The sequence below is a fragment of the Bos grunniens genome, chromosome 15, assembly GCF_055505025.1.
Source record: "Bos grunniens cultivar Pamir isolate PY7600 chromosome 15, Bosgru_T2T1.0, whole genome shotgun sequence".
Taxonomy (NCBI): domain Eukaryota; kingdom Metazoa; phylum Chordata; class Mammalia; order Artiodactyla; family Bovidae; genus Bos; species Bos grunniens.
Genome location: NC_141179.1, coordinates 83,212,832 through 83,356,312, shown reverse-complemented (window position 1 = coordinate 83,356,312; position 143,481 = coordinate 83,212,832). Strand labels below are relative to the sequence as shown.

At 47.4% G+C, this 143,481-nt stretch overlaps 3 protein-coding genes, 1 long non-coding RNA gene and 2 pseudogenes across 6 annotated transcripts; 4 read left to right on the top strand and 2 right to left on the bottom strand.

The window, feature by feature from the left end:
* Nucleotides 1–17,186: 17,186 nt before the first annotated feature.
* LOC147358855 (olfactory receptor 5AN6-like) lies at nt 17,187–18,291 on the top strand (annotated as a pseudogene).
* A 17,842-nt stretch (nt 18,292–36,133) lies between these two features.
* LOC147358854 (olfactory receptor 5A1-like) lies at nt 36,134–37,314 on the top strand (annotated as a pseudogene).
* A 24,908-nt stretch (nt 37,315–62,222) lies between these two features.
* Nucleotides 62,223–66,381, top strand: LOC147358853 (macrophage-expressed gene 1 protein). The gene has a single exon (XM_086338799.1). The coding sequence runs from the start codon at nt 62,353–62,355 to the stop codon at nt 64,504–64,506; it is 2,154 nt and encodes a 717-aa protein (XP_086194925.1). The 5' UTR covers nt 62,223–62,352; the 3' UTR covers nt 64,507–66,381.
* Nucleotides 66,382–67,122: 741 nt separating this feature from the next.
* On the bottom strand, nt 67,123–110,464 carry DTX4 (deltex E3 ubiquitin ligase 4). Of its 3 annotated transcripts, none has more exons than XM_086338801.1 (9): nt 110,062–110,464; nt 100,997–101,708; nt 92,936–92,997; nt 92,156–92,317; nt 89,960–90,021; nt 88,612–88,764; nt 84,747–84,908; nt 76,025–76,114; nt 67,123–70,559 (listed from the first exon to the last, which is right to left on the bottom strand). In XM_086338801.1, exons 1-9 carry the CDS (start codon nt 110,270–110,272, stop codon nt 70,326–70,328), a joined length of 1,848 nt encoding a protein of 615 aa, XP_086194927.1. In that variant the 5' UTR covers nt 110,273–110,464; the 3' UTR covers nt 67,123–70,325. The 3 variants fall into 3 exon arrangements, with proteins under 3 accessions (XP_086194927.1, XP_086194926.1, XP_086194928.1); XM_086338800.1 differs by lacking the exon at nt 110,062–110,464 and adding an exon at nt 109,260–109,539; XM_086338802.1 differs by lacking the exon at nt 110,062–110,464 and adding an exon at nt 102,195–103,559.
* LOC147358851 (uncharacterized) lies at nt 109,629–111,483 on the top strand. Its single transcript, XR_015141718.1, has 2 exons — nt 109,629–109,765; nt 110,820–111,483. It is a non-coding gene; the product is annotated as an uncharacterized LOC147358851 (long non-coding RNA).
* A 14,553-nt stretch (nt 111,484–126,036) lies between these two features.
* On the bottom strand, nt 126,037–131,856 carry FAM111A (FAM111 trypsin like peptidase A). Its single transcript, XM_086338232.1, is given in 15 exon segments — nt 126,037–126,243; nt 126,246–126,281; nt 126,284–126,634; nt 126,637–126,722; nt 126,724–126,882; nt 126,884–126,974; nt 126,977–127,078; nt 127,117–127,305; nt 127,308–127,642; nt 127,644–127,844; nt 128,194–128,270; nt 128,905–129,027; nt 131,056–131,351; nt 131,354–131,372; nt 131,614–131,856. Coding segments are annotated over 15 exon segments (2,430 nt in total). The 3' UTR covers nt 126,037–126,121.
* Nucleotides 131,857–143,481: the final 11,625 nt, after the last annotated feature.

Sequence of the window (143,481 nt, the reverse complement as noted above, 5' to 3'; positions counted from 1 at the left end):
ATTTACATGATTTCTTATTTCTTCTGGTTGTTTAGAACATGAAAAAAAAAATATATCAGAGAAAGTGACAGTATTTAGGGAACATTTATTTCTACTCTAAGAAAAAAATCTTTGTTGTTATTGTTGTTCATTCGCCAAGTCATGTCTGACTCTTTGTGACCCCATGAACTGCAGCACGCCAAGTTTCCTTGTCTTTCACTATCTCCTGGAGTTTGCTCAAATTCATGTCCACTGAGTCGGTGATGCCACCTTTAAGAAAGGCTTTTTAAACAGTAATTTTAATTAAGATTAACAATAATAATAAGAACCCACAGTATCAACTTAAATGATAGTAACATATAACTTTTACCAAGACTCACTAAATCATGCTACAAAGCCTAGTTGAAAAATAAAATGGCTTTCTCAATTAAAAACTAGTCTACAATGATACCAAATATTTAATTTGATTGACTTCTTTTTCCGGAATAGACTGATACTCTACAGCTTTTAGAACAATGACTTCACAGCTACAAAATATTATCATCAACCCTATTCACTTCAGAAAATGCTGGTGAATTTTTATTGGAAGCATTTGAATCTCAGTGGATGCTGATAGAGAATGAGACTTCTAAACTCATCTAATTAGCAGTAGAATTGAGAATAGAAATGAAATATTTGTTGGTGGACACATAAGATTTTACCTTATTTTCAAAAAAGGTAATCCCTAAGTTATTTGAAATAGTTAAGTGCATTTTATGAGTTTATTTTTTTAAATTTTATTTTATTTAAATTTACAATATTGTATTGGTTTTGCCATATATCAAAATGAATCTGCCACAGGTATACATGTGTTCCCCATCCTGAACCCTCTTCCCTTCTCCCTCCCCATACCATCCCTCTGGGTCCTCCCAGTGCACCAGCCCCAAGCATCCAGCATCGTGCATTGAACCTGGACTGGTGACTTGTTTCATATATGATATTATACATATTTCAATGCCATTCTCCCAAATCATCCCACCCTCTCCCTCTCCCACAGAGTCCAAAAGACTGTTCTATACATCAGTGTCTCTTTTGCTGTCTCGTATACAGGGTTATTGTTACCATCTTTCTAAATTCCATATATATGCGTTAGTATACTGTATTGGTGTTTTTCTTTCTGGCTTACTTCAGTCTGTATAATAGGCTCCAGTTTCATCCACCTCATTAGAACTGATTCAAATGTATTATTTTTAATGGCTGAGTAATACTCCATTGTGTATATGTACCACAGCTTTCTTATCCATTCATCTGCTGATGGACATCTAGGTTGCTTCCATGTCCTGGCTATTATATGAGTTTTAAATACATATGATCATTATATCATAAAATAATAGAAAAATTCAACTACATCAATTTCTGCATGTTCAGTGTTGTCTAGGGACCAATATTCATGGTTAGGGAGCAAAAGTGCATGAAAATATCTGTGGTCTTCAGGAAATTAAAGTCTAGCTTGGGAAATCATTGTATGTTATCTATTTGTCATAAAAAAAGCAAGATAAAAATTTCCTGGAGTTTTAATATAAGTTGAATCATGGAGAAGAGGTAAATAAAGGAACATTTATTGAAAGACTATTCTGTCCAAGATAAATTAATAATAATACTGGTAACCAAAATAAAGCAATTTTCTACCCTGTTCCAGGAATTGTGTAGGGAACTACAGGTATATGAACTCATGCTATCTTTACTGTGACCCTACTACCAATCATGATATCCATGCAGGATACTGGAGCTGTGTTTTCAGGTACATTGTTGTGATATAATTATAGGAAACAACTTTTGCGAACTTACAATGGGTTAGAGAATCAAAAATAAAATGAGGAAAAAACCAAATACATATGTATAATATAGTATTTATTTCTAATTTGGATTTTTATGTATTCTGGCAGTCTCTAGAAATGCATATTTATATACTGATATAACATATTGACATATTGATTTCATAGCATGTAAATTTTTGAATGCACATTAGTTACTAGGAGTTTTTGATATACTGTAGACACATCTCCTCATTCCCCATTAACTGAAGGCACATCTTAGCTTTTTGTTTGGAGAATATAATTCCCATTTCAGAGAGTAAGCAATTTTTCTACACAGTTTCAGAAGGGATAGTTGAATAAATTACAGGTCCACAAATATTTGTTATGTACTCACATTGCTTGGTTCAGCCACTAAACTAAACCTCAGGGTGGTACATTGTTATGTTAATGGACACCAGTGAATCACAATTCCTTACTTCCATGTCCTTGTATAGTCCCCTTCCACAGTGAGTCATTCCTTGGCCATGTGACTGACTTTGATCAATGAAGCATCACCACATTTGATGCAAGAGGAGGCCTGATGAGTGCTTGTCCTTGGGACTGGCTCTCTTGGAATCCTGAGGTCACACTCAGAAGAGTCTAGGGTGAAAGGCATGTGGAGAGAGAATCTCAGCCATCTCAACCATTCAATCATCCCAGGTGAGCCCCAAAACAGGTGAGGTCATCTCAGACCATCCAAGCCATTGATGAATACAGCCACATTAGAGTTCCAAGTGAAACCCACAGATGCTCCAAGAAAAAAACGTGAGAGATGATGAATTGTTGGTGTTTTAGGTCAATGCAGTATTTGGATGCAATCTCAAAAATGACAGAATGATCTCTGTTCGTTTCCAAGGCAAACCATTCAATATCACAGTAATCCAAGTCTGCCCCAACCAGTAATGCTGAAGAAGCTGAAGTTGAACGGATCTATGAAGACCTACAAGACCTTTTAGAACTAACACCCAAAAAAAGATGTCCTTTTCATTATAGGGGACTGGAATGCAAAAGTAGGAAGTCAAGAAACACCTGGAGTAACAGGCAAATTTGGCCTTGGAATATGGAATGAAGCAGGGCAAAGACTAATAGAATTTTGCCAAGAAAATGCACTGATCATAACAAACACCCTCTTCCAACAACACAAGAGAAGACTCTACACATGGACATCACCAGATGGTCAACAACAAAATCAGATTTGATTATATTCTTTGCAGCCAAAGATGGAGAAGCTCTATACAGTCAGCAAAAACAAGACCAGGAGCTGACTGTGGCTCAGACCATGAACTCCTTATTGCCAAATTCAGACTTAAATTGAAGAAAGTAGGGAAAACCACTAGACCATTCAGGTATGACTGAAATCAAATCCCTTATGATTATACAGTGGAAGTGAGAAATAGATTTAAGGGCCTAGATCTGATAGATAGAGTGCCTGATGAACTATGGAATGAGGTTCATGACACTGTACAGGAGACAGGGATCAAGACCATCCCCATGGAAAAGAAATGCAAAAAAGCAAAATGGCTGTCTGGGGAGGCCTTACAAATAGCTGTGAAAAGAAGAGAAGCGAAAAGCAAAGGAGAAAAGGAAAGATATAAACATCTGAATGCAGAGTTCCAAAGAATAGCAAAAAGAGATAAGAAAGCCTTCTTCAGGAATCAATGCAAAGAAATAGAGGAAAACAACAGAATGGGAAAGACTAGGGATCTCTTCAAGAAAATCAGAGCTACCCAAGGAACATTTCATGCAAAGATGAGCTCGATAAAGGACAGAAATGGTATGGACCTAACAGAAGCAGAAGATATTAAGAAGAGATGGCAAGAATACACAGAAGAACTGTACAAAAAAGATCTTCACGACCCAGATAATCACGATGGTGTGATCACAGACCTAGAGCCAGACATCCTGGAATGTGAAGTCAAGTGGGCCTTAGAAAGCATCACTATGAACAAAGCTAGGGGAGGTGATGGAATTCCAGTTGAACTATTCCAAATCCTGAAAGATGATGCTGTGAAAGTGCTGCAATAAATATGCCAGAAAATTTGGAAAACTCAGCAGTGGCCACAGGACTGGAAAATGTCAGTTTTCATTCCAATCCCAAAGAAAGGCAATGCCAAAGAATGCTCAAACTACCTCACAATTGCACTCATCTCACACGCTAGTAAAGCAATGCTTAAAATTCTCCAAGCCAGGCTTCAGCAATATGTGAACTGTGAATTTCCTGATGTTCAAGCTGGTTTTAGAAAAGGCAGAGGAACCAGAGATCAAATTGGCAACATCTGCTGGATCATAGAAAAAGCAAGAGAGTTTCAGAAAAACATCTATTTCTGCTTTCTTGACTATGCCAAAGCCTTTGACTGTGTGGATCACAATAAACTGTGGAAAATTCTGAAAGAGATGGGAATACCAGACCACCTGATCTGCCTCTTGAGAAATCTGTATGCAGGTCAGGAAGCAACAGTTAGAACTGGACATGGAACAACAGACTGGTTCCAAATAGGAAAAGGAGTACATCAAGGCTGTATATTGTCACCCTGTTTATTTAACTTATATGCAGAGTACATCATGAGAAACGCTGGACTGGAAGAAACACAAGCTGGAATCAAGATTGCTGGGAGAAATATCAATAACCTCAGATATGCAGATGACACCACCCTTATTGCAGAAAGTGAAGAGGAACTAAAAAGCCTCTTGATGAAAGTGAAAGTGGAGAGTGAAAAAGTTGGCTTAAAGCTCAACATTCAGAAAATGAAGATCATGGCATCCGGTCCCATCACTTCATGGGAAATAGATGGGGAAACAGTGGAAACAGTGTCAGACTTTATTTTTCTGGGCTCCAAAATCACTGCAGATGGTGACTGCAGCCATGAAATTAAAAGACGCTTACTCCTTGGAAGGAAAGTTATGACCAACCTAGATAGCATATTCAAAAGCAGAGACATTACTTTGCCAACAAAGGTCTGTCTAGTCAAGGCTGTTTTTTTCCTGTGGTCATGTATGGATGTGAGAGTTGGACTGTGAAGAAGGCTGAGCACGGAAGAATTGATGCTTTTGAACTGTGGTGTTGGAGAAGACTCTTGAGAGTCCCTTGGACTGCAAGGAGATCCAACCAGTCCATTCTGAAGGAGATCAGCCCTGGGTGTTCTTTGGAAGGAATGATGCTAAAGCTGAAACTCCAGTACTTTGGCCACCTCATGAAGAGTTGTCTCATTGGAAAAGACTCTGATGCTGGGAGGGATTGGGGGCAGGAGGAGAAGGGGACCACAGAGGATGAGATGGCTGGATGGCATCACTGAATCAATGGACGTGAGTCTCAGTGAACTCTGGGAGTTGGTGATGGACAGGGAGGCCTGGCATGCTGCAATTCATGGGCTTGCAAAGAGTCGGACACAACTGAGCAACTGATCTGATCTAAGTCAGTAAGCTTGAAGTGGTTTGTTACACATCAGTACATAACTGATACATTAGATATTTTTTGTTGCTGTTTAGTAGGTAAGTCCTGTCTGATCCTTTGGCAACACTGTGGATAGTAGCCCCCCAGGCTCCTTTGTCTCTAGGACTTCCCAGGCAAGAATACTAGAGTGGATTGTCATTCCTTCTCCAGCAGATCTTCCTGATCCAGGGATTGAACCCATGTCTCCTGCATTGCAGGTGGATTCTTTTACCACTGAGCTACCAAGGAAGTCCATATTAGATGTTAAAGGAATATTAAAAATACATTTCATCTTGCCTAAAAGCACAGTTTAAGATGTAATGGAAAAACTTGTAATAATAAGAACAATGAGATTCTTATTGAACTAGGAAAATATAAAGGGGCTGAGGGAGTATAGAAGAAGGAGCTTCATAGTCATAAGAGGGACAGATTACCAGGTGAGGCAGGAAAAATATGCTTACCTTTTTACATTGTGTATTTCCCTCTTCATATTAAATCACCTACTTTCTTTGCCTTCCTCCTTGAAAATATGTGAAGAGCAATAGAGAACTGGCCCAGGAGCCATTTGAAATACTTATTTGATCTTCCTTCTACTGTTTCCCAAATGATAGCCTTACTTGGTGCCTGGAAGACATTAGATATTCAGTAACATCAGATTATTTGCTGAACAGAGAAACATTTTCTGTGACTTATAAACAGTTACTTAATTTGGGCTTTGTTATTAAAAGGAAACAAAAGTAAAACACCTACTTCATGGGATGTAAACTTTATTTTGGTACTATAACATTTTCTTGTATCAAATTAAGAGAGAAAGAAAGCAAGAATAAGAGAATGACTTTGTTTCTTGACTGAACGTTTAGCTACTCTTGGTAAGTGTATTAATACTAAGAAGATGAGTAATTTATTATTCTATTTGTTCTCCAAAATCTTAGAAATGGCATTTCCATGTTAAGTGACTGCTCATCCACTTTTATTTTCGAACTTCTAAGCTGTTTTCCCATAAATTTTATTTTTATGTGGGATTCTGAAAACATTGTATATGCAGTGAATTTCCGTAATAAAAGAATCCTGGAAGAATGGTAAGCTTGCCCTTCAAAAGGTTCACTCTGCTGATCTCAATGCCGACCTTTGACGTCACAGGTGGCAGGATTGCACTAGGGCTGCTTGGCCAGTCCACCCATTTCACAGGCTTTAAGGCAAGTGAGGAAGCAGTATTCATTCTATTCTGAAACTCTTTTTTTTTTAAATTTTATTTTATTTTTAAACTTTACAATATTGTATTAGTTTTGCCAAATATCGAAATGAATCCACCACAGGTAAACCCGCGTTCCCCATCCTGAACCCTCCTCCCTCCTCCCTCCCCATATCCTCCCTCTGGGTCGTCCCAGTGCACCAGCCCCAAGCATCCAGTACCGTGCATCGAACCTGGACTGGCGACTTGTTTCATACATGATATTATACATGTTTCAATGCTATTCTCCCAAATCTCCCCACCCTCTCCCTCTCCCTCTCCCACAGAGTCCATAAGACTGATCTATACATCAGTGTCTCTTTTGCTGTCTTGTACACAGGGTTATTGTTACCATGTTTCTAAATTCCATATATATGCATTAGTATACTGTATTGGTGTTTTTCTTTCTGGCTTACTTCACTCTGTATAATAGGCTCCAGTTTCATCCATCTCATTAGAACTGATTAATCACAACCAATGATTCTGATTGCTATATGTTTGGTCTTGAATTAACAATGGGGAGAGAATGCAGATAACAAATGTAAGTGACATAAAAATAATTGAATAAATATGAAGTTTTCTATTTATTTTTCTAGTTATGTAAGCTTTCTCTACTTCTGGGAGTTTTAATCATTATTACCATCAACTTTACTTCGTTTTCTCTTACCAATGAATTAGAAAATGTATATTACAATACTTTATCATTTTGGGCTCCCCTGGGACCCAATGCCATTTTGGGTTCAGATGGCAAGGAATCTGCCTGCAGTGTGGGAGACCTGGATTTCATTCCTGGGTTGGGAAGATCCCCTGGAGAAGGGAATGGCAACCCACTCTAGTGTTCTTGCCTGGAGAATTCCATGGATGGAGGAGCCTGGTGGGCTACATTTCATGGGGTTGCAAAGAGTTGGACGCAAGTGAGTGACTTTCACTTTATCATTTCTACCTTGTCATTAAAAAACTTTTTATTTAAAATGTGTCAATAATAGAGGGATGAAAAACTACACAGAGTGAAGTAAGTCAAAAAGAGAAAAGTAGATATCCTACATTAATGCATATACATGGAATCTAGAAAAATGGTAGAGATGATCTTATTTGCAAAGCAGAAACGGAGACACAGATGTACAGAACAAATGTATGGATACCAAGAAGGAAAGGAGGGATGGGATGAGTTGGGAGATTGGGCTTGACATATATACATTATTGATGCTATGTAAAAAACACATATAACTAATGGGAACCTCCTGCACAGCACAGAGAACTCCACTCATGGCTCTGGGGTGACCTCAGTGGGAAGGAAAAGAGGGGCTATATGTACATGGATAACTGATTCACTTTGCTGCACAGGAGAAACTAACACAACATTGTGAAGCAATTATGCTTCAATAGGAATTAATTAAAAATAAAATTAAAACAACACAAAAAAACCAATCAACTTCACTGAAAGTATTTTCTAAAATTTCAAACGTAATCTTATGGTCTCAAAATCTCCAGAGTACAAGTCCCTTCAGGACAAAGATGGCAAAATAGACCATAGAAATACTGCAGTAACTAGAGTTCCCAAAGAAATCTTTGTTTACCTGCTTGAGATATAAATATGTTATCAATGCAGCTGATGCACTCATTCGATCTCTACTGAAGGTGTTCTAAAGACATCAACTTATGATTCAGGTCTTACTGTAGGGAGAAGGTCTGGATCTTGTGATCTCACTGGGGACATTCATGGATGGTATTGAGTCAATACGATTTTCCCTTTCCTAGTATTCAAATGACCCTCTTTCAGGAATAAAAACAATGTCTTAGAATATTAAGTTACTTTTCTTTCCATGTGTTTTCCTACTGTGACTACTGCTCCCTTATTTGGAAAAAAAGGTCCCTATCATATAAGGAGAATAGCTAAAATTACCTCGTTTTATGATGAGGAAACTGATGACACAGAGAAGCTGTGACAATGTAGGGACAGAGCTTGGAATGACCCAAGTGCTTCACTCAAGTTTAATAATCTTCCTATTATAATATTTATTAAGATTGTCACTGTTTTTTTGGTAATTTATAGAAACAACTTGGCAAAGAAAAATCATTGGTTATTTTCTCCCAAGTTAATGTAATAAGGAAACACAGTAAAAATGTCAATTTTATTTTTTTAGTTCATCATAAAGGTCTTTTGAAGACATAACTATGAAGACCATCAAAACGATCTCAGAGTGAAAAAGTGAGGAATGTTTTTCTTACCACTTATCAAAATATTCTATTATTTTAAATAAAATATGGTCATAAGCAGTTATAAAATGTGCAGCACTGGACACATAGTACATGGACGATTAGCTTAACAACTGGGCAGAACAGCAACTCTATAAACAACTTCATGATGGAAGTGACTTAAGCAGTGGAGAAACCATTCAGTTAATTGTGTTGGGAGAGTTTGGAAAAACAAAACCAAAATTATCCCATAATTATACTTGACACTATGTACTAAAATACTCTGGAAATTTTAAATGTAAATATAAAATGCAAGTGAATTCAAAGAAAATATTAAAAAGACTTTTGGATTGTGTAGAGCAATGTTTGTGTGTGTGTGTGTGTGTGTGTGTGTAATACCAAAGCCAGGTACCATAAATATCACAGAAAATTGAGTGAAAAAAGTGAAAGTGTTAGTCGCTCAGTCGTGTTCGACTCTGGGATTTCATTAATTGTAGCCCACCAGGCTCCTCTGTCCATGGGATTTTCCTGGCAAGACTACTGGAGTGGGTTGCCATTTCCTCCTCCAGGGGGTCTTCCCAACCAAGAAGTTGAACCCAGACCCCCTGCATTGAAGGCTGATTCTTTACTGTCTGAGCCACAGTTGAGCACCTAAAAATAAAAGAAATCCATATAGCAGAATCCAACATAAAAAATATTGATATTAAATGATACACTTGGAAAAGATTTAGCAAAATATATGAGGGAGAAAGAATTATGATCCTTGATATGTTAAAAGCTCCTACAAATCAATAGTAACCTACTAAACAAATGGGTAAAACATATGTACAAGCAAGTCAATAAAGTAAATGCAAATGAAAACAATGAAAACGTTTTTTAATCTAACCTGCAAGATTGTCAAAGAGTAAAGCTAAATAATTATGGGCAGTGTTGAACGGCATGGTAAGATATTTTATCATAAAATGTTGAATTTGTGTAAACTAGTACCAGTTTTGGAGAAGGCAATGGCAACCCACTCCAGTATTCTTGCCTGGCAACTCCCATGGACGGAGGAGCCTGGTGGGCTGCAGTCCATGGGTGTTGGGGACCAGAGTGAGGCACTCCGCCCATGGCAAAGGTCATGAGGAAGGAGGCTCGACATACGCAAAGGCGGGATTGAGCCTCAGGAGTCCCTGGAACTCCTCGAGCATCAACCCCCATAACCAGAGCCTGCCTACTTTACTACTTTGTGCTCTCACCTACACCTCTGACTTTACGGGGGGCTGTCCCCCACCACGTCTTTCGGAGAAGCAGTTAACTTAGAGCTCCAGTTAATAAAAACTCCTGGGTGTAACAAGAGTGTTTTAACCTACAAACTCCTCTGAAGGTTCTCTGGCCTGCCTGACAGGCTTGTCCGGCCACATGTGATCGCTCACAGCCTCCCAACCGTGAGAGGCACGAGATGCTTTAAACCTTCTAAAAACAGGTTCCTTAGAAAAGTTAGAACACTATTAGTATAAGTATAGTGGGCTGATTAGAAATTGTATTGGTGAAGGGTTTTTCATTTGTTGAGCCAATGTTTACTGCTAAGTCTCCACATCCCCTGCCCTTACACACATTAATGAATATATAGAAGAAATAAGTATTAACCTTTGATATTAATCACGTTAGACCTTAGGCTAAGTAAATTCTTTCCTTAACTAAAACCCACTATACCCTCACCCTATAGGAATGTAACTTTATTGGGGTGGTGTCTGTTTTAAGAATAATCAGCCCTGGAGAAATAAGTGTCCTGGTTGACTGACCGCTGTCACAAGGAGAGGGTCATAAACTGTCAGCAGGCCCCCCTGGCCAGAAGATGATGTAACACCCCTAAGACCTCTGTATACATTTGTATGAAGCACCTGACTTTGATAAAAGTCAGGACTGCTGACCCCGCATGACTTTTGCATAACATCTCAGTGTATAAAAGTAGACCATGGAAAATAAAGAATTGGGATCAGTTTCTCGAAATACTGGTCTCCCCATGTCTCTCTCTCTCACTCTGGCTGAGTCTCCATCTGGAGCGCGGAACTCACCATGCTTACTAATTATGCCTGGGCTTCTAAGATCCGACCCGGGAGGCCTCAGTGTCTCCTCTCCTTCGGGAGAACGGAAGGACGCCTGCGGCCTACGTAAGTGGTGCAAGCTTCTTGTCTAAGTTTTATTGGTCTCCCGCGTAAACCAAGCTACTCAGCCTCTTTTCTCCACTGAATTTTCCTACTGAGCTATCCTCATCCTATTACTCTTTATATCTTTGATAAAATATTTAAATAAATAGGTCGCCGACGCCGTCCCCGCTTCGAATACCCTGGATCAGCCGGGGCTGGACCCTGGCAGGTGGCGCCCGAACAGGCTCAAAAAAAAGAAAAAGAAAAAAAAAGAGAGAAAAATAAAAAGAAAAAAGAAAAAAAGTGTAAAAGAAAAAAGGAAAGAAAATAGAGAAAGATCTAAAGATAGAAAAAGAACTAAAGAGTGAAAAGGAGAGAGGAACGGAGAAGGAAGGAATCAGGGAACACAGCAAGAAAGAGAAAGGAAAAAAGGAAGTTAGAAAAAGATATACAGAGAGAAAGAGAGGGAGGAGGAAAGAAAAAGTTATAGAGAAAGAGGGTAAAGGAAAAGAAACGAAAGAGAAGGTAGTAAGAAGGAAGAAGGGAGAATGAAAGAGGTAAACAAAAAGGAAATGATAGAAAGTGAAAGAGAAGAGAAGAGGAAGGAAAGAAGACAGAGTGAGGGAAAGAAAACTTGAGAAAGATTTAAAGAGAAGAAGGAAGAAAAAATCACCAGAGGAGAGAGGAGAGGACTTACAGGACACTGTGGCCAGACGCCCTGGCGAGCTACCTCCCCCTCTGCGCAAACTTAAAAAAAAAACAAAAAAAAAACTTATCCACCACTTTCTGATTTAAGGCGATCTCAGCCGCCTCCCTTTGCGCCTTCCAGGGCCCAAAAGTTCCCCACTTTGCCCCCAAAGCCTCTCAAAGTTTTGCCTAAGCCTGAAAAAGATAAAAAGTTTTTTAAACAGTGGAGCTTTTAAAACAGACTGCATGCACAATATGCAGAGCGTGCTCCTAGGAGAAAACCCCCTCAGGGGGGTCTCACCCAGGCTAAGAGAAAAACAAAATGGTAAGGGGATTTAGCAACAATTCTAACCCCTGACAAGCCGGTTACTCCAATTCCAACGGGAGTGGCTGGCCCCCTACCTGAGGGCATTGTAGGACTTGTGCTAGGGTGTAGCTCGCTTTCTTAAAAAAAAAAAAAAAAGAAAGAAAAGGAAAAGAAAATTTCTGGTGCATGGTGTAGTAGGTTCTGATTATGTTGAGAAATTAAAGTTTTGACCTCACCACCTACTAAAACTGTGCAAATTAATAAAGGTCAAAGAGTAACACAGCTTTTGCTTTTACCTTAGTATCAGACAGGAAAAAACTTGACTTCTCAGGCTAGGAGCCACAGAGTATTTGGCTTTAGTGACCTAGCCTTTTGGGTGCAGAAAATTACAGCTCCAAGGCCTTTAAAAGATCTTTTAATTCAAGAAAATAAAATGTCAGAGCTATTAGACACAGGAACAGACGTCTCTTAACATTTCTGGGAAAGACTGGCCCAGTTCCTGGCCAACACATACTACTGAAAATGAGTTGGTGGGATTAGAGAAAGTGGTATTCGGGGTGGGAATGCTGTAGAGAAAGAGGTGAGGGAAAGTTTAAAACCTTGAAGAGTAGTGAGTTCACTGTTGCTGGAAGTATTCAAGCAAAGATTATATGGTTGCTTGTCATCTAAAAAGCTATAGACCAGATTTAGGTTACAAAACAATAACTGGAGAAGCCTATAAAGATGTTGTGCAACACCTCTTTACTTGCTTCTCATATTTAGGTGCCAAAAGTTTTGAAAACTGACAATGCCCTGTTGAAGCTGTGGAGAGATTGTTTACTAACTTTAAATGGTTTCCAAAAATTATTAGGGGACATTAATTGGATATGCCCATATTTGAAACTGACTACTGCAGATTTAAAGCCTTTGTTTTAAAAGCAATCCTAATTCCAGTTCTAAGAGAAAGTTGACTAATGAGACAGAGTTGGTTCTTGTTAAAGTAGATGAGACTTTAAATGATCAGTTAGTTAGGATTAATATTACCAAAAGATGAGATTAAATTATTCTTGCCACAAAACATACACCTACAGGGTGCTTGCGACAAAAAGGCCCATTGGTTCCATCTACCAGTGACCCCAAGAAAAATAGTTTTGTCTTATCCCAGCTTGGTGGCACAATTAATTATAAAAGGAGGAAAAAAGAAATGTGGAACTTTTTAGAAAAGAAGTAGCAAATATAGTAATTCCATTCAATAAGGATCAACTGCAAGTCTTTTACAAAACAGTGATAATTGGCAAGTTGCTCTGATTGATTTCAGGGGTCAAATTTTGTTTCATTTGCCCTCAAGCCCCCACAGTAGTTAAAAGTTCAAAAATGTTAGATTGGCAGTTTGAGGATACCTGTGGAACTTTCCAACCCTATGTAGTTCCTACGCTCCCCTTTACCCTATGGGGGAGGGACGTGCTGTCTCAAATAGGAGATACTCAGAGAAGGGTTTTCTCAATTTCTTAGTTATCAACAGGCGGTACAATTAACAATACTTTATATATATGTAATATAAATAAATCTGCCTAATTATAGTTTGCCTAATTAGATATGGGTATAAATAAAATATAATAAAGGTATACCTAATTCTATTTATAGATCTATACTTAATTAATTTGTATATAAATTAATATGTATATTATATATGCATATTATATATATACTATATAATTAAATATATATTGCAGTAATATAATGTGTGTGGCTGATATTAATTGGTATGGATTGATGTGCTGTGATGATGCATGTTCTATATACTGTATAATTATATGTGTGTGACATGTACTATTGCAGTACATTGGTTTGTGTTGGTTGGTATTAGCTGTGTACGTGTTGTATTGCTGTAATATATATTAATTAACATATTAATTATAAAGATTAATTCAAGTATATTGATTATGTCAATAAGTTTATACTTGTTGCCATACATAAATACATATATAAATACATTTTGCATTTAGATATATCTGTATACCAAAATGAGATAAGGAGGTTATACATTTATTATTTAAATTTACAGAGACCTAAACTAAACATTAGACCTAAATTAACATATCCCTAAATTTATGTTGTTAAAATGTAAATTTTAAAAATTAAATTGACAACTGCTTGACAATTCCTTTGCCATAAAACCCCCATAGGTGTAATTGGGGTGGCCAGACAAAAAATTGGTTTTATGGCAAAACGGCCCCCTACAGTGGGTCCATCTTCCCGCTCAAACCAAAAAAGTAGCGGCTTCTTATCCAGGATTGATAACTACTTTGTTGGTAAAGAGCCATCAGAAATTGTAATTCCATATAATAAGGAATAACTTGATGCTCTTCTGTTTGATGAGGATTGGCAGATTGCTATAGGAAGCTATTTTGGTCAAATTTTTACATCATTTACCTTCACATGTTTTGCTAAATTTTATATCCAGACATCCAGTTATTTTTCCTGTGAGATGTAAACAATCTCCTGTTCCAAATACTCAAATAGTTTTTACTGACGGATCAACAAATGGTAAAGCCTCCATAGTTACTAAAAATCACCAAAAAGTTTTAAAAACACAAAAAACTTCAGCTCAAAGAGCTGAAATAACAGCAGTCATAGAGGCTTTTGCTATGTTTGCAGATGAGGAATTTAACCTTTATTCTGATTCTCAGTATATTGTCAGGTTGTTTCCACACATTGAAACTGTGGTTTTTGTCTGAAAATAAAACTACCATATTTCATTTGTTAACTAAATTACAGCAACAAATTTGGAAAAGAAATACAATATTTTTCATTGGACACATTCAGGCTCATTCCAGATTGCCCGGCCCTTTAAATGCCTTTAATGATTTGGCTGACTTGTTAACCAGAAATACAGTGGCTACTGTAATTGAGGAGGCCAGAGCCTCTCACTCACTTCATCATCAATATGCTACTGCCTTAAGATATCAATTCCAAATTCCCAGAGAGACTGCTCGAGAGATTGTGCGTTCTTGCTTACACTGCCCCACTGTTTATAATAGGTAGCTACGGGAGTTAATCCTCATGGTCTCAAACCTAAAGTACTCTGGCAGATGGATGTAACTCATGTCTCTTCTTTTGGAAAACTGTCTTTTGTTCATGTAACTGTAGATACCTTTTATCACGTTATTATTGCAACTGCTTGTACTGGAGACGCAGTTAAAGGTGTTATACAACATCTCTTTACTTGTTTTTCGTATTTGGGCCTACCAAAAGCTCTGACAATGCTCCTGCTTACACTTCTAAGTCTTTTCAGGAATTTTGTATAAAGTGTCAAATTAAACATAATACAGGCAACCCTTATAATCCACGGGGACAAGCCATTGTGGAAAGAGCACATAAAACATTAAAAATCCAAATTCAAAAATTAAAAGAAGGAGTGTTTAAGTATAGCTCTCCCCATCAAATCTTGCAACATGCTCTTTTTGTAATAAATATTTTATATGCTGATTTGGCAAGAACTACTGCAATGCTTCGCCATTGGTGCCCGGAGCAATTGAATGCAAAGCCATTAGTCAAATGGAAGGACCTCCTCTCCGGACAATGGAAAGGTTCCGACCCATTGTTAACCAGCGGTGGAGGATATGCTTGTGTTTTTCCACAGGACACAGATTCTCCAATTTGGGTTCCGGACAGATTGATTCGTCATGTCTCAACCCCTCGGATACTGGACTCCACGGCTGCCGCGACCCCGCAAGAGGAAGGGGCCCCCTCTGCCTCCGCTTCCCCCGCCAGCACGGGAGACACCGCCGACATCGAGACAATTGACTTCAGGGACCTCGGATGAGCAAGGAACGGATCCGCCAACCAAACAGATGTCTCAGCTTCACAAATGGGACACTACTCCCCCTGATTCCCTGCGCCGCAGAAACATCCCAGGCCGCCTAACTCAGGTGACCCGGAATGCCCCCATACCCACTTGGGGACAAATAAAAACACTCTGTCACCAGGCACGAGGAATGAGTTCCTCGCAGGGATCTCCAGCTTCTCCTGAGAAAATGTTTATTGCCATGCTTGCCTTGCTTTCCTGCCAGGTAAGTGCCTCTCCTATTCCAGCTAAGTATTGGGCATATCTCCCAGATCCTCCAACTTTCCAGGTTGTTTCCTGGAATAATGAGCCTATACGGGTCAACACAGACCAACCTCAGCTTTTGGGAGGATTCTATACTTCTTACACTAAAGATAAATATCCTATTAATTTTAATTATACCTTCAGGGGATTAATAGATGATCTTCCTGTTTGCTTTAACTTCCCCAGTAATCCAAAGAGTTTTATTACACCCACTAAAGAAGGGTGCATTGGGGCCTCTACAAAAATAATTATAACAGATTCCTCAAAAATAGATTCCCAGTCTTTACGTCATCGGGTAGTTTGGGTATTAGTGGCCCGCTTGCCCGGGATCCGTGACCCTTATGTGACCCTGCGCTTTACACCCCCTCCCGGTTATCCAAAGTGTTATAAGGTTGCTCCTTCAGATGAAGTGTGGAAGACCATAGACGGCCGTACTGGGTATCCGACTTGGACAACTTATACTTATAGTTCAAGGATCGATTATAGGATACCAGGTGGTGGGAATTATACTATTCAGGACTGGAGCAACCCGAATCCGGGTGAGGATCCATTGATCAAGATAACATTTAAAGGCAGATTTGAGAATTGGAATAGGATTCCTCTTCCTTGGCCTACACAAGCCAGTAGATGGCATATTAACCAATTTGTTCCTCCTTGTGCTCTCATACAGCTAAAAGCAAAACCTATGGGCAACCTGAGATTTGGAGAGCCCTTGCTGCTACTGCCCCTGTTTCTTTATCTCACCCAGATAACGATTCCACTTATTCTGTTTTAGCTTGTTTACCCTCGCCTTATGTTTTCCTTTTTACTAATGACTCCAACACATGGGGTCGCTAGGAGTTGGACACAACTGAGCGACTTCACTTTCACTTTTAACTTTCATACTTTGGATAAGGAAATGGCAACCCACTCCAGGGTTCTTGCCTGGCAAATCCCATGGACTGGGGAGCCTGGTGGGCTGCCGTCTCTGGGGTCGCACAGAGTCAGACATGACTGAAGTGACTTAACAGCAGCAGCAGCAGTACCAGTTTTCAGACAACAGTTTGGCAACATCTGTGTGTTTATGTGTGCACACATGTATGTGCAGAAAAACTGCAAAAATATATCACAAACTATCAAGTGTGCTGAGAAATGGGATCCTCAATGTATTTTTAACTAATTTTATAGTTTCTTATATTGACTATGAATAATTTTTGTCCAAAAATATGAAACTTTATCCAAAACAAGTAGGTTTCATGATATTAAAATAGACAATCTTTACAACCCAAGAATCTTTCTGCAGTTTGAAGAAACTTCAAGACAATGGCTGCAGGAAGGAATAATACAACAGTCACCAAATTTATCCTCTTCGGATTTTCGGATTCTTTCAAGTTCAGAATTGCTCTCTTTGCCGTGTTCATGGGGACTTACGTCTTGACAGCACCCTGGAACCTGAATCTCACCATCCTGATTCAGACGGACTCCCACCTACATACACCCATGTCTGTCTTTCTCAGCAACTTATCCTTCTTAGAGTTCTGCTATGTCACTTCCACAACCCCCAAAATGCACTCGGACTTCTTCAGGAAGCCTGCACTCACCTCCTTTACGGGTGTACAGTGCGGCACTTCTCGTTCTCTAGCCGGGGTCTGACTGAGTGTTGTCTGCTGGCGGCCATGGCTTACGATCGCTACGTCACCATTTGCAGTCCTCTGCTCTACACAGCCACCATGTGCCCCTCTCTCTGCGTGCAGACGGTGGCAGGATCTTTATAACTGGATTCCTTGGCTCGTTCATTCAGTTGTGTGCCTTACTTCAGCTCCACTTCTGTGGACCAAATGTTATCCATCACTCCTTCTGCGACCTGCCTCAATTAATAGTCCTCTCCTGCTCCGACACCTTCTTCCTACAAGTGATAAAATTCGTGACAGCAGTGATTTTTGGTGCGATCTCCATCTTAATCATCATGATATCCTATCGTCATTGCCACCATCCTGAAGATCAGCTCCATTGAAGGCAGGGCCAAGGCCTTCAACACCTGTGCTTCCCACCTGACAGCAGCGATCTTTTTCTTTGGATCAGGTCTCTTCATCTACATGCACCCAAGAGCTGGCAATTCTCTGGGCTATGACAAGATAGTGTCAGTCTTCTATACAGTGGTGATCCCCATGTTGAATCCTTTGATTTACAGTCTGAGGAACAAGGAAATCAAAGATGCTCTTAAGAGGTGTAAGAAGAAGGGAATGTTTTCCCATTGTCATGGTTAATTAAAGGTCTGGGAGCCTCATGACCTGTCGACTAGAAGTTTCTAGACTATGCAAGGGAAATGAATTTAACATTATTCAACAGGGTTTCAAGTGAGTCAGTCCATCTAAATCCACTTTGGCTCAGTGCCTTGCAAATCCTGCAGTTTCTTTAAGTCTTGATTGTTGACTCTCCTTTCTTACACCAGCAATGACTTCACAAAGCACTTGATATATTAATTTTTATGTCCATATAACCTTCAATTTCTCAGTATTTGACCCTTGCATACTCTTTCAGAATTTCAGACTGCAGGCTGGAGGGGACGGGACTAAGTACAAGGTCAGGAAAAAATGTTTCTCATACACAGCATTGCAAGTAGAACAATGACCACTTTGTCACAGACTGCAAACTCTCCAGGTGCCTAGGCGATTCCAGGGAGAAAGCACGGATGTGGAGAGGAGCATAACTACGCTTTGACATAACTCGCCTGCTGTGGAAAACACCATGCGCAGTGTAGTCTAGAATTCGTTTTCTGGGTTTCTGTTTTTAGCACCTAACGTCAACAGTTGAACGAACAAGGGGATTTCCATGCTACTATGCTGACGGAGAAGGCAATGCAAACCCACTCCAGTACTCTTGCCTGGGAAAATCCCATGGACGGATGAGCCTGGTATGCTGCAGTCTATGGGGTCGCTGAGAGTCGGACACGACTGAGTGACTTCACTTCACTTTATGCTGACCTGGGAGAGCTAAAATACAAAGAAAAGAAGTGATCATTTGAATTCTGAAGTAGCTTGAAAAGATTGAAAGTGAAAGTCACTCAGTCGTGTCCGACTCTTTGTCACCCCATGGACTATCATGGTATTCTCCAGGCCAGAATACTGGAGTGGATAACCTTACCCTTCTCCAGGGGATCCTCCCAACCCAGGGATTGAACCCAGGTCTCCCACATGCATGCTGATTCTTTACCAACTGAGCCACGAGGGAAGCCCAATTGAAAAGATTGCATTTCTGTTATTATGGCAGATTGGATGGTATAGATGTACCCACCACTGTAAAACAGCTAAAGACATTGGACAGAATGGTTTTAGAAAATATTTTTAAATACACTTATGAGCAGGCAAAGAAGGAAAAGGAAATCTCCAACTTTCAAATCTAAAGAACAATCAGGAATCCTGAGAGTAAAGGCAGCCCTGAATATGACTTTCACATTGGGGAATTTGCTGAACTCTAGTAATATTTGGCTTGTTTGCTTTTACTTTTTACTGGCGTATAGCCAGCCAGTTGAGAAGATGGTGATAGTTTCAGGTGAACAGCAAAGGGACTCAGCCATACATTCACATGTATCCATTCTCCCCCAAACTCTCCTCCCACCCAGGCTGCCAGATAACACTGAGCACAGTTTCCCGTGTTATACGGTAGGTGCTTGGTTATCCCTTTCAAATACGTACCCCAGCATGTACATGTCCATCCCAAACTCCCTAACTATCCCCCACCATCTGCCCTTTCCTTGGCAACCATGAATTCTTTCTCTAAGTCTGTGAGTCTCTTTCTGTTTTGTAAGCATGCTCATTTGTATCATTTCTTTTTAGATTATGCATGTAAGAAGTGTCATATGATATTTTTCCTTCTCTGTCTGACATACTTCTTCATTTAGTGTGACAATCCATGTCACTACAAATTGGCCTGTGTTTTGACAAGCGCACAAGAGAGACTTGGGGAGAGAGAGAGAGACCAAGCCCAAACTCTCAGGGTGAATTTAATTGGAGACCCAGACATCCATACGAGAGTCCAGCAGACTAGACTTTGGTAGGAGAGGAAATTAAGGGGAAAAAAAAAATCCTATCTCAGGAAAAAGAGATCTTAACTTTCTGAGGCTTTGTAATCACAGACTCTCAGGGAGGTTTGTGGTCTGAATTTACACAACCAGTGTAGATAAAGCAGCCTTACCTGAGAATTAATTTTAGAGCAACCTCAGCTTGTTAGTACCCCCAAGTACCAATCAAAAGCAAATGCAAATTCTCTCCAGATTCTTAGGAGAAAATCTGAAACCCAAGCTCAGATAATTCTCCTAAACAACTTTCTGAAGAAAAGCAGGTTGCACAAATCTTAAAGTACAGAAAGAAATAAGACCTAATGGTCGGTCATGTCAAAACTATGACAAAGTCAGGGACGGCAACTGTCTCAATACACAGATAAATTATACACGGCTGGTCAAGGATAGGAAGGGGAGCTGAAAATATCTTTAAAGATCAGGAGAATGAGGCTTACTGAGGATTTCTGTGTCTGGCAATGTGCTGAATTACCCTTGTAAGTGAAACAACTGAAACACTGAATTTGAAATAAAAATCATCTTTTAAATGAACTTCCAGTTAACTTAATGAAAAGGAGGAGTAAGCTAAGCCCTCAGATGAAGTGAAACCAGGAACCCAGGAAAGTAAACAAGCACTAAAAATAGCTTTCACCTTGGAGAGCCCGCTGAGAGCTGGGCCCTGACTTCTGCCGTGTGGACTGCGTGGCTGCTGAGGGTTCAGAAGACTCAGCTCATGTCCCGGGTGAACTGGAAGGCTACACCCTCAGGATAAACTGGCAAGGATCCCACAGGTTTAAGAACAAAGAGAGCAGTTCAGGGGAAAAATAAAGCACAAGCACAGACCTCTATATAGAGTCAAACCCCCAACACTGAGAACTGGCAGGGGGGAGAATAGTCCCTATAAACAGATCTGCAGCATCTTCAGATGCTGGCACTATGGGTAAAGAGGATAAGTCAGGTAGGACTAGCTATGGCGAAACACAGATTCAGTATCAGTCGGACTTCCCAGGTGGCGCAGTGGTAAAGAATCCGCCTGCCAATGCGGGAGGTGCAAGAAACGCAAGTTCGATCCCTGGGTCAGGAAGATCCCCTTGAGGAGCAAATGGCAACACGTTTAAGGACTCTTGCCTGGAAAATGTATGGACAGGGCAGCCTGGCAGACTACAGATACTGGCCTTATTGGTAAAGAAGATAAGGCAGTTAGGAGTAGCTACCGTGAGACACAGATTAAATCTACCCTCAAAAGAGATAGTCCCTCTTCAAAGAGAGAAATAACTGAGAACAGGTCAGAGACCCGGTGACTCTGAGCACTGAAAACTGGGGAATTAAAAGGCAGAGGATTGCCATTTGCCACAACACGGGAGGAGCATGAAGGCACGTGCTGAGCGAGTAAGTCAGAGAAAGACAAGCACATGTGGTCTCACTGTGGGGACTCAAAAACAAGTGACCTTGCAGAAACATACAGTAGATTGGTGTTGCTGAGCCAGGAGGTGGGGAGTAGGCAAACGGGTAAGGAGAATTGAAAAGTACGAAATTCCACTTATAAAATAAATAAATTATGGGAATGTAGAGCACAGCATCTGGAGGAGGGAATGGCAACCCTTTCCAGTCTCCTTGCCTGCAGAATCCCACTGACAGAGGAGCCTGGCGGGCTTCAGTCCATGGGGTGGCAGAGTCGGACACAACTGAGCGACTAGAGAGAGAAAGAGAGGGGAGAGAGCACAGCATGGTGACTATATTACTGCACTGTATGTTTGAAAGTATTGTTAACAGAATAAATGTTAAAAGTTTTCATCATAGATTTCCCCGATGGCCCAGTGGTAAAGAATCCACCTGCCAGTGCAGCAGACATGGGTTTGATCCCTGGTCCGGGAAGACTCCACATGCCATGGGGCAACTGAGCCCATGTGCCACAGCTACTGAAGTCCACGCACCCTATAGCCTGCTCTGCAATGAAAGAAGCCACTGCAGTGGGAAGCCGGCGGACCTCAACTGGAGAGTGGCATCCACTTGCTGCAGCTGGACAGAGCCCACACAGCAACAAACACCCCAAACAGTCAACGGGAAATAAATTAAAAACATTAAAAAAGTTTTCATCATAAGAAAATTAATCTGTAGCTATGTGGTCTTCGATGTTAACTAGATGCTGTGGTGAGCCCTTCACCATGTATACAAATGTTGAATCATTATGCTGTACCACTGAAACGAGTATATTATGTCAATGATGTTTCAAAAAAAGCGAAAGGGGGTTGATATATCCATGCAGTGGAATATTAATTGGCCACAAAAAGGAGTGAGGTACTGACAACGTGCTGCCATGTAGATGACCTTGGAAACACCTTGACAAGTTGAAAGAACCGTTACCATGGATTGCGTACTGTATGGTTCTGCTTCAGTGAAATTTTCAGAACGAGCAGATCTATAAGAAGGAAAACAGATTAGTGGTTGCCTAGGGATAAGGGGATGGAGACGAATGGGAGGTGAATCCTAGTGAATATACATGAACATATTTGATGAAAATATTCTAAAATGAGATTGTGGGGATGGTTGGAAATCTCAGTGGATATACTGAAAGTCACTGAACTGCATGCTTTAAAAGGCTGAATTTTATAATGTGGGAAATTATTCCCATAAACCTCAGTAAGGCTGTATTTTGTTTGCTTGTTTTTTGAAGAAAGAGGCTGGGAAGTACACATGACCAAAGGCGACATTCTTGGGAAGACACTCTGTGGTGGATATTCCTTAAAGATTTGGTAATGAAAGAGAAAAAGCGAGTGGGCAGAGAAGTTAAAGGTCCTAAGAAAAATTTTAAAATCAAGCAAAATACTAACCTACCTCTGTTTCTGAGTAAAGCGGCCATACAAAAGAAATTGCCCTTCTGAGGTTTGATTCCTCGGTCAGTAAGATCTGGAGAAGGAAATGGCTACCCACTCCAGAATTCTTGTCTGGAGAATCCCATGGACAGAGTAGCCTGGAGGGCTAGGCTTCCCCAAGGGATCTTCCCTACCCAGGGATCAAACCCTTATTTTCCGAATTGATTGGCAGGTGGATTCTTCACTACTTAAGCCACCAGCGGAGATGTCTTGTTAGGCTTTCATTAACCAGTAGAGGGCGATCCATCTCAAGACTCTGCTGTTACGGAGGTCTTAATGTAAGACCAGGAGAGCAGCAGACTGACCTGGGCAGAGAGTGAGGATGCTGACATCAGTGTAACTGCTTACAGTTTGTATCCACAGACGTTTGGTCTTCATGACAGCTTGGCTTTGAGGCCCTCATTTTACAGATGAAAAAGCAGGACCTCAGCACATGTTTGTAAAGATGACCCAGGAAACGGGCAACAGACAAGGGACAGGGCATGCGTGTGCAACTACATCATCCAAGGGAACAGAATTTTTCATTAATTCTTACTGGGGTATAGTTGCTTTGCAATGTCTTGTTAGCTTCTGCTGTACAGCTACGTGAATCCAATACGGCTTCCCTAGTAGCACAGCTGGTAAAGAATCTGCCAGCAATGCAGGAGACCCAGTTCGATTCCTGGGTTGGGAAGATCTCCTGGAGAAGGGATAAGCTACCCACTCCAGTATTCTTGGGCTTCCTAGCTGGTTCAGCTGTTAGAGAATCCGCCTGCAATGTGGGAAACCTGGGTTTGATCCCTGCTTTGGGAAGATCCCCTGGAGAAGGGAACAGCTACCCACTCCAGTATTCTGGCCTGGAGAATTCCACTGACTATATAATCCATGGGGTCGCAAAGAGTCGGACACCACTGAGCAACTTTCACTTTCTAAATAGGAACATCTAAGTAAGTATATATATATATGTATATGTATATACCCAAGGGGACAGAAAACTACCCCTTCTCCTGCAGTGGTTCAAATAGGATACTGTGTCTCCCAATAGTTGCCACTTTAGCTGGAATTATCTCTTCAAATATCTTGGCACACATGTCTGAGACAGGCTAAACACATCCACCTCTGCTTTGTGTCTAGGAGACATTTATCAGATCAGATCAGTCGCTCAGTCGTGTCTGACTCTTTGCGACCCCATGAACCGCAGCACACCAGGCCTCCCCGTCCATCACCAACTCCCGGAGTTCACTGAGACTGACATCCATCGAGTCAGTGATGCCATCCAGCCATCTCATCCTCTGTCATCCCCTTCTCCTCCTGCCCCCAATCCCTTCCAGCATCAGAGTCTTTTCCAATCAACTCTTCGCATGAGGTGGCCAAAGTACTGGAGTTTCAGCTTTAGCATCATTCCTTCCAAAGAAATCCCAGGGCTGATCTCCTTCAGAATGGACTGGTTGGATCTCCTTGCAGTCCAAGGGACTCTCAAGAGTCTTCTCCAACACCACAGTTCAAAAGCATCAATTCTTCGGCACTCAGCCTTCTTCACAGTCCAACTCTCACATCCATACATGACCACAGGAGAAACCATAGCCTTGACTAGACGAACCTTTGTTGGCAAAGTAATGTCTCTGCTTTTGAATATGCTATCTAGGTTGGTCATAACTTTTCCTTCCAAGGAGTAAGCGTCTTTTAATTTCATGGCTGCAGTCACCATCTGCAGTGATTTTGGAACGCAAGAAAATAAAGTCAGCCACTATTTCCACTGTTTCCCCATCCATTTCCCATGAAGTGATGGGACCGGATGCCATGATCTTCGTTTTCTGAATGTTGAGCTTTAAGCCAACTTTTTCACTCTCCACTTTCACTTTCATCAAGAGGCTTTTTTAGTTCCTCTTCACTTTCTGCAATAAGGGTGGTGTCATCTGCATATCTGAGGTTATTGATATTTCTCCCAGTATATGATATTTCTTTTCATAATGTCTCCTTTTCGAAAGTATGAAAAGGAGACATTTATACTTCTCTTGAATACTTCCTCTTCACCCCAAGGGTCCACAACCTCTCAGTCTCTTATACCTGTGAATGAAGGTAAGAAATTCTCACTATGAGAAAATTCCTCCTTGAACAAAGCAACAAGACCTTTCTAAGCAACTTCAACCTATTACCTCTCATCGGCAAAAGGGATGTTGAAGCATCTCCCACCCTCCTTCATAAGATGCAAGAAACGGGGACACTCTACTTGAAGAGGTGTGTGCCTGCTCAGTCGCTTAGTCATGTTCAACTCTTGGCGACCCCATAGACTCTAGCCCCCCAGACTCCTCTGTCCATGGGGATTCTCTAGACAAGAATACTGGAGTGGGTTGCCATTTGGTGGGTAGAGCTAAAAAAAAAAAAAAAAAACCCAATATCTTCTCCCACCCTGTTCAGGAGGAAGACAATAAGCAAAGAACCCAGGCACATTGTGCCCAGGTTCTGACCTACAGAACTGAGAGGTAATATACTAGGCCTATAATTTTAAGCTGCTAAATTTGTGTTAATTCATTTACACAACAATGAGAAACTAACATCCTCATTTACATTTTAGTTTGCTTCTCTGGAAAACTACCCACCTCTGAGCTTTGCAGCTGATACCCTGATGAAGCTTTAAAAGTTCCCGTGTAGAAAAATTGTCCCTTTCAATTCAGAAAACAGTCACTGAGCATCTGTTTGGCGCCGGGCACTGGGATGCAGAGGAGCTTAAACCCTGAGGGACCTCAAACAGAAGTAATACAAGTAGACGCATAACTGTTATCTGAGTCAGAAAGCGACGGTGCCATGCAGGATTAGTAAGTAGCAGCTCTGGAAGTTTAGAACAAGGAGAATCCACACCCAGTCAAAGGTAACAAGAAAGGCTGCCCTGGGCTGGCTGTGGGGAATAAGACAGCGGGTCAACAAAAGACTTGGGAAGGATTTTATGCAGCCGCGAACAGCTTTGTGGGGTTGTAGATCTCATTTATTTTTTATTTTTAGATTTGATTTATTTTTATTGGAGTCTAATTGCTTTATAGTGTTGTGTTCCTTTCTGCTGTACGATGAACTGAGTCAGCTGTATGTATTCCTATGAGTCCTGGCTTTCCTCCCCACCCGCCATCCCACCCTGTAGGTCATCACAAAGCACTGACCAGAGCCCCCTGAGCTTTTCAGAAGGTCCCCACCAGCTGTCTACTTTATACAAGGCAGTGTATGCACGTCAGTCCTAGTCTCCCAACTCGTCCCAAACCCCCCCCCCCCATTTCCAAATGTTCGTTCTCTACATCTGAGACTCTATTCCAGCCCTGCAAATAGGTTCATCTGTACTCATTAAAGAAAGCTGAGCACCGAATGCTTTTGAACTGTGGTGTTGGAGAAAACTCTTGAGAGTCCCTTGGACTGCAAGGAGATCCAACCAGTCCATCCTATCAGCCCTGAATATTCATTGGAAGGACTGATGATGAAGCTGAAACTCCAATACTTTGGCCACCTGATGTGAAGAGCTGACTCATTGGAAAAGACCCTGATGCTGGGAGAGACTGAGGGCCAGAGGAGAAGGGTATGACAAAGGATGAGATGGTTGGATGGCATCACTGACTCTGTAGACATGAGTTTGAGTAAACTCTGGGAGTTGGTGATGGACAGGGAGGCCTGGCATGCTGCAGTCCATGGGGTCACAAAGAGTCATACACAACTTAGTGACTGAACTGAACTGTACTCATTTAGGTAGCTGATCTCATCAGCAACCTATGACTGAGAATAGTACAGGGGAAAAAAAAGAAGGAAACCACAAGGAGTGGTCATAGGAACATCTTAGAGCCAGAGTGATGGACTGAAGAACCTGGCAGGGTTTAAGGAACAAGAAGTCACGACGAATAGGTTCGCTGAGAGTTGCCCAGTAGAAAACAGGAAGTTTTGGTCAAGGGGAATTTAGGCTTTGAGATTAGAAAACTTAGTGGTCTCCCATTATGGTGAGGTCTAGGTTGGGGCTGCCACATGGTGCTACTGGGGTGGCCTAGAGGTGGAAGTCAGTGGAGATCTAGAGGTCAAGACAGAGTGCAGCTAGGCAATGTCAAGGCATCAACCTGAAAACCATCTGACTTATCTTTCTGGTTGTCCTTGATCAGCTCAGTTCAGTCACTCAGTCCTGTCTGACTCTTTGCGACCCCATGGACTGCAGCATGCCAGGCTTCCCTGTCCATCACCAACTCCCAGAGCTTCCTCAAACTCATGTCCATCCAGTCGGTGATGCCATCCAACCATCTCATCCTTTGTCGTCCCCTTCTCCTCCTGCCTTCAATCTTCCCCAGCATCAGGGTCTTTTCCAATAAGTCAGCTCTTCGCATCAGGTGGCCAAAGTAATGGAGTTTCAGCTTCAGCATCAGCCCTTCCAACAAATATTCAGGACTGACCTCCTTTAGGATGGACTGGTTGGATCTCCTTGCAGTCCAAGGGACTCGCAAGAGTCTTCTCCAGCACCACGGTGTTGGCTTAAGGAGCGTGCAGAAGAATGGAAGAATCAGATGAGGTGAAGTCAATCCGGAAATACTCCAAGCACTACTGAGTTCAAAATTTGGTCCTGAGAAGAGGTAACAAATGAGTGAGTAATAGGTCCTTTCTTGCCATTCCTAGCCATGTGTGGTTGCCCTTAAACTGACTGCCCGAACACATCAGTGATCAGCTTGAGAAGAGTGATATCTTGAGACTTCAATCAAAAATATAATAGAGGCAGTGCACAGGGGCAGCCTGTTGGTATTTCTCTCTATCTTTCTCTCTGCCACATCCGATGGAGAGTTGCTGTAGTTCAGTGGCTAAGTCATGTCCGACTCTTTGCGACCCCATGGACTGCAGCACACCAAACTCCCTCGTCCTTCACTATTTTCCTGGAGCTTGCTCAAACTCATGTCCATCCAGTCAGTGATGCCATCCAACCATCTCATCCTTTGTCATCCCCTTCTCCTCCCACCTTCAATCTTTCCCAGCATCGGGGTCTTTTCCAATGAGTCAGCTCTTTGCATCAGATGGTCAAAGTGTTGGAGCTTTAGCTACAGCATCAGTCCTTCCAGTGAATATTCAGGTGTGATTTCCTTTAGGATGGACTGGTTGGATCTCCTTGCAGTCCAAGGGACTCTCAAGAGTCTTCTCTAACACCACAGTTTGAAGGCATCAGTTCTTTGGTGCTTAGCCTTTTTTTAGGGTCCACCTCTCACATCTGAACATGACTACTGGAAAAACCATAGCTTTGACTAGATGGATCTTTGTCAGCAAAGTGATGTCTTTGCTTTTTAATAGGCTTTCTATGTTCTGGTAGAGAGAATGAAGAACAATTTTAGATTTTCAAGATCAATGAATGATTCAGTAAAATAAATAGATACTTGATGTCCTACTGTCTCCTCTTTTCCTCTCCCCTCTCCAAACCATCAACATCCACGTAGCCTAAAATGTTCCTTATTCATCTGGCTTTTTTATGGCTTCATAGATGAGGCCTTTCCCACCATCTGCGCTCCAGCTGGAGAGCCCTCTCCAGAGAACATCTATCAACCTGACTGCCTGAATCCAATCCCAGCTGTCTTTGCTCCTTGAAATTCAGCCCACTGACAAACTGCTACTTTTAAACTCAAGCAAATTCAGAGAGGTTGTACGTTTGCCAAGCAACATCAGCTCTGGGTCATTTTAAGGTCTGTTTTTAAGGGACAACTCCACGTGGCAATACACAGTTAATTGGATGCATGATTTCTAGTGGCTCCATGCTTGTGTGAGTTCTGTGTCCCAGAAAAACTTCTTTAGGGAAGTCTGGGGGTGGGCTGTCTCAGCAGGGGATACCACAGCAATGTGGCTTCCCAGAAGAGCCTCCATCCTTGCCAGCGCTCCAAACAGGATCAGAGTCTCTAAAAGAATAGACAATAGATGCTGTGTGCGTCTGAAGGGCCACATCTGCCTGACACATGGAGTTAGGCAACTATTTTCTAGGTTTTACCATGCTGGTTTATAGGTCTATTCTAAGACTGCATAATGGATTTCAGAGAATACCTTCTCCCTTTACCCTGGATCCCCCCAAAATAAACTTCTATGTTATTTTTGGGGCTTCCTGGTGGCTCAGCTGTAAAGAGCCTGCCTGCCAATGAAGGAGATGCATGAGACTGCAGGCTCAATCCCTGGGTCCAGAAGAGCCCCTAGAGAAGGAAATGGGAACCTGCTCCAATGTTCTTACCTGGAGATTTCCAGGGACAGAGGAGCCTGGCAGGCAGTAGTTCATGGGGATGCAGAGTTGGACACAGCTGAGGAGGCACACACGCGTGCATGCATGTTATTTTTAATGAGCTAAAACAACTATGGGCAAAGGCAGACAAGGCCAGTTTTAAGCAAAAACATAAAGTCCTACATAGTCTCCTTTGTGCCACCTCTTCCCTGTTTAAGTCCCTCCCTTCCTGATTCTGGGTTCCCTGTTCCTCCCATCATGCTTGCCTCTGTGGTTCTCGTCCAGCCTTTCTGTGTTTCTCATGATTGGAGGCACAGGCTTAAATTTGGTTCTGCCCATGAACAGCTGTTCTGTGAGCAGCCATGACTGAGGACCACTGCTGTGGAGAATTCCTCTCGAAGGTCTTTCCTTCAGTCTGCAAATCTGTTCCAGTTTCCCCACCTTGAGAATTCTTTCCCTTGACATTGCCAGCTGTGGCTCCTGTTTCCCATTCCTTTCTCTTCTCTTGCTGCTAAAATGGGGTCTCATTCGTTTCCTCACATGGCTGTACTCATAGCCCCTCTGGAACCCCACTCTAGACACCCCATCTGGGATTGATAGGCTCCTGAGATTGTGCTGGAAGATCACCACTTTCTTCTTGCCCCATCCAAAGGCCTTTCATTCATACTTTTCTTTGACTTCCAGGACAGGTTCCCCAAGCATCGCTGGGTAGTAAGGGCTTTGAGGATCAGGCTAAGAAACTTGAATGTCATCAGGCTATTAATGAACAGCAGTACTGATGAATATTCTTGGACAAGGCATGACATGATTGGACCTGTGTTTATGGAGGCCCTTCTTCAGGTTAAGGAGGAAAGGGTGAACTAGAGACAGTCTGAAGGGAAAAAGAAGGCAGTTGGAAGACTTTGGTAGGCCATGAACAATCAGGTTCAAATGGCCTGACAAAAGGGGGCTGGTACGGAGATGCCTTAAAAGAAGGATTTGATTCTATTGATGATCTGCTTATTCTGCAAGTATCAGAAAAAGAGAGAGTCCTTTCTGAAATTTTGCCTTGAAAAGGAGGGAGGGAGATAGGCAGGGATTTTTTAAAAAATGCCAGTCTTCCAGTATTTCATCCTTATACCCTTCACTCTGCAATGAGGAGTAAGAGGCTAGAGGGGTTTGGGGATTTTATTCACATATTTTTTTTTAATCTAGAAAAGAGTAACTACATACAAACTACTGCATTGCCCCAGTATTAAGCCTTAGAGGGTCCCCAAGAATGTAGGTCGTAGGCCAAGAGCTGGGAATGTCGGGAAGGCATGTGATTTTTTTGTTTCACAGTGGGAGGTTTTAACCCTGAAGAAAGAGCAGTGGGTGGGGTCTGGGAGTGGAGACAGGAAAAGGGAGCAGATTTTTCTCATCTGGATGCAGCTTGAAGAGCTGCCAGCAAAAATGGTGCAGCTGCTATCTTGCACAAACCCTCGAACGAGGCCACAGGGCCCTGTGGGTTTGCACAGTACCCACTTCCGTTTTTTTTTTTTTTCGCGTGTTCTTTTTACCAAATACGCAAATAGACTTCAGGTCTTTCCAAGTGGGACATTCCATAAACCATAAACAAAACATGGACATGAAGGAAATCTGGTCTTAGTCAAACACCAAACTATCATTTTTGCATTAAACTCCCTGCACATAGATTTTTTTTTTTTTAATGAAGTCTATCAGGTGACTTTCCCCATTGCCATCCATTTTTTCAAGTCCTCATGTTGGCAGGGCAGGGATGGGGGCAGGGTGTGGTGCACAGCCATGGGGTATGGAGGACTGAACATGGACTTTGGATTCTGGAAGACTTTAGTACAAATTCCAGCTTTACCACAGCCTCTCTGCATGACCTTGTCAGGCACTTCTCCAAAATTCCATTTTCACACCTGAAAGTGCATTTAAGAATGTTTTTCACTAGGAGCTACTATGAGGATGTTACAAAATAAAGGATATGAAAGGTGCGATCCACACAGCCAAAAATGGTAGTACCTGTTGGTCTTCTTTCCTCTTCCTCCTTATTGTACAAAATCATAGAGTTTAGAATTTTAAAGAACCAATAAAGTCAACTACGGAGAAGGCAAGGGCACCCCACTCCAGTACTCTTGCCTGGAAACTCTCATGGACGGAGGCGCCTGGTAGGCTGCAGTCCATGGGGTCGCAAAGAGTTGGACACTTTCACTTTTCACTTTCACGCATTGGAGAAGGAAACAGCAACCCACTCCAGTGTTCTTGCCTGGAGAATCCCAGGGACGGAGGTGCCCAGTAGGCTGCTGTCTATGGGGTCACACAGAGTCGGACACGACTGAAGCGACTTAGCAACAGCAATAGCAACAACAAGGTCAACTAATTCAGATCCACTCTGTCCCTCTCACTGTTATTGTTCAGTCCCTAAGTCATGTCTAACTCTATGCAACCCATGGACTGCAGCATGCCAGGCTCCTCTGTTCTCCATTATCTCCTGGAGTTTGCTCAGATTCATGTCCCTTGAGTCAGTGATGCTGTCTAACCATCTCATCCTCTGTTGCCCCTTCTCCTTTTGCCTTCAGTCTTTCCCAGCATCAGGGTCTTTTCCAGTGAGTTGGCTCATCAGGTGGCCAAAGTATTGGAGCTTCAGCTTCAGCATCAGTCCTTCCAATGAATAATCTGGAATATACTCTCTCTCATAGCCTATTCATTTTATTTTTTTCCAGTTTTATTAAGATACAAATGACATATAACTTTGCATTAGTTTAAGGTGTACACCATAATGGGTCAGTATATGCATATATTGTGAATTGATTACCACGTAGGTTTATGTAGTTAAGATACACCACCTCACATAGTTAGACAATTTTTCTCGCGAGGAGAACTTTTAAGATGTACCGTCCTAGTAACTGTTAAATATATGATGCATTTTTTTAACTTTAGTCACCATGATGTACATCTCCAGAAATTATTTCTCTTATTGCTGGAAATCTGTATCCCTTGGTCACCTTCACCCATTGCCTCTGGCAGCCACCAATCTGATTTGTGTTTCTATGAGTTCGCTTGTTTTTAGATTCCATGTGTAAGTGAGATCATCACTGTCTTCTCCTCACTTACTTCTCACTCACTTCTAGTGATGGAGAATTTACTCCATTCCAAAGCATCCATTCTGCCTTTGGACTATCCTATTTGTTTCATTTTAATCTCTCTCTTTCTCTCCTTCAGTTTTACCCATTCAGTCCTAACTCCAACCCTTGGAGTCATCCAAAAGATATTTTTACATTGAAGAAGTTCTGTAAAACATTTGGTGCTACACAAAGGTGACTGTGGTTGATGATATAGTTACCTATTTTGAAGCCAAAAGCCACTCTTGGCTTCCCTATCTCTAGGAAAACCTTATTGGACCCGGATCAGGGACTAGAAATATAATGGAAGCAGGGCCAATGGAAATCAATTCCACCCAACCAAAGCTGGCATCCTTTTTCTCTCTGAGCCCAGATGGGCAGCCAAGTTGCTAATCGGTTCTCTCTGGGACCTGTCATACCCCTGAACTAGAGACCCAGTGGTACCTTGGAGAGTATGGGTCTTGCTTTAGAGTCCTGTTGAGTCCTTCCCTTGGCCAATTTAAAGTAGCTACATTCAAATTTCATTTATCTTTTTGACCAACACCACAATGCTCCAGGTGCCAGCAGAGATGAGTTTTATCCTTGCTACAAGCTTCTGGTCTTTGATATCTGACTGAAACTCAGAGTTTAAGGAGTTTTAGGTGAGTCTGCTCTTTGCCTTACTTGAGAAATAGTTCACAGTGAATCCTTGAATGTCAGAATAGGAGGGTTGGAAAGACCCTTGAAAATGGGCAAAGTGGAGAGGTGCTCTTCCCTACTGCTCTGGCTTTAACTAGAGGAGCTGGACTAGACCTATTTTATAAATCTGGAATTCTACAGAAGATCTCATTTTTAAAAAGTTTCTGCTACTTACTAATGGAAATTAAGATGGAAAGAAAGAAGGAAGGGAAGTGGAGTAGAAGACAATGATCTGAGTTAATTTCTTGTATAGGCAGGGGATAGGAAGATTAAGATCCAGAAAGGCAAATATCTTTCCCCAAGGTCACACAGCCAAAAGGTAGGAGCAACAGGACTCAAATGAGCAATTTTGTTTCTAGCCTATTCTAGACTCATGAATATGTGCATGTGTATGCCCACAATGTAAAAATACCATCAAGTTTCCTTGGATTCTCTCTAGGGATCACTGAAGCTCCAGGTTTTAGAATAAGGTAAAGCAGAAAGGGCTATTCCTGGAAAATGAGATTTAGGTTCTAATTTCACCTCTGATACCAAACAACTACATAGTCACTCTCAGATCACACAAACTAATGTGTGTGTGTATAAGTGTGTATATATATGCATATTAGTTAAATAATTATAAGGCAATTTAATGTATGTCAGGTACTCTATTTCTTTATCTTCACCTTCAGATAATTCAGGTCAAAGAAACCAAGTTATCGACATAGTAATCATATAAAATAATTGGCAGTCGACATGTATCCCACTCTAAAAATGTAATAGACTAGATATTTTAGAACCTTGAGGCTGAAGTAGCAAGAATCAGGATGAAACTTGCTAAAACATACCTTTGACAATGACTGTAAATGTGAGACTTGAAGCAGGGAGACTGGTTGTCGGGCTAGATGTGGTTCCTTACTGCAGAATGAATGATGTCATTACATCTCCAGGGTGGGTTTGTTTCTCCATCTACCTGTTTAATTCAAATGATCATCAGCTTTCTTGCTGCCTGGGAGGCAACTTTCTAGTCTTCCTTCTCAGCCTCTTTCACTTTCATTCACCTTCTCTACTGCTTCTGCTCTGCTCTCAGTTATATTGTTAATTAGTATTTGACATCTAGTTACCTGTTTACAGAAAAAAGTTAATTTAAAAAACAAGCAAAAATAAAATGTTCTTGCTTTCTCTTTTGGCCGTAGGGGAAAGGTCAAACTCCTTATCATGATATTTATTCAACAAATACATATTGAATACGTACTATGTGCCAAGCACTGGTCTAGGTGCTTGTGATACTTCAATGAACAAAAGAGACAAAAATGCCAAAAAATCGTAAACTTCATTGAGTTTACATTCTTGTGGAGGGAGAGAGACCATTGGTAGTCAATAAAGCAATGAGCTATATGCTATGTAGAAGGCAAGGTGTGTGTATGTGCTTAGTCGCTCAGTCGTGTCCGACTTCGAGACCCCATAGCCGGCCAGGCTCCTCTGTCTGTGGGGATTCTCCAGGCAAGAATACTGGAGTGGGTTGCCATGCCTTCCTCCAGGAGATCTTCCTGACCCAAGGATCAAACCTAGGTTTCCCTCATTGCAGGTGGATTCTTTACCATCTGAACTACCAGGGAAGCCCAGAAGAGGAGATAATTCTTATCAAAAGAACACAGCAGGGCAAAGGGGACAGAAGTCCAGAAGTGGAGAGAAGGTTGAAATTAAATATGAGCATGTAAATCCATATATACAATTATATATATATATATATATACACACACACACACACACAGTATGTGCCATTATATATGCAATAGGTACCATTATATAGCCAATAAATGCAATTATATATATGAAACATTTCAACGTATGTCCTCATCATCTTCACTTTTGAAGCCCTTTCACAGTTTGTTCAGCCCCTGCCATCTCTCAAAGGTAGACTTAATTATCTTCTCTAAATTCTGATTACTCTGTGCTCCAGCCATGCTAACACTTTAAGCGTTCCTCAAATGCTATGGTCTCTGTGCTTTTGCAAATGCTTTTTTCATTTTTAACACAAAGATCTTGAACGAACCACCTGTCAACCACTCACACACAAAATTTTCATTCTGGTGACCCTTTCCTCATTGTTGGAGTCCTCAAACACATTTCCTCTCAGATGCTGTGCCCCAGACCCAGGGCACTGGACAAACACTGCTCTCTGCGCACCTGAAGCACGGGGGTGTGATTCATTTATTTCCTGACTGTCTCATGCAATATGTTGAATATTTTGAACTTAATAGCAATGTTTTATTACTTTCTACATCATCTTCATTTCTCTGTCAAACACACGGTGTTGGTAATGTTGAGTGTAAACATTTCACAGCATGGAGCTTTTTTTCCTTACCCTTTCTTTAATTTCTAAAGGGGAAGCCAGTTTTTCACATCTCTAAGTGCTTCATTGCTCTGCTTTAAGGAAAAAGAACATTTTGACTCCATAAAGCCTGGTCAGAACAGACAATGATGATAAGAAACACAAAATTGCCTCTCTAGGAATTTATTTTCGAAAAAGAAAAAATCCAGTATAAATCTGAGTGGCTCAATAATCGAATCACAAAGCTTGTTGTTCAGTCGCTCAGTCGTGTCCAGCTCTTTCCGACCCCATAGACTGCAGCACACAAGGCTTCTCTGTCCCTCATCAACTCCTGGAGCTTGCTCAAACTCATGTCCATTGAGTCAGTGATGCCATCCAATCATCTCATCCTCTGTCTTCCCCTTCTCGTCCTGCCCTCAATCTTTCCCAGCATCAGGGTCTTTTCAAATAAGTCAGCTCTTCACATCAGATGGCCAAAGTATTGGAGTTTCAGCTTCAGCATCAGTCCTTCCAAAGAATACCCAGGGCTGATCTCCTTTAGAATGGACTGGGTGGATCTCCTTGCAGTCCAAGGGACTCTCAAGAGTCTCCTCCAACACCGCAGTTCAAAAGCATCAATTCTTTGCTGCTCAGCTTTCTTTATGGTCCAACTCTCACATCTGTACATGACTACTGGAAAAAGCATAGCTTTGAGTACTGACCTTTGTCCGTAAAGTAATGTCTCTACTTTTTAATGTGTTGTCTAAATTTGTCATAGCATTGCTCAGAACAACTGAAAAAAAAAAGGGGGGGGGGTGGTATTTAATTCCAGTGCTATGAATAACTGCCTTTGATAAAGCTGTGATGTGGACAGTGAAGGTGATGATCCAGATAATGCAAACATGGCAGTCTATTCTGAGGCCGGTCACTTTTGCATAAACAAATGAGATGAGGGTGATGATAATCTTTTGGAAAAAACCCAACAAATGCTGTAGAGGGGATTTCTGCATTGGGTGGAGGTAAGACATTTGCCTTTCACTGTCTCTTCGGGCTCTGAGGGTCTAGGATTCCATGACAGAACCAAATGGTTTCTTTACCTGGATTTTCATTGCCTCAGGAATCGCATGGGGCTCTGAAGGCAGCAGAGAGAAGAGAGTTGGCCCTGGGCCAGAACATCAACCTGATGACACATTTCATCCTTTTGAGATTTTCAGAGCATCCCGAGCTTCAGGTCATCCTTTTCAGTCTGTTCCTGGGGATCTTCTTCATGACTCTGGTGTGGAAGCTGGGCCTTATCGTCCTGATCGCGGTGGAGTCACACCTCCACTCCCCCATGTATTTCTTCCTCGGTAACTTGTCCTTCATCGACGTCTCGTATACCTCCTCCATAGCCCCCAAGACGCTCTGTGACTTCTTCAGGGAGCAGAAGACCATCTCCCTCATGGGCTGTGCCGCCCAGTTTTTCTTCTTCATCGGAATGGGGACCCGGAGTGCTGCCTCCTGGCAGCCATGGCGGACGATCGGTTCGCCGCCATGCGCAGCCCTGCAGCCCTCTGCTCTGCGCAGCCCTCCCTGCTCTGCGCAGCCCTCCCTGCTCTGCGCAGCGCCCCCTGCTCTGCGCAGCCCCCCCTGCTCTGCGCAGCCCCCCCTGCTCTGCGCAGCCCTCCCTGCTCTGCGCAGCCCTCGTGACGCCCCCGTCTGTGTGCGGATGGCCGTCACAGCATACACTGGAGGCCTCCTCACCTGACTGGTCCAGACCAGATCTGTATCCGGGCTCCAATTCTGCGGGCTACGGGTCATTCACCACTTTTTCTGTGACCTGCCACCCTTGCTGGTCTTGTCTTGTTTCAGCCCCTTCCTCAGCCAGGGAGTGACCTCGCTCGTTCAGGACATCAGCTCTTGTTGTCTTGGTTTCCTATGGCTACATCATCGCTGCTGTCACGAGGATCCGCTCAACCCCAGGGTGGACAAAAGCTTTCAATACCTGTGCCTCTCATTTGATCACAGTGACTCTCTTCTATGGCCCTGGTCTCTTTGCATATCTCCACTCCGGTGTTGGCTACTCGCTGGGCCTAGATATGGTGGTGTCCTTGTTCTGTGGAGTTGTGAGTCCCAAAGCTGAACCCCATCATATACAGTTTGAGAAACAAGGAGATAAAAGATGCCTTGAAAAAACTCAAGGAAAGAAGCCGATGTTCACTCTGTGTCTTATAGTTCCTTGAATTAAAAAACAATTTAAATTTTCCTATATGTACCTTGGCATAAAAAATAAGTGGCCCACTTATTATTAGTCATAATAGGAATTTGAGTAATAAGTTAAAGGAGCTATTTCAGATAGGACTCCCAACCTACATGTCTACTGCATAATTAGGCCCCACAAAGATTTGTTTATTCCTTTTATTCTTCTGGTCACAGACTGATGGGGTTTCCATTTTGATTATTTGTGATAGAAAATAATGTATTTTTTACTTTGGAAGTTTGTTTATATCATTTCTTTTTAGATTCCGCATATAAAGAATGTCATACAATATTTCTCCTTCTCTGTCTGACTTACTTCACTCAGTAGGACACTTTGTGGGTGCATCCATGTCAGTTCAGTTCAGTTCAGTCGCTCAGTCGTGTCTGACTCTTTGCGACCCCATGAATCGCAGCACGCCAGGCCTTCCTGTCCATCACCAACTCCTGGAGTTCACTCAGACTCACGTCCGTCAAGTTGGTGATGCCATCCAGCCATCTCATCCTCTGTCGTCCCCTTCTCCTCCTGCCCCCAGTCCCTCCCAGCATCAGAGTCTTTTCCAATGAGACAACTCTTCGCATGAGGTGGCCAAAGTACTGGAGTTTCAGCTTTAGCATCATTCTTTCCAAAGAACACTCAGGACTGATCTCCTTTAGAATGGACTGGTTGGATCTCCTTGTAGTTCATGGGACTCTCAAGAATCTTCTCCAACATCACAGTTCAAAAGCATCAATTCTTCGGTGCTCAGCTTTCTTCACAGTCCAACTCTCACATCCATACATGACTACTGGAAAAACCATAGCCTTGACTAAACAGACCTTTGTTGGCATAGTAATGTCTCTGCTTTTCAATATGCTATCTAGGTTGGTCATAACTTTCCTTCCAAGGAATAAGGGTCTTTTAATTTCATGGCTGCAATCACCATCTGCAGTGAATTTGGAGCCCCACAAAATAAAGTCTGACACTGTTTCCACTGTTTCCCCATCTATTTCCCATGAAGTGATGGGACCAGATGCCGTGATCTTCATTTTCTGAATGTTGAGCTTTAAGCCAACTTTTTCACTCTCCTCTTTCACTTTCATCAAGAGGCTTTTGAGTTCCTCTTCACTTTCTGCCATAAGGGTGGTGTCATCTGCATATCTGAGGTTACTGGTATTTCTCCCGGCAATCTTGATTCCAGCTTGTGCTTCTTCCAGCCCAGCCTTTCTCATGATGTACTCTGCATATAAGTTAAATAAGCAGGGTGACAGTATCCATGTGGCTGGATGCAAATGGCATGATTTCATTCTTTTTGATGGCTGAGTAATATTCCAGTGTATATGTGCACCACATCTTCTTTATCCATTTCTCTGTCAATGGACAATTAGGTTGTGTTCAGGTATTTTTGGTGACACCCCTTAGCTTTATGGCCTTAGGCGCTGTGTGGCTGATACCTTAGAGCCAGCTGGAGCATGGCCTTATGACCACGAACATTCGTTAGAGACCTCTTTACAAAGTACCACTCATATCAATCCATTCATGACTTGGAACAAACATTTTCTTCCCCTTTCTTTGGGTACTGATCTGTCCAAAGGTTGATCCTTACCAGGAAGGCTGACTCTAGACTAGGAACCTGAGAGCCCTCACTGAGTTGGGTTTAGAAATGGTTACTCAGAGCCAGCAAAGCAATAAGATACATGTAGACTGTGTGTCTAAAAAGAAAAGAGATTAAGGTCCCATCTGCAGGGTCATAGGGTTCCTTGGGGCTAGAAATAGGGACCTAAACCAGCAGATCCAAAGCTGTGAGCAAGTCACAGTGAGCAAAGAGCAAAGATAATGCAGAAGCTCTGAAGGAGATCAGAGTGCCATGTGGCTAATGCTCACGGCTGAAACCACCGAGTGACTGGGTGGGACCTGACTTAAGAGACAGAGTCAGAGGAGAGAGACTGCCTCCGGCAGCTCTGACTCCACGTCTGTTCCCTAAACCACTTCTCACTCTTGGCCCTGCGCGGATGTTTGGCTTACCCTCTGTTTTCACTTTGTGTCCAGTTGAATTTCCCTTCATGTACTAGAATTTGTATCTTTTCTATTGTTTCTCCAGAGTTTGACTGCAGCCCGGAACATGATTCAGATAACCCTCCCGTCGTTTTCACGAATTGCTTCGGAAGGGGCCCCACACTATGACATGGTCTGAGATAGGAAAGCCAACTCAGTAAGTCTGCAGCAGAACTGAATGTGGATTTTAATTTGTCTCTGATCCTATTTTACAAGATAGTTCTCGAGCAAAGAGCAAAACTTATGAAGTCTTGCTTCTTTAGTGCTTGTGGGTACAGATCATGGTGAACCATGACAGTCATCCTTAAGCTGCTTTAACTTTGGCTATAACTCTTCTGCCTCAGTCCTTTTAATTCATGCTGGGATTTGATCCATTCTCTGACCACTTGGGTTATTGGCAGTTTATACGTAGGAGGGGGCTCCTACGAGCCCCCTGGGTGCTCAGCAGTAGAGAATCTGGCTGTCAATACAATAGACAGGGATTTGATCCTTGGTTCAAGAAGACCCCCTGGAGAAGGAAGTGGCAACCCACTCCAGTATTCTTGCCTGGGAAATCCGAAGGACAGAGGAGCCTGGTGGGCTACAGTCCAAGGGGTCACAAGAGTCAGACACAACTTAATGACTAAATAGCAACAACATGTACAGAAGGGGCTATGACTTTGAAGTTCATCTGTGAAGCCTTCCTTGGTCTCTGACTCCTTCAGAGGAAGTTCCGCATTACTGTGGTATATTCCCGTAGCATCCTCTATTTCATCTATCAGCTCCTGTGAGACTGCAGGTTTTTCTTTTTTACTTATCTGTCTTCTACTCAAGTTGTAAACATCTCTCTACTGTGTCCCTGAAGCATAGGATATGACTGGGACAAACTCTGTGTTAATAAGTATTTGCTTAATTAATGAATAAATCTCAATTCATTTGGCAGATGATTTAAAAATTTTATGTCAAAGGAAGGAATTAACACTTATTAGAAGCTTATTATATGCCAGGCATTGTTCCCAAAGCTTTTAAAAATTGTATTCCAACTCTATAACATATGTGGAGATTCTCCATTTAAAAATATTGGAACACCATAGGGAAGGGCATATTTCTTTTATTTTTAAAGAAATATTTTTGATCTGGATCATTCTTTGGTAGAGTCTTTATTTAGTCTATTACAATATTGTTTCTGTTCTATGCTTTTTGGATTTTTGGCCAGGAGGTGTGTGGGATCCCAGCTCCCCAACCAGGGATCACACTGGTGCCACCTTCAATGGGAGGCAAAGTCTTAACCACTGGACCACCAGGAGAGTCCCAAATGCTTCTTTTAAACAGTAACCCTCCATTTCAACCCCTTCCTGCACTCCCCAAGAGGTAATTATGGTTTATACTGGCATGTAAATTTATACTTTTTCTGCTTAATAATATTCTTGTATGTACCAGTCAAAAATATATAGTGCTGTTTTGTGTGGCTCTATATGTGTTCACATAAGTGAAATTCATATTGATTGGTTTTTCTATATGCTGATTTTTAAAAACTTTAATCATTGCTTCCTGGACCTCTTTCCATGTTATACATATAATTCTGCCTCAGTCTTTTCCACTGTTGCAGAACTGACACGCCAGGATCTACGCACCTATTCCTCCCTGGACATCCAGGGAGTTTCCAGTTTTGGCTAATTTATGACAAAGAGTGTTGCAACATACACATTTGTATACACCCTTCCTGCTAATATGCACTTTTATGGTAAAACTGAGAAGTTGAATTGCTGCCTACAGGACATGCATATTTAAAAGTTTTTATAGAACTGCCAAGTTCTCTCTAGAGTGGCTACAAATGCAGCCTCCTGACAGCAATGTAATAGGACAGCTGTATCGTACCCTGGATGAAGTGTGACCACTATCAATATCAAACTGATTTTTCCCTCCCCAATGTTTCTTCAAATGTACTCTTTTAATCCTTGAAATGACCCTGTTAGACAGGATTGTTTATTGTCCTCATTTACATACTACAGAAAGTCTCTGATATACACAATTTTTTTTTTTTAATTCTCACAACCAAAGTATGAGACGGGTTTTAATCATCTTTATCTAAGAGATAAAGTATGTAAGCCTCAGGAAGGAGGTTACGTAACATATCCGAAGGCGCACAAGCTAAGATCTTAAGTGTATGTCTACATGATACCAAGTCCATTAATTGAATACATATTCTCACATGTATGCTTGGCATCATCCAGAGATGAAGAAAATATTAAAACAAATTCTGTTAAAAAAAAAAAGAAAAGACTAATTTCTCAAGTCAGACATGATTTCAGGGCATGATAGAAAGGAGGACTGACTGGCTTCTGTTAAATAGTTAGGACTAGTTTCAATAAGACCACCATGAAGTTCTGTATGAGGAGTTCTAGACCAGGAACTTTATTTTTAAAACAGCAATTCAAAAAGTATTATTCAAAAGTGGATTTGTTAATGCAACAATCTTATAAATGGCTTTATTCCCAAATAACTGTGAAACGAGGAGAAACCAAAATGTTAAAATTGAATTAATTAAATTAATATGAATGAACAACGCTCTTCAAAGGTAACAGTAGTAATGAAGCTTCAACCCAAGGTCCCTGGTGGTTCAGAAGGTAAAGAATCTGCCTGCAATGTAGGAAACTCCAGGTTCAATCCCTGGGTTGGGAAGATTCCCCTGGAGAAGGAAATGGCAACCCATTCCAATATCCTTGCCTGGAGGATTCCATGGAGAGAGGAGCCTGGCGGGCTGCAGTGCATGAGGTCACAAAGACTCAAACACGACTCAGTGATTAAGACTTTAACTTTCTGTACTCAGGTAAAGAAAGGACCAGTTGTGCTGCAGGCTCCGGAGGAGAACAGTCTAGACAGCAGTGTATCAGGATATCAGGGTTAGGGGCATAATATTACTGCAAGGCGGGTGGTGGTTGATGCTTTTAAGTCTCCCACTGGATTAAGCCAGACAAAAGAGAGTGATTAAAGAAGAGTTTAGCAGACAACATTGTATCAACATCCACAATGAATGGTTTATACTGGAGGACCCCAGAGGAATTTTACACTCTGACGGCTTTCCTATCAACAGTTTTACTGTAATAATTGCATTAACACTGTGAATTGTCCCACTGAACATGGAAACACAAATTCTTTCCACTTCGATCGCTGACAAGTTTGAGTAAAGTCTGTGACGTCTGTAGCCAGAGTTGAGGTCACTGTGACGAGCACCTCTATTCTTACTCCTGGCTCTGGTCTCTCCTGTTTCTTCCACCGTTCTTTTAATCCGTTATTTCGGGTTATTTTGTGCAAGCTGCTTGCTCAAGCGTTTTGGAGCCAAGTTGAGTAGAAAGATGACCAAAGAGTTTGCTTTGCCCACAGGTTGGGGCATTAGACAGTGAATTCGCTTGGTTCTCTGGGTCACACATATCTCTAACCTCAGCTGAAATCAAATTTCTCTCCCTAATCTGCAGTCATCTCAGATGCCCTTTGCATCATTGTCCTCATTCTGTCTCTCTGCTTCTCTTCTGTGTCTGTCTCTCTATCTCTTTCTACCTGCGTGTTTCACTGTGACTCTGTCTCTATCTCCCTCTGTCTTGGAAGACCACCCGGACCCTCTGGTCCAACTTGAGATGTTCCTCTCTGGTCACTTGTCAGCCAGTACTTTCTTTTTCACATAATGCATCATTGTTCGGTGTCTGTCTTCCTGTTAGGCTATAATCCCCATGCAGAGCAAGTGGTGCCTGAAACATAGCACTTGAACACACAATTTTTGTGAACACACTAATAACTTTCTCCATCTCAGAACATTCTTAGCCATCAGTAACCTCTGAGGACTAGCTTGTTCCACTCCCCTCTTTTCACAAAGAACTGAGGCTCTAAGCGGTGAAATAATTTGCAAATGAGTCACAGCTGGCTATTGAGAATGCTCCCTTTCAGCCCAGCAATCTTCCCATGTCTACACAGCAGCTGGCCGTTGCTGTCAACAATTCACCCAAAAGGAGGTGAAAGGTTCCTTAAGAAAGAATGCGGTGTGGTCTAAAAGCCCTGGCTTCACAGTTTGGTAGCTCTGACTTCCTGTTTTCAGGAAAATCATGCTGCTTCAGCTCTGCCTCGTGAACTTTTCCCCTTCTAATCAGAGTTATAAAACCTCAGCTGGGAGAAACTGTAGACATTGTACACAAACTGGCAGTTTTCAGACTATGTTCCAGGGACCCCATGAAGGAAATGAAGCCGCTGGGTGTGGAGGCTGGTCCTTGCTTGTCAGAGGTGGCGGCTCTCTTACACATTCTGTGGACTAGTTTCCATGAAGGCCTGCATTGGGAAGTAAGGGCTCCACTGCTAAAATCACGTTTACAATCTACAAACCTAATCCAGTCCTCTAACTTGGAGAATTAGAATTAGGAAATGGGAGTCCAGAGAGGAGCATCAGTTTGCAAGAAGACAAGGTGAGGATTCCACCTGAGCTCTTCTGACTCCCTGTGACTTGACCGTGAACTTCTCTCTACACATGCACACACACACTCACATACACACTCACAAACACACATACACACTAACACATATATGCATTCACAAACACGCACAGATACAAACATACGCATGCACTAACACATACACACTCACACATACTCACACATACATAGATACACAGTCACAAACACACACACACTAATACATATACATGTTCACATACATACTCACACACTAACATATACACACTCACACATACACATACACACATAGATACACAGTAACACACACACACACACTAATGCTTATACACATTCACATACATACACACTAACACATATGCACTCACACATACTCACACATACACACTAACACATACACACTAACACATACACACATAGATACACAGTAACAAACATACACAAACATATACACATTCACATACACACTCACACACACATATACACACTAACAAATACATACACACATAGATACACAGTCACAAACACATACACAGTTACACAAACACTCACATACGCACACACAACTCACACATGCGCATAGACAAGCTCGCATGCATACACAATCACAAACACACTCTCTCTCACACACACACCACACACCAGGTTTGTGTGTGAAGGGGAAGGGGGAAGGGGAATGTGAAGGAAATGAAGGGGAAGCTGGGACGGCAGCCTGGCGTGCTGCAGTCCTTGGGGTCACGAAGAGCTGGACGCAACTGAACGGCAGCAGCATCGCACTGCCTGTGAGCTGGCCTAACCCTTCTCCCCAGGACCTCAGCTTTCGCCCTCTCGCCCTCTCTCCACGTCAGCGGGGCGCCCGCCACCCCAGCCCCTGTCCCCAGCCCCTGCCCACTCTCAGGAGACAGTCTGTTCTGTCTACTTGATGAGCAAGCTGTTTTCCATCTTTCTCCGAGGACCACAGGGAGAGAGAAAGCAGGTCCCCCTGGGCCCCCATCTTGCCCTGCAAAGGAGAGCTAGCTCTGGAGAAGGGTCTCAGGCTCAGGGAAGGGGCTCTCTTCCTGGGGGAAGGGGTGTGAGAGCAGGAGAGTTTGCCTCCCAAGCCCTCCTGCCACAATGTACATGCCACCGCCCCCTGGATCTATGGAAAAGGCAGCTGGGCCGAACGGGCACAGCAAGAGGGGTCTGGGCTGGCCAAGCCCACCCGGGGGACTCCCCTTCCCCGAGGCACACGGGCACAGGCGCTGTTCTGCAAACACGAAGACTGAAGCTGAAAACCCAGAAAGGGCGAGCTGCGGGTGCTGGGAAGAGAACTCAAAATCCGAGCAGGAGGCGTGCGGAAGCCTCGTGGCTTGGGGGCTTTCTGAGCCAGATGCGGACCTCAGAGCAGGGGTTTGGGGTCATGACCTGCCATGGGAGGTCATGTCGGCCACTGGTCCTGAGTGCAGTGCTCATGGGGGTCAAGAAGGGTTGCCTGCACCTGTGGGTGAGGAAACCTCCACTCACATGCCCATGGAAAATGACTAGGCTGCCTGCCTCTTCCCCGAGGTCAGAGAACCTACGAACTGATCTGTGGCAACAGGCTAATGTTGACACAGGTGTGAGGTCTGAGGTCACAGAGACTCCAAACCAAGCAATTAACACAAACACTGGTTCACGGGTTGTAAGGCCTCAGCAGAGACAAAGTTAAGACCGTCTTGGAGGGGCAGCTGAACAAACCAAGGCAAACCAGCCTCCCACAGCAAGCCCCGGTGGAAAAGGAGCCCAGGAGTCACAAATGACAAGCCGCACAGGGAAACAAGTCACCAGGAGGAAGCGTCAGCAGGAGCAACATGTGGGTGAACGTACATGCCGCGACCAGACAGAACAGAATCTTCTTCAACTTTTCCAGTTGAAGATCACAGCCACAGCTTTCAAGTTGAGGCAGGCTGGGACTGGATTGCAGACTCATGCAGACTCTGGAAAGGAGTTCAACACACCCTCTTATTTTACAGGTTGGGAAACAGTGACTCAGAGAGGGGAACTGACTTGTCTGTGGTCACCAGCAGGTTAGATCGGAATGAGGAATAGAATCCAAGTCTCCAGATTTCTAACCCTGGGTTACTTTTACTGCCCCACATTGCCCTAATTTGCCAAGATAGAAATGGAAGGGACCTCCCTGGGGGTCTAGTGTTAGGAATCCACCTGCCAATGCAGGGGACACAAGTTTGAGCCCTGGTCTGGGAAGATTCCACATGCCGCTGTGCAACTAAGCCTGTGGGCCCCAACTACTGAGTCCACGCTCCCTAGAGTCCATGCTCTGCCTCTAAGAGATGCTGCCATGAGGAGAAGCCACAGCCACGACCAGCAGAAGTCCGTGCACAGCAACAGAGACCCAGAGTGGTCGAAAATTTAAAAATAAATAAATAACTAAAATCCTAGTTCTAAGAGAAGACCAGGAGGAAAGGAGGACAGAAAGGCCTACTTAAGACCAAGGAAGGGAATTCTCTGGTGGTCCAGTGGTCAGGATGGTGCCACACTTCTGCTACAGTGGGCACAGGTTCAATCCCTGGTTGGGGAACTAAGATCCCTCATGAAATACAGTGAGAAAAAATTAAAAAAGACCTAGGAAAACCCCAAATCAGGGCTCTGACCTATATTAGCAAAACTCAAGTTTGGTGTTTTCATAATGAGAATTTTTCAATAAGCCCCGCCTATCTCCACTTTGCATTATACTGACCTTTCTTCCCATCCCCCCCCCCCACCTATTCTCCCCCTATTTTCCTTAGTCCTTCTCTTGACTGTCAGCTGGTGGACCTGTTATCAGATGGGGCAAGTCAGCTCTGTGATCCTGGCTCCTTCTTCCTCAACCTCTGCCCCACCCTCTGGGCAAGCCCTCCTCGCACACTGTGTAGGAGGGTTAGGGAGTGGTTAAAGGAACAAGTGAGGACCAAGTACCTCCAGGCCACCTTCCATAGATGCACACACTTGGCAGGGATGGGGACCAAGGCGGGTGTGGAAATAGGTATGAGTTCAGTCCTGCAGGATCTGAGCTTTACATACCAGATCAGATATAAATAAGACAGAAGCTCATACAGGGACATCCCCTCTGGGCTCTTATAATTCATGTGTTACACAAGACACTAGGCTTACACTCTCCCCAACTCACTAAGATACAATTATAGACCAGAAAGCCAAAGTAAACTTTGCAGTAAGAAATATAAGCAGTACAAGCTAGGCTGAGTAAGTGCTCAAAGATACTGATGCAAATCGAAACAAAAATCCTATAATCATTTGGCTTCAGCTTGAAAATTCATTATCAACCACTCAGTAACCTTAAAATGCATTGCAATATACATTAGGTGCAGATAAGTACTGTTCGATTCCACTTCTACGACATACCTAGAATGGTCAAATTCATAGAATCAGAAAGTGTGTGTGTGTGTGTGTGTGTGCGTGCGTGCGTGTGTGTGTGTGTGTGTTGGTCGCTCAGTCATGTTTGACTCTTTGTCACACTATGGACTATAGCCTGCCAGACTCTTCTGTCCATGGAATTCTCCGGACAAGCATACTGGAGTGGGTTGTCATTCCCATCTCCAGGGCATCTTCCCAACCCAGGGATTGAACCTGGGTCTCCTGCACTGCAGACAGATTGCTTACTGTCTGAACCACCAGGGAGGCCCAGAGTGAGAAGTACATTGGTAGGTGTCAGGGTCCGGGGATGGGGTGGTGAGGGGAAATGGGGTGTTGGTGTTTAATGCTGACAGAGTTTCAGTTCAGGAGGGTGAAGATTCAGGAGATGGATGGTGAAGAGAGCTGCACAGCAAAGTAGGAAGTGAAGGGACTTAGTGCCACTGAATTGTACAGTTAAATATGGCTAACATGAAGGTTTTACGTGACTATTATCACAATAAAAATTTTTAAAAAGATCTGATTTACCAGGGAAATGTTCTCAAAATATTAGCAGCTTTGTTGGCTTTATTCACTTGTTTATCCTTCCAGTAGTAACATATATTAATTAGGCTTTTGCTATGTACCACATGTAGCATTTGCCTTGAGTAATACAGTGATGAACAGATAAAATCCAGGCTCTTCCCATAAGGAGCTTACAGTTTACTAGAAAGTGAAAGTGTTGGTTGCTCAGTCTTGTCCAGCTCTTTGCGACCCCATGGACTGTAGCTGGCAGTCTCCTCTGTCCATGGAATTCTCCAAGCAAGGATACTGGAATGGGCTGCCATCCCATTCTCCAGGGGATCTCCTTGACCCAGGGTCTGAACGTGGGTCTCCTATACTGCAAGCAGGTTCTTTACCATATGAGATACCACGGAAGTCCACAGTTTAACCTAGAGGAGAGAACAAGCATCCATTCAAATAGTGATAAATGCAAGGGATTCTGTGGAGCATATAGAGGAACAATATAATATTCATTAATCAGTCAGTTCAGCCTCTTAGTCATGTCCGATTCTTTGTGACCCCATGGATGCAGCATGCCAGGCCTCCCTGTTCATCACCAACTCCCAGAGTTTACTTAAACACATGTTCATCGAGTCGGTGATGACATCCAACCATCTCATCCTCTGTCATCCCCTTCTCCTCCTGTCTTCAATCTTTCCCAGTGTCAGGGTCTTTTCCAATGAGTCAGTTCTTCACATCAGGTGGCCAAAGTGTTGAAGTTTCAGCTTCAGCATCAGTCCTTCCAATGAATATTCAGGGCTGATTTCCTTTATGATGGACTGGTTGGATCTTCTTGCAGTCCAAGGGACTCTCAAGAGTCTTCTCCAACACCACAATTCAAAAGCATCAATTCTTCAGTGCTCAGCTTTCTTTATAGTCCAACTCTCACATCCATACATGACCACTGGAAAAACCGTAGCTTTGACTACGGACCTTTGTTGGCAAAGTAATGTCTCTGCTTTTTAATGTGCTCTCTAGGTTGGTCATAGCTTTTCTTCCAGGGAGCAAGTGTCTTTTCATTAATATTCATCAATTTTCTGCATTCACTAATGTTTCCCTGTGAGGTACAATCCCAGTGAAGCAAATGTCAAAAGAAAAAAGGAGATAAGGCAGCAGAAGAGACAGAGCAAATCAAGGGGTGAGTTTGATCTCAGCGAGGCAGCTGTGAGCAGTGGCATGAAGTGAGATCTTAAGTCCCTGCCCAGGAACTGAACCCAGGTAGCCTGTGCCTCCCTTGTAGCTCAGTTGGTAAAGAATCTGCCTGCAATGCAGGAGACCCAGGTTTGATCTCTGGGTCAGGAAGATCCCCTGGAGAAGGAAATGGCAACCCACTCCAGTATTCTTTGCCCCTGGGGAAAAATGCATTTATCACAGAGGCAGAAACTGTAAGCTGTTAGAAATATAGCATAACAACAAATGGGAGAGCGCACAGATAAATGGTTTGTTTAGCTGAGACAGAAGCAAGGCAGAGATATACATCCAGAGAGAAAGAGTCTGGGTGTCCCCCAGTGAGGAGTGCAGTAAAGAGGCAGCTATGTCATTTTCATAGGTCAGTCCTTCTGGGCCTTTGTTTACCGTTAGCCAATTATCTGGTTTCTCTTTCCACACTGACCTACCTGGGACCCTCCCCTGGGTGTGCACAACCACCGCCACCCCCCCACCCCACCCACAGCCAAGATGGGTCTTGGAGTGAAAGCTTCTGGGAGGAGCAAGGCTGATTATGGCCTGGTGTTATCCCTTGACGTCAGACCCACAGGGAGCCTTTCTGCACAAGTGCAGCATCTCCTTTTCCCAAAAAGGGGCAGGGATTGGAGATCCCTTAACCCTTTACTCAGACGGGGTTTGTGCCTCTTTGTCCTTGCCGTGGCTATTGCCGTGACTATTAACGTAAGGTGTTGACAAGAGACAAAGACTAGCTAATTACCGTGTGTCTGTTACTTCCCAGTCAGAGGGCAAACAGGAGGCTGATTGTCAATGCCTTAACGGGACCCCACCTAACTCTTGTCTCAGGAAATGCTAACGGTTGTAAGTATCCAGGCTGAAGTCCCCGTCTGCGCGCCCCATGAAATGTGGACAGGAGGCCAGCTGTAAATGTCTGATCGGGAGCCCATCTATCTCCTGACTCAGATTCCTGAGCTGATCACAGTCTGAGGAAAGACACAGACAGTTGCTGAGTCATGTACGTGTCTTCCGACAGAGCCTAGGAAACCACCAGTCTTCACTGTCGTCCGCTGGAGGGAGAAAGGAGGAACCGCTCACGTGCCCGGCTCCTCCTGTCTGTCAGTGTTCACTACTGCAGAAGTCCTCTGTATTTCTGGGTTGTGTTTGCCAGCATCCTCTGACCAACTACTGGAGGAGCCACACCCACATCTGGCGGCCTGGGGCTTCACTTGAGTTCAACAGTGAAGAAGCAGCCAAAGTCTCTTCGGATTCAGTACTGTTTATTTTTTTTTTAAATATGTATTTATCTGCTTCCGGCTGTCCTGGGTCTTTGAAGCTGCTCTCGGACTTTCTCTGGCTGCGGTAGGTGGGACCGACTCTCCAGTTGCGGAGCATGAGTTTCTCTCACTGTGCTCACCGGCTCTAGAGTTAACGGGCTCAGTAGCTGTGGCCACGGGCTTAGTTGTCCCACGGCCTGTGGCATCTTCCCGGACCAGTGACTGAACCCGTGTCCCCTGTATTGGCAGGTGGAGTCTTAAATGCTGGACCACCGGAGAAGTCCTCCATAGTGTTTAGAGTCTCCAGACACAATAGAGTACTCAGTCAAATTCAGATGTCATTTATTGTTTTTTTAAGTAATTTATTTATTTCGCCATGTGGCTTGTAGGATCTTTGTTCCCTGACCAGAAATCGAAGCCCAGGCTTATGGCAGTGAAAGCACCGGGTCTTAACTCCTGGACGGCCAGTGAACTCCCAAATTTGAATGTGAGATAAACAGTGAATATTTTTCTTGGTATAAATATGCCCCCAATGTTGCATGAGACATACTTCTACTAAAAAATTATTTTTGTTTACCTGAAATTTAAATGCAATTGGGCATCCCGTATTTTCATCTGCTAAGTCATGCAACCTTCCTCTTATGGGGTGGGTGGAGACCACAGCAGAGTCTGGACCCCCTCCTGGGAGAGGTTGAGTGCCCTTGGAGGACCACCCAGTGCTCTTCACAGAGGAAGCAGTGGAGGGCTGGGGCGGCTGACGCAGCTGGAGATATCTAGAGAGGCGATAAATTCACCTAGTACAACCTAAGCCTGTGGGTTCTGGGAGGCCTTTAGAAGGAAATTATGTTTAAACTGAAATATTAAGGACTGGCAAGAATTCCCCCGGAGAATTTGTGGAGTAGTTCCGTCTGAATAAACAGCATCCACTGTCCAACCAGTCCATCCTAAAGGAGATCAGTCCTGGGTGTTCACTGGAAGGACTGATGCTGAAGCTGAAACTGCAATACTTTGGCCACCTCATGCGAAGAACTGACTCATTGGAAAAGACTCTGATGCTGGGAGGGATTGGGGGCAGGAGGAGAAGGGGACGACAGAGGATGAGATGGTTGGATGGCATCACCGACTCAGTGGATGTGAGTTTGAGTAAACTCTGGGAGTTGGTGATGGACAGGGAGGCCTGGCGTGCTGCAGTCCACGGGGTTGCAAGGAGTCGGACCCAACTGAGCGACTGAACTGAACTGAACTGTCCAGCACCCAGACAGTGGACTTCAAGTTTGTGTAACTGCCTTTAGCTGTAGTTTGGCCTGCACCTCAAAAGGCAACTCTTCTATTTGAGTTTGTCTCTGCAACAGCCCAAATAAATAAGTGTGCATCATCAACATTTTCTTGCGGCCTCACATCCTCTTTCCTCTCTGCCCCAGTCCCTTTCTACTTTATGTCTTTATGAATTTACTGCTTCTGTGTACTGACGCTGAGCACTGGTGCCAAATTGCATCTCAGAGACAGAGTTTTGGGTGAAGCAGAAAAGAAAAACAACAGGGACTACAGGGTGTCAATGCCCCGTTGACTGAGCGACCAACCTGGGGATCTGGTGAGGAGTTTTACAGCAATGAAAACTGACCTTTCCCCTCCTGTGGCCATGGCTGAGGTTTCCAAATTTGCTGGCCTACTGAGTGCAGCACTTTCATAGCACCATCTTTCAGGATTTGAAATAGCTCAACTGGAATTCCATCACCTCCACTAGCTTTGTTTGTAGTGATGCTTCCTAAGGCCCACTTGACTTCACATTCCAGGATGTCTGGCTCTAGGTGAGTGATCACAGCATCGTGATTATCTGTGTCGTGAAGATCTTTTTTGTACAGTTCTTTTGTGTATTCTTGCCACCTCTTCTTAATATCTTCTGCTTCTGTTAGGTCCATATCATTTCTGTCCTTTATCGAGCCCATCTTTGCATGAAATGTTCCCTTGGTATCTCTAATTTTCTTGAAGAGGTCTCTAGTCTTTCCCATTCTGTTGTTTTCCTCTATTTCTTTGCATTGATCACTGAGGAAGGCTTTCTTATCTCTTTGGAACTCTGCATTCAAATGGGTATAACTTTCATTTTCTCGTTTGCTTTTCACTTCACTTCTTTTCACAGCTATTTGTAAGCCCTCCACAGACAGTCATTTTGCTTTTTTGCATTTCTTTTTCTTGGTGATGATTTAAGGGCAAGATTGCTGATAAGGATCACGGTGTGTGCAGGGCCTGCACTCCTGTAATCTGGCCTCAGATGGTCTCCTGATGAGCTTCTGTGGTTCTCAGTTCAGTTCAGTTCAGTCACTCAGTCTTGTCTGACTCTGCGACTCCATGAATTGCAGCACGCCAGGCCTCCCTGTCCATCACCATCTCCCAGATTTCACTCAAACTCACGTCCATCAAGTCAGTGATGCCATCCAGCAATCTCATCCTCTGTCTTCCCCTTCTCCTTCTGCCCCCAACCTTCCCAGCATCAGTCTTTTCCAATGAGTCAACTCTTTGCATGAGGTGGCCAAAGTACTGGAGTTTCAGCTTCAGCATCATTCCTGCCAAAGAGCACCCAGGGCTGGTCTCCTTCAGAATGGACTGGTTGGATCTCTTTGCAGTCCAAGGGACTCTCAAGAGTCTTCTCCAACACCACAGTTCAAAAGCATCAATTCTTCGGTGCTCAGCTTTCTTCACAGTCCAACTCTCACATCTATACATGACCACTGGAAAAACCATAGCCTTGACTACATGGACCTTTGTTGGCAAAGTAATGTCTCTGCTTTTGAATATGCTATCTAGGTTGGTCATAACTTTTCTTCCAAGGAGTAAGTGTCTTTTAATTTCATGGCTGTAGTCACCATCTGCAGTGATTTTGGAGCCTCAAAAGATAAAGTCTGACACTGTTTCCCCATCTATTTCCTATGAAGTGATGGGACCAGATGCCATGATCTTCGTTTTCTGAATGTTGAGCTTTAAGCCAACTTTTTCACTCTCCTCTTTCACTTTCATCAAGAGGCTTTTGAGTTCCTCTTCACTTTCTGCCATAAGGGTGGTGTCATCTGCATATCTGAGGTGATTGATATTTCTCCCAGAAATCTTGATTCCAGCTTGTGCTACTGTGGTTCTAGAGGTTATCAAACTGTGACCTTCTCTCTGGAATGAAGAACCCTTCATCAAATAGTCAACATCTTCTGCGTGTTGGGGGCTTTAGTTCTGCAGAGGAGCTCACAGACACCGCTGCGTGCAGCCCTTGAGTCAGAGCCAGGGCCCTGCCCCAGACTGCACTGCTGTTTCTTGGCTGCTCCTTCCCTGTCTCTCCATCCCCTCTCTTCCTTGATTAGCAACTGTTTGGACAGTTTGTTCCTTTGTAACTCAAGGTAGGTCTTGGAGGCCGAAGCCTATTTCCTACAATCAAGAAACGGGGGGACACAGAAGAGCTGGGGTTCCCAGAAGCCACCCCCCAGGGTCTTACTTGGTTTCAGCGCCTCATGTAAGTGGGACTCGTATAGTGTTTGCCCTTTCGCATCTGTCTAGCCCCAGTCTTGACAGGCCTCAGGCAGAAAATTACTTCTGGAATGTGGATTGTCAGCTTCAAATATAAACTAGGTGTCCTTCCTAAATGGAACGTCTTGTCCTTTTGTTCCTATTACCTTAGGCCTTGAAGCCACCATTGACTATTTTTGAATCTTGCTAACAGAGTCCCAAGATTGCAGAGTTTTTACATTTATCCATTTCTTCAGTTAATCTTTCCAACAAATATCTGTTGACTACCTAGTGTGTGCCAGATGCTTTTCTAGGGAAGGCTGGTATTTATGGGGACAAGTTGCAAGAATAATGAAATATTTTCTCCTTATAAGTTAAATGTGCTTTTCCAAGTTCACCAAACTGTGGTGCTTTTGAACTGTGGTGTTGGAGAAGACTCTTGAGAGTCCCTTGGACTGCAAGGGGATTCAACCAGTCCATCTTAAAGGAAATCAGTCCGGAATATTCATTGGAAAGACTGATGTTGAAGCTGAAACTCCAATACTTTGGCCACCTGATGTGAAGAACTGACTCATTGGAAAAGACCCTGTTGCTGGGAAAGATTGAAGGCAGGAGAAGGGGACGACAGAGGATGAGATGGTTGGATGGCATCACTGACTCAATGGACATGAGTTTGAGTAAACTCCAGGAGTTGGTGATGGACAGGGAAGCCTGGTGTGCTGCAGTCCATGGGGTTGCAAAGAGTCAGACACGACTGAGTGACTGAACTGAGCTGAACTGAAGCTCACCAAGTACCCTCTCCATCCTGATGCTTGCCCTGGAAATCCCGGAAATTCCCCACAATCCAACAATGAAGGAAGCTACTAGGACCCTTGCATTGAGCATGGTCTTTATCCATTCTCATTTTGTCATTTAAACAAGGTAGAAATAGTCACCCCCTCCAGGACCTCTAGGCTGGTGAGTATGTAAGTCAGCCACCTTCCCTCGCTTGCATCTGGAACACAGCATTGCCGCAAAGATGGCCACAGCACAGAAGTATGACCTCAGCCACAGAGATCACAGAAACAATTTGGCCTCAGCTGAAGCAACAGCTTTTTAAGAATCAGAGCTGTGCAGAGATAGTATGTAGGGAGCCACCCTGCCTTGGAAGCATCCAAGCAAAGGATGGATGACCAGTTTGCAAGACAGTACTGGAGGAGGCTCAAGCCTTGGGCTGAGAGCGCTTGTCCCTTCCGATCATGAGATTCCATAATTCTTGGATTCTAAATTAGACATCAGTAAGCTATGGAGCCCAGGAAAAACCCAGCCTCCGCCTGTTTCTGTAGAGATTTACTGGAGCACAGTTACACTCTACATTTGTGCATCATCCGCACGTAGTTCGCACTCTGATGGCAAAGTTGAGTAGTTGTCACAGACACCGTTTGGCTGCAAAGCCTAAGCCATTCACTAGCTGGTGGCCATTTATAGGAAAAGCTTGTGAACCTCATTCTAAGAGACTCCTGGGATGAAGTCTTTGATAAAGCCTCCAACTATCTCCGATTTACCTCTGCCGTTAATCTGTGTGGCAAGGCTACTTGATTGTTTTCCTTAAAGATATGCATGTCTTTGTTCAGGATATTAACAAAAAAGATTCAGGTGCTCCCTCTGAGTCAGTATAACTTCCCTATCAATGCTATCAAATGCATGAGAAGAAAAAAAGGCTCCTGAGGTGCTCTAATACGGTGGCTTTTCTTCCACTCCCCTTCTGCGAGAATTGAGCTGCAGAGTCAGCCTGAAGACTGCAGCAACAAGCTCAGCAAAGCTGAAAGCTGATACACATGGAGCTTCTAGCTGGGATGTACAGAGCTTTACATGGAGAGTTTCAGTCAGTCCTCTTAACAACTTCATCTACTGCATAGACGGACGTCACAGCTGAGGACATGGAAGCTTAGGGAGACTCCAGAGCTTGCCCTGAGTCACCTATGGAGCCAGGATGCTGCTTATATTTCAATTCTGAAACCTCTGTTTCACATAGACATACATCATACAGCTGTTGAGATATTTTGAGTGACTGTACAAAGCACAACAAAATCTAGAGACTGAATAGACTCCCAGCCCAGCCCATGCGCTTAATCTTGTATTTAGATCACAGAAAAGTAGTCACGACAATGGGAATATTTCATCAGAGGACCCCAAGCTCCTGATTCCATGTGATTCCATGATGCAGAACCACCTCCCCTAGCTCACTTGCTTTCATGGTTATTTCAAGCAGGAAGAAAAATGGTGGCGATTTTCACTTCATCTCTGCTCAACATCTGTCTGAAGATCCTGCAGCTAAAGAGGGAAAGACTGAATGTTAGATGGGGTTTGTATTATTCAAAAATAAAAAAAAATATAGAAATATGAATTCCTGCCAGCAGTTAACCCAGAGAGGCCAGATGCCACCCAGTCACTTCTTTCACTCAAATCTTCCTCCAAGAGGCAGTTACATGACAGGCAAGACTCTGGGACTAAGAAACAAGAGCATGAGAGGAATCCCAGGTGTTTCTGATTTGTGATGGACAAGGCTCTCTGTTTGTCTTCAGCTGAACGAGAATGCAAGAGGCGCTCTTCATATTACACTGGTGTCATTAGGAAACTTGAGGACTGATCGGAGGGGGAGTAAGGTTGGTCTTAACTGCTCAATCCAGTGGAGCTTAGCTTCAGTTCAGTTCAGTTCAGTTCAGTCGCTCAGTTGTGTCTGACTCTTTGCAACCCCATGGCTGCAGCAGGCCAGGCCTCCCTGTCCATCACCAATGCCCAGAGTTCACTCAAACTCATGTCCGTTGAGTCGGTGATGCCATCCAGCCATCTCATCCTCTGTCGTCCCCTTCTCCTCCTGCCCCCAATCCCTCCCAGCATCAGAGTCTTTTCAAATGAGTCAGTTCTTCACATGAGGTGGCCAAAGTATTGGAGTTTCAGCTTCATCATCAGTCCTTCCAATGAACACCCAGGACTGATCTCCTTTGGGATGGACTGGTTGGATCCTTAGCTTGGATCTTAGCTTGGAGGGTAGAAAGAAGGAAGCAGTGATTCCAAGGGCTCACCTGGTCAGCTAGACTCTTAAAAGAGCATTAAGTTTGATGAAAAAGAATCAAGAAACCACTGTGGTCAGGTCACAAACAGTCCTGATGGGAAGAACGGTCTCTGAGGAGAAGGAGCTGACAAAGCAAGGACCAAAACCCCAGGTTAGCCGTCAACTGCTCAGAAAAGAAAACACTGTCAGGTTGTGACTAATTCCTCCTGGATTTTCCAGAAACAGGTTTATTCCAGAGTCTTTAGAAGTCACAGCTCTTTGATCCATTTAGACTATTTGACTGTCAGATTTCAGACTCCTGATACATCCATAGATTTCTGCTAAAACTAAGAAAGGGGGTCGTCACTCCAAATGCAGCTAAATGTTTGTCTCTATTTCAGACTGCAGGTGAAATGCAGAAATAGGGGACACCTGGATCCGCTCCAAGCCCACACAGAACTGAACCTCAGACAGTGAGTCATGGTGTGGCTCTGTGTGAGCTGGTGTCAGAAAGCACGTGCTCACACTGAGAAAGAAAGCGGACCTGGGACTTCCCTCTTGCCTCTTTTTGTAGGAAGTGAAACCACTCTGCTGCAAAGCAGGTGCCCAACTTTTGTAGAAAAGTTGCCTTTTTCTTTTTAGAAACTAAAGTTTGGCTATTAGGCACAAGCCCTTGAGAGCAGCCTTCTGGAGAGTTTATGCCTTTCAGTACAAGCAAAGTGGAAGAAATCACTGGTGAGCAGAGGAAAGCAAGAAAGAAATCGGTGAAATGTTCTGGTCAGACTCTTGGAGGTCACCGCCTCCTGCCTGACCATTATGAGCAGCAATTCCTGCTGGTGGCATGCAAATTTCAGTTGAGCCGAAATTCCCAAATTTGTACTTCTTCTTTCATTGTTTCTCCATGAATTGAAAAGAGAACTTCCTTGAGCGTAGCAAACACAGTCATAGGCTTTGGATCATCTCAGGTGTATGGAAATTCCGGAACTACTTGGTTTCTTTTGGTTTTTAAATATATATTTGTTGCTTATTTTTCTGAATACGAAAGTAATGATTACTCATCCTTGTGTTTGGGACTTGGTAGATTCTCAATAAAGTTTTGTTAAATGAGTAAAAACATGCTCATTGTTGAAAACTCAAAATATGTAGAAGAGTGGAAAGAAGTAAATAATTCATAAAACCTACCTACTAGATATAACTACTGTCAATGGGTCAGTTGGTGTATATTCCTCATTATATTTGTACATAGTTGAGATCATATTGAATGCTTGTCATGGCTTTTCCTCTTAACATTATGGCATAAGAATTTCTTATGTTATTAAAACTGTTTGAAAATATAATTATGATGGCTGCAAAATATTTTGTCATATGAATGCGATGTAATTTCACTCTTTTGGGCTCTTTTAGCTATTTCATTTTTTCTTCTTGCTGTAATAAAAATGAAGAAGAAGGTGGTCCAAAAGTAAATGACAATGACTAGGTGTTTAGAGATATAGGAACACCTAAATGTAGAGTTATCTATATTCACCTTACTTGTATTCTCATTGAAGAAGAGTGAGATTCCATTAGGATCTACTACAGCCAAAAGAAAAAATAAGAAATCGTCAGCATGTCTTCAAAACAGGATAAGTGAGTTTTCTGATTCTGATGAACTAGCCCTGAGATAGTTTTAAGAAAAGTATATGAATATTTCTGCAAACTTATTGGAAGTACTCAAGGGCATTCAGTTCTAACTTTTCTAATTCTAAATCTGTGATCACTCTACTGAGCTATTAATTTATAACCTGGTCAGAGGCTTGCTTCTCTAGCCAAGTAGAAACCAGGTGTGTGTTTGCTCAGTCACTCTTTGTGACCCCATGGACTGTAGCCCACTAACCTTCCCTGTCCATGGAATTTTCCAGGCAAGAATACTGGAGTGGGTTGCCATTTCCTCCTCCAGGGGATCTTCGTGACCCAGGGATTGAACCCACATCTCCTGTGTCTCCTGCACTGGCAGGCAGATTCTTTACCACTGAGCCACCTGGGAAGCCCAGAAACTGACTCATAAACTAAACCCTTAAAAGATGCTTACTCCTTGGAAGGAAAGTTATGACCAACCTAGACAGCATATTAAAAAGTAGAGACATTACTTTGCCAACAAAGGTCCATCTAGTCAAGGCTATGGCTTTTCCAGTGGTCATGTATGGATGTGAGAGTTGGACTGTGAAGAAAGCTGAGAGCCAAAGAATTGATGCTTTTGAACTGTGGTGTTGGAGAAGACTCTTGAGAGTCCCTTGGACTGCAAGGAGATCCAACCAGTCCATCCTAAAGGTGATCAGTCCTGGGTGTTCATTGGAGGGACTGATGTTGAAGCTGAAACTCCAGTACTTTGGCCACCTCATGCAAAGAGTTGACTCAGTGGAAAAGACCCTGATGCTGGGAAAGATTGAAGGCTGGAGGAGAAGGGGATGACAGAGAATGAGATGGTTGCATGGCATCACTGACTCAATGGACATGGGTTTGGGTGGACTCTGGGAGTTGGTGATGGAAAGGGAGGCCTGATGTGCTGCGACTCATGGGGTCACAAAGAGTCAGACACGACTGAACTGAACTGAACTGAACTTGAGTGTAAGTGAATTCCCCAGAGCATGATAACTGAGGCATCAATAGAGCCAGAATGTGATATTTCTGGGTTTACAGAACACCACCAAGGTTTTTTAAATTTTATTTTATTAAAGTGTAGTTGATTTACAATGGTGTGTTAATCTCTACTATACAGCAAAATGACTCAGACACATATATATGTATTCTTTTTCACATCTTTTCCGTTATGATTTACCACAGTATACTGCTCTAGTTCCCTGTGCTGTACAGTAGGGCTTTGCTGTTTATCCTTCCTATACATAATAGTGCACATCTGCTAACTCCAGACTCCCAATCCATCACTCCCTCACCCACCTTCTCCCTTGCCAACCACAAGTCTGTTAAGTTTATTTGTATTTTCTTTAGATTACACAAATAAGTGAAATCATGTGATTTTTGTCTCTCTCTGTCTGACTTACTTCACTTCCTATAATCTCTAGATCCATCAGTGTTGTTGCAAAATGGCATTATTTCATTTTTTTATGACTAGGAAATATGGAGAAGGAAATGGCAACCCACTCCAGTGTTCTTGCCTGGAGAATTCCATGGACGGAGGAGCCTGGTGCTACAGTCCATGGGGTCGCAAAGAGTCAGACACAACTTAGCAACTAAAACACGATATTCCATTACATGTAAATCTATATGGGCTTCCCAGGTGGCTCAGTGGTAAAGAATCCACCTGCCAACGCAGGAGATGTGAGTTCGATCCCTGGATTGGGAAGATCTGCTGGAGGAGGAAATGGCCACCCGGTCGGTCCACTATTCTTGTCTGAAAAGTCCCACGGATAGGGGAGCCTGACAGGCCACAGGCCACACAGTTGCAAAGAGTCGGACGTGACTGAGTGACTGAGAACATGCACAAAATCCGTATACTTTATCCTTTCATCTGTCAGTGGGCGCTTATTGCTTCCATGTCTTGGATATTGTAAATAGTGCTGCTATGAATATTGGGGTGCATGTATTATTTGAATTAGAATTTTCTCCAGATATATGCCGAGGAGTAGGATTGCAGTATCACATGACCACACAAATCAGGCTTTTTTTTTTAAATTGTGGCAAAGTGTTAGTTGCTCGGTCATGTCTGACCCTTGGCCCCCACGTGGACTGTGTCCTCTGTCCATGGAATTCTCTAGGCAAGAGCACTGGAGTGGGTTAGCCGCTCCCTTCTCCAAGGGACCTTCCCAGCGCAAGGACTGAAGCCAGGTCCCCTGCAACAGAGGCAGATCCTTTGCCATCTGAGCCACCATGGAGAAAGTCACAGACTGGAAGCACACTACTTTACCGTAGCTCCCCATGCAGTCCAGGGGCACTGAGTGCGTTCGCGTTGCTGTGCAGTCTCACCATCATCCATTTCTGGGATGTTTCACCCTCCTAAACTGAAGCTCTGTCCCCAGTAAACACTGACTCCCACCCCGCTGGCGTCTACCAGTGTACTTTCTGACTGTGGATTTGACTATTCTAGGTACTTCGCATCAGTGAAATCAAGCAGTATTTGTCTTCATCTAATGTATATTGGAGCACATTTCTAAGGTTAGCTTGATATGTGTCCTACAAACAGACTGTATGTATCTTCTCTTTTCCCCTGGACTCTTCAGCTGGTTCTCATTAGCGATCTACTTAACTCACACACATGTGAGCCCCGTTCACCCCACCCCATTTTCCGTCTTTGGTGTCCATGCGTTTGTTCGCTACGTCTGTTCTCTAAGCAAACAGGTCCATCTGTATCATTTTTTCTAGATTGTGTCAAGGTTTTAATAGCAACTAGTGGTGCTCCGCCTGTAAAGCTAGGCAACCGGCCTCATTATTTCTGAAAACACCTGTCAGCTGCCTCAGTGACAATCCTGTGGTGATTCAATTCCTTGAAATTGTCTTTCCAGAATGCAGACAGGCGGCCTGTGAATTGAAACATGGCTTTTGCAGTCTCAGTCCTGCGTCTGGTTCATGGTGTAAGGGTGCAGCTGGGAGCCATCAGGGTGACATAAGGGTGCAATTGGGAATTTCCATTAACTCCTCTGGATTCCCTGGCTTCCACTCAATGTGCTAGTTGTCCCAAAGAACCAACAGAACTGGGCTCCAATCAAGCCTGATTTTAGGTCTATGGGCCTGAAAAGACTACTTTAAATAATGAGGCTTAATAGACTTAGCACTAGTTGCTGCTGCTGATGCTAAGTCGCTTCAGTCGTGTCCGACTCTGTGCGACCCCATAGATGGCAGCCCACCAGGCTCCCCCGTCCCTGGGATTCTCCAGGCAAGAACACTGGAGTGGGTTGCTGTTTCCTTCTCCAATGCAGGAAAGTGAAATGTGAAAGTGAAATCGCTCAGTCGTGTCCGACTCTTAGCGATCCCATGGACTGCAGCCCACCAGGCTCCTCCGTCCATGGGATTTTCCAGGCAGGAGTACTGGAGTGGGGTGCCACTCCCTTCTCTGTTAGCATTAGTACACAAATGCAAATTCATGAAGTTATCTTCTCCTTACGACACAACAAATGAATTGCTGCTTTAAAAACCTGAATGGTGAAGACCGCATTCATTTTTACACATCTGTCTAAGTTACATGCACTTAACCATGGAATGAAAAAATTAAAGTTATAAGAGCAGGTACCGAGTTATTGCCAACTATACACAGAGGAAAAGGAGAGTGATATTGAAGTCCCAACAGAGAGTCATTAGGGGAAAGCAGAACCATCAAGAGAGTGAATAAAAAATGAAACCAAAGCTTTCTTTCAAAGCTGGAACGCTCTCATGGGGGTAACGGTAAGGTGTGTGGTTGTGTTTTTTCTGAGTGCCCACTGCTGTGCAGAGTAACCAGCTGGGCGCTGGGGGGTCGGGGGCAGCTGACTGTTAAGGATACAGGGCTGGGTTTCCTATCTAGTGCCACACAATGTTTTCAGTCCTGATGGACCTTAGAGTTCGAATCGACTCTCATTTCCCCATTTCGAGATTAGACTAGCCCAAAGAGGAACTGGTGGCTTTAGGAGAACTGCTAAACTTTTTGTTTCAGCAACGGCTTTCTTTCCCATCAGTTCAGTCTGCCCCAAGCCCTCTGGCCACAGCTTAGGACCGGTGGGTCAGGCCGGGGCTGTCTGAGCCATGAACAGCTTCAGGGGTGCCTTTCTAATCTGGGCAGTGGCAACATGGGCTGAAACGGACACATCTTGGGGAGTGACCGATGAGCCTGGGTTTCAAAATTGCAAGAATGCCTTAAAATTGCCCGTTCTGCCTGTCTTACCCGGAGGCGGCTGGGATAACCTGCGGAACGTGGACACGGGAAGGGTGATGGAGTTGGCTTACAGCCACTGCAGGACCACGGAAGACGGGCAGTACATCGTCCCGGATGAGATCTTCACCATTCCCCAGAAGCAGAGCAACCTGGAGATGAACTCCAAAATCCTGGAGTCCTGGGTAAACTACCAGAGCAGCACCTCCAACTCCATCAACATGGAGCTCTCTCTTTTTTCCAAAGTCAACGGCAAGTTCTCCCTTGAGTTCCAGAGGATAAAGACGCTTCAGGTGAAGGACCAAGCTGTAACTACCCAGGTTCAGGTAAGAAACCTGGTCTACACCGTCAAAATCAACCCAGATGCAGAGCTAAGCTTGGGGTTTAAGAAGGCGCTCATGGACATCTCAGAGCAACTGGAGAACAACCAGACCCGGATGGCCACCTACTTGGCAGAACTCCTGGTCCTCAACTACGGTACCCATGTCATCACCAGCGTGGACGCAGGGGCCGCGCTCATTCAGGAGGACCACATCAGGTCGTCCTTCCTGCAGGACAGCCAGAGCAGCCGCAGTGCTGTGACCGCGTCCGCTGGAATCACCTTCCTGAACATCGTGAACTTCAAATTTGAGGAGAACTACACCTCTCAGAACGCCTTCACCAAGAGCTACCTCTCAAACCGAACTAACTCCAGAGTTCAGAGCTTTGGAGGACTTCCGTTTTACCCAGGCATCACCCTCCAGGCCTGGCAGCAGGGCGTCAGCAACCACCTGGTGGCCATGGACCGAGCTGGCCTGCCTCTGTATTTCTTCATCAACCCCGAACGACTGCCTGACCTGCCGGGACCCTTGGTGAGAAAGCTGTCGAAGACGGTGGAAGCTGCCGTGCACAGGTATTATGTGGTCAACACCTACCCCGGCTGCACAGATCTCAGCTCCCCCAACTTCAACTTCCAAGCCAACACTGACGATGGCTCTTGCGAAGGGAAGATGACCAATTTCTCCTTCGGGGGAGTTTACCAGGAATGCACCCAGTTCTCAGGGAATGAGGCTGTCCAACTCTGCCAGAACCTGGAGCAGAAGAATCCTCTGACTGGCAGCGTGTCCTGCCCCTCTGGCTACTCCCCAGTCCAGCTGCTCACTCAGACCCACGAGGAGGGTTACAACCACCTGGAATGTTCCCGCAAGTGTACCCTCTACATCTTCTGCAAGACAGTGTGTGAAGACGTGTTTCGAGTAGCCAGGGCTGAATTCAGGGCTTTTTGGTGCGCAGCCAGTGGCCAAGTATCTGAAAACTCTGGGCTCCTTTTTGGTGGGCTCTTCAGTGGGAAGAGCATAAATCCTCTGACCAATGCCCAGTCGTGCCCAGCTGGCTATTTTCAACTGAAACTTTTTGAAAACCTTAAGGTATGTGCCTCTCTGGACTATGAGTTGGGATATAGATTTTCCATTCCCTTTGGTGGGTTCTTTAGCTGTGCGGCGGGGAACCCCTTGGTGGATTCTGCCACATCCAAAGATCTGGGGGCACCTTCTCTAAGAAAGTGTCCCGGGGGCTTTAGCCAACACCTAGCCCTCATCAGTGATGGGTGCCAAGTGTCTTACTGTGTCAAAGCCGGGCTTTTTACTGGAGGGTCTCTGCCTCCTGTCAGGCTCCCTCCTTACACCCGACCACCCCTCATGAGTCAAGTGGCCACCAACACTGTCCTGGTGACTAACCGCGAGACAGCCAGCTCCTGGATTAAAGATCCCCAGACCCACCAGTGGAGGCTGGGGGAGCCCCTAGAGCTTCGCAGGGCCATGAGAGTCGTCCATGGAGACGGCAAGGGTCTGTCTGGAGGAGCAGCCGCGGGGCTCACCCTGGGGGTGACCATCGCCCTGGCAGGGGTCGTTGCCCTGGCCATCTATGGTGCCCGGAAGTCCAGGAAAAAGGGATACCAGGCCCTCCAGGATGAGAAGCAGAGTTTGGCTGCAGGCGCTGCTGTGAATGGAGATGCCCTTGACCAAGAGCAGGCACAGAACCCTGCCTAGGCTCTCCCAGGACACCGTTTCTCTCCTCCCCAGTCAGGCCTTCAAGCATGGCTTTCATTTCTTTTTCTCTCCACTTCTGCCCTCCTAAGTATTGCTGTGTCAAGTGCAACAGAAGTCCTTGTGGAACTGTGACTTTCTAGGTCTCTGGGCCAGGAAATAAATATGGACAAAGTTGGGAGAGGGACTGGAGGGCAATTGTGACTGTTTAAGCAAAAGTCATCCTGGAGCCTAAAACTTGAGGCGGTTGTCTCTTCTCGGTGTGTGCCATTATCTTCACCTGAAAGCTTGTGTGCAAGAAGGACAAGGGAGAATGTTCATATTTGGATTTGAGGATGCATTTAATCTGAGGTCAGCCATGGTTTCCAATTCATGAGCTCTAAGGATGTCTTTGAACATTACCGCCCCCCCCCACTATTTTGTGTTTTTTGAAAGCTGTCTGGATTTCACACTCCCAGAAGAGCCCCAGAAGACACAGCAGGTCCTGCTTGGCTATCACATTTCTTTCTGAGGTACTGATGACTGCGTCGTCTCCTCTGGACCACCTCAGCATCCTCTGGACCAGGAGATGGTGCCTAGACCAAGCCTACTCTTTTCAAGCTCCCCACAATTAAGAGTTACTGAGACCAGGCCACTCTTGGACTTCAGACTAGTGTCGTGAGGTCCTCAGAGAATATTTTAACATTTAAACTTCTCTGAGGAAGTCAAGGGGGAAGGGGTGGTTTGGAGACCAGCAGTGAGTGAAGAAAGGGTGAAAGCTAGAAAAGATTCTGGTACTATGGGGAAGTGGAATTCTTACCCAGAACCAGCTGCCTGGTTTCGTCCTCTCAGCTTGTCCTAAGTGGGGCAAAGAACTTGGCTAGATCAAGCGTGACCCTCTCGTTCTGTTACCCAGGTATGGTCCCTCCCTCTTCCATAGATGACCATCCCCCCTTCTACTCTCCCATCACGTGCACACACCCACCTCAACACACACGTACACACACCCCACATTCTGAAATTTTTCTGGGGGTGGAAGACAAGAAAGATGCAAGAAATCAAAGTATATCCACATCTAATTATCACTGCATCCCCCAAATCTGGACAAGATAGAAAAAACCCAATCATGTACCCTGTCCTTTTCTTTTCTCCAGCAGAAAGGAGGTTGATGTGATCAAATCAATGTTCTTAAATGAAAAGAAAAAAGACACTCAACATCATTTGTGGCACGTTTATTTCAGTCCCACACTGACTCCCCTGGGACACCTCATAGGATGCATGATTGTCACCTGGCATTTGATGCTTTGCCTAATTTTAATAATGGTTTCACTTAATTGTAATTATTAGGGTGACTCTGTTAATAGTCTGCACTGTATTTTTAAAGCTATGTATTTCTTCACCAAATCGAATGTCATGGGTGAGTTATCCTGGATGAAGGATAATTTGTCCTGTCCTCATTTAACACCTGCAGTCACAAATTTGGCTTCTACCAGGTCCTTCTTCTGGGAGCTTGAACTGTCCCAGACTGTGGGAAGACAAGAGGGAGGTCCTACAGTCACTCCCACTACAATACAGAGGAGTGACTCACAAAACTGGAGCTGTGCTCTCAACCAGACAGAGATTTCTACAACCTCTGTACTAAACCCCTGCTTCTTAAGCATTAAAATGCCTTCCCTCACCTCTGGGGGTTTTGTGGGTATGTTTCAGCCAAGCTAACCACTTTCCTGCTGATACTGACTTCCCTATGAGTTCTTGAAGATTACTGAATCGGATAAACAAAGTATACCTTTAAACTCTGAGACTTTTAATGTACTAACAGCCCACTGAAATGAAAAGTTCTTCACCAACTTAGGCTTCTAACAACGTTGCACGTAAATATGTATTAAAATGTGTACTTGAGGAATGTGTTCTCTATTCATCCACAGGAAATCAGAATGAGACAGCCTGAGGTTTACATTCATCAAGTCACTTTACAAAATCCAAACCCTGATGGGGGTTACATAGGTTCTATTCTCTGAGTCCTGCTTTCTTGACTGGCTAGCTCAGGTTGGAGTCTGGAAACACTGATCCAGACTTCCAAGAAAACCACACTCCGTGGACCATCAGAAACAAGGACACATTTGGGTGACAAAAGCCCCTTTGCAATTGCATTTTATCTTTGTGTTCTCATTCGAATCGGGATTTGAAAAACTGGAGGAGGAAATGGAAACCCACTCCAGTATTCTTGCCTGTGAAATCTCATGGACAGAGGCGCCTGGTGGGCGACAGTCCCTGGGGTCAAAGAGTTGGACCCCGCTTAGCAATTGAGTACATCTGAAAAACACAGCCTGTGAGCTATTGAAATGTACCGGACATTGTGGCCAAGTGAAGGGAACTTTGAGAAGCAAACGCTCGTGGTTTTTAAGATGGTCTTTCCCCTACTGCTTCACTTGTTTCCCCTGCCAGGTCGTCTGTTTCTTCGGAGGAACAAGAAGTCAAAGTAGGTCACTTGGTCAAATGTGTGGGTAAAGATGTAAAAAAGAGTAGAAAAAGGGACTCTCCCGTTCAGTGGAAGGACTTGCGGTTGCTCGCGGACTTGGCGAGGTTCCCCAAGTCCTCACCGGTAGGCGCACGGATGGACGGAAAGCAGGCTGAGGACACTTTGCGGTTGTTGTTTGCCGTTTATTGTTCCGCACGTAAACCTCATGAGCACCAGGTGGCGATGTCCACTCACAGAGCAACACCAAGGACTTCAAAACACACCAGTTACAGTGATTTACAACAGGACAGTCACCCGCTCTCCCCCAGAACCACCAACCCCCCGCCCCCCGCCCCACCATCAATGCCAGGGACCACAGACCAGGAAAAGAGGACAGGGCCCTTCCTTGTACCACACAGGACCTTCCCCCCAACCATCTCATGCCCACAACACCAGGACGAGCACTTTGGACCAGGCGTGAAACCACAAAGAAGTCCAGGCTTCCCCAAAGGGGTATGGAAACACAAAGGCAACTACACACACACACACACACACACACACACACACACACACACACACGATCCACCTTTCAAGGGATGAGCACTAACAGGGTTTGTCTCCAGTCCCACGTGTCCTCCCCGGAGACTCAGGAGGGGAGACACGAGGCTGCTGGTGCTAAGACAATGAGAGGACAGGCGTGGGATTCCCTGCACGGGGCAGGGAACACAGCAGGGCTTCCGGCGGGAGGACTTCCTGCGTCCGAGTGATGGATGCACAGGACCTCTGCCGGCGGGGGTTCTCGCCCAACCCAGGGCTGTACCTTTTCAGGTTGGCATGAGAGAGAGGGCAGAGGCATGCCCTTCCCATCCCCTTTGCCTGGCACAGTGTTAGAAAAGGACATGAACGGTTCCTTCTGCCCAGAAAGTCCCACTAGAAGAGCAGCAGATGAGGTAGCCCCTACAAGCATCTCGGGAAGAGACACAGGCCATCGGTACTATCAGCATCCTGAGGGGGAGGCTGGAAGGTGTGAAGACGACTCTCAAAGGGGCACCGCCTGCCTGCCTTTCCCCTGCAGCCTCTTCTCTCTGCCCTGGGCGCGTCTCCTTCTCCACCCGCACCTTCTTCTGGCCGACCCAGGGAAATCAGTCTCTCCACCCGGCCCTCTGCCAGTTACCAGCCTCCCTTCTTTCCCCACATCTAGCCACACCGCTCTGTCTACCCGCCGACTCTGGGTCTGTTTCCGCGTTCCTGTGGGTGAGGAGCCCAGAGGATCCCGGACAAGGATGCCGAAGGAGGGTGGGGGCGTAGTCGGGCTTACGATGAGGCCCTTCTCTGGCACAGGGTGGTCCGGCAACGGGCATGGGCTGACATGAAATGCTAAGGGAGGGCTCTCCCGTTGAGTTCGGATGTTTCCTTCCCGGCTGCGGCAGGAAACTGCCCCGTTGTGTGGTGGGCTGGGGGCCAGTCTCCTGGTCTGCTGGTGAGATAAATGACCGATGGGTGAGGCTGGAAGGCCTCCTGCCAGAGCGCCCTTCGCTGGAGCTAACTAATATCCCCAGGGCAGCTTGGCAACTAACACTTTCACGTCTTCTGCCACGTGGAAGAGGAGGACGAGCTCAGCACCAGTGCGCCCGAGCGAACCCACTGGCCGCCCCCGTCAGAATGCCTGCAGGCCTGAGAGCAGGGCACTCAGAGCCGACCCTTGGAAAAGTTTGGCTGTGGCTTCTAACTTCAGTACCGCGTCTGAAGGCTTTTCCATTTCCATTTTTCCAGCATTGAAAACCTTCTCTCTCTATATATATAGATATATATATAGAGATATATATATATATATATGTCAGAGCCCCAGACACGAGGTATATAAATTCGAATCAGGATCCAGAGCGACTTCCCCCAAACACGGAGTTCAGAGAATCCACTTTCAAAGGGGGCAGAATTGGGGTTGCCTTCTTCATCCCGTCTCTCCTCCCTGACCCCCAACTTCATGGGAGCCGAGGGGAATGTGGGGGAGGGGACAGCAGGGTGTTGGGTCACAACCCTGACACAGGTTGGACTGGACCCCAAGGTGGTCCCACCCCTGCTGGGAAAGGGCTGGAGGCTCCCTCACGCACTGGGCCAGCCTGTCATTGCAGAGGGAGATGAGGGTCCCCGCACCCCCTCCAGGCTCATTAGACAACGTGCATGGAGACCTGCTGAGGTCCTCGTGGACCAGCTCAGATCCCACCTTGAGAGAGATATACAAAGGGGCCCATCCACCCCACACCCTACACCTCCCCCCGCCCCAAGCGCAGCTCTGTCTCCGTCTGGGTTCATGTTGACTATGGGACAGATGTCAGACAGTGAGGCACATTGACGAACCGCTGCCTGGCTGTTTCAGTCCCATCAGACTGGGGTCCGAGAGCTTGCAGAACCAGAGTGTGAGATCACGATGGGACCCTCCACCAACCTGGCCCAGCGGCAGAGCCTGGCCCAGTGCTGTGCACACACGCATGCACACACACACACACACACATCCACAGATGGCACGGAGCCCAGCCTGGGCTCCACTCACAGTGACTGGATGAATCACAAGGAATCTTTGAGCTGGTCTGGGATGAGTTGGAAGAGTTGGGCTCCTCTCCCTGAGGACTAATTCAGATGCTAAGTGGGACGCAGGCTCTGGTCTGATCAGAGAGGGGCGGGAGACATAGCGCCCCAGAGAGGAATCCCAGAGTCCCTCCGTCTGCATAAGAGAATCGGATGCCTCTTTGGACAGGGGAGAGGGGTGAGCGGGAGGCGGGAGCAGCCAGGACCACGATGGGAGCTGAGATGCTCCTGGAAGCCCTCACTGCTCAGACCCTCTTGGTGAGAAGCACTTCCTCGATGTACATCGAGGCATCGGTTGCCGATGTCGCAGTGGTTTAGCGGTTCACCCCTCTGCCCCTCAGTCTTGCACAGTGAGAGCTCCTCACCTCCAGGGGATGAGAGAAAAGTAGAAACTCCACTCTCCAAGCAGAGTGGAAGCAGCGAGAAGCCAGCCAAGGCGGGCGCCTCTGGCTTCACAAGGCCAGGGTAAGAGGTGCCCGTACCCTAAGTGTGCTGACCGTGCCCCCTGCTGGGGGGTAGGGGGCGGTGAGGGGAGGAGTCCCTGCCTACCCAGCACCGAAACTCCACAGGAACAGATGGAGGGCGGCCCTCACCCTGTCCCACAGCCCCTGTGTGTTGGATGAGGTTTGTGAATGACACCCCCTTATTCACTCTGGCTCCCTGCTGTGGCCGGAAGGATGGGAGATGGAGACTGCACAAGGGGCTCAGGAGGGCACGGCACCAACTTCCACCCTGACTCTCCCTACTTCCTGCCCTGTGGCTCCCACACCCCTGCCCCCCCGAGGCCCCACCCCCCCGCTCAGTCCTTCTCCTGGGCAGCGCTGTCCTCGGAAATGCCCTGGGCGGCCAGCTCGGCCAGCACGTTGTCCAGGTAGTTGGCGTCTGGGTAGCCGTGGCCGGTGAGGTTAGAGCCGAACTCTGTCTTGTGATGGACTTCATTCCAGATGACGGTGTCTGACTCACCCGTGGTGCTGGATGTCCCGATGGCAAAGATGAGGCGGCGGTCCCAGGCCACGAGAAGCAGCTTCAGGACCTGAGAGAAAACGGGGGAGATCAGCGCCAGACAGGCTGTGCTGGTCAAAGATCATCTGCAGGGAGGACGCTTTCCCCGCCCAGGGGTCCCAGCCCTGCCCACATGACAGTGCTCCAAGAAGCACAGGGAATGGACAGGAGTTGGAAGTGGACTCAAGGACCTGGTTCAGTCTTGACTCTGTCACGGACCAACAGGCTGGCCTTGGACAAGTTACATGACCTCTCTGAGCTTTCAGTGGTACTGCTTACCTCCAAAGGTTGTGAGCGTCTTAGGGGGCCCTACATGCAGAGTGCTTTCACAGCAGTGCCTGGCATAACACTCAACTAATGTTAGGGCCCAGCATCACGCACGCTAAGTCACTTCAGTCACGTCCAGCTCTCTGTGATCCCATGGACCGTAGGCCACAAGACTCCTCTGTCCATGGGATTCTCCAGGCAAGAATACTGGAGTGGGTTGCCGTTTCCTGCCCTGGGGGATCTTCCCTATCCAGGGATGGAACTCACATCTCTTACATCTCCTGCACTAGCAGGTCGGTTCTTTACCGCAAGCACCACCTGGGAAACTGGCATCATAGCAGCATTTTAAAAGCTGGGATCTAGGAATTCGAGGCTCTTAGGAGCAGTCTGAGATCTTCTGAGCCGTGCCCACCGCCACCAGCACAAGAGTGTGGCATTAACTGACTCACAGCTAATGCTGTGCAGTGCTTCTCCAGGGACATGGTAGAAGTGTTCGACCTCTTCCAGGCCATTTCATAGTTATTTTTTCATCCGATCCTCACAACCACCCTTGGCTGTGAGGCTCAGATGGGAAATCTAGCACCAGGTCTGGCAGGTGCTGTCATTACCTCTGAGTCATGGGTGAGGCTCAGAGAGGTGTGAGGACATGCAGCATGTTTCAATTCAGCTACACTGAAAAACAATCTTGGTTGAGGGAGACAAACGCCTGACGCCCTTCCCAGTGTGAAGAAGGCACCTGATAAAAATGCACTGGGTTCAAAACCGAAAGCCTGTAAACATGGTGTGAACTGGAGGTGAGGAATCTTAGTGATCAGATCGGCAGGGGCTTCCCAGTGGCTCCGTGGGAAAGAATCTGCCTGCCGGTGCAGGTGATGTGGGTTTGATTCCGGAGCTGGGAAGACCTCACATGCCTCGGAGCTCATGAGCCATGACCGTTAGGAGCTGAAACTACTGAGACCTTGTGCCCGGACAACTGAAGCTCCTGCACCCCAGAGCCCATGCTTTGCAGTAAGAGAAGGCCCTGCAGCTAGAGAAAAGTCTGTGTGGTGAAGAGCCAGCATGAAGACCCAGAACAGTAAAAAAAAAAAAAAAAAATAAAAGCCTGGAAGATGCTGAAACTAAGAGCCACCATTTCCTGACTGCTTACTTACTAAGTGCCAGGCTCTGGTTCATCTCATGGTCCTAACAGTTGGCTATGACAGGATACTCATTATCCCTTCTCTGCGGAAGAGGAAACAGGTTCGGAGGATAACAGATGTGTCTGGGTCATGCAGCTCAAAAGTGCCAGAGCGGGCCCTGACTTCAGACCTGCCTGCCTTTACATTCTGGTCTCAGGCATGACTCTGCTGACCCACAAGTGGGCGTCAGGATAGATTTCATGGAGGGGATGCTTGTGAGCTGAGTCTCAGAGAGCGGGGAGGATTTGAGGTGTATTAATAGAGAAGAATGTACAGGTGCAGGGAAGACATATCATCCAAGGCATAGATCACTGCTGCCACCAAACTGGACATTTCACAAAATGCTTATTGTTATTGTTGCTTAGCTGTTAACTTGTATCCGACTCTTTGGTGACCCCATGGACTGCAGCCCACCTGGCTCCTCTGTCCATGGAATTTCCCAAGCAAGAACACTGGAGTAGATTGCCATTTCCTTTTCCAGGGAATCGTCCCAACCCAGGGATCAAACCCACATCTCCTGCCTTGGCCGGTGGATTCTTTACCACTGAGCCACCAAGGAAGCCTTTCATCAATGCTGTGTGTGCTAGTTGCTCAGCTGTATGTTACTCAGCAACTCCTTGGACTGTAGCCCAAGCTTCTCTGTCCATGGGATTCTCCAGGCAAGAATATTGGAGTGGGTTGCCGTTTCCTCCTCCAGGGGATCCTCCTGACCCAGGGATTGAACCTGGGTCTCCCGCATTGCAGGCAGACTCTTCACAAGAAAGAATTCTTCATTTAACTCTTACAACATCCTGTCCACAGAGCTGGAAATGATCACACGCTTTCAGGGATTAGGAGACCGAGACTTAAATCAACTTCATGTCCATTTCCCACATGTGGTAAACGGCAGGACTAGGATTTGAAGCCAGGCTGGTCTGGCTTCAAAGCTTACGCTCTATCACCTTGCTCTGCAAAGGAACCCAGGGTGAGGGTCTGAGAACAGCAAGCATGGGGGATAAAGGCGAGGACCGGGTGGGAAGGGACAATTCAGACCCAAACTGTGGGAGGTCTTGTCTACTGAACTGAGAAAACCATCCTAACAGTTTTGCGTTGTCTTCTCTCACTTTATTTCTGTTAAACAAAGGAGACTGATGTGGGAAACTGTGTTTTAGGATCAGTATTCTGGTGACAGATAACTAGTTTGGAGGATTAGGAAAAGATTCAAGTGGTTCGGAGGGCAGTGCAGGGAGGAGTGTGTGTCTCAGGGCCATGTTCATGCGCCCAGCATGGTTCCAGGGATACAGAGCATGGTAAGTCCCCGAGATATGAGTAATGATAGCACATCTGTTAAGTCCAGTGCATTCATAAGTCCAACCCAACTACACAGACAGCAATACAGTACTATACCATAATAGTAGCTTATAATATTTTCACACAAATATTACATAAAAAAACAAACAGAAAATAAGGAAAACATTTTTAATCTTACAGTACAGTACCTCGGATGTGAGAGTTGGACTATAAAGAAAGATGAATACCAAAGAATTGATGCTTTTGAACTGTGGTGTTGGAGAAGACTCTTGAGAGTCCCTTGGACTGCAAGGAGATCCAACCAGTCCATCCTAAAGGAAATCAGTCCTGAATGTTCATTGGAAGGACTGATGTTGAAGCTGAAACTCCAATACTCCAGCTACCTGATGCGAAGAGCTGACTCATTGGAAAAGACCCCGATGCTGCGAAAGACTGAGGGCAGAAGGAGAAGGGGATGACAGAGAGGACGAGATGGCTGGATGGCATCACTGAATCAATGGACATGAGTTTGAGTGAACTCTGGGCATTGGTGATGGACAGGGAGGCCTGGAGTGCTGCAGCCAAGGGGTGGCAAAGAGTCGGAGCAACTGAACTGAACTGAACTGAACAGCACCTTGAAATCATAGTACGACAGCTGGCACATGGGGGCCGGCATCGAGTGGACAGGCGAAAAGAGTCCCTGATTAGAGCAGGGAGAGGACGTGGGAGGTGGTGGAGCTGAGGGACCATCAGCAGCAGGAGACGGGGGGTGAGCTGCAATGTCACTCACGCCTGATGCTGGTGGAACGCACGCTCGCATCTTCGAAAGTTCACAACTTGAAGGTTCGCATGTAGGGGACTTAGTGTATGTCATTAACAAAAAGAAGGAGACCTGGCGGAGAAACAGCTCTTGGCAAGAGGATTCACGTTTTAACCACAGGACTTGATGGTGGGGTCATTTAGCCAGCAGTTGGGGCTGCAGGTCTCGGGTGTAGAGACTTGTTGGTTCTGAGCAAATGGGTTTCAGGACTGGCCCTGACGACTCATCTGGGGACACTGCACTGGGCACCCCTTCGGGATGACGTGGTGGACTCTCTTGTTGTCCCAGACTCTCTGCTTCTCCCGCTGTGAGAGACTGTAGGCACGCTCTTTGCTCAGGAGCCTCCTGGTCTGGCTTGCTTGTGACTTTCGGGAGCCTATGAAAGGCACGGGCTTCCCTGGTGGTGCAGATGGTAAAGAATCTGCTTCCCAATGCAGAAGATGTGGGTTCAGTCCCGGGGTTGGGAAGATCCCCTGGAGGAGGAAATGGCAACCCACTCCAGTGTTGTTGCATGGGAAATCCCATGGACAGAGGAGGCTGGCGGGCTATAGTCCATGGGGTCACAAAAGAGTCGGACACAGCTTAGCAACTGAACAGCATGAGCAGAAGTGACAAGCTTCAGGGGGAAGCTTTGATGGGATTGTAGAATCCACTTGCATTCTCTCTTGGTCCTCTGCCCCATTCCATGGGGAGGGAATGGACCAGCGAAGCAAATCTCTTTCTCCCTGAATTTTAGAACCGGATCCTTGAAAGCTGACCCACAGCAGCCACTGAGTCATAGTCAGTAAAACGCAAACTGTATGAGAAATAAACGCGGGCTGGAGGAAGCCACCGAGATTTAGAGGCTGTTGTTACGTGCCATGACCTAGAGAGAGCTAACCAAAACGCACCTCTTGGCCAATAAATCAACAGTACTTTTCGCTTTTGAGATCAGGAAAGGTTTTAAAAAACCCAGTGATTTTTCTGGGCTTATCCACAGAAAAAATGAACATGAAGTTGTAATTCTAACTTTCGAGTTCATGAGACCACTGAAGCCTCCCCCAGAATCACTAGGAATCCAGAAACCCAGCGATTTTTCCCTCTGTTCTTTTGGGGAAAGTCAAAGTATTCATTGACTGAGTCCCTGGTGGCTCAGTGGTAAACAATCTGCCTGCCAATGCCAGCAACTTGGGTTTGATCCCCGGGTCGAGAAGATCCCCTGGAGAAGGAAATGGCAACCCACTCCAGTATTCTTGCCTGGGAAATCCCATGGACAGGGAAGGTTAGTGGGCTACAGTCCATGGGGTCACAAAGAGTCAGCCATGACTTAGCAACTAAATAACAACAAAAATCTTCATTACAGAGAACAGTAAAATGCCACAGATTAAGATCCCTGCTCAGAGCGGTGCTTCACAAGCGCTCAGGTGCTGTCAGGCCCCCTGAGATCTGGTTAAATGAAGTAGTTCTAAGGACCTGTATTTACATCGAGCTCCCAGATGTTGCTACTGCTGCTCTTCCCAGGACCTGCCAGTAAGCAGCAAAGCTCTAGAGGAAGAACCTAAAATAGATGAATTATTGCCCGTAAAATCCAGGAGAGAAAAAAGCCAAAAGTCCAGACCCCACTATGCTACAAAAGCAAAATTGTAGTCATATCTCTTCGCTCCTTTAGCTAACTCCACTATGACTTGGGACATTTTTTTTTTTTTTGGACCCAGACCATTCGTAAAGTCTTTATTGAATCTGTTACAATATTGCTTCTGTTTTCATTTTGGTGACTTGGCTGCAAGGCGTCAGGGATCTTAGTTCCCCAACCAGGAATCGAACCTGCACCCTTGCATGGGAAGGCAGAGTTTTGACACTGGACCGTCAGGGAAGTCTCTCTATGGTGACTTGATTACACAGGCATCTAGAGCTAAGAGACCCAGTTCTGCTCAGCACCACTGGGAGCAGAGCTGGGGCCCGGACGCCGACACCTGCCCTCACCTTTCTCCCTTTCTCGCTGTCCGGGAGGTAACAATGTCGAGGGAAGCCACGGGCGCTGAAGCTTTTCCCAGGATTTGGGTGTTCCGGCCCCTGAAAGCAGCAAAAAGAAAGCAAAGAGCATTTTTAAAAGTGTTTCAGATAAGGGTTGTGATTGATCCAAATACTGATGGATCCAAATATTATTATCCATATAATAATAGCCATCAGGTCTAGACAGAGAACAGACTCAAGGACCGATGGGGCGGTGGTTTAACACATGCCGGGGTCCTTGGACCCAGGTCAGGACTCAGAGCGGGGGCCTCCCAGCTGTGTGAGCCGGAGCTGCCATCTCTGAGGCTGTCGGTGACCCAGGCCTCAAGGAGGGAAGACGTGCAATGCTCACTTTGTAGGACGTGATGTTAGGTGAGCCTGGCGCACTCTCAGAGCCCGGGAGCTGTTTATATCACCTTGGTCAGCATCTCTTCCGGCTCTTTTGTTTCACAAAAGAGGAGAACTGCAGCCCCAGAGGTTAAACGACTTCTGTAGCATTAACAGCTTTGCCAGAACCTCAGCCCAGGTTTCCTGGCTTGTACTCTGGATTGTTGAACTGCTGAACTGCTCAGAATGACCCACGTGCTTCTGAGCTCTGAGCCAAGAGCCAAGAGATCAGAATGATCTGAATGACTCTTGGGGATTTTCTCCTCGGTCCTCACGGGTGTCGGTCTGTTTCCTTATTGAACGATATGCCTTGGCATCTGCATGACTAAAAATCTCCTAAGATTTCAACTGTCACCGCCCAACACCCCTGTGAAACAAGCCGTCTCAGGCCACCAGGTGAGAAAGAAACTGAAGCAGAGTTTAGCCAAAAGCCAGTCTTCCTAATCAGGGTTCAGAACAATCTACTGGCCTGTATGAGAAGCTCATGAAAAATGAGGGATTTCCTCCCAGTATCAATACACATATTTCTCCTCTACACCCACGTGCTTGTGTATCATTTCTGAGCAGCCTGGTCCCTCCTCAGAGGGTATGAAACCCTGTTTTAAAATCCCTTCTAGACAAAGCCAATAGAGTATGGATGATTCCACACCACTCCTGGCACAAGCTCTCACACAGGAGACCAGCAACTATCTCCCGGCTGAACAAGTGAATGAGTGAGCGAATGAGTCGTAACCAAACTGCAAGAAAAAACACAGATTTCCCGTTTTCCCTTACTAACATGACAGTTCCAAAACAATTTAAAAATTATGTGATTAAAACAAAAATGAATCCCATGGTTCAGACTGTCTATGATTTTGCAAACTGAGCAGCAGGAGTCCAATGAGGCCTCAGGGAAGGAGAGATTACAGGGATCGGAAAGAGGCGGCAGTGTCTTCTGGGAGATGCAGGACCGGAAGTTTCTGAATTTCACGTTCATGTGAAAGCACGTTGACAACACTCCCGCAGCCAAGGCTGTTTCTAAGCCAGGCTGGATGACTGGTGCCGATTCTGACTGTGGCTCCGCTCCCCTCTCCCGCCCAGGATGTCTCTGTCATGTGGCCAGTGCAGAAGCCTGCCTAGCACCAGCTAAGCTCAGCAGTCACGACTTGCCCTGGGCCCACTCACAGCTTCTCCCCCAAAGAATCGTCCCCTGCAGGGAAGGCAGAGCTTACAGGTCCTCACTTCGCATGACAGCCCAAGCCCGTGTGGCCCTTGGAGTCTCCAGGGATGGACATGGCATGGAGGATACAGGCACTGACTCTCGGGGGAGGTCTATGGACCACCTGTCAGGACAGTGCCCAGATGCATGCCCTTCGACACAAGCCTGGGCTTTCTTGGGGGAGCCGTGGTGCCTACAGGGGCGGCAGGTGGGCACCTCTGGACCCTCATGCGGGATCTCTACCCTCTAGTCCTGAAGCCTGGAAAAACACTGCATCCTCCCAAGTGGTTTCCCCACCCCAAACTTTGCCCCCTGCAGTCTGTCCTGCTTTCCACCAAGTCCGCAGGCTGTTTCTTGGGATTCCCATATTTCCATTCATTTCCCCATCGTGCCCTCAACAGCCCTAGAGTCACCCCTGAAGTCTCATTTGTCCTCACATCCAATGGCATTGCCCTGGTCCAGAGTCCTCCTGGGGTCACTGCTGGAAGCAGTGGTCCCCTAATGGGGTGGTGAGGTCATCTCGACTCTGGCTAGACTGGCTTTGCTAAAGCATCATCCCAATCACGTGACCTCCCATGATCCTAGCCACCCGCCCAATGACCTTCAAGGACCAGCCATGCCCCCAGCCTGCCGAGGAGAGTCAGCGGTCCCCGCCACAATGGTCAGGGCCTCCCCAGACCAGGTCACTGTCTTCCCCCAACCGCCTGCTCCCTCCTCCTCTCCACCACTCGGGCAACTCAACCCAGATTAAACTTCTTTACAGGCCTCCTATAGCCCTCCTGTCTCTCCTCTGAAACTCCGCTGTGCCTGCCAACTAAAAAATGTTCTCCTTTATGGTCGCCAGCGGGGAGGGATGGAGGGAAGGGCTAGTTAGGGAGTCTGGGATGGACATGCACACACTGCTGTATTTAAAAGGGACAGCACATGCAGCTCTGTTCAATGTTATGTGGCAGCCTGGATGGGAGGGGAGAATGGATACATGTACATGTATGGCTGAGTCCCTTTGCTGTTCACCAGCAACTATCACAGCATTGTTCATCTGCTATTTCCCAGTACGGGTTTCCCTTGTGGCTCACCTGGTAAAGAGTTCGCCTGCAATTCGGGAGACCTAGGTTTGATCCCTGGGTTGGGAAGATCCCCTGAAGAAGGGAAAGGCCACCTACTCCAGCATTCTGGCCTGGAGAACTCCATGGATAGTCCATGGGGTCGCAAAGAATTGGACAGGACTGAGCAACTTTCACTTTCACTTTCTATATCCCAGTATAAACTAAGAAGTCAAAGAAATAATAAAATGCTAAAAACTTTCTCTTCCATTTCTTCATGTCTTTGCTCTACTACCAAGGGCCCTGCCCCAGAAAGGCTCCTCTGACTGTCCCAGACAGACAGACAGACATAGGCCCCCTTCCTTGCCCTGACAAGTAGCATACTCAAAAATGATGGGAGCCAGGTACTGAGCACCTTGGTCCTGTGCCCGGGACCTTCATATGCACACACAAACATTATCACCCATCTTTACAAAACCCCTGCATATTGGCTTCATGGTTGTGCAGATAAAGAAACAGGGCTCAGGGGAGTCTAGCGGTCAAGGTCCAAAATCCCCTGCGAAGGAGGACATCAGCCAAGGATCAGAACCGGGGCCCATCAGACGCTGAAGTCCTTGTCTTGCCCCCTGTGCCTTTCCCACCCTGCTTCCCACGGCTTGTATCAACGGTGCCCATCGGTTTTTACTCTAGAGCTCAGTGACGTGTACCTATTTCTTCTTGACTGGTTGCTAACTCCTTCAAAGAAGAACCGTGTTTTTTATTCAGTTCTTCTGCAGGCTGTTAGGTTTCCCTGTTTTATTTCTTCCCAGTCCCACTAGAATGGGGACTTCAGAGGAGTAAAGATTGTGTCTGTGTCACTCACCATTCTTCCTCTAGCACCTAGTTTGGCTTACAATTGACTCTCAGATATTTGTTAAATAAAAGACAAAAGGGAGGAAGGTGAGGAGGAAGGAGGAGAGGAGGGTAAACTAATAAATATTTGGTAAATAAAGGAATCCAGGGAGCCCCCTAGAACATTTAGAAAAAGCTTCAATTATGAAGGAAGGGACCCATTTGTATCTGTTGTTGTTCAGTCGCTCAGTCGTTTCGGACTCTTTGAGACCCCGTGGACTGTGGCCTGCCAGGCTCCTCTGTCCATGGGATTCTCCAGGCAAGAACACTGGAGTGGGTTGCCATTTCCTTCTCCAGGGGATCTTCCTGGACCAGGAATCAAACCCACATCTCCTGCACTAGCAAGTGGAATCTTTACCACTAAGCCACCTGGGAAACCCCACATTTGTATTTACTGACTGGGAAATTGTTCAGTTTCTTCCTATGGGCTGTCTTTAGAAGACTCACAAGAAGAAAGACACGCCCACAAAAGTCAAGGACTATCAACTTACACATGCAAATACCGTCTGACAAAAAAGATTCCACTTCTAGAAAACTATTCTATGGAGATACTCACAGGCATGAGAGGTTATTCATTATGGCATTATTTGTTAAAGCAAAAGGTTGGAAACAATCCATACGCCCATCACATGGAGACTGCTGAATACAAATTATAGCCCCTTTATACAAGGGATGATTATGCAAAGCTAAGCACGAATGCGGAAGTTCTCTTTCTATGGACATGGGAAGATCTACACACTATATTGTGCATTGAAAATACAGCGTGCAGAACAATGTGGCTGATACGTCACCCTTTGTGTGAAGCTGGGAGGAGTGGAAGAATCTTTGTTGCAAATGCACAAAGAACCCTGGAAGGACGCATAAGAAAGTAAGGACAGCGGTGGTGAGGGGGGAGGGGGAGACTGGATGGAGGGGCCCCAGAGTGGGAAGGAGACTTTCCACAGGGTAACATCATCTTAGCAGCTCAGGCTGCTCTAACAGAATGACAGCAAAAACAACAGGAATTCTTTTTTCACAGTTCCTGAGGCTGGGGAGTTTAAGACCAAGGTGTGGGCAGACTCGGTGTCTGATGAGACTCTACCACGTAAATTGTTTGCTTTCACAGGTTCACAGCTGGAGATGAAGTGGCCTCAGGAGGAACTATACCTTCAGTCTCATCTCGCTCTGGTTTAGATGCTATTTTAAAAGACTTTGGACCTAGATTTTAAAGTGCATGCTGGAGCCCTTCCCTGGCGGTCTTGGGGCTAAGACTGTACTACCAAAGCAGGGGACCTGAATTCAATCCCTGGTCAGGGAACCAGATCCCACGTCAGGGAACTAGATCCCATATGCCCCAAGGAAGACCCGGAGCAGCCAAATAAACAAATAAATACTTTAAAAAAAGAATTACAGTGGGTGCTGGATTGTGCGAAGACTTTGAGGACTACTGGGATGGGAGAGTTGGACTGTGAAGAAAGCTAAGCGCCGAAGAATTGATGCTTTTGAACTGTGGTGTTGGAGAAGACTCTAGAGAGTCCCTTGGGCTGCAAGGAGATCCAACCAGTCCATTCTAAAGGAGATCAGTTCTGGGTGTTCTTTGGAAGGACTGATGCTAAAGCTGAAACTCCAGTACTTTGGCCACCTCATGTGAAGAGTTGACTCATTGGAAAAGATTCTGATGCTGGGAGGGATTGGGGGCAGGAGGAGAAGGGACAACAGAGGATGAGATGGCTGGATGGCATCACCAACTTGATGGATGTGAGTCTGAGTGAACTCCAGGAGTTGATGATGGACAGGGAGGCCTGGCGTGCTGCGACATGGGGTTGCAAAGAGTTGGACATGACTGAGCAAATGAACTGAACTGAACTGGGATGGAATGAATGTATTTTGTGGGTAGGAAGGACACAAATTTTCAGAGGCCAGGGGCAAAAAGCTATAGATTGAAAGTCTGGGTTCCCACCAAAATTAATATGTTGAAATTTCACCCCCAATGTGATGGTATTAGGAGGTGGGAGTGTTCTGTGTGGGCGATTAGGTGAAGCCATTATGAATGGGGTCGTGTGTGTGTGTGTGTGTGTGTGTGTGTGTGCGTGTTAATCGCTCAGTCATGTCCGACTTTTTGCGATTCCATGGACTGTAACCTACCAGACTCCTCTGTCCATGGGATTCCCCAGGCAAGAAGACTGGAGTGGGTTGCTGTTTCCTTCTCTGATGACCGGGGTTAGCACCCTTATAAAGCAGACACTAGACAGCTCTCTCACTGCTATCACGCTGGGACGCAGGGAGAGGGTGGTCCACGAACCAAGAAGAGGCTTTCACCAGACCCTGAGTCTGCTAGCACTTTGATCTTGAACGTCTCAGCCTCCACAAGTATGAAGAATGACATAGATGCACCACTATATATAAAACAGATAACTAATAAGGAACTACTGTACAGCCCAGGGAATTCTACTCAGCACTCTGCAATGACCTATATGGGAAAATAATTTTAAAAAGAGAGGAGATGTATATATATATATATGTATAACTGCAACCATGAAATTAAAAGACACTTACTCCTTGGAAGGAAACTTATGACCAACCTAGACAGCATATTAAAAAGCAGAGACATCATTTTTGTCAACAAAGGTCCATCTAGTCAAAGCTATGGTTTTTCCAGTAGTCATGTATGGATGTGACAGTTGGACCATAAAGAAGTTCAGTTCAGTTCAGTTTAGTCACTCAGTTGTGTCCGACTCTTTGCGACCCCATGAACCGCAGCATGCCAGGCCTCCCTGTCCATCACCAACTCCCAGATTTCACTCAGACTCATGTCCATCGAGTCAGTGATGCCATTCAGCCATCTCATCCTCTGGCGTCCCCTTCTCCTCCTGCCCCCAATCCCTCCCAGCATCAGAGTCTTTTCCAATGAGTCACCTCTTCACATGAGGTGGCCAAAGTACTGGAGTTTCAGCTTTAGCATCATTCCTTCCAAAGAACACCCAGGGCTGATCTCCTTCACAATGGACTGGTTGGATCTCCTTGCAGTCCAAGGGACTCTCAAGAGTCTTCTCCAACACCACAGTTCAAAAGCATCAATTCTTCGGCACTCAGCTTTTTTCACAGTCCAACTCTCACATCTATACATGACCACTGGAAAAACCATAGCCTTGACTAGACGGACCTTTGTTGGCAAAGTAATGTCTCTGCTTTTGAATATGATATCTAGGTTGGTCATAACTTTCCTTCCAAGGAGTAAGTGTCTTTTAATTTCATGGCTGCAATCACCATCTGCAGTGATTTTGGAGCCCCCAAAAATAAAGTCTGACACTGTTTCCACTGTTTCCCCATCTATTTCCCATGAAGTGATGGGACCAGATGCCGTGATCTTCGTTTTCTGAATGTTGAGTTTTAAGCCAACTTTTTCACTCTCCTCTTTCACCTTCATCAAGAGGCTTTTAGTTCCTCTTCACTTTCTGCCATAAGGGTGGTGTCATCTGCATATCTGAGGTGATTGATATTTCTCCTGGCAATCTTGATTCCAGCTTGTGCTTCTTCCAGCCCAGTGTTTCTCATGATGTACTCTGCATAGAAGTTAAATAAGCAGGGTGACAATATACAGCCTTGACGTACTCCTGTTCCTATTTGGAACCAGTCTGTTGTTCCATGGCCAGTTCTAACTGTTGCTTCCTGACCTGCATACAAATTTCTCAAGAGGCAGGTCAGGTGGTCTGGTATTCCCGTCTCTTTCAGAATTTTCCACAGTTTATTGTGATCCACACAGTCAAAGGCTTTGGCATAGTCAATAAAGCAGAAATAGATGTTTTTCTGGAACTCTCTTGCTTTTACCATGATCCAGTGGATGTTGGCAATTTGGTCTCTGGTTCCTCTGCCTTTTTTAAAACCAGCTTGAACATCTGGAAATTCATAGTTCATGTATTGCTGAAGCCTGGCTTGGAGAATTTTGAGTATTACTTTACTAGCATGTGAGATGAGTGCAATTGTGCGATAGTTTGAGCATTCTTTGGCATTGCCTTTCTTTGGGATTGGAATGAAACTGACCTTTTCCAGTCCTGTGGCCACTGCTGAGTTTTCCAAATTTGCTGGCAAATTGAGTGCAGCACTTTCAAAGCATCATCTTCCAGGATTTGAAATAGCTCAACTGGAATTCCATCACCTCCACTAGCTTTGTTCATAGTGATGCTTTCTAAGGTCCACTTGACTTCACATTCCAGGATGTCTGGCTGTAGGTGAGTGATCACACCATCATGATTATCTGGGTTGTGAAGATCTTTTTTGTACAGTTCTTCTGTGTATTCTGTGTATTCTTGCCACCTCTTCTTAACATCTTCTGCTTCTGTTAGGTCCATACCATAAAGAAGGCTGAGTGCCAAAGAACTGATGCTTTTGAACTGTCATGTTGGAGAAGACTCTTCAGAGTCCTTGGACTGCGAGGAGATCCAACCAGTCCATCCTAAAGGATATCAGTCCTGGCTATTCATTGGAAGGACTGATGTTGAAGCTGAGACTCCAATACTTTGGCCACCTGATGCAAAGGGCCGACTCATTTGAAAAGACCCTGATGCTGGGAAAGATTGAAGGCAGGAGGAGAAGGGGACGACAGAGGATGAGATGGTTGGATGGCGTCACTGACTCAATGGACACGAGTTTGAGTAAACTCTGGGGGTTGGTGATGGGCAGGGAGGCCTGGTGTGCTGCGGTTCATGGGGTCACGAAGAGTCAGACACAACTGAGCGACTGAACAACAGCAACAACTGAATCACTTTGTTGTACACCTGACACTAACACAAGATGGGAAATCAACTGCACACCAATCATTAAGTCTGTGTTTTTTGTTCTCTTTTAAAATTTTACATTGGTGTGTGTGTGCTGAGTCACCTCAGTCATGTCCGACTCTTTCTCCAGGCAAGGATACTGGAGTGGGGTGCCGTGCCTTCTTCCAGAGCACCTTCCCAACCCAGGGCTCAAACTGGGGTCTCCTTTGGCTCCTACACTACAGGCAGATTCTTTACTGCTGAGCCCCAGGGAATAGCTGATCAACCATGTGGTGTGAGTTTCAGGTGTACAGGAAGTTGGGTTAGACATGAACACATTTTTCCTTGGTTACAGCAGCCTAAGTGGCCTAAAGACAAACACGGACCTGCAAACATTTAAATATGAAGTCATAAAAGCCAATGGCCAAGGGCGGGCTGACCTGGATGCCGGGGGGGATGCTGTAGATGATCCGGATGGTTCTGCAGTCCGGGTGGCCAGGCAGGGAGTGGGGAATGACGTGGTACTCCATCTTCCCTGGAGGCTGGGTGCCTGTCTTCACCCCGTAAATGGTCTTACAGGTCGGACACTGCAAACTCCCATCCTGAAGAGACAAGGCCCGAACTTCCAGTGTGGGAAACAGGTTTGGTCAGGACCACCCCACCCAATCTCAAAAGGTACCAGAGATAAAGGGCTGGTGTGTTAGTCACTCTGTCATGTCCAACTCTTTGTGACCCCAGGGACAGTAGCCTGCCAGGCTCCTCTGTCCATGGGATTCTCCAGGCAAGAAGACGAGTGGGTTGCCATGCCCTTCTCCAGGGGATCTTCCCAATCCAGGGATGGAACCCAGGTTTCCTGCATTGCAGGCAGATTCTTCACTGTCTGAGTCACCAGGGAAGCCCCAAGAAGTTGGGGTCAGGGGCAAAATGCACCCACGCCAGTACTAGATCTTAGCTGCTCCCCTGCCTGCTATCAGGGCTACTGAACGCTGAAGTTTTCTCCAGAGCAACAGGAGGAACACTCCAATCCAGCACTGGGCTCCATGCTTGGGGACATATATGAAAGACCTCATCCTTAAGAGGGAGAAGGAAATGGCAACCCACTCCAGTGTTCTTGCCTGGAGAATCTCCTGGACAGGGGAGCCTAGTGGGCTGCTGTCCATGGGGTCGCACAGAGTTGGACACTACTCAAGCGACTTAGCATGCATTGGAGAAGGAAATGGCAACCCACTCCAGTATTCTTGCCTGGAGAATCCTAGGGACGGAGGAGCCTGGTGGGCTGCCGTCTATGGGGTTGCACAGAGTCGGACATGACTGAAGCAACTTAGCAGCAGTAGCATCATCCTTAAGAAGGGGGCCAGGATTTACCCTGTTCATCAGGGCTCTGGGGGGCTTCCCAGGTGACTGAGCAACTAACACTTCCACTTTCAGAGTTCTGTTGGGGCAATGGCGGGGGGACTCTGGATTCAATGAGGTGAGGAGTCCTGGTTTCACAGCAGGACCTCATGAAGTGCCGTCTTGGGGTAGAGCCTGGACAGTAAACCCTATTCCCAGGCTTGAAAACAGACAGGGGGTGAGGAGGAGCCTGTGAGTGGGCAGAGAGTGACGTGTGTACAAAGTGCTGTCACGCAGCTGGGACCAGAGCTCTCCAGGACATCCGGGTCTCCTCGGGGAAGACTGGAACTCACTGCGGGGCTATTTAAGGACACTTTAACCCCAACTCCACTCATTTAAAGAAACAGCTTGCATTCAGCTTGTGTTCGTGTGATCAAAGGGTGGGAAGCCAAGGTCAGGGTTCCACTCTCTGCTCTGGTCTTAACTTGCTGCATGACCTTGGATGAATCACCCCATTTCTCTCTGGGCCCTTCTCACCCCTTTTAAAGAAAATAAAAAAGGCATACTTCAAAGTGTAAGTGCGAAAGAGGATAAAAGATCGTGTCCGCACCCTTTTTGAAGCACCATGGAAATAAACGAAAGGTACGAGATTATTCTTATATGCAGTTATCAAAAGGAGAGCGAAGGTGCCAAGAAGCCCCTTTAAATCCGAAATAACCTCTTCAAAGGCTGAGTCCTACTGAAAGTTTTTATTGTAGTGTCAGGAAACTGAGCAGGGAATCCAGACACACAGCATCCATCAATAACTGAGCTCTCTGAGACACAGAAAGATCCCGACATTGGCACTTTGGGAATTTCAACCATAGGACTACATTAGGATGAAGAAAAAAAAATTGTCATAGTACAGAGGTGTCAATTTGAATAAAAAGGGTTGAAAGTGTTAGTCGCTCAGTCACGCTGGACTCCTTGTGACCCTACAGACAGCAGCCTGCCAGGCTCCTCTGTCCATAGAGGGTTCTCCAGGCAAGGATACTGGTGTGGGTAGCCTTTCCCTTCTCCAGGGAATCTTCCCGACCCAGGGATCGAACCCAGGTCTACCTGCATTGCAGGCAGATTCTTTACCGTCTGAGCCACCAGGGGAGCCCCTTTCCCTTTTTCTTCTCACTTTCATCATGTTAGGAAGTAGGGATTGTTCTATTTCCATTTTCCAGATGGGAAATGAAATCTCAGAGAGATTGAAAATCTTGCTGCCCGCAGTCCTTTGGCTCCTCAGCCAGGGTTTGCACTTGGGTAGGCCGCCTTTACTCTTTTCCTCAAGCAGGATAAGGACAGGGCAGCCCCTGAAGGCCAGACATACTTTTGGATGAATAAGTGGTGGGAGGATATCACAAAAATCCCAGACTCTGATGCAATCCCAGCTGGGCCTGGAGAAATGAGAATTCGGAATCCCATAGATGGGGTCAAGGTGACCCAGGCCTGGGACAGAACATGAGAAAAGCCAAGGGCTTTAGGCGCTGGTGGCTCAGATGGTAATGTGTCTGCTTACAATGCGGGAGACCCGGGTTCAATCCCTGGGTTGGGGAGATCTCCTGGAGAAGGAAATGGCAATCCACTCCAGGATTCTTGCCTGGAAAATCCCATGGACGGAGGAACCTGGTAGGCTACAGTCCATGGGGTCGCAAAGAGTTGCACACGACTGAGTGACTTCACTTTCATTTTAGGCGCTGTGTGGAGAGACTTATCATCTGAGGGCACATCCAGGTTCCTGGAAGCCAGCTCTGATGGGGGACCGCCACTCCACTATCACTGGTGGGTAAGACAGGGTCACACAGCCCTCCTTTCCAACAGTTGACCTTAAGGGCCTTCCAGCCAAGATCACACAGCCCTCCTTTCCAACAGTTGACCTTAAGGGCCTTCCAGCCAAGATCACACAGCCCTCCTTTCCAACAGTTGACCTTAAGGGCCTTCCAGCCAAGATCACACAGCCCTCCTTTCCAACAGTTGACCTTAAGGGCCTTCCAGCCAAGATCACACAGCCCTCCTTTCCAACAGTTGACCTTAAGGGCCTTCCAGCCGTCCTTTGACAAAACCTTTAGTGCTTTTGAAAGGACAATGAAAGGCGCCCAAAGAACATGAATGTGACTGAGAAGCACAAGGCCTGGGAGAAGGAAGGGTCACTGGGGAGTCCTGTGCCAGCACGATGGACACTCACCATGGGCCGGTCACTGTAGAAAACTCCCTTCCAAACCCTCAGGGACAGACGTCTACACCTCTCAGACCACCACACAGTGTAGACACTGGGAGGAGTTGGGTTGGTGGTTGTTGTTTAGCCATTCAGTCCTGTCCAACTCTTTTGTGACCTCGTGGACTGTAGCCCACCAGGCTCCTCTGTCCATGGGATTATCCCAGTAAGAATACTAGAGTGGGCTGCTATTATCCTTCTCCAGGGGATATTCCTGACCCAGGGATGGAACTTGAGTCTCCTGCATTGGCAGGTGGGTTCCTTCCCACTGAGCCACCAGGGAAGCTCTGGGAAGGTAGGCAGCATAGCCCAAAAGGGAGGTGCAGACAGATTTTGCCAACATAGTAATTTTGGGGAAAACTGATGAGGCTGAGAACAACCAAGATCATCACTCCTGCTCCTCTGGGCTGCCCCTGCTCGCACGCTCAGTCGCTTCAGTCGTGTCTGACTCTTTGTGACCCTGAGGCCCTTAGCCCGGCAGACTCTCCTGTCCATGGGACTCTCCAGGCAAGAATACTGGAGTGGTTGCCATGCCCTCCTCCAGGGATCTTCCCCACCCAGGGATTAAGCCCGCGTCTTCTGCATTGCAGGTGGATTCTTCACCGTTGAGCCACCAGGGAAGCCTGGGGGTGCCTCTAAGACCCCCCAAAGCACCTGGGTGCCACTCCAATAAGGCCTCCAGGCTTGGGTGCTGCCTGGGAGGTGGTGGCACCCCCTGAGCTGGCACCCACCTTGTTGCCATTGTTGTACATGGCCACCAAGCAATAGACGTGGTAGACGTGGCCACACCGGGACAGCTTGCCCACCAGGTCCGGCTTGACTGTGGGCTGGGGGCCCTTGTAGCCGGACGGGGCCGTGAGGCGCTCCATGCAGATGGTGCAGTCCTGGGGGCGGAAAGGGGCAGAGGAGAAAGACCATCAGTTCCCACTCAGCCTGGGAGGCCACAGCACCTCCACGGTCTCCCAGCATGATCTCAGCTGCCAAGCGGGCTGCTGCTGCTGCTCCTCCAGAAAGCCCACAAACAGGGGAACATGCGCCACTGGGAATCTAGACAGAATTCTGTCTTCTTTGGCACAGCAGAGTAACTCTTGAACTAATTCCTGATGGTGATACACGTTAATTTAGGCTGCCAAACAGAATGATAGCCCCTCCTTGGGGGCTGTGACTATCCCTCCGTGGGATCCCTCAGAGGTCTCTGCAGGAAACCAACACTTGCTGATTTGACCCACTGACCATTTACTTATTTAAGTGGACATTTGTAGAGGAACTGTATTTGAAGTGCCCTGGAGAGGCTGCAGCATGTTTCAACATTTGGGGCTGGATAATTCTTTGCTGAGGGCTTCCCTGGTGGTCCGGTGGTTAACAGTCCACCTGCTCACGAAGGGGACACGGGTTTGATCCCTGGTCCGGAAAGATTCCATACGCTGCAGGGCAACTAAGCCCACACACGGCAACCACCGAAGCCCTGTGTTCCAGAGCCCCTGGTCTAGAACAAAGGAGGAGGCAGCAGAGAAGAGACGTCAGATAGATTGCATGGCCAACTCAGTGGACATGACTCTGAGCAAGCTCCGGGAGACAGTGGAGGACAGGGGAGCCTGGCAGGCTCCAGTCCACATGGCCGCAAAGAGTCAGGCGTGACTCAGCGACTGAACAAAAACAGTTCTTCGCTGCGGGTGCTGTCCCGGGCCCTCCTGAGCAAGGTGGTGGGTTTAGCAGCATCTTTGGCCTTGGCCTGCTGGATGCCACCAGCGTCTCCTCTTCCCTCCAGTTCTGTAAAATCGCCTCTGGTTGAGAATCTCTGATCACCATCAAGCCCATTTTTAAGTCGGTTCCCATAGCTTATCACACCACTTTGCTTAAATTCACGGTAAGACAGTTGAGCACCAGTCAGCAGTTTGCTGAACAGGCAGGTGTGAGAAGTTAAGCCACAGCTGTGGCCCAAAACATCCACTCCAACCAGCTCTGAGTTGGTCGGGACCCAGAAAGCAGTGCCAGCTGCCTCCTGCAGAAATCTGGCCGGGGAGATGACTGGGGGTGGGGAGGGTGAATCCCCCCACCCCCCGCCAGCCCTGGACTCACCTCGTCTGGCGGATGCCGGACTTTCTGCAGATACTTCTTCAGCACTTCTTCTGGGGTTTTCCCTGTGGGGACAGGATGATCAGGGGGCCACCAAGACAAGCTGGACATGCCAGAGAGGAGGGCGTTGTCAGCCAGGCTCAGAGCTTTCAGAAAAGACAAGGAACCACTGCGCAGTTGGATTTAAGGATGCAAAGGGGACACGGAGTGGATGCGGGAGCCAGGTGGTCTGAGGAGGGGCGTGTTTATGTTTGCCTCATCTCCTGCCATCACCTCCCCGACACTGGCCTGCCTAATCGCAACAAGCCCACTTTTTCACTGGCACGGGCCAGCAGGCTTCCCTTCCCCAACGTCAAAGAGCCTGGACCTGCCCAAAGGCTGCACCGGGCTAACAGTAACGAAAACTCTCTGTAAACAGTTTCACGTCTTAAGACATTGGGCCAGTTTACGGCATTCCTTTCCCAATGTGCTAAGGACTGTCTTGATCTGTAACGTGGCATCAAAGCGCCATTATTTTTACGGGAAACCGGGACTTGACGACCGCAGCTTTCTGCCAGCCTTCCTCCTGTCGACAGTGCAGTCGCTGCCCAGCAGTAGGGAGAGGATGATGCGTCCTGGCAGGGGCAGTGACTCTGGGATTTGGGGGGAGGGGAGCCAGGCCCCTAGGAGGCAGCCTGGACTAAAAGCAGGGGTTGGCAGGAGACAGCCTTGCCATGGGGCAGGGAGGAATAAAGGGCTGGAGCCTCCTTGGCGACTCCCTGACCTTCTCTGAGCTTCTGTTTCTCGCCTAGACAGTGGGCAAGAACAACAGCACCTGCCCAGAGGGGCGCTTGGACAATTAAACGACATACAATTAAATGGACCTAGAGCCCTGTGGCACTTAGCCTGCTAAGAGTCAGGCAAGTGCTATTAATAATAACAGGAAGAATGGGAAAGCGCAAAATCCCATCATTTCCTATGAGACCGCCAGGAAGACAAGCGAGTTCATTCAAGCAGAGAAGCATCGATAGACTGGAAAAGTAGGACAAGCGTTTCACCAAGTGGAGCCTCCAGCGTCCAAAAGCTGTGGCGCAGGCCCTCCCTCCCCGCTGGCCTGCTCGCCCTCCCTCCCCGCTGGCCTGCTCGCCCTCCCTCCCCGCTGCCCTGCTCGCCCTCCCTCCCCGCTGGCCTGCTTGCCCTCCCTCCCCGCTGGCCTGCTCGCCCTCCCTTCCTGCTGGCCTGTTCCTCTAACAAGAATTAAGCTTCTGTCGACTGAGAGCCTCTTGCTTGCTGAGATAAGTTATAACATGCTTACGATCCCACTGAAACCTCACCAGTTTGCAAGGGGAGGGCTTAGGGCTGACGGTCGAATCATTTAGAAATTGATACTAGAGACCAGGGGTTTCCCAGGTGGTGTCAGTGGTTAAGAATTTGCCTGCCAAAGCAGGAGATGCAGGCTCAATCCCTGGGTCGGGAAGATCCCCTGGAGGAGGAAATGGCAACCCACTCCAGGATTCCTGCCTGGGAAATCCCCTGGACAGAGGAACCTGGCGGGCTCCAGTCCAGGGGGCCACAAAGAGTTGGACATGACTTAGCCACTACACACATACACACACACACACACCCCAGAGCTAGAGAGAGCAGCTGTAGAGGTCAGGCTGGGTCCTTGGGGCCCAGGTAGGCACAGGTATATTGACCTCTTAGCTGCGGGACTGTGAGGAGGGGATGAGCTCTTGAAGGAGGGTCAAGCAGCCAGAGCTTCTGGAGTATCCCAAGGGACACGAGAAGTGACTTCCACTGCCTTCCAGGACACACCTGCTGGGTACTGGTTGTGTGTATTGTAAAGGGGAGAGAACTGAGGCAGCCTGGGGTCTCGTGACTTGCAGGGCACAAAGTTGGGATCTGAATCCAGGCTGTTCGGGTTCCCATGCTGAGGTGCTCCATCTCTCTAGTGTATATTCTCTGTGTCACACGCTGTATCTTCATGTGTCTGTATTGTTGCCCTGAATTTCTCTGTTTCTCAAAGGGTCTCCATCAGATCCAAACCTATCCACTTTGGTGTAATCCTCAGAGTGGGGATTAGTTAGCCCATTTAGCAGATGCAGAAACCGAGGCACAGAAGGCACGGGTGTGATCCTCAGTGGTGGAGACAGAGCTGGGCTGGGAGCCAATCTGTGACCACCCCCGCCCCAGGACTCCTTTGGACAAGGAGGCTGATACCTTTCTTGGCTTGCTTCTTGGTGGTCTTGCGGCTTGTGTTGGAAACCCCGGGGATGGATTTTATTTCGCTCTTGCTGACGGGGGGTGGGTGAAGGACCAGCTTTGGTGGCCGGGTGAGACACACAGGCAGCCCTGCTGCGCTCATGAGGATCCCAGTGATTCCTGGAAGACAAGGGCACCAGGGAGGAGGGCGGAGGGTCAGCCCCCAGCCCGCTCCACACTCCCCTCCCAGTAACCCGCTCGCCCCTTCTCCACACAGATCCTCCCAGAAACACGTCCATCCCCCCTTCTCCACAGTGAGCTTTGCGTTTTGCAATCACTTCGCCCAAACTGTTCCTGCCCTTCCCGTCCACCCCCTCAGGCCCTCGTCTGTCTCAGTCACCACCAGGATTCTCTCTTTTTACAAGCGTCCATGACACCTGTTGCTTTTGCTCTTCTTGTTTTTAACTTCTTTTTATTTGTTCTTAAACTTTTCATTTCGTGTTGGGGTACAGCGGATGAACAATGTGGTGACAGTCTCAGGGGAACTACATTTCCATGCGTCCATCCCGCTATAAACTGCCCTCCCGCCCAGGCTGACATGACACTGAGCTGAGTCTGCTGTGCCCTGCAGTAGGTCCTTGTTACTTGTCGGTTTATCATGGACCAGCACGGACCGTGCAGGCCACGGGGTCGCAAAGGACACACCTGAGCGACTTTCACCGCACTCAGTGCTTGCGCGTCCATCCCAAAGGCCCTCCTAGCCTCTCCCTTTTGTCCCTTCGGCCGGGGCTTCCTTACCTGCCAGCGCAGGGTTGACAGGGCTGGACCCACTCAGGTTCTTCACGGGGACAGTGGGGACCCTGCAGAAGCACAGAGCAGACACATCACGCTTTCGACAAGCGGGAAAAGGGCCACAGTGCTGGGAGCCCCAGAGCGTCAGGGGTTCCCCTGTTACAGGAGCCACTTGCTCCTCCTAAAGCCGCAGTCAGCCCACAGCCAGAGCTGAGCCCTTCAAACCCCAGCAGAGCACATTACAGCTCCACTCAGAACCTCACAGCCCCGAACGGACCAGGGCTCCCTCAGGTTCCGCGAGGCCTGTCCCGCCCTGTAGAGCCACCGAACAGCCCGCCCGAGCACCCCCCACCAGCTCCCTGGTCTCCCTGGTCTGCCCCGAGTCACTCATCTCCTCCCGTGATGTCGCTGTCCCTCCTGCAGGCCGGGCACACCCCAGCCTCAGGGCCTTTGCACCTGCGGTTCCCTCTGCCTGAAGTGTTTTTCCACCTGACCCCTGCTTGGCTCCCTGCTACAGATCCTTCAGTACGGGCTCCGACGTGCCCTACTCAGCGATGTCCCTGAGGCCATCTCATTTAACACGGCTACCCACCCCTCCACCCAACCCTGAGATGCCAAGTCCTCTTCCTTGGTCCTTTTTGCTTTTTGCCCACACTGGTCGACCTGCAGGATCTTAGTTCCCTGACCAGGGATTGAACCTGGGATCCCGGCAGTGAAGTCCTAACCACCGGGCCACCAGGGAAGTCCCACTTATGGTCTTTTGAAATAAATTGTTACTTTTTATCTCCCCTCTCGAAATCTACGCTCTATCAGGACAAATATTGCTGTCTGTTTCATTCAGAGCCTGACACTTCATGAATATGGCATTTCATGAGTATCAGTGGAAGCAATGAAATGAAAAAAAAAAAAAAGAAGAAGCGAGTTCAAACCCACAGGGTATAGTCACCTCAGAAGCTTCTGCAAGGGAGAGCCCCTTGCCTGAATCAGAAGTTCCAGCTGCACTTGGAGGAGCTTCTGCTGAGAGGTGGGCAGAGGGCACCCACCCCCGGCCCAACAGGCGGAAACCATCACCTCTTTACCCAGAGAAACACAGACAAGTAGGCAGAGTCTCCTTCCTTGTCCTTCTCTCCAGCAACTCGAGCCAGGCTGGAGACAAGCCTGGAGACAGCCCCGCTGCCCAGGAAAGTTGGGGCCTCCCACGGGGCTGAGGACAAAATTACGGGGTGCATGGGGCTCGGTCTTGCGCCATCCCCTGCTACCCAGGCCTCTGCAGCTGGGCTTGGGGTGGGGGACGTGGGCTGGAGATCCTGATGGCCTGGGTCACAGACTACTCCAGGGGCCAGACTGCCAGAGAAGCCAGCAGTTCTGCTCTGGGGGGGCGAGAGGGGGTGCTGGGAAAGCAGGGGGGAGGGGAAAGAGCATTTTGCTGGCTTACTTTTCATTCATGTGCTTCGATGCCCATCCCGATAGAGACCCCCTTGGTGCTGGACACTCTCCCAGATGCTGGGGACACAGCGGTGGCCCACACAGCCTTTCATCTGCATGCTGAAATCACTAACGAGTCCAGCCTGCTTGATCCCAGACACCATTCTGAATGCTCAGAATAGACACATCCATCCAACCCTTCCAACCACCTATGCGAGAGATGTGATTGTCATGAACTCCGTTTTCATAGGCAGGGGCGCTGGGGCGCAGAGATGGGAAGCTAGCTTCAGGGAAGCCACACAGCCAAGGGTTTGAAGCCAGCCCATCTGGCTCTGGAGCCCATGGTCTCAGCCACTCAGCATGCTCCTGGGTCTGTGCGGTTCTTATCACACCCCCGTGCTGCAGACAGAAAGCGTGAAGCTGCGAGCCTAAGGAATAAGTCCACCCTGAGAGGCGAGGCCAGAACGGCATCTGCAGGCTGAGCTGGGCGCTAGTGCGTCTGAACCCCACGCGCCGGGAGGATGGGCGCGCCCTCCGCCACACGGAGTCCTCTGGGGTCTCTGTCTCCTCCCGGGGATGGTGACCGTGCACCAGGCTTGTGAGGGGATGTGAGAATAACAGACGCGGGAGTGTTTGTGTCTCCACAGGCCACCGAAGGCCACTTGTCCTCAGAAACCCGCTTCAAGATAAATCAAATCCTGATTGGGGCCGGGGGAGGGGAAGCTGAATTCAACACGAAAGAAAATCATCAAGGGGACTTTCCTGGAGGTCCAGTGGCTAAGACCCCCAGCTCCCAGTGAAGGGGGCCTGGGTTCGATCCCTGGTCCGGGAACTAGACCCCACGTGCTACAAATGAATATTCCACACGCTGCAGCAAGAAGATGCTGAGGGCTGCAGCCACCAGTGCAGCCAAATAAACACTAAAGAAAAAAAAAAGTGAAGAAGAAAGTCAGCAAGAAAAAGAGGAACAGACTGGATTCCGGACTCTGTAACCTGCCCACAGGGCCAGGCGTGGCACAGCAGGTGGGAATCAGAAAAACCAGGTTTAAGACCCAACCCCGCCAGGATCACGCACGTGTGCTAAGTCACTTCAGGCGTGTCAGGCTCTCTGCAACCCCATGGACTGCAGCCCTCCAGGCTCCTCTGTCCACGGGATTCTCCACGCAAGAATCCCGGAGTGGGTTGCCATGCCCTCCTCCAGGGGATCCTCCCTACCCAGGGATCAAACCCGTGACTCTCACGTCTCCTGCATTGGCAGGCGGGTTCTTTACCTCTAGCGCCACCTGGGAAGCCCACCGGTCACAACGTCCATCAACTTTATTGAGCCTCCATTTCCTTATCTGTAAAACTGTGGAAGTCTTAGGTAGGAGGCTGCATACTAAAAAGCAGAGACATTACTTTGCCAACAAAGGTCCGTCTAGTCAAGGCTATGGTTTTTCCAGTGGTCACGTATGGATGTGAGAGTTGGACTATAAAGAAAGCTGAGTGCCAAAGAATTGATGCTTTTGAACTGTGGTGTTGGAGAAGACTCTTGAGAGTCCCTTGGACTGCAAGGAGATCCAACCAGTCCATTCTGAAGGAGATCAGTCCTGGGTGTTCATTGGAAGGACTGATGCTGAAGCTGAAACTCCAATACTCTGGCCACCTGATGCAAAGAGTTGACTCATTGGAAAAGACCCTGATGCTGGGAGGGATTGGGGGCAGGAGGAGAAGGGGATGACAGAGGATGAGATGGTTGGATGGCATCACCAATTCAATGGACATGGGTTTGGGTGAACTCCGGGAGTTGGTGATGGACAGGGAGGCCTGGTGTGCTGCGATTCACGGGGTCGGACTGATCGCCTGAACTAAACTGAACTGAGACGCTGCAGGGAGAGACTTCCTGATGATTCTCCACTCCAGAATCTGACGACCCAACCTTGGGGGCAGTCTCCCTGCTGGGTTCCACACCGGGTCTGGTTCCCCTCCAGCCTCTCCAGGAGGTGCGGGAGGGCCTGCTCCCTGGATGCCCACTGTGGGGGGGCAGGCACGGCCCAGCCCTGCACCTGCCTACCCCCCTCACCACCTTTGAGGCCCCCACTCAGGCTGATAAGGAGCTGCAATCTGCAGGACAAAAGCCACCTTTGTTCCCACAAACTGGACCAGCAGGTTTACCTGGTCTGGTGAAGGAGGAAATAGTCCAATCTCCCCAGAGGGCTCGCCCAGGGTGGCCTGAGAACTGGGGGCTGGGAGGAGGGTCTGGAGAGACAGGGAGGGTGTGCCCCCCACTGCTGGCAGAGAATGCTGGCAGATGGGTGGGCGTCCCCACCACTGCCTGATGGCAGGAGAGGTGGAAGGGCTTGTCGGCAGCCCTGGACGCCTGCAGCAGGGCTGGGGAGGGGGACGTGCTTATGAAATGCAGAAGGGCCCAGGGGAAGGGCCCGCCAGGGGGTCGGGAGGCCTGGCGTCTAGGCTGACCCCGCGGGGCCTTTCTGAGAACCGCGCAGTCTCTCTGCCATCCTTGGCCACGTCTGTGTTACCGCGGCAGTACACAGGGCGCCCCAAATCTCAGTCCCTGGGAGGAATGCGGATCTGGGTCGCATCTTCTGTAAACAGCCCAGCCCTGTGCGAATCTGGGTGATCGTTTACATTCTTGTTTCCCAAGGGTAAGAGGAAGCGGGCTCCAGAGAAAGCCTTTTCCTGCTTGGTGGTGGTTTAGTCACTCAGTCGGTTGGACTCTGTGACCCCAGGGGCTGCAGCCCGCCAGGCCCCGCATTCTCCAGGCAAGAATTCTGGAGTAGGTTGCCATTTCCTCCTTCAGAGGATCTTCCCGACCCAGGGCTCGAACCCAGGTCACTTGCAGGGCAGGCAGACTCTTTACCAGCAGAGCCACCAGGGAAGCCCTTTTCCCCTGCTTGCCTAATGTCCCAGTTTTCTCAGATTCTTGAGGGGGTCAAGGGAAGCATCAGGCTGAGTGCTGGGCAGACTGTGGAGCTGCAAACACCCGATCGCCCTCCAGCGGTGTTCCTGGTGGAGGTGAAAACCCGGGAGAGTGGCCTTCAGGGTCCACACCAGTCACACCCCGCTGGGGCCCCTGGGTTACAGGCGCCTGAGCCCTCTGTCTGGAAATCAGCAGGCCAGACAAAGGGTGGTGAGCATTCATCCACCTCCTCCAGGAGCCGGCTCAGCCAAGGCTGCGGGACCCGACCCCGTCAGCCAGTGGGCAGACCCTCCGGCCTGCTTGCTCTGGGTGTGCATTTTAATTTCAGTCTCAGAGAATACAAAACGGAGAGAGGAGTGGCAGGGTGGCGGGGAAGGTGGCGTTGGTGAGGGGAGAGCCCCTCTGCAGACGCCACGGGAGAGGCAGTGTTTGTTCAGGGGGTTCTGAGCCAGCCCAGGGGTGGTCAGCAGAACCGTGTTCTTGTCTCTCCAGCCACCGAGGTCTCGCTGGAGATGGAGCCGCCTGCGTCCAGAAAAGAGGGGCGACTCCCGCCCTCGGGGGCACAGCTCCCCCCTTCTTTAGAAACCGCCCCGCTTGTGTCTCTGAATAATTCACAGGGTCTTTTGTTCCCCCCAGACCCTTCTCTCCAGGGCACCTCTCCCACCCTGCCGGGTCTTCCTCTTTTCCGGGGGAAGTTGCTGGGAGAGGTCATGGGCAGAGAGGGGAGGGGCCGGCCGCTGGATGACAGCAGGGCGATGGCAGAGGCAGACAAAGGGAATCAACGGGCTCATTAAGCGGCCGTGGGGGTGAGGGAGGTGGGGAGAGGCTGAGAGGAGAGAGCTGGGAGACGGAGAGCTCTGTGGAGGGGGCCTCCCCTGTCGGGGAGACAGCACAGGAAAACCAGCTCCTTTCTATAGCCCTTTTCAAACTGAACTGCCCAGAACTCCGCCCTCCTGGGTCCCTCAGATTCCATCTGCCCTGCTGACACTACAGCAGAGAGATAAAAGCTGAGATTTACAGCGATCTGGGCTTCCTTACCCTCAGTTATGGCAAGGAGGTCACTTGGCTTTTGCCTGCTGCTACTGCTGCTAAGTCGCTTCAGTCGTGTCTGACTCTGTTCGACCCCAGAGACGGCAGCCCACCAGGCTCCCCGTCCCTGGGATTCTCCAGGCAAGAACACTGGAGTGGGTTGCCATTTCCTTCTCCAATGCATGAAAGTGAAAAGTGAAAGTGAAGTCACTCAGTCGTGTCAGACTCTTAGCAACCCCATGGACTGCAGCCTATCAGGCTCCTCCGTCCATGGGATTTTCCCGGCAAGAGTACTGGAGTGGGGTGCCATTGCCTGGCTTTTGCCTAGGGCACCAGAAATGAAGTGGTGGAGTCAGATTAGATCTGACTTCAGCAACCACAGAGGGCCTAGCTCAGATAGTTCATAGTAATAATAATAGCAGCCTCTGACCAAATTCTCATCACGTGCCCAGCATTATGGTAAATCCCACTGAAAACCTCCTATAATCCCCATGGCAAATCCTATAAGCAAGGAACCGTTCCTACCCCATTTTGCAGATGAATAAACTGAAGACGGATGGTGCACAGCTTGCTCCGAGTTACTCAGCCAGAAACCTGGGTCCCAGCGCAGGTGGTGAAGCTTCTAGAGGGTGAGCTCTTACCTCCACATGAGCGTCCCTCTCCCACGGTGGCAGGCACCAGGAACTCCTGCGAGAGGCCCCAGGAGGCTGCCTTTCGCCAGCGTGGAGACAGGACCAGCGGCATTGCGCCGGGACCCGTCCCTCTGCCAGACTTTCCTGCAGGCCCAGAGGAAGTCATAGGAAAAGCCCCCGCACCTGACCGGCATCTGACCATTTATAACTTGCCTTTAAATACAATGAGGAGCTGGGCTTTAGCCAAGAGAGCACCGATCGGATGCGGAGACGAAGACCTGGGCCCCAGCCCCGACTCTGTAACACGTGGAGTGTGCAGCTCTCCCTGCGTCTGACGCTTGGAATGGGTCCTTGCTGGCAAGTGCATCTGGGCAGATGTTAAGGAGCGCCCTCTCCTCGTTGAGGGTTACATGCTGACTCGGGGTGGGGGGCAGGGCAAGCCTGCTACCCCCAGTCCACACAGGCGGGAACGTGGATGTGCAGACAGTCTAGGGCTCCCCCAGCGGCAGAGGCAGGGGTAAGCTGGGCCACCTCCCAGTCCTCAGCATCCTCTCATCTTCTCTCCGCCCAGGGCCGAGCCCCCCGGTGCAGACACACTCTTCCTGGCAGCTCGATCTTCGCAAGCTGGTGTCCACCCTAACTCTAAGGCTTCCTGAATATCTGTGGCTAGGGGTGTCCGCCAAGTCAGGCTCCTCCAGAGAAGGGAAGGCTGGCAGGTACAAGAGGCCCAATTCACATGAAATCCATGGCCAGCAGCCAAAGGCGGTGGGTACCATGTGGACCTGGGTCTCTCTGATTTTATGACCAGGAAGACTAAGAAGCTTGATAGAACACGGGAATAACAGAAGGGACAACTCCCCCAAGTTGTCACAAGGAATGACTGACCTCGGGCACGGAAAATGTCTGGCACATATAAGTGGAAGTGTGTGAAAGTGAAGTTGCTCAGTCGAGTCCGACTGCTCACGACCCCATGGACTGTAGCCCAGCAGGCTCCTCTGTCCGTGGAATTCTCCAGGTAAGAATACTGGAGTGGGTTGCCATGCCCTCCTCCAGGGGATCTTCCCAACTCAGGGATCAAACCTGAGGCTCCAGCATGGCAGGCGGATTCTTCACCATCTGAGCAACCAGGGAAACCCCATGGTAAGCATTTACTAAACAGGGGCTGTTATTCCAGTCTGGAGTCCCTGGAGGCGGAGTAACTCACACGGGACACCTGTGCATGCGGTGTGCGATTGCCAGGGAAGCAGCGTGGCAGAGTTGGAAGAACTCCCTAAAGTTTGAGTCCCCGTCTCTGCTGATAACCAGATATGTACCCTGGAGCGAGTGAGCCTTTCGGGTCTTCCAAGGTAAAATGGGACCAAAAACCGTGCTTTGTAGACTTGCAAGGATTAAGTAAAGCGATAAGGCCTGCAAACTAGAAGTAGGGGGAGCCCACGAATGATGTCTGCTCTTCCTTGGCAGGCATAGTCCTCACCGCAACCCTAACACCATGGCTGGGATTTACAGATGAGCAAGTCAGGATTCTACGATATTAGGGAACCGGCTTCTATCACAGGGCTGCTGTTGCTGCTGCTGCTAAGTCGCTTCAGTTGTGTCCGACTCTGTGCGACCCCATAGACGGCAGCCCACCCAGCTCCCCTGTCCCTGGGATTCTCCAGGCAAGAGTGCTGGAGTGGGTTGCCGTTTCCTTCTCCAAAGCACGCACGCATGCTAAGTCGCTTCCATCGTATCCGACTCTGTGCGACCCCATAGACAGCAGCCCAGCAGGCTCCTCCGTCCACGGGATCCTCTAGGCAAGAACACGACTGGGTTGCCGTTTCCTGCTCTTGGTAAGAGGCAACGTCTCCTTCAGAATTCAGACCTGCCGGGACCCCAAAGACCAAAAGGCTCCCCTCCGCACCACACCACTGCGGGCCTTTCCCCTGCAGCCAGGGGGTCTGGAGAAGCCATGGAGGAGCTTAAGCCAGAGCAGCCCCTGGGTCCTCTCTGACTCAGGCGATCCTCAGGTCTGAGGCCCGGGGCTCCGGACGCGCTCAGGGGTGTCACCGCAGAAGCACTTACCCAGAGGCGATCAGCACCCGGGACTGGGCGAGGGCCAGTCGCTGCAGGCTGGTCCGATTCAAGGTCGCCAGGGCCACCCGGCCGGCCTTGCCGTTGGCCCCCGGCGGGCTGGCGGGACAGGCCGCGGGGGCTGCCCCTGCCGCCGCGCTGGAGGCTTGTCTCCGGATCGCCTGCGACGACGGGGCCGGCTTCCCGGGGCCCCGGCCTGCGCCCGCGCTGTCCGGCGGCGTGGCCCCGGGGCCCGGGGGCGGCCCCTTGAGGGCCGCGGGCGGGGCGGCGCTCCTGCGGGCGGCGGGGGCCGGCGGCGCCGCGGCCTTGACGCTCCTCACCAGGACGCACTGCGGGCAGGAGCAGGGCGGCGCGCGCGGCCCCGCGGCGGCGGCGGCCCCGGGGGCGGCCGGCCAGGACGCGGCGCGGCCCGCGGCGCCCGTGACCAGCGGGTAGACCAGGTCCAGGCGGCGGCGCACGCGGCGCTGGCGCTGCGTCTGCCGGTTGATCTGGCCCATGGTGCCGAAGTCAATGACGTAGCCGAAGCCGATGGGGCTCAGGTCGATCCAGGGCCTCTGCTTCTCGAAGGCGTGTTGGATGGTGATGCCCACGTCCATGTCGTAGGGCGTCCAGGAGCCGTGGTCGTTCTCCCACTCCCACACCACGCCCTTTCCGGGCGCCGAGGCGGGGTCGTAGTAGTTGCGCCGGACGGGCCGGAGGGTCCCTGCCGGAGAGGGACGGAGGAGGCGGTCAGCGGCACCCAGGGCTGGAACCCACGGGTGCTACCTTAAGAGGCTCGCGGTAAGCGAGTCTACGTGGCCGGCCCTTGGCTGCCTTGGCTTTGAAGGAGGCTCCTTCCTGCCGTTTTAAGGTCTGCCGTGAACGGGGAGGGTTCAGGGGTGCAGGCTGGGGTGGAAGGCAGGGTGGGAAGCTGATGAGCTGCAAGGGAAGGATGCGGGTGACGCTGCAGGGTACCCCAAAGAGCACTGCCTGGTTTGGAGTTCGGAGACTCTACTTTAGTTTGCAGCCACATTTGTTTGCTTAATATAACAGCCCACAACCTCCTTTTCTCCCCCAGGAGGAATAAGATAATAGCTCCTTTGCAAAGTTTTTGCCATAATTAAATGTTGCTCTCTCACTCAACATGTATGTATTTGTGCCAAGTCTGGGATTTCTCAAGCGCCCTGTCCTTTGCACTAAGGCATATCACCTTTGACACATAGTAGGTGCTCTTAAATAATCTCTCTTCTTCCGTGACTCTCTGAAGGCCTAAGCCCCCGAGGGCTAAGAGGAAAAGAACACAGGTCAGGGAACCCTAGAGAACGTAGGAAGACTCTGTCCCCACCCAGGATGCCCGCCCAGGTGGTGATGGAGCTGGCTGTCTGGACTTTTATGGGTGTGGTAAAAAAATAAAAGATCAGGGTGGAAGAACTCTCTCATATTTCCCAGCATTAAATCTTATATCAACAACAGTAATAGCGATCCTAAGAATAACTTTCTATTTATCTAACATCTTTTATTCAAGAGGCTCAACCTTCCTAAAGATAGGGTTGTGGCTGTTTAGTTGCCGTTTAGTCAAAAGTTGTGTCTGACTCTTTGCAACCTCATGGACTATAGCCCACCAGGCTCCTTTGTCCATGGGATTTTCCAGGCAAGAATACTGGAATGGGTTGCCATTTCCTTCTCCAGGAGATCTTCCCAAGCCAAGGACTGAAACTGAGTCTCTTACATCTCCTGCATTGGCAGGCGGATTCTTTACCTGCTGACCCCCCAGGAAAGCCAAAGGCAGGGTGAAAGTGAAGGTGCTACTTGCTCAGCCCTGTCTGACTCTTTGTAGCCCACTAGGCTCCTCTGTCCATGGAATTCTCCTGGCAAGAATACTGGAGTGGGTTGCCGTTGGCTTCTCCAGGGGATCTCCCCACCCCCGGAATTGAACCCAGGTTCCTGCATTGCAGGAGGATTTTTACCATCTGAGCCACCAGGGTAGTCTCATTTAAACTGCCCAATGAGACAAAGTGAAGTACAGGTCAAGAATTTGAATCCAGATGTGTGAGTAAAGATCATGTTGTTCAACCTTAGATAACTCTGCCTGCTTCCTGAATAATAATAAAAAAGAGTTCCTGTAATTATAAAACAAAGATAGGACAGTCTCAATCTGGATCATCTCAGGGTGGGTGGGTAGGGTGGCAAGGGCAGGGAAGAGATCTGGGTTATTGCAGGGGAACAGTTAGAGCAGAGATGAACCTTCAGGACTGGTGGGGAAAACTAAGCCTGTAACTGTTGCCTCTTTCTCCTCCACCTCCCGGAACCCTGAATGCAGACCCAGGTCCACCCCAGGCTCATTTCATGGGTATTAAGCTCAAGGCTGAGGACGCCTGGCTCGGGGCAGGAGGGGGAGACTGGGAGAGCTCCTAGGATGCTGGAATCTCTGCATCTGTCAGCTTAGGCTCCATCAGAGCGGTGGGAAAAGGCTCCCCTCCGCTGGCCCCTGACCCATCCCCTCCTCCAAGCCAGAAGGAGATACCAAGACCGGGGACAGAATCCCATTCAAAGGGGGAAGAAAAGGAACAATGACTATTGAGGCCTTTGCCAGGTCGTCACCCGCCCTCCCGCCCTGTCTCCAAGCCCCTTAATGACCCAGAACATCAATATGCAGAGGCTGGAGGGAGAGACAGAACAAGCCCCTTATTCAGGCCCGGGAGCTCTGCTGGGGGACGTCGAGGGCGCGGGAGAGGAGGGAGAAGGGGCACCCAGGAGGCCCCCGTTAGCCCCCCGGTTTCCCCCTAAGGAGCCAGCTCGCTGGGGGACAAAGTCGCGGCCTTCGGATCCAACGGCGGAGCTTCCGGGCGCATCAGCCGCTTGGTCCAGCCTCGTTCCCCCACCTGTTTGCTCCCTCGCCAGTGCTCCCTGACTCCCCCACGCCTCCTAGTCACCAGGGCAGGCCTCTGGGGACGCCCTCCTTTGCTGTTTTCATCTGCCGAAATGTTCCTTATCGTTCCTGTGCCATTTGTCACTCGTTTCTGGACGTGCCTTCCTGGTCCGGGCGCCACCCTCAAGGAGCCTGGGGAGACGGCGCCTTCGATCTGCTGGGTACCAGCATCCCGGCCTTTTTCACAGCAGAGCACCTTGCCCTCCAGCACCTAATGCAGCGCGGGCGGTAACGCGGGCCCTACAGACTCGCCGCGGTGCGCAGAAGACGCACCTCTGGGGACGCTGGCATCTGATTCCGGATCCCGTGTTGCTGAGTGTGTATCAGCGGCCGTGAGGAAGGCCGATTCAGGCTCTCCTTGAGCGCCTGGAGTCTAAAACCAGGCAAGGAAGTTACGAGACAGAGGCTGCCCGAGAAGGCTGCCAGCAGGGCTGTGTTAACAGTAAACCACACGCCCTGGGAGCTCCGGTCCCGGGCACGACTTCCTCGAGGTCTAGACCTAGAGCCGCCCCTCCGTGGCCTCCGCACACCCTGATATTCTCTGCCCGCACTTCCGCCTCCGGCCTCCGGCACCCTCTTAGGTGCCCATCCTTCAGATCTCAGTTCATTTTCTCAAGGAAGCCTCTCTGGGCCGTCCAACTGGCTCAAATTCCTGCCCCTATTATTATTATTTTTTACACACGATCTGGAGGTGCAGTCACACATTTCTTTGTGTGACTCATTTGATGAACGTCACTCTAACCCATGGGACTCCCGGTCTCACAGGGTGGGCATCCAGGAGCTTGCTCACGGCTGTGGCCCCCATGCCTGGCATGTTCTAGGAGCTCAGTACCTATCCATGGAACACATGAGGTAGTAACCACTTGGAGAACATTTCAAGAAGCGGAGAGCATGACAAAGAGCCTAGGGCCCGGGGGAGAGGGGGAATCTCAGGAGGTGACAAGGCTGAAGGAGGGCAGCTCAGGAGAAGCAGGCTGCTGTAGGTGGAGGGGGGTCCCAGGGGACGCCTGAATAAAAGGCTTGCTTGTCGGCAGGCATAGAGGAAAATATGGGCAGAGAACAGGATAAACCTGGAAAGGCGTGTGAGAGCCAGGGTACAGGTGGTTGGAAACGCTGGGCTGTGAGGGCTTGTATTTACAGGTCTCGAGGAACCACTGAGGTTTGTGACACAGAGAAGTGACGGCACAAGTGCGTCTGTGCCAACTCGATTCAGTGGAGTCTGACTCTTTGCCACCCTGCGGACCGTGTGAGGTTCTCCAGGCAAGAATATTGGAGTGGGTTGCCATGCCCTCCTCCAGGGGATCTTCCAGACCCAGGGACTGAATCTGTGTCTCCTGTGTCTCCTGCATGGGCAGGGGGGTTCTTTACCGCTGAGCCCCTGGGGAAGCACAGTGACACCAGAGCTGCTCTGTTTATTGAGTACTGTGTGGGGGTGGGGCGGTGAGGGGATGGAGGTGGGAGAGGGTGCTGGGAGCAGAAATGAAAAGCAGGTGACAGATCACAGACCCCACAGATGGGCGCTGGGCAGGGCGTGAGCCTGAGTAGCTGAATGCTTTCTAAGTGATCCAGGGCCACCGGCTTCTGAGTCTCCTGGGGAACAGACGAGTCACCGAGGGTCGGCCTGGCCGGGGGCCGGGCCCAGAAACCTGCACGTGAGCCCCTGCCGTGTTCATCGTGACTGCTCAGCTTTCAAGTCCCACATGTCCATATAGATGAGACGTGCAAACACAAAGCTGAAACGCGTCAAAGACTCCTGAGGCTTCGATCACGGGCAAGCCGTAAGATGGTGATGCCATTCACCAAGCAGAGAGCTGTCACAAGGAGAGCTGGCTTTTGGAGGGAAAGATGCTGCGTTCAGTTCAGCCCTGGAGGGCGAGGGTGGACCTCGGCACCAAAGCTGGGGGACAAGAGGGATGGTGGGGTTGCATTCTCTGAAGATTTTCAGAGACTGCTCCATCAGGAATGGGCAGGTCCTGGACCTGTCTGTAGTCCTGGATCTGTCTATAGACCCTGAACTAGATAATCGGAGGAAATTCACTGGGTCCCAAGGTACAGTGACTGAAGGACAGGGATAAAGGATTACACAGACTAAGCAGGAAAAAAGAGAAAGAGAGAAATAAAAGGTTTCCCTGGCAACTCACACACCGAGACCCCAAAGCACCACCCAAGTTGTTGGCTCCTGGGAAATGAGAGACAACATCTCCCAGGGCATTTCATCCACGTCTCTGCGGCCCTGTGCTCAGGACGTCCCAGGCTTCTCTGACCAGTGGCCCTCATCCGCACTCGAACATTCCATGAGGGTGGAGACTTGGATGGTTTGCTGTTGCAACATCCCCCGGGCCTGGGACGGGGCCCGCGTGAAGTAGGTGGTCTGCAAGTGTTCCCCAGATGAGGCAGGGCACGCGCACTTGATCGGGAACCTCAGCTTTGTCGTGCACTTGCTGTAAAACTTTGGGCAACTTCATCTTTTCCAACTTGTTTCCTTTACTATGAAACCAGAACAGCAGGTTCTTCATAAGAGGACCATGGAGAATGGAACCAGGTACTACATGCGGGGTGCCTGCTGCCTGCCCCACGCCGCAGTACCCTGTGGTCATGACGCTTGCCCCCAGCACTCCTGTGCTCACACACGGTGGGGAATATCGCGGGGGAGCGGGCCTAAAAATCAGCTCCTACCAAACCCTTGATTCATGCTCCATCTGACCTTTCTCACTGTGTTAAAGACATAAAAGAGACCGACGTTGCCTGGAAAACTGAGCTGGAAGGAACCCTCCGTCACACCCTGTTACTTCTCATCAGCATCTTCAGTGGTGCTGGCTCCAGACTCAACCACCTGCTGACCTGCATGATGGGAGGCAGGGAGCCAGAAGGAACCTTAAGGCTGCCCTTCATTCTATGGATGAGAATGACGCTTAAGCAGTCAAGGGACTCAGTGGTAATGATCGGGTCCGCTGAAACATGCAGGGGACAGTGCTGGAAGATACAGGGGATGAAGTTCCAGCCGCTGCCCTACAACAGGTCAGCCCAGTCAAGGCGAACGGTCAGGGGCAGAGAGGACCCAGCCAAGGCTTTGGGAAGCAGGCAAGACTCCTTCACCTCCACCTCCCTGTCTCTTTCCTCCTTCTCCCTTCGCCTCAAGGAAAAGTGACACTGAATGCAAATAAGCTCAGAGTCTGGGAGGAGAGGGGCCCAGGGCAAACAGAGGCGGGCGAGGTGTCTGCGACCCCCCAGCCATCTCCCTGGAGACAGACTGGATGAGGCTGGAGCTGGGGGACTGGAGACGAGGACTTACTTGGCAGCAAGGCAGGCAGCTTCTGAAAAAAACAAAGCTCCCATGTCAGGAAACGTCCCCACAGAGTAGAGGCAACAACAAAAAAAAAATGAAAAAAGAAAGAGAGGAATCGCCTCTGGGCAAGGGGCTTCCAGCTCCCCTTTGTTTATGGAGATGTTTCTGGTTCCCAGCTTCAAACTGTGGCTTGGAGATGGTGGGTGCTTTAATTAGTCATCGCTAGGGCTTGGCCAAGGTTGCCGGGGAGCCAGTGGGTTCCAGTCCCTACCCTGTCACAGCTTCATCCATGAGCTATATGGAGAGGAATTGTGTGTCTGTTGGCGGAGAAGACAGAAGAGGGGGGTTGCAGACACCCCAAGATGCTATTCTGCTTTGGCAAGCTCCCCGACAGACCCAGGACTCCCAGGAATCCAGCCCAGGGCCTTCTGCACCGGGTCTGGCACGGAGGATGGGTTGGCCAACTGACCCTTAGCATGAGTGGGTGAAACCAACAGTCTCTAAAAGGAAGAGAACAGTGGAACAAGTACCCCAAGGCAGTTAGAAAAAGGCTCCAGGGCCAGCTCAGGTCTAACCTGTGGGGCGCCCCAGCCTCCAGGGTCCCTGTGCACCCCCAGGCAGTGGTCAGCTGGTTCTCAGCAAAGAGTGGTCAGACCTGGGGAGGAGGGTCTGTCCTTCCACTGGGTCTCCTCCAGACTTCACTTCTAAACAAAGGATCCGTACCAGGCCCACTGCAGACATCCCTGAACACTGAGTAAGCTTTCCTCCTTTCCAAATGTGGGACCAGGCCTGGGACCTTTATGTTGCTAAGGTGTCCCTCCACCTGCAGCTGAGATTTAATCTGAAATGGGACAGCTCATAGGCCTCCCTGGTGGCTCAGCGGTAAGGAACCAGCTGGCCCATCCAGGAGACACAAGTTTGATCCCTGGGTCAGGAAGATCCCCTGGAGGAGGGCAGGGCAACCCACTCCAGTATTCTTGCCTGGAAAATCCCACGGACAGAGGAGCCTGGTGGACTACAGTCCGTGGGTTGCAAAAGAGTCAGACACGACTTAGCGGCTCAACAATGATGACTGAACAGCTAACACCTGTCCGTGAATTCTGAGCAGGACTGGAGTTCCCTGTCGGGAGGTGTCTTGACCGTCATCCTCCCTCTGGACCCACCAAAAGGGATAGACCTTTCCAACCGCTACCCCAAATCCACAGTTAACTTCTCCCTATCCCCCCAGGCCACACAATCCTCTGTCCCAGTCTCCCTTCTCCCCTCTGTCCCAGTCTCCACACTCTCCTCTGTCCCAGCCTCCCCACTGTCCTCTGCCCCAGTCTCCCCACTTCCCTCTGCCCCAGTCTCCCCACTGTCCTCTGCCCCAGTCTCCCCACTTCCCTCTTTAGCCCCTCCTCCCCCAGTCTCTCTCAGATCCACCTTTCCCCCTCTCTCACCAAGGCTGAAGCCCCCCAGATGCTAACACTTCTGGAATCCTTTCCCCAGAAGGCTTCCCTCAATAGGCGAGTGTCTGCAAAGTCCTTGGCAGCGAGCTTGTTGGGAGTCATGGCTACAGATGAAGACAGGGGGTGGAAAGACACCCCTTTCCCATGACCATCCTAATTAGCGCTCAGGACGTGGGGGCTTTCCAAGACTGGCGGACATGCCCTGCTCGGGCAGCTGTTGTCCGGCCCTCTGGGACTCTCCAGTCCCCTCTCCAGCCCCTCCTCCCCCACACCTGCCTTTCCGGGGGCTCCTCAGTCAGGGAGGCCTGGGGGGCTGCAGTCCATGGGGTGGCAAAGAGTGGGACACGACTGAGCGGCTGAACTGAACTAAGCAGTCACACTCGTGGGGAAAGCCCAGCCAGAATTCCAGAAACACCCCCCAGAAACACCACCTCCCTGAAGAGGCTGTTCAGGGATAGATGCGTACTAGACCAGCTGAGCTCGGCCCGGGGGCCTCGCAAAGAGGCAGGTCTCCCCAGCTTCCCCGCCCTCACGCCAAGGACCGGGCACCCTGATCGCCATCCTCACTCGGGCTGGGAAGCCGGGTTGGTAGTGGCCACAGCCGCGACTTACTTCTCACCAGTAGATGGGAGTTCAGTGTGTCCCCCATCGGGGACCTTTGTGGGAGGAAGCTGGGGACAGTTTCCTTGCAGGAATGCGCAGCCCCGGCCGCCTCCGCCCCCAGGGATAAACACGCTCGGCTTCCCCGCCGGCATTCCGTAGCGGCGGCCCTCCCTGTCCTCTGTCCATCTGCGCGGGCCTGTTGCTTCCACCCTCGGAGCGCCCGATCAGAGGCGCTCACCGCCCCGCGGCCGCCAGGGCGTGCCCGGCGCTGACAGCCCCCCAAGTCCATCGGTCTCTCCGGGGAGGCCTTCGCAGGCTCGACTACAGCGCCGGCCTCCCAGGAATCTCCACCCTCCCCCGCGCCCGGTGCCCACCCCCAGGACGGGGCCGGGGGGAAGGCATGCCCCCGGGAAGGGCAAAGGCAGCGACGTGGGCAGCCGGGGGTGCGGGTGGCAGGCCCCAGGGTGCCCGACCGACGAAGGCTCAGCCCACGTGATGCTGGCGAAGGCGGGCAGGTAGACTTGCCCACCGGCCGATATGCTGCCGCGGCCCCTCTGTTCCTACTAGAGTGGACTTGGGGTACCGAGCGTTTAAAGGGGGGGAAGACCGTTGAAGGGCTTTCTTAGGGGCGAGGGTAAAAGTCGGCCGGCCTAACCAGACCTGCACGGACGTTTATTGCAGCAGGTATCATAAGACGCTCGCAGGGCGGGGGCGCACTGTGCCCCCTCCTCGGCAGCTTATGGGGGACCCAGAGGTCCGGAGGGGCCCCCGGCGGAGGAGGGTGCGCGCGGGGCGGGGACGGCCGGCTCACCCGTGTCCTGGCGAAACTGGTTCATGGAGTGCAGGTCGATGATGTAGGGCGCGAGCCGGCGGTCCACCTGGCCCAGCACCACGCTGCCGCCGGCGCGCGGGCCGGCGCGCACCGCCGCCTCGATGTGGTGGCTCACGGCGGGGCTGTAGGGCCGCCAGCGCCCGTGCTCGTTCAGCCATTCCCAGACCACCACGGCCGAGGCCAGGAGCATGGCGCGCCCGACCGCCCGCGGGCCCCGGCCCCGCACCCGGCGCCCCCGGCCGCCTCAGCCCCCGGCCGCGGGCCGCGCCGCCGCCGCGCGTCCGCTGGGGCCCCGAGAGCCCAGCCGCCGGGCTCGGATCGCGCGCCCCACGGGGTCGCGGGGCCTCATGCACACGGGCGCGCGGCCGGGGCTCCAGCCCTTGCACCGGGCGCCGGCGGGATCGGGCGGGCGGCGGCGCTCGGGGCGGCTGGCCGGGCCCTCCTCCCCGCCCCGCGGCCCCCGCCGCCCCCCCGGCCCGCCCGCCGCGCGGGCCGAGAGCTCCCCCTCCCTGCGGCTTCGCGCCGCCGCCTCGGGAAGGAGCCGCCCCTCCCGAACCCCGCGCCCGGGCAAACCCGCGCCTGCGAGGGGCTCCACGGTCCCGAGACGCGAAGGAGCGACACCCCCACCCCCGACCAGGACACGGCCCGGGACCGCCGCTGTCAGCATCCTCAACTTGGCAGGCTCTCTCCCCAAAAGGGAATTTTTTTCTTTCTTTCTTTCTTTTTTTTTTTTTAAGTGCAGTGTGATCGCTGTCCGCACCGCGAGCTCCGGGACCCGCAGCGCCTGGCACACTCACGGTCTGCACGCTCTCGCCGCGGGGGCCGTATTCCCGCATCTTCGCCAGCATCCTGCGCTGTCCGTCAAGGACGCGGGGCCACGCCCCCGGGCCCGGCCGCGGCCCGGAGCCCCCCGCCCCCTGCCGGCCGAGCGCGCTCCTGCCCGCCCGGCCGCCCGTCCCGGTGTTCCTGCCTGGAGGACCCCGGGGACAGACGAGCCTGCGGCCTACAGTCCACACAGTCGGATACGACTGAGCGACTCAGCACGTACCAGCCTCGCTGCTGAGACCCCCTGCAAAGGCGTGCAGAAATTGGAGAGATGATGGATTAACACTGTCGGTGTAGAGGGCAAATGTGGGTTTTCTGGCCTGCTTAGACTACCTTGGGCTTCCCTGGTGGCTCAGATGGTAAAAAATCCACCTGCAGTGTGGGAGCCCTGGGTTCAATCCCTGGGTTGGAAAGATCCCCTGGTAGAGGGAAAGGCTACCCACTCCAGTTTTCTGGCCTGGAGAAGTCCATAGACTGTATAGTCCATGGGGTCGCACAGAGTAAGACACGACTGAGCGACTTTCACTTTCACTTTAGACTACCTTACTGAAATAAAGAAGGCATGTGTTAAATGGATTTATTTTGCAGAATTTCTGTGACGCAAATAATGAGACACTAGGTAGGCAATGGCAACCCACTGCAGTACTCTCGCCTGGAAAATCCCAGGGACGGGGGAGCCTGGTGGGCTGCAGTCCATGGGGTCACTAAGAGTCAGACAGGACTGAGCGACTTCACTTTCACTTTTCACTTTCATGCATTGGAGAAGGAAATGGCAACCCACTCCAGTGTTCTTGCCTGGAGAATCCCAGGGACGGGGGAGCCTGGTGGGCTGCCATCTATGGGGTCGCACAGAGTCGGACACGACTGAAGCGACTTAGCAGCAGCAGCAGCAGCAGCAGGTCTTCCCTGGTGGCTCAGATGGTAAAGAATCTGCCTGCAAAGCAGACTACTGGGTTCAGTCCCTGGGTGGGGAAAATCTACTGGAGGAGGGAATGGCAACTCACTCTAGTCTTCTTGCCTGGAGAATTCCATGGATAGAGGAGGCTGGCGGGCTTCAGTCCATGGGGTTGCAGAGAATGGGACCCTTCTCAGGACAGATAAAAGTTAGACTTGGTTGTTTGGTCATCAACAGTCAACGTGGAAAATAGTCTAAAATGGATATGTTCTGACTAAAAGATTAGCTTGACATCAGGATTACATATTAATCCTTCCAGAAAGCACAAAACTTGTTTTGCTAAAGCTGCAACCACATAAAACAGTGCATTTATATGATCAAGATCCAGGATAGGATCTGGAGAAATAAAAGTAGTTTCTGTATTAAGAGTGGGGATTAAGAAACTTTCTGAAATAATCGTTTTCTGCCAAAACATCATATGATCTCTTTTGTTTTGGAAGATCTGTGTTCCATCTGTTCCTTGCTCTCCCTTGAATCATATCTGCCCTTTCTTCCTTCACTAGTACTTTCCAAATCTCTTCATCCCTCTACCCTCACCTCCCTCTTCACTGAGTCCTAAGTACGAAGTCAACAAGAAAATACCAAACATGCTCTTCTTCGGGCTTTTGAAAGCACCAGACTTGAGGCTGCTTCTGAGTTTTGTTCCTGCTGGTCCCCTTGCCCAGAAATCTCCCCAAGGTCACCTCCAGAGTCTCCAGTAAACCTCTTCCCCAGGACCAGTCTCCCAATCCAACTCAATCAACGTCATTCATTAAAACAAAGAGCTTTAGAGTTTGAAGGACAAAAGGAAAGGAGTTAAGGATACCACAATCCCACCAAGAGTCACCATTATTCCCATTTTATAAATGACACAGTTTTGGGAATTTGAGCAGTTTGCCCCAGTTACATGTTTAACAGAGGGGAAACTGAGATTCAAAAATTCAGTGGACAAAACAAACCAAGACCAAAAAAAAAAAAAGCCAAGACAAAATAAAACCCCATATTGTTTTGTGACACATTATATGATGAGGAGATGGTGTGATAAAAGGCAAGACATATAGCAATGTGAAACTGCCTCAGTGCGAAAGAAAGGAAGGGAGACAAAGAGGATAGAATGTTCTGGAAGGACAAAGTAGAACTGAAGAAAAATGCATATAAACTTGTATCGAGCCATTTTTACTTTCAGTCATGGGACCAAGAGTATGAAGACCCTGGGAACTTTCCTATGGTCTGGGTAGGCAAAGATCCAAAAATTAACTAGAAAATATCAGTAACAATTTAAGGGGAGTTGGAAGTATCAGAGTAAAAAAACAGCACCTGACCAACTAAATGAGAAATTCCCAGGTAGAAAAAGCCAAAACCTGATAAAAGGGGTGAGTTCTGTGGGTGCTTAAATGGAACCTGTATTCTGTTGTTGAGTGGAATGTTCTACAAATTTTCATTAAATGCTATTGGTTGATGACTTTATTTAGTTCTTCTTTTCTGAGGCTGATTGTCTGTATAGTTGTTCTATAAATTTTTGAAAGAGGTGAACCGGAGTCTCTAACTAGAATTGTGAATTTGTCTATTTTTCCTTTTAGTTCTATCAGGTTTTACATCACACACTTTGCCACTTAGTTGCTTATGCTTGCATATTTGGGATTACTTTATTTTTTGATGGATTGACCTTTTTATCATTATACAGTAGCCCTGTTAGCAGTAATTTTCTTTGATCTGAAGTCAACTTTATCTAGTATTAAGATAGGCACTTATGTTTTCCTTTTATCAGTGTCTTCATTATGCATATTTTTTCCCCATTCTTTCACTTCAATCTGCCTCTAAAGGTATATTTGAACTGAGTTTTTAAAGACAGTTTATAACTAGGCTATGTTTTAATCTACTCTGGCAATCTCTGCCCTTTAACTGATATACTTAAACCATTTACATTTACTGTAGCTATTAATATGTTAGAGGTTAAAGAAAGAAAGAGAGAGAGAGAGAGAGAGAATGAGTAGACAAGCCACAGACTGAGATAAAAGGTTTGTGGTGTTGGACAGATGTGGGGAAAGCAAACATTCTTGCCTGGTTTCTGATTTTGGCAGGAAAGCATCTGGTTTCTCACCATGAAGTATGATATTGGTTATAGGATTTTTGTAGATGTTCTTTATCAACTTGAGAAAATTGCCCTCTATTTCTAGTTGGCTGATAGTTTTTACAAATGGGTGTTGGATTTTGTCAAATGATTTTACTGCCTCTACTGTTATGATCATATGGCTTTACTTCTTTAGTCAGTTCATGGGATGAATCATGTGAATAAGGCTTTGGATGTTGAACCAGCCTTGCATGCCTAGACTAAATCATATTCATTTGCTGATTTTTATCTGTATTCTTTCACTGTACTAAACCATGGCATGAGCATAATGGTTTTTTGAGCTCTACTAATCTTTTAGCAAATTATTGAACTGAAAGGTGGTCTTTGGAGACTTTTGAACTTATACATTATAACAGTCTTGCCCAACAGGAAGTTTAGAAGCTAAAAATGGTCAATCAGAGATGCCTCACATTTACCATTTACCAAATAACATATTCATCAGTTCAGCTTGCGACCCCATGGATGGCAGCATGCCAGGCCTCCCTGTCCATCACCAACTCCCAGAGTTTACTCAAACTCATGTCTATTGAGTTGATGATGCCATCCAACTGTCTCATCCTCTGTCATCCCCTTCTCCTCCTGCCCTCAATCTTGCCCAGCATCAGGGTCTTTTCCAATGAGTCATCTCTTTGCATCAGGTGGCCAAAGTAGTGGAATTTCATCTTCAACATCAGTCCTTCCAATGAACACCCAGGACTGATCTCCTTTAGGATGGACTGATTGGATCTCCTTGTAGTCCAAAGGACTCTCAAGAGTCTTCTCCAATGCCACAGTTTAAAAGCTTCAATTCTTCGGTGCTCAGCCTTCTTTATGGTCTGACTGTCACCTCCTTACACGACTACTGGAAAAACCAAAGCTTTGATTGGAGGGACCTTTGTTGGCCAAGTAACATCTCTGCTTTTTCACAGGTTCCAGGAGTGAGGCCACAGATGTCTTTGCAGGAATGCTCCCCACGTTGCCCATGCAACTCACTTGTGATTTTTTCTCTCATTCACGCTTAGCTCTGGGTACACCACTTCCAAATTACAAGAGGGAGTTTTTGGCCACACCTGAATTATGACTTGGCAAACCTGAAAGAACTCACCACACAACGGGCTGTTCCGGACGAATCGTCACAAGTCATTTCACGCGCAGGTGCTCCGTTTTAGCCAGGGTCCACTAGAACACCAGAGGTTGTTACTCTGGAAACACACCCTCCACTGAAAATGGCGCGGCCTTGCTGCAGAGCCACAGGGGTCTGCATTGTGACTCTCCCACACGTGCTGTAAACTCCACGCGGAATCTTCTTCCACGTCTGATACTTCTAACAGCACAGGTCAGCTCGGCTGGATCATCCAAGTAGCAGCACTGTTTTCACCACAGACTGCATCTTCTGCAAAACCCTTTCCTAATCTAAGTCCCATTCAAAGATGGCAGCCTATTTTGTCACCCTATAAATGGGCAGAAGCAGTATACCCAGCTGTGAAATATGCTACCCTCAGGAACCAGAGGCATTATGACCTCCTCCTGTATAGTGGGGTATACCATTTTTTAAAGAGGAGACATCCTGGCATGCCCCTGATTTAGTAGGTTCTTCATAGAATTACCTCCCAATGTCTGAAATGCATGTGAGCCAGGGCCTCTGAAGTGGTGACTACTTCAGCTCATCTGGCTTGATTAGCATGATACCATTTATCAGTTCAGTTCAGTTTAGTCGCTCAATGGTGTCCGACTCTTTGGGACCCCATGGACTGCAGCACACCAGGCCTCCCTGTCCATCACCAACTCCCAGAGTTTACTCAAACTCATGTCCATTGAGTTGGTGATGCCATCCAACCATCTCATCCTCTGTCGTCCCCTTCTCCTCCTGCCTTCAATCTTTCCCAGCATCAGAGTCTTTTCTAATTATCACTGATAGAGCTGACAAATATGATGGTCTGAATGGCATCCCACTCCAGTACCTTGCCTGGAAAATCCCATGGATGGAGGAGCCTGGTGGGCTGCAGTCCATGGGGTCACTAAGAGTCCGACACGACTGAGCGACTTCACTTTCACTTTTCACTTTCATGCATTGGAGAAGGAAATGGCAACCCACTCCAGTGTTCTTGCCTGGAGAATCCCAGGGACGGGGGAGCCTGGTGGCTGCCGTCTATGGGGTCACAGAGTCGGACACAACTGAAGTGACTTAGCAGCAGCAGCAGTGGGAATTACACATCATCCACACTCTCTAACAAAAGGAAAGTGTGTTAATACAGTTTCTTGGGGCAAAACTAAATAATATATACTGTTGTCTCTTTGTGTGAGTTCAAATGTTTCTGATCCCCTCTAATAGTGAAAGGAAAAAAAAAAAAAAACCCACACTCATCCAATCAGTGACCACAACCATATACCCAAGACAGTGTTCATTTGCTTTTGCAAAGATACTGCATCTGGAATAGAAGCTACACCTGGACCTGCCATTTGGCTGACTTGGAGGAAAGAGACTCTCATTCTTCAGGACTTGCTAGGTTTCTGCAGGGGACAGACTGACAAGTCAAAGGCCTATGTGACAGAGGCCACTCTTTCTGTGCTCTTCAGGTCCTTAAAGAAGCTTGCACTAATTTCCAGGCCCCCCTCCCACTCCAGTGGGGGTAGGTAAGTCAGTGAAAAGTCTCCGCAAAGACTTATGGTGCTGATGAGATAAACACTGGGGCTCAGAATTTGACATGGGAAGGACATTAATAAACATCCCAGGCTCTCGGCTGGACGCCCGGTAGGTTAAACTCGAGTGGAGTGGACCAGAGGCAGACAAAACCTTAACATTTTGTAACTCCATTTCAAGTCAGTTTCATCTCTGACAAGATGAAGACGATCTGATTTCAAGCAATCAGAAGACAGAGTGACCTTTCTCTGGAGGGCAAAAAAAAAAAAAAAAAAAAATCCTGATGGGGAATGAAGTGGGGGAGAAGTTTTCTCCCAGAAAGGCAACTGCCATTTTTTCACGTTAAATCCAAAGTGATGCCTGTGCTGGGGGCTGACGGAGCTCCTGAACACACCATTTGCATTTGACTGCGAGTGACTTTGGATCCTTCCGTTGATAGTCCATGATTCAGAGTTGGACAGCTCCGCAAAGGAGCCAGCAGGTGGAAATTCCCCTGGTAAGTTTCAACGTCTTCTGGCTGCAAGAGGACCGCGGCCTCTGTTTGGAAGGTGTGCGTTTTGCGGCTCCGTCCAGCAGGTGGCGATGTGGTACCGGGAAACCGTGCGCGTGCAGGCCAGCTTCCAATGTTTTTAAGCTATTCTGGGAACTCCCGTTCTTTTGGGATTCTGGATTAATTTTTGCTGGAATATCCAGACAGGACAGGGAAATGGTTTGGAGCCAGTCTACATGTCTCATGTGAAGTAGTTCCTGAGAAATCTGTCTGGTGTTTATGAGATGGGAGTGCAGGGGTGCAAGGCATCCATTCCCACAACACTTCACAGGCGGCACTAGCGGTAAAGAATCCGCCTGCCAACGCAAGAGAGGCAAGAGATGCAGGTTCAATCCCTGGGTCGGGAAGATCCCAGAGGAGGAAACGGCAGCCCACTCCAGTATCCTTACCTGGAGAATCCCATGGACAGAGAGCCTGGAGGGCTGCAGTCCATGGGGTCGCAAAGAGTCGGACACGACTGAACGCACACACCCACAGACACAACAGACAGAAGTATACTGAGTCCATCCAAAGCGCCTCCTCCAGGAGCTCACATTTCCTTCCTCACCTCACATCTTACCTGAACCCCACTGAGTGAATCAGGTGTCTTTCCTCCTACAGAATCACAGTGCAAATCGGGGGGCACAATTAAAGCTGCCCAGGGAAGTTCAGAGTGGTGGGGGAAAGCTGGTGGGGGCCAAAGCACTGGAGCTTCAGCGTCAGTCCCTCCAATGAACATTCAGGGTTGATTTCCTTTTGGAATGAGTGATTGATCTCCTTGCAGACCAAGGCACTCTCAAGAATCTTCTCCAACACCACGGTTCAGAAACATCAATTCTTCGGCACTCAGCCTTCTTTACGGTCCAACTCTCACATCCACACATGACTACTGGAAAAACCATAGCTTTGACTATGCGGACCTTTGTCAGCAAAGTGATAGCTCTGCTTTTTAATACACTGTCTAGGTTGGTCATAGCTTTCAATTCAAGGAACAAGCGTCTTTTAATGTCATGGCTGCAGTCACTGTCTGCAGTGATTTTGGAGCCCAAGAAAATAAAAGCTGCCACTACTTCCACTTTTTCCCCTTCTGTTTGCCATGAGCTGATGGGAAAGTCTAGCTCAGGTGGGAAAGAGAGGACAGTGGACATAGGAGAGAGAGAAGCGAACTGTTGGTCTCTCTTCCTCCGTTAGCCCCTTTCTGCAGGATTATTGCCCAAGTGCCACTGTTAATTCCTCTCTCATGTCCCTCTCAGCGTCTGGTGAAAACCAAGTTCAGGGACTTCTTTCTGACTCCATGCACATGCCTTCATGCCATCCCTCAGTCCTCGGTGCCTTTGACTGCCTGCACCTGGGCCAGAATCTTTTCCCCTCTCAGGGCAAGAAAGGGACTGGGGTGCCTGGATTCAACACAGCTGGAAATTTAACTCCTCCCCTCCCTGAAATTCCCAGTACATTCACACAAGGGTGTATGGTCTTTGGTCCTCTGGGGGGACAGGGAAGTCTCAGCTCCATCTCTAAGTCTCCCCAAAGGCATCTGAGGTTGACGGAGAGAGGCAGGGAGAGAACAGGAGTGATGACATGCATTTATTTCTGTCTTTGTGTGGCTAGTGGGTAGTTTGGGTCCAAGCAAAAGACCTCCTGTTTTAATTCACTCAAAGGCAGACAGCAAATAGTAAGGTTTAAAGGTTGGTGTGGTCGATTTCAGCTCTGGGGAGTCCTGCACTCAGAAGTCAGAGCCATGTGGCTTTTCTGCTGGCCACGAGGCTTGCTGCCCCACTGTCATGAAAACCTTCCTTCCTGCTCCTGTCTAGATGCTTAGTCACTCAGTCATGCCAGTCAGGTCTGACTCTTTGTGACCCCACAGACTGTAGTCCACCAGGCTCCTCTGTCCTGGGGATTTCCCAGGTGAGAATATTGGAGTGGTTTGTCATTTCCTCCTCCAGGGGATCTTCCTGACTCAGGGAACGAGCCCTAGTCTCTTGTGTCTCCTGCATTACAGGCAGATTCTTTCCTGCTGAACCATCATCGGGAATGTTCCTGCCTGGAAGAGAGAGAACAGCCTGAGTAACAACAAGGAACCATTGGGATGACTTGTTTTAATCCTTCCTCTTGCCATCCAGACTGTTAACAAGAGGGCCTGTGGTGGGAAGGAGAAAGGAACACTTAATCCTCCCCCTTACCCATCAACTGAGGGATAGCATTTGCTCCAAGATGGCAGAGAGTCTTCTCATTAACCCTAACCCATGCCATCCGGATCTTGTTCATCTTCTCCCAAAATACACCTTGAAAAATTAGTTAGCAAGACACTGAAGCATAATATTTATCACATTGAAACATAGTCGTTTATGCTAATAATAACTTAAATTTACCCAGCACTTTTGATTCTAGTCATTAAGTCAATGATAAGAGACAAATATGACCTCTAATGGTTGAAGGGGAAGCTGGGACACAGAAAATAATTTTTTTCATCCCAAAGTCACAAATTAGCAATGAATACAGTGAGAAGCAAAACCCCAATTCTTTGTTTATTTCTTTTCCCAATAGACTATGTGATTTTGAATGAATTTTATATTATTATTTGCATTTTTTAGAGATAGGCTTTCCCAAAAAGATGAAGTAAAAAAAGCAAGTTTAAGCAACAGAAAGTAAATGAAAACAGAGCATCTGGTCACTCAGTCTTAATGTATGTTTTCCCAAGTCATCTTCATCTGATATGTGTGGTGGACTGAATCACGGCCCCTGAAGACACAGCCATGTCCTGATCCCCAGGACCTGTGAATGTTGTCTTATACGATAAAGACTTTGCAGGTGTGATAAATTACGGATCTTGAGATAGGAAGATTATCCTGCATCATTTGCATGTGTACTAAATCACTTCATTGGTGTCTGACTCTGTGTGACCCTATGGACTTCAGCCTGCCAGGGTCTTCTGTCCATGGGATTCTCCAGGCAAGAATACTGGGATGGGTTGTCATGCCCTCCTCCAAGGATCTTCCCGATCCAGGGGTCAAACCCAGGTCTCCCTCATTGCAAGCAGATTTTTTACCGTCTGAGCCACCAGGGAAGCTCTAATTATCGAGTGGGTCCAAATGTCCTTGGGCTTCCCAGGTAGCTCAGCAGTAAAGAATCAGCAGCCAGTGCAGGAGATGTGGGTTCCATCCCTGTGGTGGAACCCACAGGGAAGACCCTCTGGAGAAGGAAATGGCAACCTACTCCAGTATTCTTGCCTGGGAAATCTCATGGACAGAGGAGCCTGGTGGGCTTCAGCCCATGGGGTTGCAAAAGAGTCAGACACGACTTAGCGACTACAGCAACAACCATCTCATCTGCTTCCCCTCGCTTGAAGGTTGCACCCAATGCACCATTGCAACCTCCCTGTAAGATGCAGATGGTGACCTGCTGAACGAGGGGCACCAGCCACCCGGGGTCAGCAGGGTGCTCCTTCAGAAGCATCCAGGCTCCCACTGCAGGGAGTGAAGCCCACAGGGTCACTTGCATCGAAGGCAGAGTTGCCATACACCCACATGAAGGAAACAGAATCACAAGATTCTTTTACTTACAGATCCCAGAAGCTGGGGTGAGGAACCAGGGCAAGGGTGGTCCTCTATCTGAAATCATGAGTGAGCAGGGAGACAGAGAGCAGGGTAGCAAGCACCCAGTACTTCTCAGGGGGTTGAGGGGATGGTTCTTAGACTGAAAACTGGCCCCTGTACACGGAAGGCAGGGAGGAGGGCAAAGGAAGCTGCAGACCTCTCCAAACTGATGAGTAGCAGCTTCATAAGCAAGGGCACAGCATGCATGGCTTGTGCTGAGAAGTCAAAACACAGGTGGTCTCTGCGTTCCCCCCACCAGAATTTTTTTTATTGAAATATAGTGAGTATATAATATCGTGTTAGTTTCAGGTGTACAGCCAAGTGACTCAGCTGTATCTTTCAGATTATACTCCATTATAGGTTATTACTAGATATTGCATATAATTCCCCACGCTGTAGAGTAACCCCTGGTTCGTATCTATTTGTATCTGTGACTCTATACTCCTAATTTGTCTCTTCTTCCCTCACCTCTTTGGTAACTATACATTTGTTTCCTGTGTCTGTGAGTCTGTTTCTGACTTGCACTGATACATGGACTCCTTTGCATTCTTTTTTACATTCCACATGTAAGTGCCATTCGGTGTCTTAAAGTGAAGGGTGTGTCCCTTGACTTTACTGTTCACGCTGTGGAAATGGTAGTCAGCGTGTCCCTTCCGAGGACAGAGGCCCCCTGGATGGCCAGATCCAGTTCGAGGGCCAAGAGGCGGTCATGTCCTCTAGATGTCCTCCGCCAGCACTCCACCGCTCGTGACTGGCTCTGACGATCTCACACGCCTGCCTCTCCCACAAGGTGCCCAGAGTGGTCAGCGAGAGGCTTCTTGAGTATGGAGGTGCCTAGGGGGTCACTGTCTGGCTGCCCTGGAGGCAGACATCACAGCAACGATGCACCCAGATGCCAGAGAACACACAGGTTAAGGTGATTCCCAAAGTAAGTACCGATCGTCCCCACCAGGAGCCCCATGAGCTGGACCCCGGATTCACTAAGTCCCCTAGGCTGGAGGGTGGAGCGTTTGGGATGTTCACTCGTGTCCTCCTGTGGTTTAATAAACAAAGAAACATTAGTTGACGTGTCAGGTATGAAGACAGACGTGTGGCTTGGATGATGGCACAGGTGTCTCTTGGCAAGGCAGTACCAAATGTACAAGCCCATCCTGTTTCAGAGCTTTCCTCCTTAGAGACATTTTGGCGTTGGTCAAGACAGGCTTTGCCAACTAGCGTTTTAGCCTGGCTGGGGACATTCAGTAACGACTTGCGCATGTGCTGGGATGCCTCCCACACAGGCGGAGGCCAAGTAAGTTATGTAAATACTCCGGGAGTGTTTACATTAGGAGAGGAAGCATAACTCCCCACTCCATCCCTGTGGGTTGTGTACAATGAATTCCTTCCAAAGAGTACATTAGACAGAGGAGAGAGAAAAGAGTAACTTTACAGGAGAGAATCTGATAAACACGACTTTGGTCAGGTGGTCAGGGCTAACTTCAGGTCACAAAGCATGTTGGTAGTATGTGCCCCTGATATGATAGTATTTTTTTTAATTTCCTGATATTTATTATCTATATTATTTATGGAAGTATGGTGGATTTACTATATTAGTTTCAGGTACAAAAGAGTGATTCAATATTATTATTATAATTATTATGATGGTGGTGGTTTAGTCACTAAGTTGTGTCCGGCTCTTGAGACCCCATTGACTGTAGCCCGCCAGCCTCCTCTATCTATGGGATTCTCTAGGCAAGAATACTGGAGTGGGTTGCCATTTCCTTCTCCAATTATCATATAGTTATATATTTACTATAATTATAATTATTATATAATAATCATTAAAATAATTATTATTCATTTGATTTTAATTGAAGTATCATTGATTTATAATATCATATTCATTTCAGGTGTGCAGCACATCGTCAGATACATACATACATGTGCACATATCTCTACATGCATATACATGTCTGTATATGTGTGTACACGTGTCTATGTAGATACATCTGTGTATGTTGTTCTTGCCGTTTAGTCACTGCCGAGGTCCAGCCCCAGCTGATCCAGGGAGTTCGAAGCGGGGATGGCGTCGGCGAGGATCAGGATACAATAGCTTCAATTAGATATTAATTAGAGATATAAAGAGTAATAGAATAAGGATAGCTCAGTAGGAAAATTCAGTGGAGAAAAGAGGCTGAGTAGCTTGGTTTACGCGGGAAACCAATAAAACTTCAGGACAAGAAGCTTGCACCACTTACGTAGGCCGCAGGCATCCTTCCGTTCTCCCGAAGGAGAGGAGACACTGAGGCCTCCCCGGTCAGCTCTTAGAAGCCCAGGCATAATTAGTAAGCATGGCGGGTTCCGTGCTCCAGATGGAGACTCAGCCAGAGTTTGAGAGAAAGAAGGACATGGGGAGACCAGTATTTTGAGGAACTGATCCCAATTCTTTATTTTCCGTGGTCTACTTTTATACACTGAGATGTTAAGCAAAAGTCACGTGGGGTCAGCAGTCCTGACTTTTATCAAAGTCAGGTGCTTCATACAAATGTATACAGAGGTCTTAAGGGTGTTACATCATCTTCTGGCCAGGGGGCCTGCTGACAATTTATGACCCTCTCCTTGTGACAGCGGTCAGTCAACCAGGACACTTATTTCTCCAGGGGTGATTATTCTTAAAACAGACACCACCCAAATAAAGTTACATTCCTATAGGGTGAGGGTGTAGCGGGTTTTAGTTAAGGAAAGAATTTACTTAGCCTAAGGTCTAACGTGATTTATATCAAAGGTTAATACTTATTTCTTCTATATATTCATTAATGTGTGTAAGGGCAGGGGATATGGAGACTTAGCAACAAACATTGGCTGAACAAATGAAAAACCCTTCACCAATACAATTTCTAATCAGCCCACTATACTTATACTAATGGTTTTCTAACTTTTCTAAGGAACCTGTTTTTAGAAGGTTTAAAGCATCTCGTGCCTCTCACGGTTGGGAGGCTGTGAGTGATCACATGTGGCCAGACAAGCCTGTCAGGCAGGCCAGAGAACCTTCAGAGGAGTTTGTAGGTTAAAACACTCTTGTCACGCCCAGGAGTTTTTATTAACTGGAGCTCTAAGTTAACTCCTTCTCCGAAAGAGGTGGTAGGGGACAGCCCCCCGTAAAGTCAGAGGTGTAGGTGAGAGCACAAAGTTAGTAAAGTAGGCAGGCTCTGGTTATGGGGGTAGATGCTTGAGGATTTCCAGGGGGACTCCTGGGGCTCGATCCCGCCTTGCGTATGTCGAGCCTCCCTCCTCACGACCTTTGCCACAGGCGGAGGGCCTGGCTCCCAGCAAGTCACTAAGTTGTGTGTGACTCCTTTGTGACCCCCGTGGACTGCAGCCCGCCAGTCTCCTCTGCCCATGGGATTTCCCAGGCAAGAACACTGGAGTGGGTTGCCACTTCCTCCTCCTATATATGTGTACATGGATGGAGGAGCCTGGTGGGCTGCAGTCCACGGGGTTGCTGAGGGTCGGACACGACTGAGCGACTTAGCAGCAGCAGCAGCATATGTGTATACGTAGTTATCCCAAGAATTAGATGTACTGAGTCTAGTCCCCTTTATATCCTTGTTATCTATGCTGTATACAGCACTGTGTACAGGTGAATACCAACCTCCTAATTTATGCCTCCCTAGACCCCCTCTCGCCTTTGGTCACCGTAAGTTTGTTTTCTATGTCTGTGAGTCTCTTTCCACTTTGGAAATAAATTCATTCGTATTTTTTATTTTAGAGTCCACAGATGAGCAATACCATACATTTGTCTCCATCTGACCTCCGTCACTTAGTACGATAATCTCTAGGCCCCTCCTTGCTGCTTCCAATGCCATTACTTCCTTCTCTTTGTGGCTGAGTCATATTCCATCACATATATGTACCACATCTTCGTTATCCATTCAGCTGTCGATGGACATTTAGCTTGCCTCCACCTCTTGGTTACAAAATGACACTTTGCCTCTGTGATCTTACTCTCCAAAACCCACAGCCCCAGTCCAATGAGTATTAGAAAAAAACATCAGACAAATTCCAATAGAAGGGCATTTTACAAAATAGTTGACCAGTACACTTCCTGTCAAGATCATAAAATATAAGAAAAGGCTGAGAAACTGTCACGACCAAGAGAAGTCTAAGCAGACCTAACAGCGAACGCAATGTGGGCACTAGCCGGCATCCTGGAGCAGGACAAGGACTTCAGGCAAAAACCAAGACATCTCTACAAAGTAACATGGTATTTAACATAGCCCCCCTAGTAGCCTATAAATACACGGAAAATGGATATACTACCCTCTGAATTTCAGGAAACATATATCCTGACAGTTTGGATCATATGAGGATTTTGGAAATTCTAAAAGATTTTATTTGAGATTACTTCTAACCAAGCATTTAGCTACTCAGTCCAGGTGGCACAGCGGTAAAGAATTCGCCTGCCAATTTAGAAGATGCAAGATATGTGGGTTCGATCCCCGGATTGGGAAGATCTCCTGGAAAAGGAAATGGCAACCCACTCCAGTGTTCTTGCCTGGAAAACTCCATGGACAGAGGAGCCTGGCAGGCTACAGTCCATGCAGTTGCAAAGAGTCTGACACAACTGAGCGATTGACCCACACACCTAAGATTAACTGCAGCCCTAAGTGTTGCTACTGATGAACCTACGTATTTTTGAAGCCCTTAATTTCCATGTGCCAGACATTGTGGATAATGAGAAGAAGTCTTGGGTCCTGCCTTTAAGCAACTGAACTTAGGGGGAGATACTGCTGCTGCTGCTGCTAAGTCGCTTCAGTCATGTCCGACTCTTTGTGACCCCACAGACGGCAGCCCACCAGGCTCCCCCATCCCTGGGATTCTCCAGGCAAGAACATCGGAGTGGGTTGCCATTTCCTTCTGCCATGTGTGAAAGTGAAGTCGCTCAGTCGTGTCCAACTCTTAGCAACCCCATGGACTGCAGCACACCAGGCTCCTCTGTCCATGGAATTTTCCAGGCAAGAGTACTGGAGTGGGGTGCCATTGCCTTCTCCGAAGGGGAGATGGGGAAGATGAAAAAAACAAAAACAATGCTTACTTTTATTGTCATAAAACTGAGTATTATTCATCTTTGTTCACATTGCTTAACTTTAAAATAGGTAGAGTAGCCCACCTCACAGATTTGTTAAAACCAGTTCCTTCGTGTACCTAGAAAAATGCTAGGTGCATAGGAAGTAGTCAGTACCATTAATTATTATTGTTGTTGATGAGATTGACCATTACAGAATTTAGAAACCTGTTATCATTGCCTGTGGAATAACAATCCCATAGGTGATTCCCTGAACAGCTGGGGTGTATTCTGAATTCTCATTCTTTTTCATCCTTAATACTCACCTTTCTTTGAATCTGGCAGGTTTAGAAACAGTCCTTCCTACCACATTCTGTGTTTTTTCTTAACATCATAGATAATGGATTTCAGGGTACAGCTGAATTCAGTGATGCTGGAAATCCCCTGTGGGTACTTATAAGCGAAGCCTGCAGTGTACGTGGCACCCACGAGCCTTCAGAATCAAACACGGGGGAGCCGGAGACCCAAAGTAAGAAGCGGTGTTATGGGTCGCCACATCAGGCTGGGGGACTACCTCCTGGAAACTCTTCTGGGTGTGCATATGGATGTACTGCGTTCAAGCACCACGCCTGTCTGCAGCTCTAGCCTGAATGTGTTCCAAGTATTTCTCTTCCCGCTGATCCTGAGGGATCACAGCACAGGCATCGGTAGACTTCGCCTCCCCAGCTGGACGGCCAATAATACACACCAGGCTGCTGTCTGGTCCAGGGTCCTTCCCATCACACAGCCCCTCAGGCTCTTGCTGTCCCTGTGTCTTCACTTTCAGAGCTGCGTGGTCAAGCTCTACATCAGGTGTCTCAAACCAACACTCAAGGAGAAGCAGTGCTTATTTTCATCTTCAGCCTTCTCATAAGCAAATGTCCCCTTTACACACTGACCATGTGTGTGTGCACACTCACGTGACTATGTCTTCTCCCACGGTTCGATACATCACATGCCGACGAGTGGAAATGTACAACCCTTTCCAAACAAAGCAAGTGGAAGAGCCTGCACTCTTCCTGGTGTGCCATGAAAGGTGCCCGACTGAGTCACTGAGCCCGGAAAGAAGTCTGTGCACTTCAACCTGAGCAGTTTTTGGTCAGTTTCCCAAAGTCTGTTTTATGCAATTCAAACAATTTTCCCCCCTGTGTTTTATCCAAATTATTCTCAAAGTTTTTCTAATTTTATCACTTTCTCTTTCCAAACTAGGGTGCTTGTCTTCCATGATTGTTTGTTTCAACACACAAGGCTTTATTTCCTGTGACTCGGAATTTCTAGCAGCTGGTGCCCTGGCATCCATGCTTTTTTTCAACCTCAACCTGAGAATTTCAAGCAGCTGGTGCCCTGGCTTTTATGCTTGTTTTTAACCTCAAGCTGAAAGAGCTCGCCCTCTAAGGCATTGGCCAACTGTGAGCTGTCTAAAACAATGCTCAGGTTTCCAATGAGGGTCCAGTCACTCTTCTCCAGAAGGGAAAGAAGTCTGCCATCCGCGGACATAGCCTTCTTATGCTTTCTCCTTTGAAAGCATAGACACAGAGTTTGTACTCATCTTTGTGAAGTTCCCTGCATTTGAGAAGAGTTTTTCTGGTCTTCCCAACTGTGTGAATATAAAATTTGACACAGTCAGTTGATGTGTTGTTAAACTGACCAAATACCTGTTCCTCTTTCCCTGTCTCGCTTCTCTTTGGAGAAAAGATAACTCTCACGTGGCGGTTTTCAGGAGAACACCTGAGAGGCATTCCAAGGTTTAAGAATGCGTCAGTTCCTTCTGCGCTGTATACCAGCCTTTCTCTGCCAGGAGGAGTCCTCACTGCCTTTCTGACAGCCTCAGAGCTGCGGGCCTCCCGTGAGCTCCCCCGTCACACGGAGCCTGTGCTTCCTTCCCTTGCTTTGCTTGATGTTTACATCCAGGGTAACATAAACTGTCTCTTCTGGGGACACAGTTTGGTCTCTGGGTCCTTCAGCCTGGAGGTTGTCTATATTCTCTGAACTTGTCTTAGAGTCCATCTCCATTTGAGGAGTATTGGAATTATCCTGCTGGTTTTCACTGAGGTAAACAGAAATGTTAAATACTTTAAAATTATGAATGCAACAATAGTCTTTTATATTTCTCTTTGCTGCATACCATTCACAAAGTTTTTCATGGAAACGCAGAATGAATATGAAAAGGCCAGGGAATATAATTAAATCAGAATCTGAGTTGGGATCCAACATATAAGCCAGAAATATCTTATCAGTTAGATAAATTCTTAACACTGCTACACTGGTGCAGTGTTTTCAGAGAAATATAAGGAAAGAAGCAACTTTTCCCCAAGTGCATCAAAAACAGAGATACTTAAATCTGAGTGTTTGTTACTTCGGGTCTTGGTTATAATTTTCAACTTCAAAATTTTTACTTTTTTTCGAGCATAGTGATGATTTGCACCAAAAAATTCTCAGTCTTCTTGTTGAAAAATTCAAGGAGCACTGTAGACTCAGAAAAAGAGATGATGGTTTGATATGATAACAGAGTCCAGTTAGTAGGGAGAGCCATGACTTAACTTTTGTAAACTTAAGGCCAAGTCTTCATTCCACTTCTGCCTTAGGCAACAACTCACTTTTCCTCGCTTCTCATTAACAAATTGAGGAAAATAAAATTCTCTCTTCTTGCCTAACAAGGCTATGGTAAGAACAAACATCTTAAAAATTGCTTTATAAACTGTGAAGCACTGTGCAAATATAGATTATGCTTGTTACTGAATAGATCAGCCATTTTAGGGAACGGCATATATTTTCATGCTTTGCAATAGCATTCATATTATTTTCACTCTATAGCTTATTCTAATATGTTATATTTGATTTTATGGCTGTTGTTCAGGAAGTATTACAACTGTTTTTGGGGGGGGGTTGAAGTTTCCTTTGATCTAGCAAAGAGTTATATTAAAACATCTTCCTGCCACCATCCAACTAAAACAAGAAGAATAAAATGGATGAGACAGATTTTAAATTATTTACTATTTCCTACGTACAATGAAGTCATTTATTGGCAAGAAGGTCTATGAAGCCCAGTCTCAAGGATGGCTAAGTTTAATACTGGTATATTTCACAAATAGCGTTTATAAACATACCTTAGGAAAGCAGTGCTCAGTACAGCTCTTACACTTTTCAGCTGAGTCCATCTGTGAGGGCTGCTCAGAGCTCACGATGGCTTGAAGATGAACACACAATTCAGCTGAAACATGTTTCAGAAAGCGTCAAATTAGAGCAGTATCTTCAAGGCTATCATTAATTGTATAGAGACTAAGATTAACAGGGACCCCCTAACGCACCTGTCCCGTTCAGCTCCACCCTCACTTTCCTTAGAGATGTTAATTTAGCATGTAGACAGTTTATCCACTAATTACAGTGACCTGAACAATAAAACCTCCTTTTTATAGAGCAGCACACCAGACTTTACAAAAATTATCTCTAATTGCCAGTGCAATTATTCCACGTAGGTATACCTTCGTTTTGCAAGCGCAGAAAGTATAACTTAGATGACTTGCCCTAGGCTAGACCTACAAAGCAGAGATGGAATTCAGATGCCAGGATAAATACCTTACAGATGGATTTTCTCCTGGAGAGTTGAAAAGTGTGTTCTAGATACACCGATGTTAAAATTCAGCCTCCATTTAAGACGGAGACAATACCGAGGTGATACCGTTGTAGGAAGACAGGTGGGAAGAGAACTCTGTTGTGCCGTGAAGACAGAACAAACTTAGAGAGTCTGCCCGAGAAGACAGCGCGAAACTTTAGCTGCTGCTTTCGTTTTAAGGAGGTGCTTCCCCATCTGTCTTCCCGCTGACACCTCCCCAGAAGAGAATGAACAGTGTAAACCAAATAGTGAAATTTTCAGCAGTGATGTAAACCTCTAGAAAACTAAAGCCATGGACGGCAGCAGCCATCTGTCTTCAGAGTCCCAACATGTGTCACAAAGCCTGGCACAGGGCAAGCCCTCAGCAAAGAAACATTCACACAGACATGGTCAGTGAGAGCATGAGGTGGCCTGTGAGCTCTGCCGTTTTAGAACTGCTTTTCATAGAGTACCTCATGTAAGTCTTACAGCCCTCTGAGATACACTAGACCTATGTCACTGATAAAGACTTTGAACACCCAGACAGGTCAAACTATTTACTCGAGGTCACAAAGCCCCAGAAAGTATATTTCTCGTAATTTTTGATTATGAACATATTCAAACAGAGAAACAAGAGAACGGTACAATGCTGCTGCTGCTGCTGCTGAGTCGCTTCAGTCGTGTCCGACTCTGTGCGACCCCAGAGACGGCAGCCCACCAGGCTCCCCGCCCCTGGGATTTTCCAGGCAAGAGCACTGGAGTGGGTTGCCATTTCCTTCTCCAATGCGTGAAAGTGAAAAGTGAAAGTGAAGTCTCTCAGTCGTGTCTGACTCTGAGCGACCCCGTGGACTGCAGCCCACCAGGCTCCTCCATCCACGGGATTTTCCAGGCAAGAGTGCTGGAGTGGGGCGCCCTTGCCTTCTCCGAACGGCACAGTGAGCCTCTGATGCTCACACACAGGGTAATGCGCCCTTACGTTTGCTTGTTTACATCACCCTTGTGTTTTACATTACTTTACAGTTAGAAACGTCATGACATGTTCACCCTAATTGCCACTTTCCCTCTTTAAAAATTTTGGACTTTTTCTTATATCATCACAAAACTCATTTACTCAGACCAAGATGCAATTGAAGGATACATAAGTTGTCTTTAATTTTTGAGTCTGTCCTGTTCTAAAAAACAACAACATTGATTTATTGAAGAAAACAGAGACTTGTAGAGTGTTTACTTCCTGGGTGGCTTCTTCACCTTGGTGCTTAGTTTAGCTTCTAGCTCCTGCATTTCTGGTCAAGAAGTTACCTACAGACTGTGCTGATTGCACTCACTGTTTCACAGCAGAGCCTGAGCGCTGGCTTCATCGTTTCCTGGGACTGTGCTTACCAACAAACTCCCTTCAGCCTCTCTCAGCCTCAGTTCACTGTTAGCAAGGTGAGCGATGGTTCTCAGTCTGCCTTTCTGCCCCCGCTTCCCCTCCCTCCTCTGCCCCCCCTCCCCTCTCCTCTCCCTTCCCCCCTTCTCTCCCCCCCTTCCCTCCTGTCCCTCTTCCCCTTCCCTCCTCTCCCTCCCCCCTCCCTCCTCCTCTGCTTTTCCCTTTTCTCCTCCCCTCCCCCAGGCCCCTCCGCACTCTTCTCTGGCCGGGACTCCCCAGAGCCTGGCCGTGGCCTCATCCAGGGGCAGGACTCAGAGAGCGCAGGCCCCGGGCTTCCTTTAGGCCACCAGCCAGCTCCGACAGGCAAACTACATGATGGACGCAGCCACTGAGGTAACAGCCCGTACCTTCTGGGCTCCCCACACCTGCCCCAGCCCGGCCCAGCCCCTTCCTACCAGCCCCCGGCCGGGGTCCGGCCTGGCTGCCCAGGGCCCGGCCCTCTCGCTGAGCCCCTCGCCCAGGGCTGGGGTGCCGCGCCCGGGTGTCTGCTCCCTTGGGAAGGGCAGTCCTCCCAGCTCCGCAGGCGGCTGGCGAGGGGCGTGCTCCCACCTTTGCTCAGAAGAGCAGTCATGGAGGGAGGTGGGCTAAGATTTCGGAACTGCTGACTTTCTCGGAACCGTTGCTCAGCGGTCCCTTTGGAGACTCTCTTTCATTTCCTCCTGGCTTCTTTCAGCCTAGGCCTCCCGCCCACCGCCCACCGCCCCCCGCCCCCCGCCCCCCGCCCCTGCCTCTCCGGGTTCCTCTATTCTTTTGACAACTGGGAAAGCGGAAAGAGGATGGTTGGAGACACTTCACAGCGGAGCACTTGAGGCGCGGCTGGAGGCCCGCTGGAGCGCACGGAGGACGCGGCGGATGGGTGGGGGCGATGGGGCTGGAGCCACCCGGGCACTTTCCTGGGGTGTCCTTCCCAGCAGCCAGGATCGGACCCACGACGAGGACAATTAGGAAGAAACCGCGGATGCAGAGGACGTGGAAGACCTCGTCACAAATCGATTCTCCAAAGGTCTGAAAGTGCAGACGTTTGCCAGGACTGTGCATCTCAAAGCTGGCCGTCACACATCTCCGTCCGAAAGGGCTTGCAAAGCTCGGCACGCTCGGCGGAGAGCAAGCTTGCAGTATTTCACCCCGTGTTAGAGAAGGGATCGAAGTCGCAAAGCTGACGGCTTGGATGCAGCTTGACAGAGGAGTCTCCGTGTGTATAAGATGACAGGGTTGAAGAGTGCTCTTTGGTGACTACAATCTGCATGATGGTTTGGGAGAACTGGACTTAACGCGCATGCAATACACTTCACGTAGTTGGTTACCGCTTCCTCTTCTGTGGGTCCTCTGGGGTTTGGAAAGAGGAACTTTTAAAAGGGCAACAGCAACAAGGAAACCAACTTGCCCAAAAGTGTCCACCTCTTACTGTCCTTCTCCAAAATCATTATAGGTTTCTGGATCTCTGAGGGCAGAGAGTGCAACAATCACCAGAGAATTAGTATCCAGCTTATCCTTTTCTTTTTTTATTGTGGATTCTGAAGCAGCAAATATTCAGCGACAGGTAAAACGTAATAAAGAATGTAGCTGTTGTAGTCGCTAAGTAGTGTCCGACTGGTTTGTGACCCTCCATGGACTGTAGCCCGCCAGGCTCCTTCATCCATGGGATTTCGCAGGCAAGAATACTGGAACTGCAGGCAAGGAACTGGGTTGCCAGTTCCTCCTCCAGGGGATCTTCCCAAACCTGCATCTCTCCTGAATTGCAGGCAGATTCTTTACTGCTCAGCCACCCATAAAGAATACTAGGGTTGAAATTGCTGAGCGAGCTGAGCTATCCTGATGACTTCTAAACATTGAACAGCATCCTGATTTCCATCTGACTTATTAATATTTGATAGGCTTTGAGATATTGAGATATTGCCTGGAAATTAAGAAATGGATCTCAGAATGCTATGAACATGAGTGAAGTCATCCTTTTTGAAACAAGCACTGATATTGCTGAAACCACCACTTGTAAAGTAAGAAGACCTCTGATGGTAATAAATACAACCAGTTAGTCTACTGAGAATGTGTGCAAATGTGAGTCATTTCCTGTGGTTTTTCACCCCCTTCTTCCTCTTCTTCTTCTTCTTTTTTTTTTGCCTTTTGCCCATTTCACAGAGAAGAAATCAGGTAAATTTCCTAGAGGCCACGGAACTAGTTGGAAGGGAAAAGAGTTTTAAGGCTTCAACTCTCAGAGCCTCACAGCCTTCTGGAGCTCTTCGGAGAGATGAGGTACCTTTCAGGTCCTCCATTTGCGATTTAAAAGATTGTCCCAGACCAGAGATTCCCCAACTTTTAGAAATGCAAATTCACAGAGCCCACACAATATGTTACGGTTTAACAAGTCTGGAGTGAGGCCTGATAATCTGCATCTTTTCCATATCACCATGGTGAGGGGCTTCCCTGGTGGTCCACTGGTTAAGAGTCCATGGTCCCAACTCAAGGGACCCAGGTGTGATCCCTGGTCAGGGATGTAGATTTCACAGGCCACAACTAAGCACTGAGAGCCGCAACGGAAGATCTGGTGTGCTACAATGAAGATCAAAGATGCTGCGTACTGAAGCTAGGACCCAGCATGGCCAAATAGATAAATGTGAAAAAACATATTACCCTAGTGCAAAACTCTGGACTGGATCATCTTATTCATTTTACTTTCTTATTGAAGTAGAGTTGATTTATAATTTATATTAGTTTCAGGTATATAACATAATGATTCAATATTTTTAGAGATTTTACTCCATTTAAAGTTGTTATAAAATATTGGATATTTTATAGTAAATAATATATATTATATATTTATATGTATAATATATATATAATATAGTAGAGACTATTCCTTGTTCTCTACAGTATATCCTTGTAGCTTATTTATTTTATGCATAGTAGTGCCTCTTGAACTATCCCTATCTTGCCCCTTCCCCCTTTCTTCTCAACACTAGTAACCACTAGTTTGATCTCTGTACCTGTGAATCTGTTTCTGTTTTCTTGTACTCACTGTTTTATGTTTTAGATTCCACATATAAATAATATCATATGGTTTGTCTTTCTCTGTCTGACTTCATTAAGCATAATCCCCTCCAGATCCATGCACGTGGTTGCAAATGGCAGAATTTCAATCATTTTTATGACTGAGTAACACTTCAATGTATATACCACATCTTTACCCATTTGTCTGTTGGTAGACATAGATTGTTTCCGTATCTCGGCTACTGTAAATAACACTGATGTGAACACTGGACTACGCATATTGTGTCTTTCCAAGTTAACGTCTTCTGTTTGGATATATAACCAGCTGGATCACGTGGCAGTCCTACTTTTAGTTTTTGAGGAAACTCCGTGATGTTCCGCACGTTGGCTGCACTCCTTTAGATTCCCATCAATAGTGTACAGTTCAGCTCACTCTCTCAGCTGTGTCTGACTCTGCGACCCCATGGGCTGCGGCACGCCAGGCTTCCTTGTCCATCACCAACTCCTGGAGCTTGCTGAAATGCATGTCCATCGAGTTGGTTCCCCTTTCTCCACATCCTCACCAACATTTGTTATTTGCAGACTTAAAAATCATGTATTTATTTCTTTATGATTGAGAGCTTTCTCCAGTGGCAGCGAGTGGAGGCTGTTCTTTCTCAAGGTGCTCAGGCTTCTCACTGTGGTGCCTTCTCTTGTTGCAGAGTGAGGGCTCTAGGTGCGTGGGCTTGGGTAGTTGCAGCGCCTGGGCTCAGTCATTTCCGTTCCCCATGGGCTCAGTAATTTCGGTTCCCCATGGGCTCAGTAGTTGTGGTACATGGGCTTTTAGGTGCTCACAGCTGTCCCCTGAATTGGCAGGCAGATTCCTGCCCACTGTATCACCAGGAAAGTCCCTGTTATTTGTAGACTTTTGATGATAACCATTCTGACAGGTACCAGGTGATATCTCATTGTGGTTTTGATTTGCATTTTACTGAGTATTATTGATATTGAACATCTTTTCATGTGCCTATTGGCCATCTGTATGTCTTCTTTTGAAAAATGTCTATTCAATTCTTCTGTCATTTTTAAGTCAGGTTGGTTTTTTTTTTTTTTAAATACTGAGTTATATGAGCTATTTATATATTCTGGATATTAACCCCTTATCAGTGATATCATTTAAAAATATTTTCCCCCATTCAAGTAGGGCATTTTTATTTTTTTTCATTTGTCCATGGCTGCTTTTGCTGTGGAAAAGCTTTAAGTTTAATTGAGTCCCATTTATTTCTTTTCGCTTTTGTTTCCATTGTCTTAGAGGACAAAGTCAAAAAAGAAAAAAAAATACTGCACCAATTTGTGTGGGTTCCATCACCCTTAAAGCCAGTTGCTAATGAACAAACGTTGCCCTGCTCTCTCTGTCAGGTACTGTTCTATGTTCTTAGTTCAGTTCAGTTTAGTTCAGTCGCTCAGTCATGTCGGACTCTTTGCGACCCCATGAAATGCAGCACGCCAGGCCTCCCTGTCCATCACCAACTCTCGGAGTTCACCCAAACTCATGTCCATCGAGTCGGTGATGCCATTCAGCCATCTCATTCTCTGTCGTCCCCTTCTCCTCCTGCCTCCAATCCCTCCGAGCATCAGAGTCTTTTCCAATGAGTCAACTCTTCAGGTTAGATCACTCAGTCGTGTCCGCCTCTTTGCGACCCCGTGAATCGCAGCACGCCAGGTCTCCCTGTCCATCACCAACTCCCAGAGTTCACTCAGACTCACATCCATCGAGTCAATGATGCCATCCAGCCATCTCATCCTCTGTCGTCCCCTTCTCCTCTTGCCCTCAATCCCTCCCAGCATCAGAGTCTTTTCCAATGAGCCAACTCTTCACATGAGGTGGCCAAAATACTGGAGTTTCAGCTTTAGCATCATTCCTTCCAAAGAAATCCCAGGGCTGATCTTCTTCAGAATGGACTGGTTGGATCTCCTTGCAGTCCAAGGGACTCTCAAGAGTCTTCTCCAACACCACAGTTCAAAAGCATCTTCGGCACTCAGCCTTCTTCACAGTCCAACTCTCACATCCATACATGATCACAGGAAAAAACATAGCCTTGACTAGACGAACCTTTGTTGGCAAAGTAATGTCTCTGCTTTTCAATATGTTATCTAGGTTGGTCATAACTTTCCTTCCAAGGAATAAGCGTCTTTTAATTTCATGGCTGCAGTCACCATCTGCAGTGATTTTGGAGCCCTAAAAAATAAAGTCTGACACTGTTTCCACTGTTTCCCCATCTATTTCCCATGAAGTGATGGGACCGGATGCCATGATCTTCGTTTTCTGAATGTTGAGCTTTAAGCCAACTTTTTCACTCTCCACTTTCACTTTCATCAAGAGGCTTTTGAGTTTCTCTTCACTTCCTGCCATAAGGGTGGTGTCATCTGCATATCTGAGGTTATTGATATTTCTCCCAGAAATCTTGATTCCAGTTTGTGTTTCTTCCAATCCAGCGTTTCTCATGATGTACTCTGCGTAGAAGTTAAATAAGCAGGGTGACAATATACAGCCTTGATGTACTCCTTTTCCTATTTGGAACCAGTCTGTTGTTCCATGTCCAGTTCTAACTGTTGCTTCCTGACCTGCATACAAATTTCTCAAGAGGCAGATCAGGTGGTCTGGTATCCCCATCTCTGTCAGAATTTTCCACAGTTTATTGTGATCCACACAGTCAAAGGCTTTGGCATAGTCAAGAAAGCAGAAATAGATGTTTTTCTGGAACTCTCTTGCTTTTTCCATGATCCAGCAGATGTTGGCAATTTGATCTCTGGTTCCTCTGCCTTGTTTAAAACCAGCTTGAACATCAGGAAGTTCTCGGTTCACATATTGCTAAAGCCTGGCTTGGAGAATTTTGAGCATTACTTTGCTAGCATGTGAGATGAGGGCAATTGTGCAGTAGTTTGAACATTCTTTGGCATTGTGTTTCTTTGGGATTGGAATGAAAACTGACCTTTTCCAGTCCTGTGGCCACTGCTGAGTTTTCCAAATTTGCTGGCATATTGAGTGCAGCACTTTCACAGCATCATCTTTCAGGATTTGGAATACCTCAACTGGAATTCCATCACGTCCACTAGCTCTGTTCGTAGTGATGCTTTCTAAGGCCCACTTGACTTCACATTCCAGGATGTCTGGATCTAGGTCAGTGATCACACCATCGTGATTATCTGGGTCGTGGAGATCTTTTTTGTACAGTTCTTCTGTGTATTCTTGCCACCTCTTCTTAATATCTTCTGCTTCTGTTAGGTCCATACCATTTCTGTCCTTTATTGAACCCATCTTTGCATGAAATGTTCTTTTGTTATCTCTGATTTTCTTGAAGAGATCTCTAGTCTTTCCCATTCTGTTGTTTTTCTCTATTTCTTTGCATTCATCGCTGAAGAAGGCTTTCTTATCTCTTCTTGCTATTCTTTGGAACTCTGCATTCAGATGTTTATATCTTTCCTTTTCTCCTTTGCTTTTCTCTTCTCTTCTTTTCACAGCTATTTGTAAGGCTTCCCCAGACAGCCATTTTGCTTTTTTGCATTTCTTTTCCATGGAGATGGTCTTGATCCCTGTCTCCTGTACAATGTCACGAACCTCATCCCATAGTTCATCAGGCACTCTATCTATCAGATCTAGGCCCTTAAATCTATTTCTCACTTCCACTGTATAGCCATAAGGGATTTGATTTCGGTCATACCTGAATGGTCTAGTGGTTTTCCCTACTTTCTTCAATTTAAGTCTGAATTTGGCAATAAGGAGTTCACGATCTAAGCCACAGTCAGCTCCTGGTCTTGTTTTTGCTGACTGTATAGAGCTTCTCCATCTTTGGATGCAAAGAATATAATCAATCTGATTTCAGTGTTGACCATCTGGTGATGTCCATGTGTAGAGTCTTCTCTTACACATGGACATCACCAGATGGTCAACACCGAAACTGTTAAGTCAACTCTTAACAATGTTTAAATCCTCACACCACCTTTGCAAAGTGGGGACAACTTTTAGCACCCCCATTTTACAGAGGAAGAACCTGGCCCCAAGGCTTTTGCCTCTAGAACTTTCTTCCTTCCTATTGTTAGCTCAGTCTCCAGGATGCCACCCCACCTCTGTCCTTTCCCATCCAGTCTGTTCCACTTCGGGCAGTCCTCTCTCCATGACCCTCCATGCAGGGGATGAGATCAGTGCCCACAGCTTCCTCCCAGGAAAGTCCCGGGAGGCCTACTCAGGCATCCGCAACAACGGTGTCTCCTCGCCCTGGGTGGGGCCCTGCCTGTAGACAGAGACCTGGGGTCGGGGGGTGGGGGAACAGAGCTGGGGCAAAGATTGACATCCCCCACACCCAATGGCAACACTGCTGGGAAATGGCTTCCCAAGCCTCAGGTCTTTGGGGCAGAGCTTGAAGCCTTCTGGAAACTGGTTTTCCCTCTCTGGGAGCTGGAGGTGATAGCAGAGAGCTGTGAAGTGGGAGATCTGGGACGTTCTATCACCTGATCTTTTGAGACCCTTCTATTGCTCTGAAGGAGCCAGCCCTGGGATTGGTTTGGCCTCTTGGGGCTGACTCAGCCTTCTTTCAGTTTACTCATGACCTGCCTCACCCTCACTAGGTAGTTCAGTTCAGTCATGTCCGACTTTTTGCGACCCCACAGACTGCAGCACGCCAGGCCTGCCTGTCCATCACCAACTTCCAGGGCTTGCTCAAACTCGTGTCCGTCAAGTCGGTAGGTGGAGGAGGTCTTAAATACCCGTTTCTCCATCACTGGTGATACCCTGGATTACTGTAAAAATGGAAAGGGATTCTTGGATCAGAATTAAGGAATTTACTTACATTAACTTAGTAGTGTTGGTCACTCAGTCATGTCGGACTCTTTTGTGACCCCATGGTCTGTAGCCTGCGAGTCTCCTCTGTCCATGGAATTTTCTAGGCAAGAATACTGGAGTGGGTTGCCATTTCCTTCTCCAGGGGATCTTCCTGACCCAGGCAGGTTCCTTCCTTACTGTCTGAGCCACTAGGGAAGCCCAAATATAATTTAAGTGCTATGCAAATAGTTGAAGATGAGTGGCAAATTCAAGTTTTGCTTTTTGGAATTTCACAGATTTTTTTTTTTCCAAATATTTTCCATCCTTTGGTTCAATCTATGGATACGCAGATACATAAGACCGACTGTGTTTTCTTCATTCCAAATACCTGCAAAGTACTTCTGGCCCTGAAAAGAGTAGGCTGAGTCCTTAGATACATTTTAAGTTATATTACATATATAATATATTACATATTCGGAAGTTTCTTTTCCTCCTTAAACTTTGTTTTAATGGGTCCCCAAATTCTGTAACAGTTTTGGCCAAGCTGTCTCCATTAAAAAGTACTGATTCAAAACTTCCACGCACAAAGTACAGAGGCCACAAAACACCAACCTTAACTTTCCTTCCTAGCCTTTTTATAGTAGCAACAACAGCAAAGGCAGGCTGGTGTCAAAGCCAATTGTAGACATTTTCTATGCCCAGAGGGCTTCCCTGATAGCTCAGTTGGTAAAGAATCTGCCTACAATGCAGGAGACCTTGGTTTGATTCCTGGGTCGGGAAGATCCCCTGGAGAAGATATAGACTACCCAACCCAGTATTCTTGGGCTTCTCTTGTGGCTCAGCTGGTAAAGAATCTGCCTGCAATGTGGGAGACCTGAGTTCAATCCCTGGGTGGGGAAGATCCCCTAGAGAAGGGAAAGGCTACTCACTCCAGTATTCTGGCCTGGAGAATTCCATGGACTGTGTAGTCCATGGGGTCACAAAGAGTCAGACACGACTGAGCGACTTTCATTTCTATGCCCTGAAGCCTGGCAGTTAATGTATTTTACCACCCTCTCCTCCCTTGCAGGCAATAGTGGAAATAGCTGAACCACATTATTGGAGTGATAGACTCAATAGCCAGATTTCACGGTGAGTGGACGTCTTTTTGTTGTTGTTCAGTTGCTTGGTCGTGTCTGACTCTTTGTGACCCCATGCACTGCAGCATACCAAGCTTCCTTGTCCTTTACTGTCTCCTGGAGTTTGCTCAAACCCATGTCCATTGAGGTGGTCTTTTAGTTCTACTTAATTGTCCAGCTGACCAAACAAACAGAAAGGGCTGTAGCCAATATGCTCAATGAGGCTGGATGGACATGTGTTTCACCAGCAAGGTGTGGGCCATTTTCTGATCTTCCTTCTTTGCTGCCCTTGGCAAGGTTGGATGAAGTCCACGAGGATTGTGCAGCAAAGACAGGAAGGAGAGTGCTGGAGGAACCCCACCATAGGGGCCTCATCTTTAGCTGGTTTATATGGGGCTTCCCTGGGGACTCAGTGGTAGAGAATCTGCCTGCCAATGCAGGAGACTTGGGTTTACTCCCTGGGTCTGGAAGATCCCCCTGGAGAAGGAAATGGCAGTCCACTCCAGTATTCTTGCCTGGGAAGTCCCATGAACAGAGGAGCCGGGCGGGCTACAGTACATGGGGTCAGACACAACTGAGCGACTGAACAGCAACAAGATGGTTCCAGCACAATTATCTGTTGGGTTAGGTTTCCCATGAGCATGCTTTATGGGTTAGCTGTTCTGCATCTCTCATTGACCTGTGTCTAAGAACTATCCTAGGGTCTATGTGTCTGATTTCTGTATAACCCAGTGATAAGCTATACCTACAGTTTTCGTGGAGAATGTTACTAGAACCACTATTTGTCTGGCCCACTCAATTGGACCCATCTTTGGTTCAGAGGAAGGGGTAGTGTTCACAAGGCAGGTATGCGCAAGCAGTGGCACAGGACACTGAGAGAGGCGGTCTTCACTTGTGTACCAGTTGAAAAAAAAATAAGTCTGAGGATCTGATTCAGCTAATTTGGAGCTGCCCTGAATAATGTTCAGTGTAGATTTAGTTGCAACATCAGGATCATGTGATTTGCAATCTTTGAGTGTGGTTGCAGCAGGAGGAGCCTTGGGCTTCCAGGATTTGACAAGAGGGTCCACCGTTCTCAAAATGTCTTAAAGTATCCTTCTGGTTAAAGTTATAGTGCACTTTTTGTTGTGAAATTGTTCTTTTCAGTTTCAGTAAATACTAAAGCAGGAAATGTCAGCCCACATTGCCTGGCAGAGAAAGAATGAGTCAGATGTTGAGAGAACCTAATTCTCTGTTATTCAAGTAGTTGTTAGGAAAGAATGCTTGCCTGTTGAATAAGTACTTGGGCTCTCGGATTATTAGTAATTATAACCCAGTAAATAATTATCGTGTGTACCTCATGTTATTATTACTATTTACTTTGGACTGCCCCGTCTCTGCTGCTGCATATGAGCCTTCTCTGGTTGTGACCAGTAAATAATTATCGTGTGTATCTCACATTATTATTACTATTTATTTTGGGCTGCCCTGTCTCTGTTGCTGAGTGTGAGCATTCTCAGGTTACAGTAAATAATTATTGTGTGTATCTCACGTTATTATTACTGTTTACTTTGGGCTGCCCCGTCTCTGCTGCTGCGTGTGAGCCTTCTCTGGTTGTGATCAGTGGGGGCGACTTTCTAGTTGCAGGGTGTGGGCCTCTCACCGTGGTGGCCTGGGCACATGGGCTTGTTGCCATGCAAAACGTGGGATCTTCCCAGATCAGGGATCGAACTTGTGTCCCCTGCATTGGTAGGAGGCTTCTTAACCACTGGACCATCAGGGAAGTCTTCACATATTGGTATTAGATTGAAGAATATCATCACATTTTTCTCATCAAGTCTATCTCTCTGCCAATTTTCTTGATAGACTTCCCATAAAAGCTCTTTCAAGTCTAAGGTCTCATTTTTCTGTAGCAAATTTTGTCTTGTAAGGACAAAAAAAATGAGGCTTAGGATAATATAACCTTCCTCCAAAGAGACGTCGCCATTCATTCTGGGAGATGGCTGGGTGGGAGTCACTAACCTAACCTAGGCTGTGCTGTGTTGTGCTTAGTTGCTTCAGTCGTGTCTGACTCTTTGCAACCCCATGGACTGTAGCCCACCAGGCTCCTCTGTCCATGGGGATTCTCCAGGCAAGAATACTGGTGTGGGTTTCCACGCCATCTTCCAGGGGATCTTCCCAACCCAGGAATCGAACCCAGGTCTCCTGCATTGCAGGTGGATCTTTATTGCTTGAGTCACCAGGGATCATCCAGGTTAGATCATCTTAACTTAGTTGGGGTCGAGAATGTTTTCCAACTTGAGTCCCTGTGAAGGTTGGGATATTTGGGGGACATTCTTATACTGACAGGCAACATTTTGTTCCCATATAAAATTCTGCAGTATTTACTAGACCCCCGACCACTTGATAGGCCTTAAATTCTAACTTTTGCCTCTGCTTCCCTCAGCTTCATGATTTGTTTCAAATGTCTGGTTAGCTAGTCAGATGCTCAACCATCTCCTCTGAAAATGGCAGGTGCCTCTAATGTAAAAGCAACATGAACAACAGAGCTCATCCTTTGAACCTATTTTCTCACTTGAATATTGGTCCTGTACTTCCTGCTTTCATAATGCTTTGATATCTTCACGCAAGTGTTTCCTATTTTTTGTCTATATTTTCAAGTTATTCAGTGTGCCTGCATGTGTATACAGGGTGGGAAGACTTGTTTGAATACCCATTCCACCAGTACCAGAATTCTAAGACTAATCTTTCATATTGCTAAATTCCAATAGCAGTTGAATTCAAAACCTCTCCTGTCTTATACGTGAAATTTAGAACCTTCATTTACAAAGGGTAAGCTTCCTAGAATTGGAGTTCCGGTATTTGGGAGGCTTCTAAGACTTGGAAAATATCAATCACTAACGTTGAGAGAAGACTCTACACATGGACATCACCAGATGGTCAATACCGAAATCAGATTGATTATATTATTTGCAGCCAAAGATGGAGAAGCCCTATACAGTCAGCAAAAACAAGACCAGGAGCTGACTGTGGCTCAGAGCATGAATGCCTCATTGCCAAATTCAGACTTAAATTGAAGAAAGTAGGGAAAACCACTAGACCATTCAGGTATGACTGAAATCATCCCTTACGATTATACAGTGGATGTGAGAAATAGATTCAAGGGATTAGATCTGAAAGACAGAGTGCCTGATGAAGTATGGATGGAGGTTCATGACATTGTACAGGAGACAGGGATCAAGACCATCCCCGAGAAAAAGAAATGCAAAAAAGGAAAATGGCTGTCTGAGGAGGCCTTACAAATAGCTGTGAAAAGAACAGATGAGAAAGGCAAAGGAGAAAAGGAAAGATATACCTATTTGAATGCAGAGTTCCAAAGAATAGAAAGGAGAGAAAAGAAAGCCTTCTTCAGTGATCAGTGCAAAGAAATAGAGAAAAACAATAGAATGGTAAAGACTAGAGATCTCTTCAAGAAAATTAGAGATACTAAGGGAACTTTTCATGCAAAGATGGGCACAATTAAGGACAGAAATGGTATGGACCTAACAGAAGCAGACAATGTTAAGAAGAGGTGGCAAGAATACACAGAAGAACTATACACAAAAGATCTTCATGACTAAGATAATCATGATGTGATCACTCATCCATAGCCAGACATTCTGGAATGTGAAGTCAAGTGGGCCTTAGGAAGCATCACTATGAACAAAGCTAGTGGAGGTGATGGAATTCCAGTTGAGCTATTTCAAATCCTAAAAGATGATGTGGTGCTGCACTCAATAGGCC

Excerpts from the sequence above, each read along its gene's own strand:
- LOC147358853 (XM_086338799.1), top strand. The coding sequence starts at position 62,353 with ATGAACAGCTTCAGGGGTGCCTTTCTAATCTGGGCAGTGGCAACATGG.
- DTX4 (XM_086338800.1), bottom strand. The coding sequence starts at position 109,539 with ATGGACTTGGGGGGCTGTCAGCGCCGGGCACGCCCTGGCGGCCGCGGG. Across the intron at positions 92,318-92,935 it reads TGTCAACCCTGCGCTGGCAG|GAATCACTGGGATCCTCATG; the intron begins GTAAGGAAGCCC and ends CTTGTCTTCCAG. Across the intron at positions 70,560-76,024 it reads ACAGCGAGAAAGGGAGAAAG|GTCCTGAAGCTGCTTCTCGT; the intron begins GTGAGGGCAGGT and ends GTTTTCTCTCAG.